The 142,430-nt window shown below is 39.2% G+C and overlaps 14 protein-coding genes and 1 non-coding gene across 22 annotated transcripts; 9 read left to right on the top strand and 6 right to left on the bottom strand.

Moving 5' to 3' along the window:
• Window positions 1-8,138: 8,138 nt before the first annotated feature.
• On the top strand, window positions 8,139-15,379 carry LOC112187451 (phenolic glucoside malonyltransferase 1-like). 6 transcript variants are annotated; one of them, XM_040515043.1, is made up of 7 exons: window positions 8,139-8,258; window positions 8,382-8,561; window positions 8,667-8,757; window positions 9,411-10,448; window positions 10,577-10,639; window positions 10,857-10,936; window positions 11,832-14,996. In XM_040515043.1, the coding sequence occupies exon 7, from the start codon at window positions 12,795-12,797 to the stop codon at window positions 14,181-14,183; it is 1,389 nt and encodes a 462-aa protein (XP_040370977.1). In that variant the 5' UTR covers window positions 8,139-8,258; window positions 8,382-8,561; window positions 8,667-8,757; window positions 9,411-10,448; window positions 10,577-10,639; window positions 10,857-10,936; window positions 11,832-12,794; the 3' UTR covers window positions 14,184-14,996. The 6 variants fall into 6 exon arrangements, 5 of the variants coding, with proteins under 5 accessions (XP_040370977.1, XP_040370978.1, XP_040370976.1 ...); XM_040515042.1 differs by adding an exon at window positions 11,436-11,510 and having other exon boundaries at window positions 8,143-8,561; XM_024326240.2 differs by adding an exon at window positions 11,443-11,510 and having other exon boundaries at window positions 8,143-8,561.
• Window positions 15,380-35,549: 20,170 nt separating this feature from the next.
• LOC112185144 (BAHD acyltransferase At3g29680) lies at window positions 35,550-36,918 on the top strand (the record flags this gene model as incomplete). The annotated part of the gene is made up of 1 exon (XM_024323355.2): window positions 35,550-36,918. A coding segment is annotated over one exon (1,251 nt), but the record flags the coding sequence as incomplete, so codon positions are not given.
• A 5,912-nt stretch (window positions 36,919-42,830) lies between these two features.
• LOC112185145 (anthocyanin 5-aromatic acyltransferase) lies at window positions 42,831-43,529 on the top strand. The gene has a single exon (XM_024323356.1). It carries the CDS (start codon window positions 42,831-42,833, stop codon window positions 43,527-43,529), a length of 699 nt encoding a protein of 232 aa, XP_024179124.1.
• A 1,671-nt stretch (window positions 43,530-45,200) lies between these two features.
• LOC112190962 (nuclear transport factor 2) lies at window positions 45,201-50,208 on the top strand. The gene is made up of 9 exons (XM_024330481.2): window positions 45,201-45,387; window positions 46,050-46,236; window positions 47,030-47,318; window positions 47,412-47,650; window positions 47,730-47,910; window positions 48,082-48,203; window positions 48,302-48,367; window positions 49,225-49,288; window positions 49,438-50,208. The coding sequence occupies exons 2-9, from the start codon at window positions 46,051-46,053 to the stop codon at window positions 49,866-49,868; spliced, it is 1,578 nt and encodes a 525-aa protein (XP_024186249.1). The 5' UTR covers window positions 45,201-45,387; window position 46,050; the 3' UTR covers window positions 49,869-50,208.
• A 9,391-nt stretch (window positions 50,209-59,599) lies between these two features.
• Window positions 59,600-62,258, top strand: LOC112187099 (ninja-family protein AFP3). Its single transcript, XM_024325746.2, has 2 exons — window positions 59,600-60,580; window positions 61,525-62,258. The coding sequence occupies exons 1-2, from the start codon at window positions 59,944-59,946 to the stop codon at window positions 61,941-61,943; spliced, it is 1,056 nt and encodes a 351-aa protein (XP_024181514.1). The 5' UTR covers window positions 59,600-59,943; the 3' UTR covers window positions 61,944-62,258.
• A 1,516-nt stretch (window positions 62,259-63,774) lies between these two features.
• Window positions 63,775-64,659, bottom strand: LOC121051348 (secreted RxLR effector protein 161-like). The gene is made up of 2 exons (XM_040513621.1): window positions 64,010-64,659; window positions 63,775-63,826 (listed from the first exon to the last, which is right to left on the bottom strand). Exons 1-2 carry the CDS (start codon window positions 64,657-64,659, stop codon window positions 63,775-63,777), a joined length of 702 nt encoding a protein of 233 aa, XP_040369555.1.
• A 13,702-nt stretch (window positions 64,660-78,361) lies between these two features.
• LOC112185564 (LRR receptor-like serine/threonine-protein kinase RPK2) lies at window positions 78,362-83,257 on the bottom strand. Its single transcript, XM_024323822.2, has 2 exons — window positions 78,998-83,257; window positions 78,362-78,677 (listed from the first exon to the last, which is right to left on the bottom strand). The coding sequence occupies exon 1, from the start codon at window positions 82,984-82,986 to the stop codon at window positions 79,552-79,554; it is 3,435 nt and encodes a 1,144-aa protein (XP_024179590.1). The 5' UTR covers window positions 82,987-83,257; the 3' UTR covers window positions 78,362-78,677; window positions 78,998-79,551.
• A 2,759-nt stretch (window positions 83,258-86,016) lies between these two features.
• Window positions 86,017-87,264, bottom strand: LOC112185146. The gene is made up of 2 exons (XM_024323357.1): window positions 86,468-87,264; window positions 86,017-86,215 (listed from the first exon to the last, which is right to left on the bottom strand). Exons 1-2 carry the CDS (start codon window positions 87,262-87,264, stop codon window positions 86,017-86,019), a joined length of 996 nt encoding a protein of 331 aa, XP_024179125.1.
• A 2,325-nt stretch (window positions 87,265-89,589) lies between these two features.
• LOC112189344 (protein CHLORORESPIRATORY REDUCTION 7, chloroplastic) lies at window positions 89,590-91,111 on the top strand. The gene is made up of 3 exons (XM_024328655.2): window positions 89,590-89,768; window positions 90,155-90,261; window positions 90,350-91,111. Exons 1-3 carry the CDS (start codon window positions 89,684-89,686, stop codon window positions 90,620-90,622), a joined length of 465 nt encoding a protein of 154 aa, XP_024184423.1. The 5' UTR covers window positions 89,590-89,683; the 3' UTR covers window positions 90,623-91,111.
• Window positions 91,112-91,127: 16 nt separating this feature from the next.
• LOC112189345 lies at window positions 91,128-92,025 on the bottom strand. The gene is made up of 3 exons (XM_024328656.2): window positions 91,684-92,025; window positions 91,450-91,565; window positions 91,128-91,349 (listed from the first exon to the last, which is right to left on the bottom strand). The coding sequence occupies exons 1-3, from the start codon at window positions 91,872-91,874 to the stop codon at window positions 91,285-91,287; spliced, it is 372 nt and encodes a 123-aa protein (XP_024184424.1). The 5' UTR covers window positions 91,875-92,025; the 3' UTR covers window positions 91,128-91,284.
• A 7,099-nt stretch (window positions 92,026-99,124) lies between these two features.
• LOC112185147 lies at window positions 99,125-99,838 on the top strand. The gene has a single exon (XM_024323358.1). It carries the CDS (start codon window positions 99,125-99,127, stop codon window positions 99,836-99,838), a length of 714 nt encoding a protein of 237 aa, XP_024179126.1.
• A 9,512-nt stretch (window positions 99,839-109,350) lies between these two features.
• LOC112184531 (serine carboxypeptidase-like 25) lies at window positions 109,351-115,162 on the top strand. Of its 2 annotated transcripts, XM_024322796.2 has the most exons (8): window positions 109,351-109,887; window positions 110,997-111,200; window positions 111,870-112,045; window positions 112,154-112,438; window positions 112,555-112,685; window positions 112,782-112,877; window positions 114,419-114,524; window positions 114,705-115,162. In XM_024322796.2, the coding sequence occupies exons 1-8, from the start codon at window positions 109,605-109,607 to the stop codon at window positions 114,849-114,851; spliced, it is 1,428 nt and encodes a 475-aa protein (XP_024178564.1). In that variant the 5' UTR covers window positions 109,351-109,604; the 3' UTR covers window positions 114,852-115,162. The 2 variants fall into 2 exon arrangements, with proteins under 2 accessions (XP_024178564.1, XP_040371167.1); XM_040515233.1 differs by lacking the exons at window positions 114,419-114,524; window positions 114,705-115,162 and adding an exon at window positions 112,978-113,454.
• Window positions 113,456-113,556, bottom strand: LOC112191063. The gene has a single exon (XR_002932778.1). It is a non-coding gene; the product is annotated as a small nucleolar RNA Z162 (small nucleolar RNA).
• A 5,694-nt stretch (window positions 115,163-120,856) lies between the features above and the next one.
• Window positions 120,857-123,798, top strand: LOC112188355 (exocyst complex component EXO70E2). Its single transcript, XM_024327452.2, has 2 exons — window positions 120,857-121,173; window positions 121,336-123,798. The coding sequence occupies exon 2, from the start codon at window positions 121,608-121,610 to the stop codon at window positions 123,579-123,581; it is 1,974 nt and encodes a 657-aa protein (XP_024183220.1). The 5' UTR covers window positions 120,857-121,173; window positions 121,336-121,607; the 3' UTR covers window positions 123,582-123,798.
• Window positions 123,799-124,613: 815 nt separating this feature from the next.
• On the bottom strand, window positions 124,614-130,155 carry LOC112188356 (protein RIK). 2 transcript variants are annotated; one of them, XM_024327453.2, is made up of 12 exons: window positions 129,932-130,153; window positions 129,204-129,438; window positions 128,855-128,953; window positions 128,711-128,745; window positions 128,551-128,626; window positions 128,077-128,208; window positions 127,917-127,994; window positions 127,303-127,396; window positions 127,093-127,210; window positions 126,189-126,732; window positions 125,318-125,546; window positions 124,614-125,156 (listed from the first exon to the last, which is right to left on the bottom strand). In XM_024327453.2, the coding sequence occupies exons 1-12, from the start codon at window positions 130,027-130,029 to the stop codon at window positions 125,035-125,037; spliced, it is 1,860 nt and encodes a 619-aa protein (XP_024183221.1). In that variant the 5' UTR covers window positions 130,030-130,153; the 3' UTR covers window positions 124,614-125,034. The 2 variants fall into 2 exon arrangements, with proteins under 2 accessions (XP_024183221.1, XP_024183222.1); XM_024327454.2 differs by lacking the exon at window positions 124,614-125,156 and having other exon boundaries at window positions 125,404-125,847; window positions 129,932-130,155.
• Window positions 130,156-142,430: the final 12,275 nt, after the last annotated feature.

The raw sequence follows: 142,430 nt of genomic DNA on the forward strand, positions 1-142,430 counted from the left end.
CATCATATTTGACTCGATATTTAGCTAAATTAACTTCTACGCAGGGATGCCAATGAGGAAACACTACTAGCAAAACAACAATTACCCACGGATTTTAATCTGTGGGTAATAAGACTATCTCACACGGATTTCAGTGTGTGATAGCTTTTACCCACGGTGCACGCACAGATTGGTATTACCGTGTGGTTTGGAGGGGGGGTAATGCTCATCCGCCACGGATTATGTTGTCCGTGTGAAATACTTACGTGGGCCCCACTATAATTCCACAAATATAAATTACCGGAATTAGCTGCAATCCGTGTGAACAACTCTATTTCACACGGATTTCTGTGCCAAATACCTACTTATCTCACACGGATTTCTGTGTCAAATACATAACTATCTCACACGGATTATTTTGTCCGTGTGAATATTAGAAGTGGGCCCCACTATCTTTCCGTAAATATAGATCACCGTAATGGAATGCATCCGTGTGAACAACTCTATCTCACACGGATTTCTGTACCAAATACATACCTATCTCACACGGATTTCTGTGTCAAATACATACCTATCTCACACGGATTTCTGTGTCAAATCCTTTTACCCTAACTCTCACTGATTTCTGTGTGTAAAAGTAACAGCATGTTAAAAAAAAAAAATTCTGCTAATTAATTGCAACCTAAACATAATAATACTTTTATTTTTTATTCAAAAAAAAATACTTTTATTTTTCTACAATTTAAATATATTACAAATATTTACAATAAAATGAACAAATCCACAACTCAATCGAAAATATTCAAACTTTACATTCATAGCAAGATATTTTTTTACATTTCATACCAATGCTAATTAGAATAAAAATTAGTACATGATCATCAACAATGCAAGTACTACTAATTTCATTGTCTGCCCAAGCTGCAACATTCCAAGTGAAATGTGAAAAGTTTGGATGAGAGCTTGACATAACCGAACTTTGTCTTCGATTACCGGTATTCGTCTGTATGGCAACCAAGACAATGTCATAGAGTAACACGTCTCAAGCAAATTGAAAATCAATATAGGTAGGTAGTTTCTGCAAGACCCACATTTGTGACAGTCCTACGATCATCATATCAAAATTACAAGTCTAACGGATGGTCCGATCTTCACATATCACAAATCGAACTATCAAAATCGATCGAAATTGTAAAATTCACAACTAAATCATACGATATCCAAAATTCACATGCTATATATCAAAATGATCGTATCGACATGTAGAATCTAAAAATGAGCAGAAACTTCTCTTGGGACCCCCGGAACTGGCCGAAAAAGGTCGCCGGAGTTACGGGCAGAGCCGCCGCCGACCACCTCCAATGGTGTTGGGGCCGGGCTTTTCCGCTTCGTTTCATCATTTTGAGAAACGTTTATAACTAGCACGAAGTCAGAAAATGAGTAAAAGTGATCGAAAATTACCAAAACAGTCCGGTTTGGCCGGAAAAACTGCAGTTTCCGATAGATGCTCCGTTCAACGTAAAAACGGTTGCTTCGGGTCCGGTCCTTCTTTCTGCATGTTCTACTCCTTGATACTAGTTCAACAAACTAAAGAACTCGAGTTTTGGTGGCCGGAGTTGGGAGAAATCTCGGTTTGAACCAAAACGGCCGAAAATGGAAACGTGGTTACCGCCGCCGATACAGGCCGTGCCGCCGCTCAAGGCTACCACAGGCAGCTGCACAAGGAAGATACGAAGCTGTAGGATGTGGTTTGGCGTCAAACGGTGGCCGGAGGAGGGAGAACGGAGCCGGAGACTCCATGCTCTGTTTTCAGCTCGGGGAGAGGAGAGAGAGAAATAGGGATCGATATGCTTCAGATTTGGATCAATGTGCTGGTTATAAGCGGAATTGCCACGGATATCCGTGTGAAATACATTTACCCTTGCTACTGATATCCGTGTGTATAGCTCAGTAATCCACAGAAATCCGTGTGTAGTACTACTACGGGAGGGAAATTGAATTTATTCCAAAAAAGTGAGCGGGAAAAAAATTTACCACGAAAATCCGTGTGAGCTACATATCTGTTAGTATTTCACACGGATTTCTGTTAGTATTTCTATTTCACACGGATTTCTGTGGCTTTTAAGTACAGTAAATCCATGTGTGTTGTTATTTTGTGGAAAATTTTCAGGTTTTAAGTAGCATTATACACAGATATCTGTGTGTTTATAGTATTGCACACGGAAATCCGTGTGAAATACATTTACCTTTGCTACGGATATCCGTGTGTATGTACTTAAGAAATCCACGGAAATCCGTGTGTAATACTACTACGGGAGGGAAATTGAATTTATTCCAAAAAAGTGAGCGGGAAAAAAATTTACAACGAAAAATCCGTGTGAGCTACATATCTGTTAGTATTTCACACGGATTTCTGTTAGTATTTCTATTTCACACGGATTTCTGTGGCTTTTAAATACAGTAAATCCCTATGTGTTGTTATTTTGTGGAAAATTTTCAGGTTTTAAGTAGCATTATACACAGATATCTGTGTGTTTATAGTATTTCATACGGAAATCCGTGTGAAATACATTTACCTTTGCTACGGATATCCGTGTGTATGTACTTAAGAAATCCACGGAAATCCGTGTGTAATACTACTACGGGAGGGAAATTGAATTTGTTCCAAAAAAGTGAGCGGGAAAAAATTTACCACGAAAATCCGTGTGAAATACATATATATTTACCACTGATTTTCGTGTGTATTTATCTTGGTAATATATAACTGTCATGTTAATTATTGTTTACACTGAATTCTGTCTCTATTCTATTTTTTTCACACGGAATTTACTAGCTAATTTTCATTTCACACAGATATTCGTGTGTTGCTCATTTCACATATAATTTTGTAATAAACACTTGTTGTAACGGAATTCTGTAGCTAATAGAGTTTTTCACACAGAATTCTGTAGCGAATGGTTCTTTTCACACGGATTTCTGTGTGTGTTACTTATTTCACACAGATGTCTGTACCAAAAACCGGTCAACCCTTTAAACGCTACTACTTCCCTAAGGGGAGCCGACCCTTGAGGAGATAAAATTTCAGAAATTTTTACATTACTTGATATAGCTTCTACCCATGAGGGCATGAGAGTTTACAGATCAAAAAAATAAGTTACGAGTGAGCGGTTATGAGCATATTAGTTTTATGTAGTCTTTAAAATTTAGGGTTGACCTACTAGATCGAAACCCAAACGACGACGAAAACAGCTGAAATTTTGAACACAACCATTTATTCTTATCATGATAACATCCTACGGTCGATTTTGATAAAGTCTATTTCCTACGCATTGTTGCTTATGGAAGGTATACTTTTCATTATAACTAATAAACTAGTTATACCACATTAGTAGACATATAATAATTTTGTGCAATCCAAAAAATAAAAATTGAAAATTAATAAATTTGAGATGGGTATTTATAGCGTATTAATAGGTATGGTGTAAAAAAATTAACTCAAATTAAAGCCATTATTTCAATATCAAATAAAGTGGTTAACCTTATATACATCGATACTTCCCTAAGGGGAGTTAAACCACAAGGAGATAAATTTTACAAAATTTTTACATTATTTGGTATACCTCATATTCATGAGAGTATGAGAGCTGACAGATCGAAAAAATAAGTTGCGAATGAGCGGTTATGAGCATATTAGTTTTATGTGGTATTTAGGGTTAAGGGTTGATATAGTAGATCGAGACCTAAACGATAACAAAAATAGCTGATATTTTGACCATAACTATTTATTCTAATCATGACAACATCCAACGGTCGATTTTGATAAAATCTATTTGCTCCACATTGTTACTCATTAAATGTTTACTTTTCTTGACAACTAATAAACTAGTTATACCACATTATTAGACATATAAGAATTTGGTGCGAACCAATAAATCAAAATTGAAAATCAATAAATTTGACATTACCCATCTATTTATAGTGTATTAATAGATATTGTGTAAAAAAAATTAACTCAATCAGCCGTTATTTCGATATCAAATAAATGGTCAACCTTATATACACCTATATTTTTTCACACGGAATTTTGTAGCTAATTGTTATTTTCACACAGATATCCGTGTGAAAATGTTTTAGTTTTCACACAGACATCAGTTACTATTGTTTATGCACACGGATTTCTGTGTGTAGTCTCTTTTTTGGCTTTTTCACACGGAAATCCGTGTGTATTACTCATTTCACACAGAAATCTGTATCAAATACTTATTGTAACGGAAATCCGTCCCTCCATAATTCACATAACATAAAAAATTAATGATTTCAAAATAAACTAATTTATAATACATACAGAAATCCGTGTGAATTGTTTTTCACACAGATATCCGTGTGCAAATGTTTTAGTTTTTACACAGACATCAGTTACTATTGTTTATGCACACGGATTTCTGTGTGTAGTCTCCTTTTTGGCTTTTTCACACGGAAATCCGTGTGTATTACTCATTTCACACAGAAATCTGTATCAAATACTTATTGTAACGGAAATTCGTCCCTCCATAATTCACATAACATAAAAAATTAATGATTTCAAAATAAACTAATTTATAATACATACAGAAATCCGTGTGAATTGTTTTTCACACAGATATCCGTGTGAAAATGTTTTAGTTTTTACACAGATATATGTGACTGTTGTTTATTCACACGGATATCCGTTGATATTGTTATTGTATAAATTATTGTGGGCCCCATTATGCTCATTTCACACGGATTTCTGTCAGTATTTCTATTTCACACGGATATCTGTGGCTTTTAACTACAGTAAATCCGTGTGTGTTGTTATTTTGCTAGTAGTGAAAGCCGAGGATGATGATCAAAACCTCATATCCAAAATCATTCCTTACCCAATCCCGCCGCCCGCCCCCCCCCCCCCCCCCCCCCCCCCCCCGGGAATATATTAGGGATTCCCCTACCCTTCCCCATCTCCCGAATCGTTCCCACTCTCATCACCTCGATCCCTACTCTCCCTTAGAGTATCTTTAGCAATACTAGCCATTTTTTAGTTAAATTTTAGGCAAAATAGCTAAAAAGTCATTTTAGCTAACCACTTTAGAAATGCGTATGCATCAATGTTTTTTTTTTTTTTTTTTTTTGAAGAATATCATGTCAATATATTAATAACTTAGGCCAGAAAGGACCATTACATATTCTTCTTCTACCATCTCTGGGTAGATATACCACATCGATACATAAATTAGATCCGATCATTTGACGGTACCCATGCTCACTTATTCAAGAAAGCCTATAAACTATGTAACAATGACAAGTAAATAGGTAAGTTTAAATGAAAATAAACTAAATTTTCTCCTTGCCCTTAACACTAGGGCTCAGAGGTTTACTAGGGCAAATAACACTTAACACATCTTCAACAGTCACCTTCTTTGTCTTGGAGGGATTCTTGTTCTTTGATCTCAAAGGTCGTCCCTTCTTCTTTTTGGTTGGCTGTGTGTCCGCTTTTGGGATTGAACCTTCCTTAGAAATCAAAATGCCTCCTGGAGCTTCAACCAAGCCAAGAGATTTAGCAAAGAATTTAGTATGGAACTCCGGGACTTTCAGCTTCTTGGGGAGCTCAGATTTGCTCTCTGATGCCTCACCTAGCAAAAACCTAAGTTTCTTTGGGCAAGAGAAAGGGGAAGTTGGCCTGCTACGCTTCAAATATGTCAGCATTCCCTCAAAAGGAACTAGCGCTAGAGCATCCTTGCTAGTACCTTCAGTACAAGCATTCGTAGTTCGAGTCTCCAAACTTGTATGCCGAATAACAATTGGCTTTCGAGGCTTATTGCCCTCAAAGGATCCAAACAGATTACATGCTACAGGAGGTAGTATTGGGGTTTGTATTCCCTGAAATTTAAAAGCACCATTGACGAACTTGTTATCAGCAAAGCCCAGGAAAGGTTTCGGCAATGGGAGGCTCAATTGCTCCTTCTCCCCAAAAGACTTGCTCGGTGAAACTGCCTGACAAACTCCCTTGTCATGGTAAATCAGATTGCATCTTTTGCATTTACCAATCAAGTTTTCAAAGAAAAAATCAATCTCAGCCACAATGCCAGGAGCAAGCTTTAGGGTTTTTTTTTCCTTCTGGAAGAAGGGTTTAGAGATTTCATGTGTAACATGAACCCTAATCTTTCCAGAAGTGTCAAAAAGCTATTGATCGATCTCCTGATACGTCCCAGCAATGGAGGTGGCATTCATGATGGTCTGCAACTCTTCTAGCGCCGGTGGAATATTGTTGATTCTCACCCAAAAGTATAGGGTTTCAAGCGGTGGAAATTGAGGAGCAATAAAACCACCATAGGCTTGTATGACCACTGGAGCTTTGTTGACATACCAAGGCCCCCTATGGGTACCTTGTTTCGATCCTTACGACGATCAAAAGAGAAGACATACCCAGTGGCGGATCCAGGATTTAAGAGTGGGGTGGGCTTGAAATTTTTTTTTCTCAAGTAAAGTGATAATATAAATTATTACAACAACAATAATTAACTAAAGTATATTATACCTATTTTATTGAGTTGTCAAAAATAGAGACGCAACTGAAACCAATATTAAATAGATTACAGCGAAAGAAAAATAATTTGGAATCATTTTTTATTGAATAGCAATAAACTTAAGAGAAGAACATAATGAGAGATATAATATATTCAACAAAAAAATAAAAATTAAACCTATCTAATAGAGGTATGAGTGGAAGAAAATACAAAAAAGTAATTAAAACTATCATTTAATAGGTATGGGTGGAAGAAAATAAGAAAAAGTAAGTATAAATGGAAGAAAATAGGAAGGACCAAAGAAGTAAGAAATATGAGTGAAAGAAAACAGCAAGAAGAAGAAGAAGAAGTAACCAAGAAAAAAAGAAAACGAAAAAGGAAAAAAGGAAGAAGTAAAAGAAAATATGAGTGGAATGTAATATGCAAAAAGAAACACAGCAGATGACTTGAATTGGGGTTGGTTTAATAGAAGAAAACTAGAAAAGTATGCTTGCCAACCGTGCGAGAACCTGCCCCATGGATATTGCTTATACTAGAAAACTTATAACAAAAATCTCGGGAGGGCTCAAGCCTACCCAAAGATGTACGTAGATCCACCCCCGGAAATACCGGTTTGGAGGCCGATCTTGTACCTTGAATGATCCATCCAGCACCCAGATGCGCCGAAAGTGACGCTGCAGATCCATGCTACTGCATGGTTTCCTTGTCAATGGACGAGCCAGTAAGAAAGCCTGAGATCCTCCCTTGGTGGTTCCACTGGCCATGTGGGAGATATCAACAACATCACCCCCAGCAAGAGCAAGAGAGACAGCAAACGTGGCTGTAACATCCTCAATGGAGGTCTTTTTTCCGGATGAGAAAAGTTAAATAGTTTAGATGTATTTAAAAATTACATAAAATAACTCAAAATAAATGTTTTAAATTATAGAGAACCTCATCTCGCTCTCTATGTTTAGGAGCGAGATAACTAAAAGTTATAATAAAGAGCCACTTAGGAGCCTGGTGCAGCTATTAAAATATATAAAAAGCTAAACATGCTCTCCAAAATAGCTAAGGAGCCAAAATAGTGAGTCTGCTAAAGATGGTCTTAGTATAATGAATTTTTCATTTCCATCCAGTTATCCTTACTTGACGTCCCTCAGATTTTTCCAACGAACATTTGGTTTAATAGATACCTCATTTCTCTCTAACAAAATTATTAGATGTCCCAACTTCGAATTTGTCTCATCTTTTTTAAACAAAGACAAAGATATTCCTCGAGATTCTCCCTATTCAGTCAAATACTAAAAAATACCCTCCTAAGAGCAAGTTCACCCATTGAGTTATTAGGTCAGACACTACTGTTCACTTCTTTTTTATATTTCTTTGCACTTGTTGAGTCTAGATCACTAGTCAATTTGAAAACTGACTTGGGTCACTCTGAGTTAGTTTGTAGGTCAGGAAACTTACCAAGAGTGACTTAAGTCAGTTTAGAAACTGAACCAGTGAGTTATTAACCAATGAGTGAAAACAAACATAAGAAAGCAGAACAGACAGTGTGTTTGATTCGGTGATCTTAATCCAATGACCCAACGGGTAAACTCATTTTAATGAGAATTTTTTCCATCTCTTATAAATTGAGAGATTTGCGCCCGAAGTTAGGAGAAGCCTTATTTTAAGTAAAGGTAATAGGAAATACAAAACCGACAGCCTCCGGCTAGTTTTCACCGGCTTCCTCTTCCCCTTCCCTTCACTGTCGTACGTTCAATTCTCGATAATTTCATGCATTTCCGTTGACGGAAACTGCCTTCCTCGAAATATTCACCACCCGATTCTATCTCTTTTGACTTTAATTGAGGAATCTTATATGGCTTGTGGTAGGTTTAGGAGGATCATCGAGGTTTTATGAGCAAACAGGGGACGGAACGAGTATAGCGCTACTGTGGGCAGCTTCGATCCTTCAATTTTCGACCTCTGTTGAATAGAAATTTGTTATTTATAATTTAGGCGAAAGTTGTGCTTCTTTGTGCAATTACGAGGGAGGAGGGGAAGTTTCTAGAGGTGATCGAAGGAAAAATATATATCATGTTGTTATTACCAGGATTGAGTTTGGTATAGTGTTGTTTAAAATTCGAAAATATGCATTGATGGTTCTTGATTTTGCAGGGGGAGGATTTGGACATTGCTTATACAGGCTTCTGCTTCCAGGCCGGACGATCAAGAAGGCGTTTTCGATCGAGGAAACAAAGGAGAGCTGGTAGGGCGGTAACATATTTTTACTGAATATTCAGATTAGGATGCAATTTAGTAGGCTTCACATATGCTTAAAATGCATCTGAAGGGGTTGGGATTTTCATGTTACAATTACACTGCTAGCATTTGCTGAAGCTTTATGTATTCAGTTCTTATATGACCATACCAGGATTCAATATTTTTGGACTATGAGACAGCAGAACATAGTTAGCTATGCGTATAAATATACTCGTAATTTTATAAAATGAAGCTTTAACATGGTCTTTGTATGCTATAAATTATTAACTATATATAGTTATTCCTTGAAAGAGTCTTTTTGCATCGATCACATTAAAGAATATAGATTAGATATCGACGTTAAAGAAGTGTATGGTTCAAGTTTATGCATGGTGTTTGATCTTAATTACATGGAGTCCACTACTTGATGGAATCAGCCCGAGCAGAGATTTGTTACTCTTTGTATTTCTAGTATAAGATATGAGTGGCAATTCAGATTTACCTCAAGATAGACAGTGAATGGGGCTTTAATAGCTTGTTTTCTTGCATTTTAGCATTGCGGCTATCTTTTATACTTTGATAACATTTAAAGTTCCTTTTGCAGTTTTTTCTTTATGTTGATTCTGATATGACCGTTTCATTTCCTCTCTTATGTGCCAGAACTTGTAGTGGTTTACAGAGTCTGAAACTCTGAATCGTTTGCTGTCCTCTTTAAATATATGTTTGAAGATATGGAAATTTTTTGGGAGTCCTGCTCCCAGTACTTCTGGACTTCTTTTCTTCCTCAGGGATGAAACTCGGGCATATGAAGCTGAAGCATCACAGTTGCAGGGTGAGCTTAGGCTTCTGTATTATCAATATCACAAGCTTACTGGTTAGGCTTCTGTTTTGATCCATGGTAGACAGGGAAGAGTTGGTGGAGCATCTACAGTCAGTGGAGATTATACACCTATAAACGATGGAGATTGTACAACTATAAGCTATAGACTCTTGGAAAGAAATTTGGAGGGAAACATGTTTATGTCATTGTAATTCAGATGAATGCAGTTCTCGGAAGGATTGGTTCTTCAGCACAAGAGTTGGCCCATGTATTCAGTCAGAGTTGCTTTCAGTTAGCACAGAATTTTAGCAAGTTCTTCTTGAACCTGGTTCTCAAATACCATGAATACCATATTTTACATCTAGAATCACCTGTGCTTATGTGCTTATTCTGTGCTTTTAATCCAAGTCTTTAGTGCATTCCCACTTTTCTTCTAATGTAGAGCTTTATTTATCTAATGGGCAACTTTATATGAGAGGCAGAGTTGCTTTATTAGATTAGTAAAGTGGATTATGCTTTAAGTGCATTAGATTATATTAATCAAATGTCCAGTACATTATATTATCTTCAATACTTTTCAGATGTCCGTCAATATTCTCTGCCAGCTTTATCTCTATAATCATCTGTATTGAAAAGTAAATTCTGCACTCTGTGCCAGCTTTTATTATGTCGTGAATTCTGCAGTCTCTCTTACTTTCTTCCCTCTTTCATACTCTTCATGTATAAGGTTTTTCTTTTTAGGAACTTTTGTACTTAAAAGAAGAAAAGCCACTAAGCGATATAAAGTTGTGAACAAGGTCCTCATTTAGTTTCTAAAGAGGGCAAATCTATGTGTTCACTGGTGAGTGATGAAGACACCTCAAATCTCATAGTAAGAGGTAATCTTTTATGTGGCTTATGCAGCCAATGTCTCACTGTTTTGTGTTCCTATCCTTCCCTTTCGCCACGTTAATTTTTTAAATATCTATATTTTGAGTGCAATATTTACCTGGTCTTTTGATTGCAGACCATATGAAAAAATTCCCATCATCAGTATGTGTCTGAGGCGCAACAACTTCATGCCATGAATGTAATTTCAATTCTGTTTCTCCTCTTCACAAAGTTTTACACTTCCATTAATTGATACTTACTTAGCGGGAGTGGTGTCCCATGCTCTACGTACTAGAAGACGGCTATTATGGTTCACTACAATCACTGTAGTTTCTTTAAGAAAAGTTAAACAAAAGTTTTCTAGTAGTTTGGGAAAAGCATCTCATTCTTATGTATCTTTCGTTCATTTCTATCAGGAGCGTTCATTCTAATTCAAAGTTTGCAGCAACTACTATTGGCATCTTCGGTAACTGCACATCTGATACCGACACTTTGGGTATAACTCTGATCATGAAATGTATATATGCTGTTTCTTTTTGACTCACTTTGCAAGGACTAGCCCAGCTTGAGAATTGGGCACCTTGGCATTCAAATTGTAGTTCTACTCTCTACTGAAATTTTTAGCATCTAATTGGAACTTGGAAGACTCCTGTCCTTCAAATTGATAGTTTTGATGTGACTTGGAAGCCTTTTGAGTGTATAAAATTTCTCAAGAGATAGAAATTAGAATACAAAATATCTGTAGTGTGTAGGTTAATATACTCTTAGAATAACAACAACAACAACAATGGAAAGAATAATAATTATGATAAAAATATTTACTAACAATGATAATATTGGTAATAAACACAATAATAATGATATTAGTGGTTGTTTGTTTAGTAAATTAAGTTGTCCTAGTGGTTATCTTAACGATATGCTTGACATGTTATGATGTGCCATTGTTGAAAAGAGCTTGATGAAAGGGAGAATATAAATGACATTTTAGGGGTTAGACTGCAGGATCTTGAGAGGGAAATGGAGGTAAAACAAGAGCACCTTTATAAAAGAACAGATGTGATGATAAACTGGTAAATGTTTATATCCTTTCGCTATATTTCTTCTGAATGAAGTATGACTTTGCAGTGTAAAGCACAGACCGTGGTTGCCATAGGTTTTCAAGTCCATATCTAATTAATATAATTATTTTTCCTAGTTTCTCCTCAATTAGTATTCCATCTATAATTCTATATTATATTACTGATTTAGCTTGAGACTTTTAACATGACATTTGACAATCCTTTGGAATCTGGTTCCTTTTACCCTTAACTGTGTAATTTTTTGTTTGTTTGACCTACTTTCTGAATCTTAATCCTGTTTTTGCACTCATGTAATACACCTATGGCATGCAGACTATAAAAACTTGCTATGAGGAACCGTGTGTCTTCAGTAACTTCTTCTGCAATCCTGAGCATTTGAAGGGGAAAGGAGAGTTGACTGCGGGGCCGGGGGTTCATCATTTGCAGCAACAACACGGGAGATCACAGCTTTGAAGTCAGTCATCATTTTCAAACAGGTGATCTTCAAATTCAACTGTTCATTTCACCTTACCTTTCATGTTGCAATTTATGTGGCCTAATAACATTCTATCTAAGTATGCATATGATTTCATTTTAATTTCATCTTTTTTTTTTAAATATTTTAATTTCACCTTTGTATGGTAAAACAACTCTCCAATTAGTATGAAATAAATCATAGTTCATAGTCTGTAAATGGGAAGATTTTTTGTTTCATGATCCCCTTTTCCCCATCCGGGAAAGAATATATATTAGAGACAATTTATTCCTCCAGATCATCCAAATTTGGTCCTTTGGCTCAAAGATAACCATTACTTAAACTCAAAATGCTTAAACACTCCATTCGATAGGTTTTGGACAAAAGCTGCTGCTTTCTGATGTTATCATTTGAGGATATTGAATTGTTCAATCTGTTATAAAGGAAGGTATAACCGTAGTATTCAAAATTACATAACATGAAACAGTGGGAGACAATGATAACATACCATGTTTCCTTACATGTAACACTCTATATATACTGTATGTATAGGTACAAGTCAACAGCTTATAGTGTCATGAAAAGTGAATAATATAATAACTTTAGCCATATCCAATATTCCCACTCATGTCATGCAGTATTTATTCTATCTTTAGATCATGACGTATTGTCACTCACACACTTCCTTATGCAAAAGAGGTGCAATAGTTGATGATCGCCCATATATTAAAACTAGAGAAAATGATATCACCAACTAGTACATACCCCTTTCAGTCGAAAGCAGGGCAAAAAGAAAACTAGCTCCAGTCAGTCCATCCCCAATGGCAAACTCAAACTCAAACTCACTCGTAAAAGTGGTGGAAGTTTGCAGGGTTGCTCCAAACCCAGGCTCACCGGACTCAGCCACACCAGATTCCCTTCCTCTAACCTTGTTCGATTTACGTTGGTTAAGGTTTGCACCGGTGCAGCGCCTGTACTTTTATGAAATATCTTCTACTGACTCCATACTTCCCAAACTCAAAGCCTCCCTCTCTCTCACACTCCAACACTTTCTGCCCCTCGCTGGAAACCTCACTTGGCCCCAAGACTCACTCAAACCTATTCTCTGTTATGCCAAAGGTGACAGTGTTTCACTTACAGTAGCTGAATCTGCTGCTAATTTTGACCATCTTTCAAGCAAGTACGACTTGCTTGGAGTCCAAGACTACCATCATCTTGTACCCCAGTTGGAAGTATCTCATGAACAATCTGCAGTAATGGCATTGCAAATCACTGTCTTTCCCAACCAAGGCTTTTCCATTGGAACATCGATGCACCATGCCGTCTTGGATGGTAAAACTTCAACCTCCTTCCTTAAATCATGGGCTCACATATGCAAACACGAAGAACTGGGATCTTCATCTAGTTTGTTACCAGATGAGCTAAAGCCATTTTATGACAGAATGGTCATCCAAGACTTGGCAGAGCTTGGGGCGCTCTACTCGAACCAATACCAAAACATGAAGGGCCCCAACAATAGAAGCTTGAAGGTTTGGAATTTTCAAGCTCCACCAGAGTCAATTCGAGGCACCTTCAAAGTCTGTCACGCAAAAATACAAAAACTAAGGCAATATGTCATGACTAGGATGGTAAAGAAGAAACAACATGATGATTCAGAATCTTCAGTACTTCGTTTATCAACGTTTTCTCTAGCATGTGCCTATACATGGGTCTGCTTAGTCAAAGCTCAAGAAGCCAAAGAAGATAAAACACGACTCATATTTCCGGTGGACTGTAGATCTCGCTTAGACCCTCCTATACCTGCAACATATTTTGGTAACTGCATAGCAGGCCGTTTGGCAATTGCAGAAACAAAAGGGCTATTGGGAGAAGATGGATTGGTTGTGGCCGTGAGTGCAATTATTGAAGCTATAAAAAGTTTGGATGATGGAGTCTTGAATGGGGCAGAGAATTGGGTTTCAAGATTGTGCACTGTGCTGAGTGATAGAGTAATTTCCATTGCTGGCTCAAATCGGTTTGGTGTTTATGAAACTGATTTTGGATGTGGAATACCAAAAAAGGTCGATCTTGTTTCTATAGATAGGACAGGAGCAATCTCCCTTTCAGATACCAATGATGGTGACGGAGGTTTGGACATTGGATTGGTTTTACAAAAACATTATATGGAAGTGTTTGCTTCTCTATTTGCCAAAGGTCTTGAAAACCTTTGAAGCCATAATAGTGTTAACGCTGTGGGCTGTTTGGCAACTGCAGAAACAAAAGGTGGGATATTGGGAGAAGATGGGTTGTTAGGAGGGGCGGGTCTGATTGGAATCTTCAATTATCATGATCATCAACTTTAAGTCATGTGCCCCCTTCTTCAAACTTTTAAGTTATATGCATACATGGTGATCACAACTGCATATGCATGTCTTAGGAAGCAATGAGTTGTAGAGCGGGTTTAAATTTAAATAAATGAAACTTCATTTGGTGACTTAGGTTTATAGCCAAATTTGATGAGTATAGAGTATAACATGTCCGGCCGGTAAGTGAACTAAAGATGTGAAGTCAAACTTTTCTAGGTAAATTTTTTTTTTAGCCGGCTAACTAGTAGTCTTGTAGTAATTCACTCCATAATGTTGGATAAGTCATCAGAGTATGATTTTGTATGTGAGGACAGAGTAATATGTTTCCACACCTTTCTTGATCAGAAACCTTCAACCGTGATCCTTTCTGAATAAACATTACGTATGTAAGTAGTAAGCACTACAATCAATGTATTTAGAGTATTTTAGACTTTATTTATACAGATCATGTGTATGAGTGTATCTTTCACTCAAGTGTCATTACATGTATATATTTTTAACTTAATTTACTGAAACCCTTAAACTCTAAATCATTGCCCCTATGATTATGATTGTGTGTGTGTGTTACTACAGTTGATGTATTTAGACTTCAATTTTACACATCATGTGTGTTCTTTACACGTTTTTTTTTTTTTTTTTTTGTACTTACAGAAAACCTCAAACTCGCTCTCCCCGTCAAAACTTCTTTTCCTTTTAGATTTTGTATTAGATTTTATAAAGTACAAGTTATCTGTGATGCATAAACCTTGCTTGTTGCTACCATCATCAGCTTTTCTTCATTAACTATTTTCTGTAGTGCTGAGAATCTGATGAGTGAAGTCCGGGATTTAACTGCGAAGTCCATCATTTGCCTTGAGAATAAGGTAGAGATGGCTCTGGAATCGCACATCACTGAGTTGGCTCAAACCCGACACTGGTGTTCACCCCACACTCAACACTTTGAATTAACTTTAAGATGCAATTATATGGCACGAATCATTCGCAGTAAAGAAATAGGTAGACAAGTACGTTGTGTTATTACCAACTTATATATTCCTAGTATAATATTCCCACACATATCATGCATGTTGTCATTGTTGTCAACCATGTATTTCTTTACATAGAGGATAGAGGTGATACAGCATATCAGAAACATACAATAATATCAAAACTGACGTAAAGTTGACAATAGACCATAATTCTCTTGTGTTGGATAGAAATACCATGCATTATGACTTGAAAAATAAATATTATATATTCACATATAAAACAAAGAAAGAAAAATTATATGTGTTGAAGGAAAATCAGTTTTGTGTGCCTATTCAAACTAGGATTAGTTTCATGGTTGTAATAGGAGAGAAGGTTCTAGAATTCCTAGTCCTACTTGAATTAGTTTTCCTTGTAACATTAGAACATGCACTTTGTAATCCCTATATATAGGGCTCCTATTCTCAATAATGAAGTACAATTCTCTCATCAATCTCTCTTGAATTCTCTTTTACTTAAACATGCACGTTATCAGCACGAGCTCTAACCACAAAAAAAAAAAAAAAACAAAAACAAAAAACAGAAAATTTTCTTCATCACCACTGCACCTAGCTCGCGCTTGCCCGACCACCTGCTTCCCCTGCAGCCCTTACACACCCGTGTGCCGACTACTGCCCCTGCAGCACAGCAAGACGCTAGTTACTGTGCAGATCAGCCTTCTTACAAGCCCTGAAACATCTTGATAAGGAAACATCTTGATAAGGACCTCAAATCAAAATCCTTCCTTCATCAAAGTTGTTCGTCTCTGTCTCTTCTATCTGACGTCCGAAATTTCAGGCTTATCGGAGTTATTTTGAGACCTGTACACTAATCGAAGTTAAAGCTATTCAAGAGGTAAATCTGCTCCGAATTTCAACAAAAATCCTTGAAAACCGCCGTTGCCACCTTCAAGCATCACTGCAGCAGCTCCTTGCCCATGCTAGCCTCATCTGCATGCTTGCCCCTGCAGCGGGTACGAGTCCCGAAACATCTTGATAAGGACCTCAGATCAAAATCCTTCCTTCATCAAAGTGTTCGTCTCTGTCTCTTCTATCTGACGTCCGAAATTTCAGGCTTATCGGAGTTATTTTGAGACCTGTACACTAATCGAAGTTAAAGCTATTCAAGAGGCAAATCTGCTCCGAATTTCAACAAAAATCCTTGAAAACCACCGTTGCCACCTTCAAGCATCACTGCAGCAGCTCCTTGCCCATGCTAGCCTCATCTGCATGCTTGCCCCTGCAGCGGGTACGATCCCCTGCGCACGCATCAGTCACCCAGCTCCTCGGCTTACCTCGGTCAGACCTGTATCAGCCACACAGCAGGGATTGAAAGATAGTTTGCAATCCCCTACCCAGGATCGATAGCACGCCTGCAATCCTACACGTCTGCATCAACACGCGCATGTATTGAGAATTTCAAGTTCTGAAATTCATGAGTAAGTTTTCACAAGTAAATTGTTCCCGCTTTGAAATTTAAATTTACTTTTTCTTCGGGGACTTACAAAATCCTTTCTTCTACATCCCACCTTTCTGTAATGTGGGTTCGATTTGCTAAAAGCGGAATCGTGGGGATTCACATATGAACTAAGAGCATTCGTAATCTTTGGACTAAGAGGCGTCCGTGAGCATCGATTTTTACGAACTAAGAGCGTTCGTAAGCATAAAAATTTGACCATATAAACGTCATTGGTTTCAATCCAAATCCAAAAAATTTGGAAACTATCAACAAAGACAGTGGTTATAACTCTTTCTCACTAGGCGTACTCAAGAGTAATTGTGATGTCTAGGAAATGTTTGAACTGAGAGAACGGTTTTAAAAGTGAGCAACGCTCCACCAAAATCTCGCCTTACCTTACCTGGTCACAACCAAATTAGAATTACCAAACGGATTGAGTAACTACTATTTGTCTAAGCTCGATTATCCTTTTTGGATTAAATTTAGAAACTTTGACGTAATCATTGGCTTTCATTGAAATAAAGTGTCGATTGTTTATTCGAACTTTATTCATTCAAGTATATTTCCCGGAGAGCTAGAATGCCTCGTGGATAGTGCTACTACGCACACCATAATTCGAAATAGGCAGTTATTTCTTGAGATGACGCTTACTCGATCTTCAGTGACTACGATGGCAGGATCATCTAAATTAATTCATGGTTGAGGACCAGCTCAATTCTTGTTGCCACATGGCACAATCATTAATGTCACTGAAGCTCTCTAAGCTCCTAGGGCTGAAAGAACCCTTTTGAGCTTCAAAGCTATAAGAGCCAATGGTTTTCATGTAGAAACACATTGTGAGAATGGATAAGAGTTCCTTTGCATCACCTGTAATGTCCCGAACCTGAATTCATCGGTTTACTAGTCATTTGGACGGTAAACGACCTTTACTTTCACTTTTACTATCGTCTTAGTACTTTTAGTGGCTCTAAAAGTTGACTTTTTGTTCGGGTCAAAATTTGAGAAAATGTTCTTCAAGGAAGTTGTAGAGGATGTTAAACCGAGCGCGTGCATATGTGGTACGTAAAAATCGGAGTTCGTATGAGAAAGTTATAAGAGAAAATGTAAAAGCTACTGTTCACGGTAAGTTTCTATAAATATAGGAAGTTACTGTGGTAAGTTTCCATTTTTGGAAACTGGCTTTTCTCTCTCCTCTCCCCCGACTCTTTTGTTCCTCTTCGGTCCGATTTCTTCTTCCTCCGATTTCTCCCTTCTCCGGCCAACCCACGACAGAATCTGGGCACCAGCAAGCTCGCCTTCTCCTCCTTGTCACGCTTGTGGTGGTGTTTTGCTGTGGCTCGGCTGGAGGAGCTCGAAATTGAGCCGCGAAGATTACTGTAGCCGAACTGAGGTTTCGTCGATTTCCGGCTATTTCGGCCACTAAATCGGCGTCGAAGGTGCGGTTTTTGCCAAGGATCATTTCCCCCCTAGCCTTGAGCCACGATTTGCAGTGTAGAGGGAGAATTGATCAAAACCCGATCCTAGGGTTCTTAGATTTTCTGGGTTTTCTTCACCGGCCAATTTGGATCACTTACAGGTAAAATTAGAATTTGTTGTAGTTATGAAAAATGTTGGGTTTGTTGAGTAGGTGGTGCTGCCAAAATTTGGTGGCCATCAGAGGTGGTGGCCGCCGGCGCGTGGGGCCCATGCCCTACCACTGTGGGTGGCTCGTGGAGGTGTGTAGGGCACTGTTTTAATTCTAGTTTTTAGCCATTAAATTGTATAAATGTTGTAGAGTTTGTATGTGAAGTTTGGTAAATTTTGGAGGAGTTTGGAATTGTTTGTGAATTTCTGAAGTTCGGAGTTTTGTGATTGAATTGTGGGAAATCCGGCCGTCGGATTTCCCTCGTTTTCGTTGTGAAATATGTAAATTGAGGAATTGGTGTTGTGGGTGTGATTTGGGTGGAATTTGAGAAGTAATGGAGATATGGATTTTCGGGTTTCGTTTAGGTTCGTATTTATTTTATCGGATTGCCGTTTACGGAAATATAATTGTGTTCAGGGCAATGTCGCGAGTTACGGCTAGATGAAGGACTCGTTTGCATGGTCGCCCAATAATACTGTGAGTGGAATTTTGTTTTAAATAATGATGCATGCGTTTATTTTCTTGAATTAATGCTTTATTTAATTAACATATTACTTTTCGAGCATATGAATTGATTTCGGAATTTGATTTCGATTTATATTGTGGATTTTCTTTCAATAATGATTTTCATGAAGTAATTATGATTTATACCGGTTGTGAATTTCGGATATTAATTTGTTATGCTTGGATTCGAATTTATAATTTCTGTTGAATTTTGACGAATTATTTTTCCGAGGTGATTTCCGGAATTAAGTATAATTATGTTCGTTGATTTGAGATTTTTGGAAAGATTTTCGAAATGAGATTTCGATGAAGTTATTTCCTATTTATTTATCGACTTTCGGTTTTGGCATTGGGAATGCCTTGTTGATGATCTAACCTTTCTTTTAGCGTGTGGGACACGTTAAATTATGCAACTTTTTACAAGAATTTCCGGGTACGATTGGGAATCGTACTCGTGTTTTTGTTTTATTCGCAGGACTTATGGGGAAGCCTTATAGATTTACTAGATTTTGAATGGTTTTTACCCGCCATACCTGGGTCACCATATTTTATTGCTAGCTAGCCTATTAGTACTCCTCTCTGCTTACTATGTGTTCATGGGTGAGTAGACCAGAGTGTGGGACACTCCGACCCGAGCCTGGGAGGCTCCTTTCTTTCGTATGGTGAAACTTCTTCCCCATATCTTATCGTTGCTTGACTAGCGGGGCTAGTCTGATTTACACTGTAACCAGCGGGGCTGGTCTTATCTTTTTGAGAAACGAGATTTCGGTTTTACGATGTATTTTTTTTTTTCGAACATTGAAATTCTTCGATTTAAAGCTAAATGTGTTTTCTAATTGTTGCATGCATCGGTTTTTAATGAAATAAATGTGGGAAAGTATGAAATCCTTTTTCTTTTAAATTGTTTATTTTTGTCCACTCACGCTAACGTTTTTCGTCTACTTTCCCCTGGACCTTTCGGTTTCTAATGCCCAGTTTGCAGGCATTATTAGTTTAGGTCTGGCGGACGTGTTTCGAGGTATAGCTGATGAATAGCTTCCGCACTTCTTCATTTGGCTATGATATATTGTGAGTTAATAGTTTTGGGTAGTTCACTTTAGGGGTAATGATGCCGCTCTTGGCAAGGGCATAATTTAACCCTGAAATGTCGTTAGTAGTATAAGCAAGTAGGGATCGTTCTATCCGGGGATTGAGGGTACACTTGTAATTGTGAAACAAATAAAGAAAAGTATTATTTACAAAAATAAAATAAAGAATATAAATATATACAATTGTATAAACAAATAAAGAATTAAAATAATAAAGTATTATTTACAAAAATAAAATAAAGAATAGAAATATATACAAGTAACAAAATAAAAAGGGGGGGTTTAAGAATTATAGAATTGAAAATTAAGATAAATAAAATAAAGAAAATGTAAAAACATATATACAAGGGTGGATCGCAAGGAACAAAGATCAAAACCACATCCATATGCAAGAAATCCAATTACAATTCCTATAGTTGATTTTAAATGTCATGAGAGAGGAGTTGATCATGTGAAACATTCGAAAGCAAATGATTTCCCATATTTTACTTTTCAATGCTAATTAACCTAAGCGAAAGCACCTAGATTAATCCTATCAAACATGCAATCAAGCCCTAGAAAGCTAGTCAATCATGACATGTTCAACGCATTAGACATAGAGAAAGGCTATCAACTCAAGTGTACAACTTAGTATGGAAAAGTCCACCTAATTGCAATCCTCTTTAATTAAATTCGGTCTTTGCACAAAACCTTTACTACTTTGATTCAAGTTTACACAAAACGAAAAGTCGATTTTATGTTCTTAAACCTAGCACCAATTATATCAAAACCCTAAGTGTTTGCAACCACATAAGATTAAAATACAAAAGTTTTCTATCATGCAAATTTAATTAAACAAACCCACATAAGCAACATAAAAATCAACATATAGAAATCACAACTTTATCTCAAAACATATAAACGGGCTTTAAACTTTGCCCTTAACATTATTTGTTAACTAGAATTCATAGTTCTACAAATCTAAACAAAGAAAACCAAAAGAAATTACAAGGAAAAAGATAGAATTACACCATGAAGGGAGTGGATGATGAAGAGCTTGAGACGTTGATCTTGAATCTTTAAAGCAAGACTTCACTATCACGGCACAAGGTGGATGATGACGGCTAGGAGGCTTCATGGCTTCTTCTTCTCTTCTTCTCTTTGCTTAAAAATGCAGAAACTTAAAACTAGAGAATGGAGAGAAAAATGGAAAGGAAATGGAGAGACAAAGAAGATGGAATGGATGAAGGAATGTGTTTTAGAGTGAGAGGAGAAGGTGTTTATATAGGGAAGAGAAAGAAGAGTGAAATTGAAAAAGATGGAGTAAATTAGTGTGAGTAATGATGGAGAAAACATGATGATTACACCCTAAAACATGGAATGTTTTTGGGTGATGATGATGGTGGATTAGTGTGAGAAATGATGGAGAAAACATGATGATTACACCCTAAAACATGAAATGTTTTTGGGTGATGATGATGGTGGATTAGTGTGAGAAATGATGGAGAAAACATGATGATTACACCCTAAAACATGGAATGTTTTTGGGTGATGATGATGATGGATTTCCTATTCATTTACTTCAATTTTATCTCCACCGAAAGTTTAGATTCTGCCCAAGACTTCTTCATAACAAATATTTCCCCATGAATGTAGATTACTGTGGTAAAATTTCAGAATGTATTGCCATGTGGTTGGGTCGGAAATGCTGCTGGACCTCTTACAGGTCCAGTTTTCCAGTTTTGCTTATGTAGAAAATTGGGCTGATTGTTTGAAGGCCTTCCACTCATAGTTTGCTCTGGCACTCTTCATAAGAAATGATCCTTGGGCTTTCTAGAATGAATCTGAAAAGTTTCAACTCATTTGAAGTTAGGATGGTTAGTCTGCCACTCCTCATTTCTTGTCTAGCTCGCTTTCTCATTGGCTCAATTTATCCAAGACACGCTTTCTCAGGCCAAAATGCTCATTTTAGGGCCAAACAGCTCATTTCATCATCATCTACTCCAATGTACCTAAAAAATAGAAATTGAGTTAAAAATCGATTCGTTAAGGAATTAACTAAGCAAAATGTGAGGAATTAACTATTAAAATACCGCATTAAAATGCTCCTATCAGGTAACTCGGCCAATTCTCGGTACAGTTATCTCTAAGGTGGGCCCCGCAGGGCCACTTCGAATTTCAGGGTGAAATCTGGGGCGGGTCCTGTCATCACCTCTAATGACTACAGACATAAAAGAGTTTAGAGAAACTTATGTGTCGTTCTAGTGGGTTGTATGCAACCACTATTTGAATAATTGAATCCAATCATATTATGAGAGATGATTTTTGGGATTCCGACACATATAGGCTTTGGCATGACCGTTTGAGACACCCAGGTCATGATATGATGATCCGTATATTAAAGACTTCACATGGACATCCATTCTTCAGAACGAAGATAAGTAAAAACCAAAAATTGGTTCGAGGAGATGCACCTGCGCTTCACTGGGCCAAGACTGTGTAAGACCGGCCACTTAGGGCCAGTGCCGTCTACCTCCTACGGCAACAACATGGCTTTGATGCCATGGACCATTGTTTGGCTCCTCCTTCTACTTCTAAAGTCAATTGTGACTTCATGGCTCAACCAAAATCCTCATTGGTTGTTTCTCAAGCCCTTCATTCGTTCTGCAAAGCCTGCTCTTTAGCAAAACTAGGATCTAGACCATCATATGCAAAGGACACTAAAGAAAATTGACCATTCTTGCAGAGAATCCAAGGTGATATTTGTGGACCTATTCAACCACCATGTGGACCATTTAGATATTTTATGGTGTTGGTTGATGCATCGACACGCTGGTCACATATCATGCTATTGTCCACAAGGAATGCTGCATTTGCTAAACTCCTAGCCCAAATTATTAAGTTAAGGGCTCACCACCCTGATCATCATATTAAGTCTATAAGATTAGACAATGCTGGGGAGTTTACATCAAAAACTTTTGATGATTATTGCATGTCCATTGGGATTGAAGTTGAACATCATGTTCCTCATGTTCACACCCAAAATGATCTAGCAGAAGCCGTCATTAAACAACTACAAATGGTAGCTAGAGCATTGGTAATGCGCACCAATCTCCCTATTTATGTTTAGGGCTATGCAATATTACATGTAGTTGTGCTTATTCGTCTGAGGCCTACTGCCACTCAACCTTTTCTGCATCTCAGATGGTGACTGGGTATGAGCCTGATGTCTCACACTTACGCATATTTGGGTGTGCAGTTTATGTGTCAATTGCGCCGCCACAGCGCACAAAAATGGTTCCTCAAAGATGATTAGGCATTTATGTTGGATATGATTCTCCAACGATTGTCCGTTACTTAGAACCCTTGACAGGCGCTCTCTTCACAGCTAAATTTGGGGATTGTCACTTTGATGAGACAGTCTTTCCGTCGTTAGGGGGACATAAGAACATAAATGTTCAACAGGAACGACATGAATTGTCGTGGTCTGTCACCACTCTGTCTCATTTTGATCCCCGAACCGCACAGTCTGAAATTGAAATGCGGAGAATTCTCGATCTTCAGAACGTAGCAGAATTGATGCCTGATGCATTTTCTGATATCGTTAAAGTGACGAGATCACATATACCTGCTGCAAACGTGCCTGCAAGGATTGATGTCCCTAAAATTAGAGGACATGACGCCATCTCAATGGCAACTGAGCATGGCACCAACCTCCCCTCTCACAGTGATGGTGACATTGTGGCTAGGCCCACAGCTCCTGCCAGGAAGCGCGGGAGGCCTATAGGTTCGATGGATTCTCACCCAAGAAAGACAGCGAGTTTGGCACAAAATAATCCATTAATCATCGATGTAAATAATCTATCTCATGAGGATATTCCGGATTATGGTTATGTCCAAGAGACATCATTGGGGGACGCTCCAATGGCAGAACCAATTCTAGATAATAGAGAGATCTCCATGAATTACACTAGTGTACATGAGATGGTGGATAGAAATTCTATGGCTATTGATGATGCATTTGCATATCATGTTGTAAAAGGAATCATAGAATATGATGATATCGAACCTCGCTCTGTCGAAGAATGTCAACGAAGAGCGGATTGGCCTAAATGGAAAGATGCAATCCAAGCTGAATTGGATTCACAAGCAAAGAGACAGGTATTTGGACCTATAACACAGACACTCCCAGATGTAAAACCTGTTGGCCATAAATGGGTCTTTGTTAGAAAGCGTAATGAGAAAAATGAGGTGGTTAGATATAAAGTCCGCCTCGTGGAGCAAGGTTTATCACAACGCCCTGGAATGAGTGGAATCGACTACGAGGAGACGTATTCTCCCGTAATGGACATTATAACGTTCGACTACCTTGTCAGTTTGGTAGTTTTCAAAAAACTTGACATGCAGCTTATGGATGTGGTTACTATATATCTCTATGGGGATCTAGATTCATAGATATATGAAGGTCCCAGATGGACTTCAATTACCTAAGTCAAGTGGCTCTAAACCACGGAGCGTCTTTTCAATAAGATTAAAACGCTCATTATATGGATTAAAACAATCCGGACGGATGTGGTATAACCGTCTAAGTGACTACTTAATTGGGAAAAGATATATTAATAATCAAATATGCCCATGCGAGTTCATTAAAAGAACAAATTCCGGATTTGCAATCGTAGCAGTTTATGTTGATGACATGAACCTAATTGGAACTCTAAATGAGTTAAAGGAAACTGCTAAATATTTGAAATTCGAATTTGAGATGAAAGATCTTGGGAAAACATGGTTTTGTCTCGGTTTAGAACTCGAGCACCGTAGTGATGGAATTTTGATCCATCAGTCTGCATATACTTAGACAATTCTAAGGGGTTGTAATGAAGATAAAGCAAAACTTGTGAGTACTCCCATGATTAGTGGTAGTCTTGAGCCCAGAAAAGATCAGTTTCGTCCAAAGAATGAGGACGAAGAATCATTAGAGGCAGAAGTACCCTATTTAAGTGCAATAGGCACATAATTGTATTTAGCTCAATTCACAAGACGAGACATTTCCTTCGCAGTGAACTTGCTAGCTTGATATTGCTCTGTGCCAACACGCAGCCATTGGATTGGTATAAAGACAATCTTTCGATGCCTAAGAGGTACGATTGATATATGCATATTCTATCCCTACAAAGAGAAAAGGAATGACAGAAGGATGAGATTGGACCAAATTGGCTCAAGAGCCATCATCCAAAACGCCATGGCGGGCAACATTGCCGCCGCCGTCACCACCAAGGGTGGCCGGCCTCACCCTCCGCCACTCCATCAAAACGACAATGATATTTTGATGGGTTTTGCTGATGTAGGATACCTCTCTGACCCTCACAAAGGTCGCTCCCAAACAGGTTATGTCTTTACCATGGGAAGCACTGCGATATCTTGGAGGTCTACAAAACAGACCATTGTTGCTACTTCCTTAAATCATGTAGAGATTATTGCTCTACATGAAGCTGTGCTTGAATGTATATGGCTAAGGTCTGTAATTAGACATATTCAAAGAAGTTGTGGTTTGAAGTCTACCACGGATGAACCTGCATGCATATATGAGGATAATGCAGCTTGTATTGAGCAAATGAAATTAGGTTTCATCAAGGGCGACAACACCAAGCATATATCGCCTAAATTCTTTTATAATCAGTAACAACAATCACTTCTAAAGATTGAAGTGAATCAAATCCGATAAGAGGATAATGTAGCGGACTTATTCACTAAGTCGTTATCTAAATCCACCTTCGAGAAACATGTGAAGAGCATCGGATTGAGAAAGTTATCTGAACTCCCATGATTGTAGCAATCAGGGGGAGATATTGACATCAGAGGGAGTTATAATGTCTACATGTTCGATCTCGAAGAAGTGAAGGACGTGTTATTCTCTTTTCTCCTCCTCGAGCTTGTTTTTATCCCCGGCAACGGCGCCAAAAATTGACGCGCTCAAAGCAAGCGCATAATTTAACCCTAAAATATCATAGTAGTATAAGCAAGTAGGGATCGTTCTATTCCGGGGATTGAGGGTACACCTGTCATTGTTAAACAATTAAACAATTAAAATTAAAACAAAGTATAATATTCACAAATATATTCACAACTATAAACATTATTTATGAAAAAAGGGGGGATTTTGTTTTTGGATTTTCGAAAATAAAACTAAGTTAACAAAATAATTAAAATGCAAAAACATAAAAATACAAATGGAGTGAGAGAACAAAGATCAAAAACCGAAACATATGATTAAAATTGATTCAAACCCTAATATTGTTCATCTAAGTCATGAGAGAGGAGTTGATCATGTGAAACATTCGAAAGCAAATGAATTCTCATTTTTTACTTTTCAATGCTAATTAACCTAAGCGAAAGCACCTAGATTAATCCTATCAAACATGCAATCAAACCCTAGAAAGCTAGTCAATCATGTCATGTTTAACGCATTACACATAGTGAAAGGCTATCAACTCAAGTGTACAACTTAGTATGGAAAAGTCCACCTAATTGCAATTCTCTTTAATTAAATTCGGTCTTTGCACAAAACCTTTACTACTTTGATTCAAGTTTACACAAAACGAAAAGTCGATTTCATGTTCTTAAACCTAGCACCATTCATATCAAAACCCTAAGTGTTTGCAACCACATAAGATTAAAATACAAAAGTTATCTATAACGCAAATTTAATTAAACAAACCCACATAAGCAACTTTCGAATCACAATAATATGAATCTGAAAATTCTCAATTAATCATAAAATTCCAGAAATTAATATTCATTCAAACACATATGTCAACTAGAACAAAACCAACGAAATCAAAGCAAAGGTTACAAAGGAGAATCGGATTACACCGTGAGATGGAGATGAGATGAACGAATTGAGGATGTGGTCTCTTGAATCTCGAAAGCAAGCTTCAAGGATGGTGATGGAGGATGATGCTCACGGCAATTCTTCTTCTCCCTTGGCCTTGCTTGAAATGTTGAATGCACTAGAGGATGGAGAGAAAAATGGAAAGGAAATGGAGAGACAAAGAAGATGGAATGGATGAAGGAATTGTTTTAGAATGAGAGGAGAAGGTGTTTATATAGGGAAGAAAAAGAAGAGTGAAATGATGAGTGGAAGAAAAATAATGAAAGTGGAGTATGAAAGTGATTTGTAAAATATGGAAAAGAAAGAGAAATGATGAAATGAAAGCAAAGCATGAAGGTGCAGCAACATGGAAGTGATGATGATCTATTAAAGAGATTGTAGAAAAAATATATCCAAGGAAAAAGAGAAAAGCATCTAGCTTTCTTCATGTGGGTGGGAAACATGAATATGTGGTGTTGAGCTGTTTTCAGGTCAGTTTCTTCCCCTTTATTCCTTCAATTATTTCTCCAACAAGACTTCATTATATGCCTTTGACTTCTTCATATGAAATGTTCCACTATGAGTGTAGATCATCCTGACAAATTTTCAGAGCTTCAATCCATGTGGTTGGGCCGGAAATGCTGCTGGACCTCTTACAGGTCCAGTTTTCCGGTTTTGCTTCTGTAGAAAATTGGGCTGATTGTTTGAAGGCCTTCCACTCATATTTTTCTCTGGCACTCTTCATAAGAAATGATCCTTTGGGTGTCTAGAATGGATCTGGAAGGTTTCAGCTCATTTGAAGTTCATTTGGTCAGGCGGCCGCTCCTTCTTCTTTGCTTGGCTTGGTTTCTCCTAGCCGGAGTAGGAATATGTGTAAAATTGATCTTTTAGTACATTTCCATTTTTTCTCCATCATTTCCAGGTAATTATGGACCTAACGCTCATTTCACCTTCATTTACTCCAATGTACCTAAAAATAGAAATTGAATTAAAAATCGATTCGTTAAGGAATTAACTAAGCAAAATGTGAGGAATTAACTATTAAAATACCGCATTAAAATGCTCCTATCAAATTCCCTCACACTTAGCTTTTGCTAGTCCCTTAGCAAAACAAAACAAAAAAAATCCAAAACAGAACAAAGACTTGACAAAAAGCAAGTAAATGACTCTATTGCTCCTAACTGTTGTCTCAGAGACTCCAAACTCATGGCTTTCACGTTAAACACTTAATCAAAATCACAAAGATAATTCCATGGTTAATAAACCTGTGACATTCATATGACTAAGCAAGATATGGAGAACTTAAGTTATACAGTGAATGATAGCATGTTTCGAACAAGTCCAATCCAAACTCACAGGGCATACTCTCGATTTTTCTCTCAGAAATGGCTATGCTTAAAAGCTTCACACTCAAGTATATGCAAGAGAACAAATTGTAAGGCAACAAACAGCTTGCATATTTCATCAATAAACACATTTTGTGAAGAATTTTTAAAGACCTCATGAAATGACTGAGTGCACAAATGGACCAAAACCATAAGCTCAACTGCGTAACTGACTCCACTAACCAAAGACTGCCCATCTCAAGGATCAAGTCAGCACTTAAAACAGGTTGTAATGGGGCTAAGCTAGGGTTTTCGAAATGAAGATTAAGGATACAAAAAAATCCTAAGGACCTAGCAGAGCATATAAGGACCACCTGATGTCATCATTTTTGTAGACCAAATATCATTGTTTTGGGTCAAACCTTCACTCTAACCAACATGGGAATGGACAAAGGCATAATTTTCAACTTTGAGCCTTCTACAAATTTGCAAGTCCAAAACCACACTTCAACATTTTCCCAAGAGTTTTCTTTTCAATTTTTCTTCTCTTTTGCCGCTTTTCTTTCTTTCTTTCTTTCTTTTTTTCAAGGCAAAAATTTTTTCTTTTTTTTTTCTTCTTGGATTTTCCCCACCCCACACTTGTCTTTCATCGTCACCCCTACATACTATGTCATGCTCTACTAAGTCCTTAAGACAAGGGTAGAGATATCCTGTACTAAGCTCATGGTAGGGTAGTGAGGGTGATGAAACAAAGGTTTTCAACGTAGGCTCAAAGGGGTTCATTCTAAGGAGTCCCACGACGGGCACAATTGGGGATACATGCTTGTTTGGCTATGGTGGTTACCCTAATGCCTTCTATCCTATCCAGGATCAGTGCATATTATGGCATACAAGCTTTGACAGTCACAACAGCCGAGTTCTAGTACTCTCTAGTCCATTAAAATCTGTGGCACATGATCATTGGATTTTCAAAGAAAGATGAGGTTTTGCAAATACAGCCATGAAATTCTGAAATTATCAGTAAGCACTCAAAAAGAAAGTATTTTAGCTCAACAGCTCACTTGGGTCAAATGAATCAGACTTAATCCTAGCATGCTTAATGAACCAAGTTACAATCCTATCTCAAATCTTCATACAAGCATCACAATGTCGATTAACCACAGAATTCAATTAAGTCCTATTTTGATTGTGAAAACCTTCAGCCATGAATTCGGAGACATGTTCATCCTAGACGTTCGGAGCATCCGAAGACTCAAACACACAAAAACACTCTAAAACCAACATTTTTTTTTTTTTTTTACAATTTAATTTAATTTCAACACTTAGGTACAGGAACAGGGAGTCTCGATGTGCAATGGGACTGAAACAGCTACCCTTTTTCAAGACTATGTTTAATCCAATATACCTTAGTGTATCACAACATCAATTAAAAACACAATCCAACATCAACTATTTTTCATTTTTTTTTTATATACTAACTACTAAAAACACAATAAAGCAATAATCCTTCCCCCATACTTAATTCATGCATTGTCCTCAATGTATAACAAATATAAAGCATGCAAAGCATAAATCAAGCATAGAAGAGAAAGTTAACACAACGAAACCTAAAACAACTTAAAATTCATGAAAATAAAATAGAAGGAAGAGTTCAAGAAAGCAAATCTGCGTTTGATGGCTCCTCCACAGATACGGTTGAAATGGGTTGCCTCCCATGCAGCGCTTAATGTTTAAAGTCTTTCAGCCTAGACTTGTACCTCCATTTACTCCTTTGGAGGAGCGGTATGCGGGCGAGTGGCAGCCCTCTTGCTGGTTTCAGCCTTCGGAGGTGGGTCCTCATGTTGTGATGCAGTAGCGTCCTTGCGAGGAAACCCAGGAGGATAACTCTGCAAGTTATTGACTTCCTGAGCAAGCTTGTTTATTGCAGTGTGACAGCGGATCAAAGAGCAGTTCATCTCAGAGATGTAATCGATCATGCAATTGACTCTCCAATCTGTCACCATAATACCATCGCGGAGAGAGGAACGCAAATCATCAATCAAATCCGACAAGCTTTCCAGGGTGGCCATAGGCCGAGGAGCACGAGTAGCTGGTGAGGAAGAAGACTCTCCGGGATGCAGTCTGGGAGAGCGACGAGGCAGAGGAGGGGGACTGCGGGTACGCTCACGGATAGGACGATGGTCCCATGGACGAGTAAGCCCAGCTCTAGTGGCCGCTTGACGACCTTCTTCTTCCAAAGAGAGAACACGGCGTTGATTGACGCCCCTGCGAGGGGTTACCTTGGTTTGAGCCATGAGGAAGTAGAAGGAATTTGAAACTGCACGCTTAGACAAACCTTAGTAAAATCTGGAGGAGACAAAAAAGGATGTATATGTAAAGCACAAAATATGGTAGAAATCTCAACAGGCACACGGTTTTAACAAAGCTTCTCCGGGAAGGAGAAGAGTTATGATAGTTCACGGCCCAAGAAACTCCCCCACGTGTAAATATTCCTTTCTTTTCCTGGATTTATGGCATGCTTTCGGCTATAGCTTGTCTGTCACGGATCCTCGAGATTCGTTTGATTCCCCACGCGTCCTTTCTTTTCCTTGATTCACGGCAATTAAACCTGCTTTCTGCTGTAGCTTGTCTGTCACAGCTCCTCGAGATTCGTTTGGTTCCCCCACGTGTCTTCCACGCACCAACAGCTTTTCCGTGTTTTCGGGTGACTTTAATCCAACGCGTAGATTTAATCTCAGAGATCGTCCATCCAACGGTGGAGATCCGCTCACTCGTTCTATAAATAAGTGCATTCTGAGGGAGCGACTATTCACTCCAAAAGAAAATTCTTCCGAGTTCCAGCCTTTCTCTCTCAACCCTTCAGCCTTTCTTTCGAAACTCAAATCCTTTCTTCATCAACATGGAACCACGAACTCTGCAACTAATGGAGCAACAGACCCAGCAACAAATCGAGGATGGAGGAAACAACCAAGCAGCCGGGACTAATAACCGGTGGGCTCCCACACCGCCTCAACTAAGAATCCTCAAGGGCCTTTACTATGACAAGGGTTTTAAGTACCCAACTCCAGAGCAGATTCAAGAGATCTGCCTTCATCTGAAACAGTATGGGCAGATCGAGGACAAAAACGTCTTCTTTTGGTTCCAGAACCTCAAGGCTCGTGAGAGGCAGAAGTTGAAGGAATTTCGGAACGTTCCGGTTGGTGGATCTCTCAATCTCAATTTTGGATCCACTAGTTCTACTGATGATGGTAGATCCATTGATCTAAACTTTGGGTCACGTGTCGGCTATGGTGTTGATGGATCGATCATGGAACAACGAGGAGAATATCACCAGGAGATTGAAACCCTTCCATTGTTCCCCATGCATGGTGAGGACATCTTTGGCAACATGAAGACTACTTCCGAGGGAGGTAGCAGCTATGGTGTTGACTCTCGCATTTCCCTTGAGCTCAGCCTCAACTCCTACGGAGATGCAGACATGGCTTAGTATAGTGTATAAATTTTTTTTTTTTGGTAAATAGCTGAATTTAATAAGACTGAATGAATGCAAATTTTTTTTTTATATTTTTTTTTTTTTTTTTATATTTTTTTTTATATAAAGGACTCAAAAATAAAAGACAAATATATATATAGGACTCAAAATGAAAGACAAAAATATAAATCTCTTCCCCCACACTTAAATATTGCATTATCCTCAATGTAATCAATTAAAAGCATGCAATGTAATAAGTAAGCATAGATAGAAGACATTTACGAAAACAAATCCTAAAATAAAAACTAAAGAGAAAAATTGAAAAATAAAAAGAAATAGGGAAAGAGAAAGCAAATCTGATTTGCATGGGTTGCCTCCCAAGTAGCGCTTATATTTTACGTCTTGCAGCCAGACGGTACCTACATTAAATAAAGTTAGTAACTATAATTAACAAAGAAATACAAAATAAAAACAAGTATAACTATTAATTACAAACTACAAGTATAATTAACAAGTATATTGTACATAAGACACAAGTTAAGTATACAAGTGAGTATAAAACGTGAAAAGTATTTTTACAAGTTCAAAGTGTGAAACAACAAAATAATTTACACGTATAGAGTATTCACAAGTATTTCTTTTATTATAAACATTATTAATTTCGAATCAAATTTCAAGCGGTAAATCAAGTGAACGTGCGGCCCAAGTATAGTTGCCTAGACACAAACTCCCTTTCAAATCTTTTGGGTAACCTTACTGAAATGGCCAGGTAGGGGAGGGCGAACACGAGAGGAAAAATCCATTTTGGCATGAGCTACTCCCACATAGTGGTTTAGGCCCATTTGCAAGCACTTCTGGATTCAAAAACCCGTCATGAACGTTGTCCCCTTCCTAGACACCATTCCACATAGGCTATGCTTACTAAGATGAAAAAGTTCATAAGTGTGAAGACAGTTCAACAAGTGTTAATAAAGGCCGCCCTCAACCTTAAGGGACCTGAGCTAGGTACCAATAAGGGGTTTAGGCCAATATTAACAAAAGAGACTTCACCTATTCCTCTCAATTTACAACCTACAATTAAAATTCGTGTTCAATAATATAAATAATATTTTAAACTAAGTTTTAAACAATTTATATACAACAAATATATATACAATAAATGATACAATTTAGCAAGTGATTTTTCAATCCCCGGCAACGGCGCCAAAAATTGATGCGCTCAAAGCAAGCGCATAAAAAAATATCATAGTAGTATAAGCAAGTAGGGATCGTTCTATTCCGGGGATTGAGGGTACACCTGTCATTGTTAAACAATTAAACAATTAAAATTAAAACAAAGTATAATATTCACAAATATATTCACAACTATAAACATTATTTATGAAAAAAGGGGGGATTTTGTTTTTGGATTTTCGAAAATAAAACTAAGTTAACAAAATAATTAAAATGCAAAAACATAAAAATACAAATGGAGTGAGAGAACAAAGATCAAAAACCGAAACATATGATTAAAATTGATTCAAACCCTAATATTGTTCATCTAAGTCATGAGAGAGGAGTTGATCATGTGAAACATTCGAAAGCAAATGAATTCCCATTTTTTACTTTTCAATGCTAATTAACCTAAGCGAAAGCACCTAGATTAATCCTATCAAACATGCAATCAAACCCTAGAAAGCTAGTCAATCATGTCATGTTTAACGCATTACACATAGTGAAAGGCTATCAACTCAAGTGTACAACTTAGTATGGAAAAGTCCACCTAATTGCAATTCTCTTTAATTAAATTCGGTCTTTGCACAAAACCTTTACTACTTTGATTCAAGTTTACACAAAACGAAAAGTCGATTTCATGTTCTTAAACCTAGCACCATTCATATCAAAACCCTAAGTGTTTGCAACCACATAAGATTAAAATACAAAAGTTATCTATAACGCAAATTTAATTAAACAAACCCACATAAGCAACTTTCGAATCACAATAATATGAATCTGAAAATTCTCAATTAATCATAAAATTCCAGAAATTAATATTCATTCAAACACATATGTCAACTAGAACAAAACCAACGAAATCAAAGCAAAGGTTACAAAGGAGAATCGGATTACACCGTGAGATGGAGATGAGATGAACGAATTGAGGATGTGGTCTCTTGAATCTCGAAAGCAAGCTTCAAGGATGGTGATGGAGGATGATGCTCACGGCAATTCTTCTTCTCCCTTGGCCTTGCTTGAAATGTTGAATGCACTAGAGGATGGAGAGAAAAATGAAAAGGAAATGGAGAGACAAAGAAGATGAGATGGATGAAGGAATTGGTTTAGAATGAGAGGAGAAGGTGTTTATATAGGGAAGAAAAAGAAGAGTGAAATGATGAGTGGAAGAAAAATAATGAAAGTGGAGTATGAAAGTGATTTGTAAAATATGGAAAAGAAAGAGAAATGATGAAATGAAAGCAAAGCATGAAGGTGCAGCAACATGGAAGTGATGATGATCTATTAAAGAGATTGTAGAAAAAATATATCCAAGGAAAAAGAGAAAAGCATCTAGCTTTCTTCATGTGGGTGGGAAACATGAATATGTGGTGTTGAGCTGTTTTCAGGTCAGTTTCTTCCCCTTTATTCCTTCAATTATTTCTCCAACAAGACTTCATTATATGCCTTTGACTTCTTCATATGAAATGTTCCACTATGAGTGTAGATCATCCTGACAAATTTTCAGAGCTTCAATCCATGTGGTTGGGCCGGAAATGCTGCTGGACCTCTTACAGGTCCAGTTTTCCGGTTTTGCTTCTGTAGAAAATTGGGCTGATTGTTTGAAGGCCTTCCACTCATATTTTTCTCTGGCACTCTTCATAAGAAATGATCCTTTGGGTGTCTAGAATGGATCTGGAAGGTTTCAGCTCATTTGAAGTTCATTTGGTCAGGCGGCCGCTCCTTCTTCTTTGCTTGGCTTGGTTTCTCCTAGCCGGAGTAGGAATATGTGTAAAATTGATCTTTTAGTACATTTCCATTTTTTCTCCATCATTTCCAGGTAATTATGGACCTAACGCTCATTTCACCTTCATTTACTCCAATGTACCTAAAAATAGAAATTGAATTAAAAATCGATTCGTTAAGGAATTAACTAAGCAAAATGTGAGGAATTAACTATTAAAATACCGCATTAAAATGCTCCTATCAACTCGAGCAAGGTTTTTAACGAGGCAACGGACGAAGCGTCACCACTAAGTTTTAGTGGCACAAAGGAGAGTGTTGAAGGAAAATCAGTTTTGTGTGCCTATTCAAACTAGAATTAGTTTCATGGTTGTAATAGGAGAGAAGGTTCTACAATTCTTAGTCCTATTCGGATTAGTTTTCCTTATAAAATTAGAACATACACTTTGTAATCCCTATATATATGACTCATATTCTCAATACTGAAATACAATTCTCTCATCGATCTCTCTTGAATTCTCTTTTACTTAAACAATATTGGGGATTAAAATTAATGAGCATGTGCGTTTGCAGTATATTTTGCGGTATTGTTTGGCCTTATGTGGGGTAACGGGACAATCATGATTCATGCTTTGCCGGCCAGCACATGTTGAGTAGTATTTTAATTTGGGGGGAATAATCAAGAATAATAGGACATTAGTGTAAGATAAACTCTAGCCAGTATGGTCGACAGTTGAAATCCTCTGTATTAGTCAATTATAATGTTGAACAAATCATATGAATTGTATATAGGTACAAGGAAAATCAGGTACCTTACATATACAGCACCTCAAGCTTCTTCCATCTTCAGCAATGGCACAGGCAAACTCAAACTCACTGAAAGTAGTTGAGGTTTGCAGAGTAGCTCCACAACCAATCTCACCAGACTCACCCATACCAGATCATTTCTCCCTTCCTCTAACCTTCTTTGACTGTTTGACATACACTGGCTAAGATTGAAACCCATTCAAAGGATTTTCTTCTATGAAACATCTTCCACTAGTACTATACTTCCCAAACTCAAAACCTCACTATCTCTCACCCTCCAACACTTCCTACCACTAGCAGGAACCTTAACTTGGCCCCAAGACTCCTACAAACCCATTCTCAACTATGTTTTAGGTGACACCGTTGCACTCACAATAGCCGAGTCTGAAGCTGATTTCCACCATTTTTCAAGCAATGAATATCTCCAATCCAAAGAGTACCATCCTCTTGTTCCCCAATTAGCAGTGACTAGTGAACGAGCTGCGGTGTTGGCAGTGCAAATCACTGTCTTTCCCAACCATGGGTTTTCCATTGGAACCTGCATGCACCATGCCGTGCTTGATGGCAAATCTTCAACCATGTTTTTCAAATCCTGGGCTCACATATGCAAACATGGTTCAGCTGTTTCGTTGCCGGATCTGCTGAAACCATGTTACAGTGACAGACAGGCCATCAAGGATCCCATGGGGCTCGCAGCAATCTACTCGAATGACTGGTTGAGATTTGGGGGGTCTAACAAAAGAAGCTTACTGTTTCGGGAGACTAAATATTCACCGGGCACAATTCGAGGTACGTTTGAATTCACTCAAGCGAATATACAAAAACTTAGAGGACATGTCAAGACTGCAGTGGATTCTGATTCAGCTCATCTGTCATCATTTTCTCTAACATGTGGCTATACATGGGCTTGCTTAGTCAAGGCAGAAGAAATAAAATCTGACCAAGTATGGATAGTCTTTAGTGTGGACTGTAGGTCTCGCTTAGACCCTCCAGTTTCGGCAACATACTTTGGGAACTGCATTATAGGTCATATAGCAGTTGCAGAAACAAAAGGACTCTTGGGAGAAGATGGGTGGATTGTAGCTGTGAATGCAATTAGTGAAAGTATAAAGGCTTTGGATGGAAGTGGGGGACTTTTCAATGGGGCAGAGACTTGGGTTTCAAAGATGTGCAGTGCGAAGGGGACTGAGAGATTTTTTTCGGTAGCTGGTTCAAGTAGGTTTGAGATTTATGACACGAATTTCGGATGGGGAAGACCAAAAAAGACTGACGTTGTTTCCATAGATATGACAGGAGCAATCTCACTCTCTGATAGCAGGAATGGTGGTGGTGGTGTTGAGGTTGGGCTGGTTTTGAAAGAATCAAATATGGAAGTATTTGCTTCTCTATTTGCTATAGGTCTTGAAGACCTTAATTAAAAGCCATCATTCATATTGATGTTTCCTATCTTCTATCCTCAGAATGTACTTTCTTCTCTTCTTTTTGGTGGTTAATAACTGAGAATATTTCTAACACTCAGAATTGGGATTTTATATATGGATGTTGATTTTCTGTTTTGGTTCAAGTAAAAGTTCATTAACTAGATTAATGTATCAATTTGATACATGCATGAGACAAATTCAGGTATAGTAGATCAGCAGACTAGGAAATGATGTCAGTACAGCACTTGGTTTGTCATTCTTGACAGTTGAGAGTTCTTGATGCGGAAGGAATTGGTATTATGTATGAGTAAAGGTGCATCAAAAATGGTCTGTACACGTTGCTTGGTCCCAGACTGTTTTCTGTTTTGTATTGCTGAGCTTTGAGCCATTTCACCAAAACAAAAGTAGACTGGCTCTTGCATTATATTGTTGTAACTAGAATATAGGGAGAGTCGTCTCTAATAAAGACTTTGAAATTTCATTATTAAATATTATTTCTTCACCGTATAAATCATTCATCCATTAATTTAAAAATCCTCCTAAAGTTTTTATTGTTCTAGTTAGAGTTTCTCCCCCCATATCATGCATATTGCACAGTTGCACTTGTAGTTCTTTATTCGAGGTGTAAGATATGGTGATCAGCCCAATTATCAATTAAAACTTAGAAGATGTTATCACCAACTAGCAACGATTTTATTTAAGCGGGGAAAATAAGAAGACGACTCAAGCTTCATTTCATCTCCGATGGTACACCAGGGTTCATTTGTGAAAGTTGGGCTTTTGGGCATGTGTATTCATCTTGGGAGGCTTGTTGGGCTTCTTTGTACTAGTACTGTATATTTACTAAATAAATTTTTTTTTGACAAAAAAAAAAAAAAACTTTCTTACGAGTGTGTGTGTGTGTTTGTTTGTTTGTTTTTTTTTTTTAATATGAAAATGTCAATCATTTATAAATTTCAACAAGTACCACAATAACGGCTTATCAATAGGGTTGTTAGAAGAAGTCATTACATACAGCAAACTACACTAGAACACCCATCACACAAGTGTACTACTCAACACACCCATCTTTTTTTATTAAGCACAAACAAAGAGAAAATGAAGCTCTAAAGAATGGTAAAAAACACAACGGGGCTCCAATCTTTCCCACTCAGACCAAGAAAAAAACAAACCCATCCTCTTTTTGGACAAAAAGAGAAAGGCCGACTACTAAACTAGAAATTAAAAACATAGGTCTAAAATGGAACCATAGCCCAGCCAAAATTGACCATAGCCAAGGCCTAATTAGGGCAAATCCTAGAGGAGAAAACAAAAAGATTGTTGCCGCCACCAAGTACATGTGGATCCAAGCCCAACAGGCCCATTTGGAATATGTTTTCCCATGCTACTCTGCGGTTATCGCCGCCCTCTTGGAAACCCCCTTGTCACCATGGAGACTGTCACCCCTATAGTAGAGACTGCCCACTCCCAGCAGACGAGGGAGAACCTAACCTGCCACCACTACAATAGTCATGCCGACCACCACCATCGAGCATAGACACAAGGACCAAATTAGAAACAGTGCCACAATCTCTGCCCTCACAGCTACCACCAAGTCCACTTTGATACCCACCAATCTCCTGCCATGGAACAAGAACTTCGACCAACACAAGGTAGCCAAAGACAAACAAAAAGGAGCCATGAGGAAGAAGAACACCGTTGCTCAAAGGGTGACCATAGAAGAAAGGGAACCCAACCTTTTCGATCGGAGGTGTAACACCTCCTGCCTTAACTTTGAAGACTTGTCGTGAGCTTTCTAAAGGCTTCTAGAACATATTTTGATGCCATGATGGATGAAAAATCAAAGGAGTTCAAGGATTGGGAAAGAAGAATCTAGAATGATGGCTTGGATAAATCTTTATATTGCAAAGGAAATTTTCTCTTCTAACGAAAGAAAAACTTATTTCGAGTTGGGGAAGAAGTACAAGAGGGTCATCTACTATATCAAGAGGCTACCATAGACAGTTTTAAACACCACACCCTTCACCTTCTCTTCTATCTCTCTCTCTCTCTCATTAATCCGCCACCATCTTTTTCTTCTTTTCTTTTCTCTATTTTTATTCTATGTTTTATTTTGATTTTGAAAACCATGTATAACTAAATTCTTTTTGTTAGGGGCAAAGTCTGAATCCCCAATTATGTGAAAACAAATTGTTATGTTAATCTAGTTTCGAAAACTTTTGTGTGAGATTGATTGTTTGATTCTGTTTGATTGAGAACTTTTATATGTTTATGTTCTTTAGATGCATACTTAGGATATGAGCATGTAATTGGAGCTAGGACTTATAAACAATTCATTTAATTGTCATGTTTTCTTTGTTCGCAAGACGATTACATTTTTTTCTAATAAAATAAACAACTCAAATGCTACAACTAGTTTTTCGTAAGTCGAACTCACAACCTCCCACTTACGAAGGGAGGACTATGCCACTAGACCAAATGATATTGAGCATTACATATTTTCTTTTATTAGTCTAGCCAATTGTTAATTATTTTTAGCTAACCAATTAAATTCAATAAAAAATTCAATAACTTATTATATAAAATAGTAATCACGTGGTCCATTATCAGTTGGTCTAGTGACATAAGTCTTCCATTTGTAAGTGTGAGGTCGTGAGTTCGACTCACAATAAGCTAATTACTATATTTGAGTTGTTGATTTAATAAAAAAATAATAGTCACGTGGACATTCACATCTTTGTTTACCTTTGTTCTCTCTAATTGTCTTATGAGTTTTGTCTATTTACTCAATTTCTAGAGATTTTTTTTCCACTTACCTCATTAAGTTTTTTTAATTCCCTCTTACCCAAAACGCTCTAAGGAGGTTTTTCCTAATACCCCATTAAGATTTTTTTTTGTTTTTATATTTTTTTATATATCATTTTACCCTCACCTCTTTGTTACCTAGAGAGAGAGAAAAAAAAAACCATAGGAGACTTCGCCGGAGCTCCGTCTCCAGCCGCCGAAATCCGGCCAACTTTCGCTAGATTTCCTTTACCTGCCGCCGCCCACCGGACTTTATTAAAAACCTTACCGGAAAGATTTATTGTCCTCAATAGACATTTATTGCCCCTAATAGACGTCTATTGGCCCAATAGTCTATTGCACTAGGAGTACTAGCTAGTCGTGCGCCATCTAATGACTAGGTTATTTTATTTGTTTTATTTTTGCTTTTCTTAGCTAATTTTGAATTTTTTTTAATTATTAGTTGTTTTAGGGTTTTGAGAGTGTATGAACCCTTCTTTTGTTACAATTGGTTTTTGATTAACTAATAAAACTTGAGTAGTTTTTCTCATCTTCTTGCTCTATCAACTCAGCTATTCCTTCAGGAATTAATGAGGCATAAACGACCCTATAATTCTGGCTATTCTCATGTAGAGAATCAATAAGAGGTTAGGGTTTGTATCTAGTTCTTGTATCCTTTAATTCATGGATATTCTCAATCTAGCTTATCAACAAGAAATAGGGTTTTATATTTCACTCGTGTTCGACGTTGGGTTCACTGCATGCTGTATCAAGTTACAATACGTATTTAAGTAAATTGTTGGATTAGTTGGATAAGGACTTCCTCCAATTTTTTGAAATGAGGGCTTGGTGCGGCTACCATCCAGCCTTGATTAATGAAACTGCCGAATACAAGGAGGGGACATTGAGCCTAAACCCCTTATTACAATAAGCATCTAGAGCACGTTCTGAAATAATATCAGAAAACTCTACAAAATACATGTATTCTAACAAGCACCAATTAGCAAAGAGTGCACTATTGGCTACTCTATTTGCTTTGACAAAGCGGTGACATAACGGAAAGATAACTCGATTACAGCGAAACATAAATACCAGAATCACAGCTTTCCTACTATGTTGCCGCCGGAAAATAAATTCGATGACACTTAGTTTCATTCTGCCAGTAGGAGGCTGCAACCATTTAATCAAGGATCATCGCCCCGCTAGGTCAGATAAGACACTTTGAGTGCATATACAGGCATTTAGCCCAACTAACCCTACAAGATTCATGTAGGGACTTATTACACGCCAATAGCGAGACAAACCTAAACAACTAATTAAAATAAGACTACAACCATAAAATAACCAACTAGCCCAAGCCGGGCCCAAACAAAGAGCCCAGGCCCAGACCTCGACCCAGGATAGAGGAAGAATACAGGCCGCCAGCCAAACCTGGCCCAACCACACCACGGCCACTGCCACTGCCACTAGACCCCTCATTACGCCTCCCCGCAGCAATTGCGGGACCGCCATGAACCTACCGCCATCCCCGTCGCTCCATGGGTAAGCACTGTCCCAACCAAACAAAGCCCGTCCCAAATCGGATCCATAAAATCCAATCCAGATCAGATCTATCCGATCGGATCCACATTGCACCGCCACAAGCAAGCCACCACTAGCCAACCTCTGAGTTTGCGACACCAAACCAGTCCGTCGAACTGACCATCGAGGAGCAAAGCCAAACCGGATAACCGCCGCAATCTCCCTCTCCGTCCCAGCACCAGCTGCCACCGCGATCTCCATGATCAAAACAGAACGTCGATCAAGGAGCTCGGCTTCACACAGACCCACAAGGAGCCAACCAATGCCCGTCCGAGGACGGCGAAAGGGCTCGCTGCCAGACAAGGACGCAAGTCACGCAACTCTCTACTGCTGTCTCAAGCACATGCAAGCGCGTTCTTTTTTCTATGGTTCCTTTTTAGGATTCTTTATCCCATATTATTAAGAGAATAGTATTTGTTAGCCAAAACATAAAATTTTTACCAAAATATCTCTCAAATATTAAAAAATATTTGAACTGAAATATTTGAGAAAAACAAAATGGTCAATTCACAAATAAAAGAAAAACATAATAAATTTTAAAAAAATCAAAAATAGAAAACAAAATATGTACAGCAATTTTCTCCACATTCTTCTATGAATAATTTCCCACATAATTATCCACACTATAGGATGTGTTTGGGGTCTAATATATATAATTCAGAAAGAAAAAAAAAAAATCTCCGGCATCGGACGGGCTGAAGCACCAGGTGAGTTCTCGAGGCAGAAAGCACCCACACATCCCATCAATGATGAGCTGGGAATCCAATAATTCATTTTGTGTACCTCGTTGTTCAACTTTTGTGTGATTGCTTTTAATGCGGAGCATTTGGTAAAACAAACAATCATGAAAAAGTTAATGATAAATCATAAATGTACCACCAAGAAGGCAACCAGGCAGGGCCAGAAGCTTATACTTGTTTGTCCAACAAAAAATAGAAACTTGCACATCAGTTTCAATCAATTCACCATCATCTCCAATGGCACTCCCAAACTCATCTGTAAAAGTAGTTCAAGTTTGCAGGTCGGCTCCGCCACTTCCAGCCTCACCGGATCACTCCCTTCCCCTGACCTTCTTTGATATACGTTGGTTAAGGTTTGCTCCACCGCAGCTCCTCTATTTCTACAAATTATCTTCTTCCTCTAACAATTCGACCTTCTCATTTGATTCCATACTCGACAAACTGAAATCCTCACTCTCTCTTACCCTCAAACATTTTCCACCTTTTGCGGGAAACCTCACTTGGCCTCAAGACTCCCTCAAACCCATTCTGAGCTATGTCCAAGGAGACACCCTTCTGCTTACAATAGTCGAGTCCAGTGCTGATTTTGACCGCCTTTCGAGCAATTACAACTTGCTTGAAGCCCAAGAATACCATCCTCTTGTACCCCAATTGGAGGTGACTCATGAACGAGCGGCGGTGATGGCATTGCAAATCACTCTGTTTCCAAACAAAGGCTTTTCCATTGGAGTAGCAATGCACAAAGCAGTCCTTGATGGCTTAACTGCATTTTCATTTTTAAAATCATGGGCGCACATCTGCAAACATCAAGGGTTAACTTCATCTTCGTTACCAGACCGGCCAGCTCAAACCCTTCTACGACAGAAGCCTCATCCAAGACAAGAAGGGGCTCGGAACACTCTTCGCAAACCAATACCAAGCCATGGACGGTCCCAACAACAGAAGCTTAATGGTCTGGGAGCTTCAAGTTCCCCAAGACGCAATTCGAGGCACCTTCGAACTCACTCGCGCATTTATCCAATCACTCAGAGGGCATGTCTTGGCTGCAATAGGTTCTGATACGATTCTCCGCTTGTCAACGTTTTCTCTAGCATGTGCGTACACATGGGTTTGCTTAGTAAAGGCAGAAGAAACAAAAGAAGATAAAGCACGAATCATCTTTTCCGTGGACTGTAGGTCTCGGCTAGACCCTCCTCTACCTGCAACATATTTCGGGAACTGCTTAGTGGGCTGTTTGGTAGTTGCAGAAACAAAAGGTCTACTGGGAGAAGATGGGTTGGTTGTGGCATTAAGTGCAATTAGTGAAGCTTTGAGGAACTTTGAAAAGAAGGGGATTTTGAACGGAGCTGAAAATTGGGTTTCAATATTGAGCAGTGTGCGTATAGGTAGACTGGTTGGCATTGCTGGCTCACATCAGTTTGGTGCGTATGAAACTGATTTTGGATGGGGATCACCAAGCAAGGTCGAGGTTGTTTCCATAGATAGGACAGGAGCCATCTCCTTGACAGATAGCAAGAACGGTGGTGGAGGCGTTGACGTTGGTTTGGTCTTGAAGAAACATCACATGGATGCTTTCGCTTCTCTATTCGCCAAAGGTCTCAAAAACCATTCAAGAATTTGAAGCCAAATTACGTGTATAACTATGGTTCTTTTGGCTTATGATGCCTCTGTTACTTCCGAAGTTTCTTTAATATCAGAATTCAGAAGGTAAAGAATCTGCTGTAATTGAAACTATGTGAGAAGATTGAAATAATAGTAAAGGATGAAGACCGAAGAAGAATGAAATCCAAGAAGAACAATAGATGCGACAGGAGCGATCTCATTCTCGGATGGTAGGAATGGTGGTGGAAGTGTTGAGGTTGGGGTGGTTTTGAAAGAACTGAATATGCAAGAGTTTTTGCTTCTCTATTTGCTCAAGGTCTTGAGCACCTTTCTTTTCTCCAAAAAAAAAAAAAAGGTCTTGAGCACCTTGTACTCCTAGATGTGAATTTTCTTTTGTGTCTTTTCTTTTGGTGGTTAATAACTCGGAATCTAGGGCGTCTCAGTGTTTGTGATGATAAGCAAAAACTCTCTTCACTATTACATTAATATATCAATACATGATTGGGAGTTCAAAATCTATTTAACGAGTAGTAAATCAGCTCCTACCGTAGTGGGACTGAAAGCTAGCACTACATGCATCATCGGTTGGCCTGCCACATTGGAGACTTCTTAATTTGGAAGGATAAGTAAACGTAATTTTGGTTAGTTGTGATAGTTAGTTGAACATTGTCGACAAAGCTTGAGATTGAAATCATTTAGCTAGCTAGTTGTAAGAAATGAACCAAATTTGGCGTAATCCACAGGCAATCAACCATCTCCACAAGACATAATAATCGGTCATTCAAAAGAGAGAACAAACATGCGATACACACATGGACATGCTTGAAAGCGCCGATGGCAGGGGAAGGGGTGGAGGTATGTGGGCTTAGGCTTTTTGGGCCTAGGTCCGTCAGGCCCTATTCATTTCCCTATTATTGAGTCTAAATACATAAATAACACTTTGGTTCATTTTTGGAACCTTTTTAGCAACCGTCTTTCGTTAACTTTGCGGCAATCCATCTTGAATTTCACTTAATTCCTCGTATTAAAATTGCGTGCATGGGCAAGGGTCTATGTCGATGTAGATATTAGTGATGCTAGATTGTTTCTATAAATGTGTTAAAACGTTAATTTTGGCACTTTGTGTGTGCTAATAATATCATCAAACTATATACATTCATTTAAATAAAGGGAGTGAAATCCACACTCTCCCTTTCTTTATTTGGTTAAAATTCTCATCTAAAGAAAAAATTTAAGTTAGTAAAGATAAAATTTAAGTTATTAAAAAATAAAATATAGAGTGTAGATTATACAATAGAAAGTGTAGATTTCCCTTCTCTTAGAGCAAGTTCACCCGTTGGGTTACCAGGTCAAGCACTATTTACTATTTTTTAGTGTTAATTTCACCATCTGAGTCACTGACACAGTGTCTTGGTGACCTGTACAATGTATTTCGTGACTCAGAGAATAAAAATATACACTAAAAAATAATAAATAGTAAGTGACCTGATTATCCAACGGATAAACTTGCTCTTATATAAACGTTGACAATCCATATAGTAATACATTTAATATTTCTCGGGTGCAAGTGCGAAAGATGAAGTGTCAAATCACTCATTTACTTTATTTAATTATTAAAATTACCCTCATAATCTTAGACCTAAAAAGAAGGCTATAAAAGTAAAAGATTGACAGTGCAAAAAAGTTACTTGACCGAATCTGTGCGCCACTCAGTGTGAAATTAGCTCCCTCTTTTTTCGTGCGCGAACTGTTCATCTCTCCCTCTCTCTCTCTCTCGCTCACGCACTCTTTCTTCGCCGCCGTACCTACCGCCGTGCCATCTATCTCGTGGTCTCCTACCTCCGTCTCCACCGCCGTCATAGCATTCCGTTAATAAGGTACTCTATCGCCATTAATTTCTCCGATAATTACATTTCGCCCACTCGTTTGTTCATTTCTTCAGCACACTTTTGCGTAATCTTTAGGTTGTGTTAGCGTAATCGAGCATTGCAATGGGCGATGAATTTTTTTCGATTAATTTTCGTGATTTTGAGTTATCTGTGCCGAAATGTTGGGGTGATTAATCGTTTGGTTGATCAATTTTTCATTGATTTTGTGATATGGGGTTTTGTTAAGTTTGGGGTATTAGGTTCGTCTAGGGTTTAGATCCTTGAAGCAATATGATTACATTAGAGGGATCTAACCATGAAAATCACGAGAACTAGGCCCGGGGAAGAGAGTAATTTGATTTTCCTGCATTTTCAAGTACTCTATGACCAGATTACATGGTTCTGAGTTTTGTGGGATATAAAAGTTTAGTTTTTAATGCTTCTAGGGTTTTGTCTCGGAACTTCGGTTGCTCATTTGTGTTCTGTTGTTCTTAGTGCCTTTAATTTTGTAGTATGTGCATATTTCTATGTTTTTGTTTATGTGATTGATCTTTATGTTTCGCAATATATTACTCATTGCACCTTGTGGTTTCGAGTTAGTTTTTTTCATCTAGTGGTTTAGAGAGAGGTTGAGGTTTGTTAAGAGTGTTTTCCCGGCGGCTTTTTGGCAGAATGGCTTTGCAGACAGCGATTCCTCCAGTGATCCCCAGTGCTCAAGTTGTTGCAAATGCTTTCATCGCGCAGTATTACCATATTCTTCATCACAACCCTGGCCATGTCTATAGATTTTATCAGGATTCAAGTGTGATGAGCCGGCCTGATTTCGACGGTGTGATGAGATCGGTGACCACAATGCAAGTAAGTTTTTGCTAGGTTGTTTTTCTCTTTTGTGGCATTGTAGATGGTTGTGTATTACTGGTTTCACTTTTGTGAAGAGATATGTTTGAAAAATACTATAAACCATCAAACAGTACATCTAAATAAACAAACAGTGTCGCTGATCTTATATATAGTTTATTTATGTTGATTTGTTGAGGGTGGTCTGTCGACTGTCGTCCATGGTGCTATTGAAGCATGTTTGTCTCCTGATTTTTTTTTTCTTTTTGGATTCAATCTGTTATGCTTTTGGCTATAGAAAAAGTTGATTTGTAACTTCTGCGTGAGTCTGCCAAACTCTAAAAATGCTTGGGGCCCTGGTAATTGGATCTTATTTATGCCATGAATCATACTGTTACTATGAATCAAAATAGAATGAGGTGTGTTCTGCTATCAGCCCTGTTAGATATAATGCATAAAATTGAGTAATGCAAGTCAAGAAACGGGTTAAATGGTCATGTCCTGATCAAAGTTACTATATATGTGTACACAATATGAGCTCAGGTGGAAGGATATACTGTTTTATTTCTCTGAAGTATATATGCAAATGAAACCATGTGGTTTGTGTTCAAATATCCAAAATCAAAGAAATGGGAACATGTGTACAACTTTTTCTTCGTTTACAACTTTGTTTGAACTGATAACCAGGACATACTGTCTTAAAAGTCTCCGCCAACAATTTATTGAAAATAATTTGATAAGATTATCAGATTTACCTGCATATAAATTCTGTTTGTTTTGTTTTCTTTTGTTATCTAATTTTTCCTTGGAACAGGGAATCAATGAGAAAATCCTTTCCTTTGATTACAAGGAATATAAGGCAGAGATAGAAACAGCAGATGCTCAGAACTCTTATAAAGATGGGGTGACTGTGTTAGTTACTGGATGCTTGACAAGCAAGGATAACTTGAAAAGGAAATTCGCTCAATCATTTTTTCTTGCCCCACAAGAGAATGGTTTTTTTGTATTGAATGATGTCTTTAGGTATGTAGAAGATGGAGAACTGTTGAAAAACCATTCAGTTAATAATGATGCCACAACAGTCCACTTTAACCAAGAACCAGGTAAGTTCTTTGTTTGTTTGTTTTTCCCCTCTTTATTACTGTGGTTGAAATTAGACCGCTAGTTTGTTTACACTTTCTATCATAATGTTGCAGAACCAACTCGTGTTCTGGATCCTCCCACACCGGATCTGGAAACTACTCAAGTTGAAGAGGATCAATTTGTTATTGAGAAAGCTTTTGACACATCGGACCAGGATAGACAATCAGCTAATGAGAAAGAATCTGATACCGAACGCCCATCTTATTCAAATGGGAATGATGTCCATGTTGCAGTTGAATCAACTTCTACTACAGCCCAAGAAGATGGCCCAAAGCAGTCTTATGCATCAATTGTAAGTTAAGAGTTTGAAAAAGTTCATGGCCAAAATTGTTGTTGAAATAGTTATTGAATTTCATCAAATGTTATTGTAGGTAAAAGTAGCCAAAGGAAGTCCAGGACCAAATAAAGTTTATGTGCCCACTAACACCGTAAAAGTTGCTCCTAAGAAAACAGAGAATTCTTTGCCTGCACCAGCTGCATCTGCTTCTGTGCCTGAAGCATCAGCTCCAACTAGCACCAGTACTCTTGAGGGCAGTGAGACTAATGAGGAAGGTATTCGTGTCTTTTCTGACTTTTCCCTTTATTTTTTTTCTTTATATGTGCAATTTTGCATCTAAAACTCTTAATCTGAAATATACTTTAAATTTCTGTATATTAAGCATTTTGTAGGTCTTTCCTGCTAGAATTTGAGTTCTGTACTGACACAACTGCATTTCCTATTAGTTGAGGGCTATTCTATATACATACGTAATTTGCCCTTGAGTGTGACGGCTGATCAGCTTGAGGTTGAATTCAAGAAATTTGGACCAATAAAGGAAGGAGGCATCCAAGTCCGAAATAAGAAGGTTGGTCTCTAGTGGTTTTCATGCCATTGGTGTCCCACTTAGATTTGCATTTTTTCTGATATATCTGCTTCCTTTCCACAATTTTTTTGTGTATGCAGCTTCAGGGATACTGTTTTGGATTTGTTGAATTTCTGTCTCTAAGTTCCATGAATAGCGCCATTCAGGTAGGTCATATGTTGATTAAATTTTAGTTCTTTTGAAATTTGATTTTCTATGGGAGGATGCGCTATTGATCAATTTTCATGATTCCATCTTTTGAAATCTCTGCTGGACTTCTTGACCTCTATTGTACTTAATGTGGCCTTATTATAATTCTATTTTATATTTTATTTTTAAGAAAGATATAGAATCTTTTTATTTTTCTCGTCAAAATCTTACTAGAGCAATGTGGATATGATATGTGAGAATTCTTTCATCTATTATTCTCTTATTGGGCTTCTTTTGTTATATTCTGCTGAATGAAGTTTTTAGAGGCTCTTTCCCCTTAGCTCATGGGCACTAGCATCTTCATACCATATTAAGCTACGCACACATAGTTTGAGTATTCATAGTTTAGTTCAGTAATGCTGAGGCTCAACGATGAGATGTTGCAGCTATTAGAGGGTTAAACATTTTTGCTAAGATTTTGGATAATCACCTAGTGGTTGTTTAGAATTCGATTTAACAGCAACCTTCTGTTATCAGTCACCTATTGTAGAATTCTGTTTTCAGTCATGATGAAGTTGCAATAATTTCTTCAAAATATAAACTTGACCAAAAAGTTACGTAGCTCTGTGTGACTTATTCTTTTTTGCTTATTTGTTATTTTACTCATTTAGTTAGTCCAGTAAGGGTTGAGTTACTCAATCTGTTTGGTTTCCTTTTATTGTGAAAACTATAACTAATCTCTTCTCTAATAGATTTAATTCTTGTTGAAGAAATATGAGTGCCTGTAGAGCTTTCAGCCATAATTTATTTATTTAACTTTTAAAATTTAACTGGATTTTGTGTGTATCTAATACGCAAAACTTTATGATTTCAGGCTTCACCAATCACTGTTGGGGGCCGTCAAGCTATCATCGAGATAAAGAGAACTAACACACGTAGTAAGTGTAATATGTTTTTTAAAGTAATTTAGACAAGTCACCAGAAAAGGAAGAAAAAAAAAGTAACATTATGTTAAACCTTTATGATGCTGCTTATATTTGGGTTGACTAAGCTGCTTGGTTTTTGTCCATGATCCCGGTTTTTCCAGTTGGTAGCAGTGGAAGTGGTTCATTCACTTCTGGAAGGGGAGGGTTTCGGGGTGACAGCTTTAGGGGCCATGGTAGTTATGGTGGTGGCCGGAGCTTTGTTAGAAGTGAGTATGTGAACAGGGCTGAATTCTCAGGTCGAGGCAGGGGTCGAGTTGGGCGTGGCGGAGAAGGTTATCGACCAGGGAGAGGAGACAGTCATCAACAAGGTAGAGGAGAGGGTTATCAACAAGGGAGAGGAGACAGTTATCACCAAGGTAGAGGAGACAGTTATCAACAAGGGAGAGGAGACGGTTATCAACATGGGAGAGGAGAAGTTTATCAACAAAGGAGAGTAGACGGTTATCATCAAGGGAGAGGAGACGGTTATCAGCAAGGGAGAGGAAGAGGTGGCCGTCCAAGTGGACCAAAGCATAATGCGGTTTCAGCATGAAGTATTTTGAGGAAAATAGGCTGAAAGTACTTTTGACGTAATTAGTGCACTTGGAAGTATTGACAGTATGGATCTAAATTGGAGTAACAGTTAGAGGAGGAGGCATTTGCTTTAGGTTAGGTTTTGTTCTACGTAGCGGAATTTTGTCTCAGTTGGGTATGATGTAACTTGTTCATTCAGAAAGTTCAGGTCGCCCGCCAGTTTTACATGAAACTTTCCAGCTTACTCTCATTGCATAGTTTTGGTGTTTAGTAGCCGGTAGTTGAAAGATCCTAAAAGTTAATAGATTGGTTTGTTTTGGGTATACTTGATTCTATTGATTGTTTGGTTTGCAACTTTACATATTGTTCTTTTTCATTGGTCCCCTTATCTAGCTCTGATCGCTACACTATTGCAACTTGAGGATCCATTTAGATGAATCTCCATCTCGCGACTTGGTTATTACACGACTCTTTGCATGTAGTTACGTCATCTCGTGACAAACTAACAAACATTATGAAGTCTTTCTGAAAAATTGTAGCCCTACTGTCACAACAGCACCCTGTGTTGAAAGCACTCCACTCAAATGGGGCCTAGGAGCTACTGAATGGTGTCAAATCCACCTGTAGTGGGGTGAATCCGTGAATGGGTGATGCCTATAAAACTTTACTCGATATTATTAATTCTCTCTTCTTTCCCAGACAAATAAAATTTCGTTCAGATCAGCTTTCGGACTTGAGCTGGGAAAAGACAGCTTGTTTAGGTATGAAGTCACGAAAACAGGTATTTAAGCTTCTTCCCTATTCTTCTCTGCGCGTCTCCGTCTCATGTGACATTCTCTGTAGTAATGGCCAAGTGCAAGTCACCAGCCAGATCGGCAACCCAGGAGCAAGTAAGGAAACCTAAACTGGCCGGAAAAGTCAAGAAGCAGAAGATTGGCCCGAAACTGATCGAGGGTCGATCTTCAACGGCAGTGTTCAGACCTGGCCAAACAACTCGAACACCGTCAAAGACATTTTATTACAGTACAAGCACGCGGCCGGTAAGAAAATATCTGAGAGATCATTCAAATCTATGAAACATAAAGTGGCTATTACTGGAGAAGGGCTTGATGATCACACGGGTTATAAGTTGCGGGATGAGGAATTTTGGAAGTTACCCCAGGAATCATTGATGGGTTTGACTGGTAATTTCTTAGAATCCAAGGAACAGAATTCGGACGAGACAATCAACTTGATTGAGGGTTCCTCACAACCTATTGAGGGATCAAAAGCTATTGATCATCCTGACATCAATAGTAATTGTAACTCTCCTATCGAGCTCGCTGAAAATATCTGGGAAGACCCGATGTCTGAGGATTTTGATAAGGGCCAAACATTGTTCACAGATTCAATTTGCCCATGGCAAGCTTGTGAGTACACTGGTTTTGATAGTGGTATATTGAGACTAGTACTAGTGACTCTCTTGTTTAGCAAAATACCTACTATCCTAATTCTCCCAATAGTATTGGGACTAGTACTATTAGTAACACTGATAGTGGGACTAGTACTAGTAATTCTCCTTGATTGTCAAAATACCTATTACCCAGATTTTCCTACTGGTATTGGGGCTAGTAGTAGTACTCTTGGTGAACTTGGTCATGATCAATGGGGTATTTTGCAGGCTAATGGAGATTTTAGTACTAGTTTTAGTAGTGGCAGTGATGAATTTTGAATTAAGAGTAATGTTTCGTTTAGGGATTTCGAATGTTGGTTAATTAAACGATGAGATGATGACAGGGTTAGAGGACCACCAAAGTTGTGCATCTGCTGCAGGGACTTCCGGTAGTACTAGTACTCCATTTCCAAGTCAATCCGGGAAAGGGGAGACATATCTGCTAGGTTTCGAGGGGGCGGATACTAGCAATCTTCTTTGTGATCATGATCAGCAATTCACGGTGGCTCCTCAACCATCCCCCGAAGTATTGCTGACTAATTCATTGGGCAATTGGAGTTTTACAAGAGAACCATGAGCTTATTATCATTGACTCTGCTGGTTTTGTGTTGTATTTTAGCTGTAATCTAGTAGTTTGATTCTCCTGGGGACCTGGACATATCATACTTATGTGCAGCAAGGTGAGTCACAGTGACGTCTCATACAGCCGAACTAGCACACCTATATGAGTGAAAAAAAAAGGCCATATTACCGAACCAAGATATGATCTATCTGAAACACTAATTTTTCTGTTTATTAATTGTCTGACTACTATTGGGTCCTAAACTCCTAATAGCCGCTGATTGAAGTCTTGAATTGATCACAAAGCCAACGTCATAGAGATGCTTTTATAACGTTTGGATAAACTGTGACTGATTATTGTCAGGCTTCTTTATATGGAAATTATTCCGCGGATCAAGAAAGAATGGTTCAGAAAGAAATATGTAAGAGTCTCCCATTTATAATTAGACCTCCCATTTATAATAATAATAATAATAATAATCGTTTCAAAATAATAATAATATATTATTATTATTATCATCATCTTTTTAAATTATTTTTTTATGTAATTTAAAAGTTCAACTTGACCCCTAGCCGCGCACTAAGAAATAAAAAAGAAACCATGTACAAGCTCATTCCCACAAGAAGGAATAAATGTTATAATGAAATATATATATATATATATATATACACACACACACATATTTATACAGTGCTATTCATCTGGTCAGTTACTGACAAAAAAATTTATGCTTAATAACCCTTAAATTTACATCCAATGGTGGAAAACAAAACACCTTAAGTTAATAATAATTCTCTCTGCCATCGGATTTACATCCAAGGGTGGTTAAACATTATTTTCTTAGTCAATAACTGACCAAGTGAACATTTTCGTATATTTATATATAGGAAGCCGTTTGGAAGCGGACGTCCACACTATCACTAAAGTGCGAAAGTTGATACTTCTACTCCGCTGAGGCCGTGACGGCGCCGCACCGCTTGCTGGAAGGAGACCAGGGGTCAGACTGACCAGTCTGCAATCGGTTGGAGTTGCCAACGACCAGGTTGTAGCGCTGCCTAGAACCTTCAACCTCGATCTCCTCCGACCTCGATCACTGCCCAGAAGCGGTCTGGGATGCTTTCGGCCTCCGTTCCGCAAGCCCCGCAGGTGCTGTAGCCGCCTGAAAGCTGCTGCAGCGTTAACGTCTGCACTTTAGCGATAGTGCGGACGTTTGCCTGTGATTGGGACTCTATATATATATATATAAAGAGGTCTAAATTAATAGAATTAATTTTGTTTTGCCATTCTCTGTGACCTAAAGGGAAAAGGTAAGAAGCAAATTCTAGAGAACCTAACGGCCAAACAACCACCAAAGCCAATAGAAACATTGAAATTAGAGTGTGTTCTCCAAATTCTATAGTACTTTGGGTAGTAAAAGTGTTACACTTTCAGATTGCTAATAATTTAATTCTTCCGGTTTGTTTTAGGAAAGTTATCCTTGTCCTCACCAAAGAGGAAAAAAGATAATCCTACGAAATCGGTGCCTATATGACTCTCTAGAACTTCTTGAAACTTTTATAATTCTTCTCTTCCCTGTTGTTTAGCCACGCAGAGCAAACCGAATGAGACCAGAGAGAGGTTATGAAGCAGAATACTCAACCTATACTGCTCGAGCGTCGGTCTCTGACCCTAACAAGAAAAACAGAGGAGCTCGGTACCCATTGTGAAGACAATGTCCAAATCCGTCCAAACAAGTCCGACGCCGCCGGTAAGAAGAGATCACATAGCTCACCAAAATCGAAGAAACAAAAAGTACTTTATAATGCTGGAGAAGGGGTCGATGATTTAGAATCGTGGGCTGATGAATTGGAGAAGTTGTTCCCGGAATGTACTGAGTTGTTGGGATCCAAGGACCTTAAATCGGATGAATTTGAGGGATCATCACAGCCAATTGATACTGCTGGAAAAGGGGTTGATCATCATACTGAGGAAATTGAGAAGTTACCCCGGGAATCATTGATGGATATAATTGATTTCTTGGAGTCCAAGGAAATAAAATTGGATGAGAAGATCAACTCGATCGAGGGATCAAAATCTACTGATCATCAGCCTAACTGCATTAGTAACTGGAATTCCCCTCTAGGGCTCACCGAAGAATTATGTGACGATCCGAGGTTTGCGGGTTTTTATGAGGGGAAAACAATCTTCAAAGATGCAATTTGGCCACGGCAAGCTTGTGAGTACCCTGGCTTTGATAGTGGTTGTGGGACTAGTACTCATAGCTCTCTTGTTTACCAAAATACTCATTACCCTGGTTTTCCCAGTGGTATTGGGACTAGTACTAGTAGTAGCAGTACTAATATTGATAGTGGTAATGACCAATGGTGGGAGCTTAGTACTGGTATTGAGAACTATAGTACTATCTTCAGTAGTATTGGTGATGAATCTTGGATTGAGAATCATATTTCATTGGGGGGTTTTGAACATTGGTCAAGCAATGAGATGATGGGGATGACAGAGTTAGAGGAACATCAAAGTTGTGAATCTGCTGCAGGAACTTCCGGTTGTACTAGTACTCCATTTCCTTGTCAATCCAGGAAAAGGCAGACAGATCCGTTAGGTTTCAAGGCGGCGGATATTAGCGATCTTCTTTATGATCATGATCAGCAATTCACGGTGGCTCTTCAACCGTCCCCTGAAGTATTGCTGACTAATTCATTGGGTCCAAAGCAATATGAGTTCCACAAGAACCATGAGCTTATTATCATTGACTAATTTTAGTCCACCTCTAGTTCATTCTCTGTTGTTTTTGTGTTGTAGTTTAGCTGTGATCTAGTAGTTTGATTCTCCTGAACTATGGAGAATAGTTCTTCTTTGTCTGAAACACTAATTTTTTTGTTTATTAATTGTCTGACTATTGGGTCCTAAATAACTGCTGATTGAAGTCTTTAAGACTTTAAGTGGTCACAATGCTGAGATGCTTTTATAACCTTTGGATAAACTGTGACTATAATGGATTATTAGGCTTCTTATATAGAAATTATTCTGTAGTTTTTTGGTTCATTAAGGTTTTAATATGTAATTTCAAAGAGTCTTTCGACCCAAAATGAATTTTATTTTTCACTCAAGCTAAAAAAAACCTATAAATAATTTAATAGTGTCTTTACATTTCAGCAAATACTTCGGGGAGTGTATTCATTTCAGAGTTTATAAGATTTTTTTGTATTTCAAAAGTCTATGAGTATTCAATTGAGATTTTAAATAGTCATTTAAAATTTTGGTGTATTCAATTAAAATTTAAAATTATTCATTCAAATCTAGTGATATTCAAAAGTATATAAATTTTTAAGGATTTTATTAAATGCTGGATTTTATATATATATATTTTTTTTTAATAAAGAACTAGTGCGGTTGCCCTCAACCCTTGATTAATGAAACTGTCGAATACAAGGGGAGGGGGACATTGAGCCTAAACCCCTGATTACAATAAGCATCTAGAGTATTTTCTGAAATAATATCATAAATCTCTACAGTAGACTTGTATTCTAACAAGCACCAACTAGCAAAGAGTGCACAATTAGCTACTCTATTTGCTTTAACATAACAGTGACATAGCGGAAAGATAACTCGATATGTAACCCGATTACAACATAGCATAATTACCAGCTTTAGCATAGCTTTCCTCTTATGTTGCTACCGAAAAGTAAATCCAACGACACTTAGGCTCACCCTGCCACTAGGCGTCAGCGCCCATTTAACGAAGCAAATAACTTGCCGCTGACCTAGAGCAAACAAGGCACGTAGGGTGCATACACAGGCACATAGCCCGATTAGTCCTACAAAATAAATGTAGGAATTTATTGGTCGCATAAAGCGCATCCAACCTAAAGAACAAAAAAATAAAAATAAAAACTTCAAGAAATAAAATAACTTGGGCAGGACCCAAAAAATGGGCCCAAACCCTATCATAGACCCATGAAGCCAGGATATTCTAGCCACAGATATTCTTTATACATATCAAAACTCAAAAACAATTCAACCACTTCCCTAAGCATTTTATAAAAATAAAAAAATCAATCACAAACATGAAGCCTCATCCACATAGTTAGATAGAAAACAAATAGCTTCTTTACGTGATCGGTTTTCTATAAATTTTAACACAGACACCAAATATTTTTTTATCATATCAATTAAATTAAATTTATCGAATATGATAAAATTCCTCCCGAATCACACATCTACAAATTCAAAGTTACAAACACAACTAACTTTTGCAAGTTAAAAACGATCCTCATGGTCAAACCAGCTTTTTGAATAAAACACCGTCAAACCCCAACTTACATCCACTCATCCTCGTCATCACCGGTTCATCACCACCGCAATACCATCTTTCCAACCCCTCCAACCGGAGCAGGTCAAATCATTGACCAAACCGGCCCTTTTTTTTTTGGGAGGGTCAAAATAGAATGGTCTCTTTGGTAATTTGATTTAAAAAAAAACACATCTAAAATTACCATTAATATAACTAATCTCCTGATCCGACAAAAAAGAGAGACAATTAATAAAAGTGCGACAAGACGTGTGCGTACGACACGCCGGATGACATTGACAAGGTCACCTTTTCCACAGTTGCCGAATCCTGAGCGGAGATCTTCTGTCTCTGCAACTTGACTCCCTGCTAGCTGTTTCTAACCACTCCCATGCTGCCACGTCATCGTCCTTCCCTTTTCACGCCACGTGGTGTCTACTCCTGATGGCTACCGGCCAAACCACCACCACTGAACATATTGAAAAAGAAATCTGCAACTTGGCCCCCTTGCCCTTTTCGGCCCCACCACCTGACACCTCATCTCTTTCAAAAGTGTTTCTCTCCCATCATCTTATTTTATATCTTATTTAGGACTCAATCACTTTCATTTTCTATTCTTTTTCTTTAAATCAATTACACTTTTGATTTTTTCAAAGACGAATGATGTGATATTTTGATCCCGTATATTTTCAACAACTCATACGTAGTTGTATATTAAAACTAAGAGAAAACTTCAGCTACCGTCCTCAAACTATGCTGCCAAGGCCAATTTGATACCCGAACTCTCAAAAGTATCAATGTGATACCCAAAGTCGTATTTTGACATCAACGTGATACTTCCGTCAAAAATCTCTAACGGCTCCGTTTGTTTGCTGACGTGGCAAACACATGGCCCCCCAAAAAAAGTGCAATGACCAATTTACCCTTTTTTTTATTAATTCATTTTTTTTTCTATTCATTTCTTCTTCTTCTTCTGGGATCGATCGCTCTCTCTCTCTCTTCCTTTCCCAAACTACTCCTCTCTCCTTTCTATCACAAAAAGGCAGATCGAACCAGAAGCACCTGCGGTGCATGAAAGTGGATTCCGATGGCGAAGCGAACCAACCACCTCTGCACCAATCCCAATTCCGATCAGAACCAACCGCCCCAAGATGACGATTCCCTCATAACCCAAGTCCTCCTACTCCTCCGACCCAATGAGAAAGACTGAAACTTTGACCAACTCCACACCCTCCTCTTCCCCAACTCAACCTCTCCTTCTCTTCGCTCCCTTTTCCTCATCACTCGCCGCCTCGGTGCTCCCTCCAAAGCCCTCAAATTCTTCGATTACGTCTCCTAAAACGTAGCCGGAAGCCCTCCAGGATCCAAGGCTCTACTCTCATTTACCAGCCAAACCTTTACTTATCCCTATACCTATCATCCATTCCCAAAACCGAAAAAGGGGTTTCATTCTATATTACTATTACCAACAACTAAATTCATTCGATCACTCCATTCCCACTACACACAATTTGATTGAATTCACAAATGGAAAAAACCAAAACCACAAAAATCGAAAACAAGAAGAAAAAAAAAAAGGCACTACCCCAAGTGAAGAGAGACCCATCTGAAGCTACAGCTGCGGTATGCTCGCGGCCGCAAGCAATGTCCAGCCAGCGCGAATTAGCTCCGGCGGGGCAACCAAAGAGCTCCGGCGAGAGCTGCTTCGGGATCCTCAACTGGCGCTCTCTCCCCTTCCGACCAGTCTGGCCGGACTGGTTATATCCCCAGACGTAAATCGCACTCCTCGCCTTGATTGTCGCCGGTCGGTTTCGGCCCAATAGTTCCTCGATATCCATGTTAACTAACCAATAATAAATTAATCGAACCCAAAATCGAAGGAGACTTAAAAGGGAAAGATTTAAACTTGGTTGGCAAGGAAGGAAGGAGTGGGATTGAAGGGTTGGGGATGGGACGGTGGAGGTGGGTTTGATTGGGTCTCTTCTCTCCTTCATACACGAACGAATGAAGGAGAGGAGAGGAGAGGATCTAGAGATGGAAGAGCGGAGGGAATTTTGGGAGGGGGAGGAAATGTAGAGTTCGACTGTTCTTCATAAATCCAAAAATCCATTCCCAGTGATAGAAAGGAGAGAGGATCAGATTGGGAAAGGAAGAGACAGAGAGAGCTCATCTGTTTTGTTTTTTTTTTTTTTTTTTTTAATAATTAATTAGTAAAGAAAGACAATTTTACCCTTGGCACGTCATCAAGTTGACGGCACCGTCAGAGATTTTGGACGGAAGTATCACGTTGATGTCAAAATGGGTCTTTGGGTATTACATTGATACTTTTGAGAGTTCGGGTATCAAATTGGCCTTGGCAGCATAGTTTGGGGACGGTGACTGAATTTTTCTCTAAAACTAATCAATCACACTCGATTTTAAAAAAAAAATTAATATAATTTAGTTCAGTGTAGTTATTTATAAATGAGATATTATATGTTTGACTCATGAATTAGTTATATATTCTCAATTAATATGTGATGAAAATGAAAAACTAAACACAGAGATATATTTGTGATGAGCCTAATTCAAGATATCTGATGTGTTATAAGAGTTTTAACTTTTAAAATCTGTGCCAGGATGAGGTTAATAAACTAAAAAGAGTCATGGTTCACGTCCACTTACAATAAAGAAAACTAGAAAAGCATTAGCCCAAAAGGCAAGGTCTCTTGTACGAGCTCTAGAAAGTTACTATGATATGAGCATCACAAAGTTTGAGTACTAACTTGTTTTTTCTTCCCTAATTGTCACTGACAATAAATAAAAACAGTGGCACAATCAGCATATAAATATTTGACAGGCCAATTAGCGTTAGTGCGTTACAGATGCCGGCGTCACGGGGGCTCAACGGTAAACTCCGTCCCACATAGAAGTAAATCACATGGAAGATGATTAATTTGAAATTACCGCCCTTGCCCTTTCTGAAACCTGTCCATCTTCACAGAGCGAGTAGCTCCGTAACATCCACTCACGGCGACAAGGGAAAAGACTCTGACCCGAATCCCCAGGCGGCATCGACGTGGCGGCCGTTGGAGGAATCGGGTCGCCCAGTTCGGGGATCCAGCTCCCCTTCACTCTAAATTTTAAGATAGGGATTAGGATATTCGGCACGCGAATTGCGGCTCTCACTCTCTCTCTCCCTCCAAAAAAAAAAAAAAAAAGTTAAAAAACGACGAGATATTTCCCCTCACAGACGTGGCGGTTTCCGCAACCTCCACATCTTTCCACCGCGCCACGTGTCGCCCCTATCCCGAAAACCAAAGACGTCGCGACGCATGTTCGGCGTGTCCTTCAGATCTGCTTCTCCACACTCCACGTGCTCGCTGGGGCTCTTCATGACGTCCACGCGTCGCCCTTCCCCTCTTCCGGGGGCATTTTCGTCATTTTTGGCGTTAAACTTTTACCCTTCTTCTCTGTTTTTCCCCCGAGTCTAAATTCCCCCTGGTTTTCTTGTAGAAATGACTCTCCTCGTCGGTTCGTCAATCTCCTCCCCCTGCTTCATGAGTTTCGTGCTTTACTAACGATGGCTTCCCTTTTCGGTTTCAATCCGAGAAGAAAAATGTAACAATTGTGGTGTGCTATATTCGCGGTGGAGAGAGACAGAGGGAGACAACATTTTGGTTAGATATAAAAGCCGAAGCAATTGGATTGTTAGATTGAATTTCGCTACTTTTTCGACCTCCTTGGATTTTCTGCCGGAAGTTAGATTTCATTTTCATCAGGGCTTCTCTGGATTTAAGGAGGTTTTGATTTGTGGGGTGCGTTTCGTTTCAATGGCGAAAACAGAGGAAGGTGGGAACAGAGCAACCCGGCAGCTTTTCTCAATGCCAGTGAGTAATTTTCAGGGAGATCTGTTGAGGAGAATTGTTTCCGGCGACGATTTATCTCGAAAAGTCGTCGTTGACGAGCCGGTGCAAGATTCCGACGACGTTGAGCTCAGCCTGGGGCTGTCGTTGAACGGTCGGTTTGGGATGGACCCCAGAGCCAAGGCGGGCCTGCAACTCAAACGATCGTCTTCAGTCTCCGACTTCTCGCCTGCCGCGAGGACTCCGGTGAGAGAGGACGAAGCAGCGACGTGTCGTGTACCCCGGCCGTGTATGGTGCCTCTGATGAGGACTTGCTCGCTTCCGACGGAGACAGAGGATGAGTGGAGGAAGAGGAAGGAGCTGCAGAGCTTGAGGAGAATGGAAGCCAAGCGGAAGCGGTCGGAGAAGCAGCAGAGGAGTTATTCGAAGCTGCATAGGGATCGGAGCCGTGAGAATTTCGAGGAGGATAGGCGAGTAGAGGCCGTCAATGGCGGCGGTTGTCCTCCCCTTCCGCCGCTACCGCCGGCGGAATCTCAGGGGACTATTGGGTCTCAGGGGAGTGGCTCCTCGGGGGTTACCGAGTCTGATGGCCAAGCTGTTCAAGGTACTCTTGTTTTCATTTCGAACCACATTAGTGTGTTAAATGATTTTGAACTTGCCTCGATCGGATTTTTGGTTGACTGCTGATCTGACGACTATTGTTGCATTTAAAATGGGGATTGAACAGTGAAGTAGTAGATCCTTTTCTTTAATTTTAACATGTTTAAGATGGATAATTTGCTATGTGATTTGCCGGAAATGTTTTTTTTCACTTAAAAACTGTGAAATTGCATCTTTACTAGAGTCAAGATGATGCATGTTTATGTGAACAGACTCTGTACAGTGGGTTGAGAAGAATTGATGGGGTGCTAGGAGCCATGATTTAGGCCTGTAGGGTTCATGTGTAACGTTGTCCATCCTAGTTATCGATGTGCCTAATGTTCGAGGGCAGTGAAATTCACATTCCCAATTTTACAATCCACACTCTATATTTGATTTCTTAGTGTCTTAAGTTTTGTCTTTTGTACTGTGGATTGTAAAATTTGATGTTGAGATACCTTAAAAAAAAAAAAACATGGAGTATGAATTTCAGTCCCCTTCTATGGATGTGTTTTTATTGAGTAAATGCATCTCAATTCCTCCGGTAACTTTGTAGCCTATGACTTTTTGAAACTAGCTGTAGACCATGAATTTATCAAGGAAGATTTTGAAACTGCTGAGTGAATGGTGTGGAGAACATTTCTCTTAACATGTCTTTTGGAAGTTTGAAGATTTATCATGATAGTGGCCTTCAACAGATGAGTGGCTACTGAGATAAACAAAAGTTCTACCATGTAGTTTGAGAAATGATTTTATAGTTGCGAAATGACATTTACTTCTGATAAGGACCAAAAGAATATTGTCAGACAGAATGTTCCTATTTGATTGTTCATCACATAAGCTAGTTTTATATTGACTATTGTACTGGTGAAGCATTTATACCCTGACATTTCGCTTCTTGTTATTCAGTGGTGCACAAATGCACCGAAGCGAGAAGCGATACCAATATTGAGTCATTGCCAAAGAGTGAAAAGGAACCACTCGTCACCCCGCAGATGAATTCAACTGCTGAAAACTCTGGGCAGTTGAACGGAGGAGTCCCAATGGAAAACCACTGCAACAAATCCACAAATCCTGTCAAGGGAAGCAAGGAGATTGTGAGGAATGTGTTGGAAAATATGCCTTGTGTGTCTACTAAAGGAGATGGTCCAGACGGGAAAAGAATAGAAGGCTTTCTTTACAGGTACAAGAAAGGTGAGGAAGTGAGGATAGTATGCGTTTGTCATGGCAGCTTTCTGACTCCGGCTGAGTTTGTTAAGCACGCTGGTGGTGGTGATGTACAACATCCTCTCAAACATATAGTGGTCAGTCCTACTCCCATTTTGTAATGATAGTGTGCCTGTCAGCCATTCAAAATCCGAATGCAAGGTTGATGAAGAAGGTAGAAGAGACCCATCAATTGCCACCTTTTTTTTTTCTTTTTCTTTTTTTTTTCTCTCTGGTCTTTCAATGGACTGGCCGGCACTTGTATTGTATTTGATCCATGAAGCCCCTTGTTGAAAAGCTGTTATGACCAAGAGGCGGGTTGTTTCTATGTTTTATCTGTTTTGTTTTCCCCTTTATTTATAGAAATATAATCAAATGGTAACCACAAGGATCCTCCACTGGAGGAGTAGTCAGAGCTTTGGGTTTGCCAATTCATATGATTCGAATTCAAGAGGTTGTTGAGACGGGGCAAAGTGATGTCAAGCAGCCCTAGGGTTGAGTAAAGCGTGGCGGCGGAACATCCTTCCGGGTGCTATCAGCGTCAGCACCGACGGAGCTCGTCGTTGGGGGGTCAAGGACAACTCAGAATACCAGATATTGGGGGGTCACCGACAGATCTGGTTGCTCGACAGATCTCGGGGGGGGCACCAACGCTGAACCGATCGTCGTACCGGCGAGGCGCAGGGGAAGCCGAAGGTCGGATTTGATAGCAGAGTGGCGGGGATTTTATTTTCCGGCTGGTCCTTTGTGCAGGCTCGGTTTTTCTCCTTTCGTTCCGATCGGCTGTTGGTTTGGATTGACGTTTGTTCACCGCGTGCTGAGAGGCAACAAGTTTCGATGTTGCTGCACTGTTGGAAAGGCCGGCCGCCAGAGCTGTGGTCGGAAGTTTTTCCACCGGAGGACATGATGACGACGTTGGGAACGGAGCAGCGGTGTGAGGCTCCTCCTCTGTTTGCTTGGGCTTGGGCCTGGGTCTCTGGGCCTGGGCTCAATCTTGGGTTGATGGGACAGGGGCCTGCGCTTGGGCTGCTGGGCCTGTTTGCTTTTGTTTCTGTTTCTGCTAGACAAGACTGGACTTGGGCTTGGGCCTACGGGCTTGGGCTCGGGTCCAGGCAAATGGGGCCCTAATGTCTTAGGGTATGAGCCTGTGTGAGGTTGGATTAACCTCTATGAGTCTTCTATGACGTTTCTAGTTTCTTGTTTGTACCACAATTGCGTGCCTGGCAAGTGAGGACTAGTTGAATGATTTCTTTTCCGTAGGAGGCGAGGTTTTTTCATTCTTGTATAGGCTTGCTTAACTGTGAGCGACCCAGTGATCTTTAAAGGTTTGCTTTAGCTTAGGTAGGTTAATCCGGATTTCTTATGTAAGTTTTGGTAGACTTCAGCCTTTTTGCTGTTGATCTAATGAATTCAACTTCTATTTAAAAAAAAAAGAGGTTGTTGAGACATAAAAAAATTAACCCAATCTTGAATTTGAAAATTCAGAACAAAAGGAAAACTTCAATTTAAGAGGATAATCTTATTAACGAACTATTTGTCCCAATGGACACCAACTTCATAAAAGAACTCGGTTTGTAGAAACATGTAGAGGAATATAATTTGGGTTTGGCTAACAAATGTGCCATCTAGAGGGTGTAGTATATGTTGTGCGGAAGCGTAACAAACACAGTATTGATATGGAACTAGATGAGTGGCCAAACAACGAAAAAGAAAATAAACACAAGAATTTATAGTGGTTCACTCAATCAATGTGATTGAGCTACGTCCACTTTCGGAGCCGGCGAAAAATTCGACTATAATCAATTGGAGAGAATACAATTAGAGTTTGAGAATAAACTCTACCCAAAAATCCACACCAATAACCTAGTTAACTCTCTCTATCTCTCTGCAGCGGCAGTAGGCATATATATATATATATATATATATATATATATATATCCTATCCTAATTAACCTAGGGGTGCATTGCCCACGTGTTCACCATGGGCCATTCAATTGGATTTTGCCTACCAATTAAATAAAGCCGATATTCAATAATCTCCAACTTGGCTTTACTTTGATGTAAATTCTCCAAAGCAGAAATTAAAAAAAAAAAACAATCGCCGCTCCTACATCCCCGTAGGGAATTTCAAATTCTACAAACACCAATCAAGTTCAAGCAATGCTTGAACTTGCTCAATGGAACCGACTTTGTCAACATATCAGCAGGATTATCTGCAGTTCCAATTTTGAGGAGTTGAACATCACCGTGCTCCACCATCTGACGAATCTTGTGACATTTGACATTGATATGTATAGTATTAGCATGAGTAACTTGGTTCTCTGCTAAATGAATAGCACTTTGACTGTCACAAAAAATATCCACATATTCTTGAATAATTCCCAAGTCCTCAAGCAAACCACGAAGCCAAACTGCTTCTTTTGCACCCTCTGTTACCGCAATATATTCAGCTTTTGTAGTCGACAAAGCAATTCTAGATTGCAAATTCGACTTCCAACTCACCGGTCCACTACCAAGAGTAAACACATAAGCTGTAGTAGATCGGTACTTAACCAAATCACCTGCGAAATCAGAGTCCACATATCCAACAACACACTGACTCATCTTATCCTGCTGAAAAACCAATCCAACATCCACACTACCAAGAATATACCATAGAATCCACTTCACTGCTTGCCAATGACCTTTACCTGGGTTATGCATATATCTGCTCACCATACTTAAGGCCTGTGAAATATCTGGTCTAGTACACACCATATAATACATCAAGCTACCAACAGCACTAACATAAGGAACTTTGGCCTTGTATTTCATATCATCATCTGTGCTAGAAGACATAGTAGATTTAAGCTTAAAGTGAGAAGCAAGAGGTGTACTTACAGGTTTAGATTTATCATTCATGCCAAACCGATGTAATACCTTCTTCAAGTTGTGCTAACTCTAGATCAAATTGTGCAACTGATGCGCTCAAAAGCAAGCGCGCAATTTAACCCTGAAATATCGTTAGTAGTATAAGCAAATAGGGATCGTTCTATCCGGGGATTGAGGGTACACTTGTAATTGTGAAACAAATAAAGAAAAGTATTATTTACAAAAATAAAATAAAGAATATAAATATATACAATTGTATAAACAAATAAAGAATTAAAATAATAAAGTATTATTTACAAAAATAAAATAAAGAATATAAATATATACAATTGTATAAACAAATAAAGAATTAAAATAATAAAGTATTATTTACAAAAATAAAATAAAGAATAGAAATATATACAAGTAACAAAATAAAAAGGGAGGGGGTTTAAGAATTATAGAATTGAAAATTAAGATAAATAAAATAAAGAAAATGTAAAAACATATATACAAGGGTGGATCGCAAGGAACAAAGATCAAAACCACAAATCCATATGCAAGAAATCCAATTACAATTCCTATAGTTGATTTTAAATGTCATGAGAGAGGAGTTGATCATGTGAAACATTCGAAAGCAAATGATTTCCCATATTTTACTTTTCAATGCTAATTAACCTAAGCGAAAGCACCTAGATTAATCCTATCAAACATGCAATCAAGCCCTAGAAAGCTAGTCAATCATGACATGTTCAACGCATTAGACATAGAGAAAGGCTATCAACTCAAGTGTACAACTTAGTATGGAAAAGTCCACCTAATTGCAATCCTCTTTAATTAAATTCGGTCTTTGCACAAAACCTTTACTACTTTGATTCAAGTTTACACAAAACGAAAAGTCGATTTCATGTTCTTAAACCTAGCACCAATTATATCAAAACCCTAAGTGTTTGCAACCACATAAGATTAAAATACAAAAGTTTTCTATCATGCAAATTTAATTAAACAAACCCACATAAGCAACATAAAAATCAACATATAGAAATCACAACTTTATCTCAAAACATATAAACGGGCTTTAAACTTTGCCCTTAACATTATTTGTTAATTAGAAACAAGTTCATATGAATTCAAACAAGGAAAACAAAATATCATTACAAGGAAAAAGAATGAATTACACCGTGAGGGGAGATGGAGATGGAGAGCTTGAACGTTGGAATCTTGAATCTTGGAAGCAAGTCTTCAAGGTGGACGATGGAGGCTATGTCCTCACGGCTTCTTCTTCTTCTCTTTACTTGAAAATGCAAAACTAAGAACTAGAGAATGGAAAAGGAAAATGGAAAGGAAATGGAGAGACAAAGAAGATGAGATGGATGAAGGAATATGTTTTGGAATGAGAGGAGAAGGTGTTTATATAGGGAAGAAAAAGAAGAGTGAAATGATGAGTGGAAGAAAAATAATGAAAGTGGAGTATGTTAGTGTGAGTAATGATGGAGAAAACATGATGATTACACCCTAAAACATGGAATGTTTTTGGGTGATGATGATGGTGGATTAGTGTGAGAAATGATGGAGAAAACATGATGATTACACCCTAAAACATGGAATGTTTTTGGGTGATGATGATGGTGGATTAGTGTGAGAAATGATGGAGAAAACATGATGATTACACCCTAAAACATGGAATATTTTTGGGTGATGATGATGATGGATTTCCTACTCATTTACTTCAATTTTATCTCCACCATTTGTAGGTAAGTGTGGACATAATGCTCATTTCACCATCATTTACTCCAATGTACCTAAGAAAATAGAAATTGAGTTAAAAATCGATTCGTTAAGGAATTAACTAAGCAAAATGTGAGGAATTAACTATTAAAATATCACATTAAAATGCTCCTATCAAATTCCCCCACACTTAGCTTTTGCTAGTCCCTTAGCAAAACAAAACAAAAAAAATCCAAAACAGAACAAAGACTTGACAAAAAGCAAGTAAATGACTCTATTGCTCCTAACTGTTGTCTCAGAGACTCCAAACTCATGGCTTTCACGTTAAACACTTAATCAAAATCACAAAGATAATTCCATGGTTAATAAACATGTGACATTCATATGACTAAGCAAGATATGGAGAACTTAAGTTATACAGTGAATGATAGCATGTTTCGAACAAGTCCAATCCAAACTCACAGGGCATACTCTCGATTTTTCTCTCAGAAATGGCTATGCTTAAAAGCTTCACACTCAAGTATATGCAAGAGAACAAATTGTAAGGCAACAAACAGCTTGCATATTTCATCAATAAACACATTTTGTGAAGAATTTTTAAAGACCTCATGAAATGACTAAGTGCACAAATGGACCTAAACCATAAGCTCGACTGCGTAACTGACTCCACTAACCAAAGACTGCCCATCTCAAGGATCAAGTCAGCACTTAAAACAGGTTGTAATGGGGCTAAGCTAGGGTTTTCGAAATGAAGATTAAGGATACAAAAAATCCTAAGGACCTAGCAGAGCATATAAGGACCACCTTATGTCATCATTTTTGTAGACCAAATATCATTGTTTTGGGCCAAACCTTCACTCTAACCAACATGGGAATGGACAAAGGCATAATTTTCAACTTTGAGCCTTCTACAAATTTGCAAGTCCAAAACCACACTTCAAAATTTTCCCAAGAGTTTTCTTTTCAATTTTTCTTCTCTTTTGCCGCTTTTCTTTCTTTCTTTTTTCAAGGCAAATTTTTTTTTTTTTTTTTCTTCTTGGATTTTCCCCACCTCACACTTGTCTTTCATCGTCACCCCTACATACTATGTCATGCTCTACTAAGTCCTTAAGATAAGGGTAGAGATATCCTGTACTAAGCTCATGGTAGGGTAGTGAGGGTGATGAAACAAAGGTTTTCAACGTAGGCTCAAAGGGGTTCATTCTAAGGAGTCCCACGACGGGCACAATTGGGGACACATGCTTGTTTGGCTATGGTGGTTACCCTAATGCCTTCTATCCTATCCAGGATCAGTGCATATTATGGCATACAAGTTTTGACAGTCACAACAGCCGAGTTCTAGTATTCTCTAGTCCATTAAAATCTATGGCACATGATCATTGGATTTTCAAAGAAAGATGAGGTTTTGCAAATACAGCCATGAAATTCTGAAATTATCAGTAAGCACTCAAAAAGAAAGTATTTTAGCTCAACAGCTCACTTGGGTCAAATGAATCAGACTTAATCCTAGCATGCTTAATGAACCAAGTTACAATCCTATCTCAAATCTTCATACAAGCATCACAATGTCGATTAACCACATAATTCAATTAAGTCCTATTTTGATTGTGAAAACCTTCAGCCATGAATTCGGAGACATGTTCATCCTAGACGTTAGGAGCATCCTAAGACTCAAACACACAAAAACATTCTAAAACCAACATTTTTTTTTTTTACAATTTAATTTAATTTCAACACTTAGGTACGGGAACAGGGAGTCTCGATGTTCAATGGGACTGAAACAGCTACCCTTTTTCAAGACTATGTTTAATCCAATATACCTTAGTGTATCACAACATCAATTAAAAACACAATAAAAGCACAATCCAACATCAACTATTTTTTTTTTTTATATACTAACTATTAAAAACACAATAAAGCAATAATCTTTCCCCCATACTTAATTCATGCATTGTCCTCAATGTATAAACAAATATAAATCATGCAAAGCATAAATCAAGCATAGAAGAGAAAGTTAACACAACGAAACCTAAAACAACTTAAAATTCAAGAAAATAAAATAGAAGGAAGAGTTCAAGAAAGCAAATCTGCGTTTGATGTCTCCTCCACAGATACGGTTGAAATGGGTTGCCTCCCATGCAGCGCTTAATGTTTAAAGTCTTTCAGCCTAGACTTGTACCTCCATTTACTCCTTTGGAGGAGCGGTATGCGGGCGAGTGGCAGCCCTCTTGCTGGTTTCAGCCTTCGGAGGCGGGTCCTCATGTTGTGATGCAGTAGCGTCCTTGCGAGGAAACCCAGGAGGATAACTCTGCAAGTTATTGACTTCCTAAGCAAGCTTGTTTATTGCAGTGTGACAGCGGATCAAAGAGCAGTTCATCTCAGAGATGTAATCGATCATGCAATTGACTCTCCAATCTGTCACCATAATACCATCGCGGAGAGAGGAACGCAAATCATCAATCGAATCCGACAAGCTTTCCAGGGTGGCCATAGGGCGAGGAGCACGAGCAGCTGGTGAGGAAGAAGACTCTCCGGGATGCAGTCTGGGAGAGCGACGAGGCAGAGGAGGGGGACTGCGGGTACGCTCACGGATAGGACGATGGTCCCATGGACGAGTAAGCCCAGCTCTAGTGGCCGCTTGACGACCTTCTTCTTCCAAAGAGAGAACACGGCGTTGATTGACGCCCCTGCGAGGGGTAACCTTGGTTCGAGCCATGAGGAAGTAGAAGGAATTTGAAACTGCACGTTTAGACAAACCTTAGTAAAATCTGGAGGAGACAAAAAAGGATGTATATATGAAGCACAAAATAGGGTAGAAATCTCAACAAGCACAGGGTTTTAACAAAGCTTCTCCGGGAAGGAGAAGAGTTATGATATTTCACGGCCCAAGAAACTCCCCCACGTGTAAATATTCCTTTCTTTTCCTGGATTTATGGCATGCTTTCGGCTATAGCTTGTCTGTCACGGATCCTCGAGATTCGTTTGATTCCCCCACGCGTCCTTTCTTTTCCTTGATTCACGGCAATTAAACCTGCTTTCTGCTGTAGCTTGTCTGTCACAACTCCTCGAGAACCGTTTGGTTCCCCCACGCGTCCTTTCTTTTCCTTAATTTACGGCAATCATACCTGCTTTCGGCTATAGCTTATCTGTCACAGCTCCTCGAGATCAGTTTGGTTCCCCCACGTGTCTTCCACGCACCAACAGCTTTTCCGTGTTTTCGGGTGACTTTAATCCAACGCGTAGATTTAATCTCTGAGATCGTCCATCCAACGGTGGAGATCCGCTCACTCGTTCTATAAATAGGTGCATTCTGAGCGACTGTTCACTCCAAAAGAAAATTCTTCCGAGTTCCAGTCTTTCTCTCTCAACCCTTCAGCCTTTCTTTCGAAACTCAAATCCTTTCTTCATCAACATGGAACCACAAACTCTGCAACTAATGGAGCAACAGACCCAGCAACAAATCGAGGATGGAGGAAACAACCAAGCAGCCGGGACTAATAACCGGTGGGCTCCCACACCGCCTCAACTAAGAATCCTCAAGGGCCTTTACTATGATAAGGGTTTTAAGTACCCAACTCCAGAGCAGATTCAAGAGATCTGCCTTCATCTGAAACAGTATGGGCAGATCGAGGACAAGAACGTCTTCTTTTGGTTCCAGAACCTCAAGGCTCGTGAGAGGCAGAAGTTGAAGGAATTTCGGAACGTTCCGGTTGTTGGATCTCTCGATCTCAATTTTGGATCCACTAGTTCTACTGATGATGGTAGATCCATTGATCTAAACTTTGGGTCACGTGTCGGCTATGGTGTTGATGGATCGATCATGGAACAACGAGGAGAATATCACCAGGAGATTGAAACCCTTCCACTGTTCCCCATGCATGGTGAGGACATCTTTGGCAACATGAAGACTACTTCCGAGGGAGGTAGCGGCTATGGCGGTGACTCTCGCATTTCCCTTGAGCTCAGCCTCAACTCCTACGGAGATGCAGACATGGCTTAGTATAGTGTATGAATTTTTTTTTTTTTTTTTTTTTTGTAAATAGCTGAATTTAATAAGACTGAATGAATGCAGTTTTTTTTATTTATTATTATTATTATTATTTTTTGTAAATATAAAGGACTCAAAAATAAAAGACAAATATAAATATATAACTCAAAATGAAAGACAAAAATATAAATCTCTTCCCCCACACTTAAATATTGCATTATCTTCAATGTAATCAATTAAAAGCATGCAATGAAATAAGTAAGCATAGATAGAAGACATTTACGAAAACAAATCCTAAAATAAAAACAATAGAGAAAAAATGAAAAATAAAAAGAAATAGGGAAAGAGAAAGCAAATCTGATTATATTCTGAATTGGGTTGCCTCACAAGTAGCGCTTGTATTTTACGTCTTGCAGCCAGACGGTACCTACATTAAATAAAGTTAGTAACTATAATTAACAAAGAAATACAAAATAAAAACAAGTATAACTATTAATTACAAACTACAAGTATAATTAACAAGTATATTGTACATAAGACACAAGTTAAGTACTCAAGTGAGTATAAAACGTGAAAAGTATTTTTACAAGTTTAAAGTGTGAGACAACAAAATAATTTACACGTATAGAGTATTCACAAGTATTTCTTTTGTTATAAACATTATTGATATCGAATCAAATTCCAAGCGGTAAATCAAGTGAACGTGCGGCCCAAGTATAGTCGCCTAGACACAAACTCCCTTTCAAATCGTTTGGGCAACCTTACTGAAATGGCCAGGTGGGGGAGGGCGAACACGAGAGGAAAAATCCATTTTGGCATGAGCTACTCCCACATTGTGGTTTAGGCCCATTTGCAAGCACTTCTGGATTCAAAAACCCGTCATGAACGTTGTCCCCTTCCTAGACACCATTCCACATAGGCTATACTTACTAAGATGAAAAAGTTCATAAGTGTGAAGACAGTTCAACAAGTGTTAATAAAGGCCGCCCTCAACCTTAAGGGACCTGAGCTAGGTACCAATAAGGGGTTTAGACCAATATTAACAAAAGAGACTTCACCTATTCCTCTCAATTTACAACCTACAATTAAAATTCGTGTTCAATAATATAAATAAAATTTAAACTAAGTTTTAAACAATTTATATACAACAAATATATACAATAAATGATACAATTTAGCAAGTGATTTTTCAATCCCCGGCAACGGCGCCAAAAATTGATGCGCTCAAAGCGAGCGCATAATTTAACCCTGAAATATCGTTAGTAGTATAAGCAAATAGGGATCGTTCTATCCGGGGATTGAGGGTACACTTGTAATTGTGAAACAAATAAAGAAAAGTATTATTTACAAAAATAAAATAAAGAATATAAATATATACAATTGTATAAACAAATAAAGAATTAAAATAATAAAGTATTATTTACAAAAATAAAATAAAGAATAGAAATATATACAAGTAACAAAATAAAAAGGGAGGGGGTTTAAGAATTATAGAATTGAAAATTAAGATAAATAAAATAAAGAAAATGTAAAAACATATATACAAGGGTGGATCGCAAGGAACAAAGATCAAAACCACAAATCCATATGCAAGAAATCCAATTACAATTCCTATAGTTGATTTTAAATGTCATGAGAGAGGAGTTGATCATGTGAAACATTCGAAAGCAAATGATTTCCCATATTTTACTTTTCAATGCTAATTAACCTAAGCGAAAGCACCTAGATTAATCCTATCAAACATGCAATCAAGCCCTAGAAAGCTAGTCAATCATGACATGTTCAACGCATTAGACATAGAGAAAGGCTATCAACTCAAGTGTACAACTTAGTATGGAAAAGTCCACCTAATTGCAATCCTCTTTAATTAAATTCGGTCTTTGCACAAAACCTTTACTACTTTGATTCAAGTTTACACAAAACGAAAAGTCGATTTCATGTTCTTAAACCTAGCACCAATTATATCAAAACCCTAAGTGTTTGCAACCACATAAGATTAAAATACAAAAGTTTTCTATCATGCAAATTTAATTAAACAAACCCACATAAGCAACATAAAAATCAACATATAGAAATCACAACTTTATCTCAAAACATATAAACGGGCTTTAAACTTTGCCCTTAACATTATTTGTTAATTAGAAACAAGTTCATATGAATTCAAACAAGGAAAACAAAATATCATTACAAGGAAAAAGAATGAATTACACCGTGAGGGGAGATGGAGATGGAGAGCTTGAACGTTGGAATCTTGAATCTTGGAAGCAAGTCTTCAAGGTGGACGATGGAGGCTATGTCCTCACGGCTTCTTCTTCTTCTCTTTACTTGAAAATGCAAAACTAAGAACTAGAGAATGGAAAAGGAAAATGGAAAGGAAATGGAGAGACAAAGAAGATGAGATGGATGAAGGAATATGTTTTGGAATGAGAGGAGAATGTGTTTATATAGGGAAGAAAAAGAAGAGTGAAATGATGAGTGGAAGAAAAATAATGAAAGTGGAGTATGTTAGTGTGAGTAATGATGGAGAAAACATGATGATTACACCCTAAAACATGGAATGTTTTTGGGTGATGATGATGGTGGATTAGTGTGAGAAATGATGGAGAAAACATGATGATTACACCCTAAAACATGGAATATTTTTGGGTGATGATGATGATGGATTTCCTACTCATTTACTTCAATTTTATCTCCACCATTTGTAGGTAAGTGTGGACATAATGCTCATTTCACCATCATTTACTCCAATGTACCTAAGAAAATAGAAATTGAGTTAAAAATCGATTCGTTAAGGAATTAACTAAGCAAAATGTGAGGAATTAACTATTAAAATATCACATTAAAATGCTCCTATCAGCAACCAAGGCCAATAAAATACGAATAGAAGAATGCTTAACAACAGGAGAAAATACCTCATTGTATTCAATTCCTTCTTTTTGTGCGTAGCCTTTAGCCACCAATCTAGCCTTATACTGTGATCCTTCCTTTTTAGCAAACACCCACTTGCAACCAATTGCTCTCTTCCCATGAGGTAACTGAACCAACTCCCATGTTTTATTCTTGTGAAGAGACTTCATCTCCTCACCCATAGTTTTTTCCCATTCTACACAATCTGCATGTATGACAACTTCTTCATAAGTAGTAGGAATTTCTTCTTCAGTAACTGGAAGTGCATAAGTCACCATATCATTAAGCCAAACTGGCTTTTGAGCATTCCTTTTTCCCTTTGTAGTTGCAATTGGTCCATCTTGATGTGTAGGCTCTTGGGTTGGAGCCTCTATTTCAACACTCATTTCCTCAATATTTAAATCATCTGAATCAACTGTAGGACTCACTGGAACAATTGGAGTTTCAACAATTTTTTTTCTTTAACTCCACCTGCTGCAAACTCTCTACGGCCATTCTCTGCCCTTCAGAATTTTTTTGCTTGTTTTGATCAACCATAATAGCCTCATCAAAAGTTACATCTCTGCTTACAACAACTTTCTTCACATCTGGACACCAAAGCCTGAATCCCTTAACACCCTCATTAAATCCCAAGAATATAGCTTTCTTGGCCTTTGGATCAAGCTTGCTTTCCCTGACATGAAAATAAGCAGAACAACCAAAAATATGTAAATAGCGATAATCAGTAGCAGGTTTACTAGACCATACCTCCATGGGAGTTTTTCCCTCAAGTGCAGCAGTAGGTAACCTATTAACGAGATGACTTGCATACACAATTGCCTCATCCCAAAATTATTTGCCTAATCCAGAATTAGACAACATAAACCAAATTTTCTCCAATAAAGTCTGATTCATGCGCTCTGCCACCCCATTCTGTTGTGGTGTCTCTCTAACTGTGAAGTGTCTCACAATGCCCTCATCTTGACATAGTTTCAAGAACGGATCAGATTCGTATTCACCACCATTATCTGACCTGATCCTCTTAATTTTTCGACCAGTCTAAGTCTCAATCATCTTCTTCCACTTCACAAATATATCTAAGACTTCATCTTTATGCTTCATTGTGTACACCCATACTCTTCTAGAGAAGTCATCAACAAAAGAGACATAATAATGCTTACCTCCCAAAGATGCAGTTTTGGTAGGTCCCCATACATCAGTGTGAACATAATCTAGAGTACCTTTAGTCTGATGAACTGCGGTGCCAAATTTAACTCTAGTCTGTTTTCCCAATACACAATGTTCACAAATTCTAATTTTCATGTCTTTGTACCTTTCAATAGATCTTGCTTCACTAATCCCTGCATTGCTTTCTCACCAGCATGTCCAAGACGCATATGCCATAATTTTGTATTGTCTGCATCATCATCATCTGTACGTAGTCTCAGATATTGCTGTTTCACTTGTCACTGTGCTCCCTTGTAGAAAATATAAATTTCTAAACCTTTCACCTCTCATCATCACAAGTGAACCAGAGACAACTTTAGCAACTCCACTTTTCAATGTAATTGTGTGCCCTTTTGATTCTAAAGTTCCTAAAGAGATAAGATTTTTCTTCAAATTTGGAACATACAGGACATTTGTTAATTCTCTGACTACTCCATCATGCATCTTGAGACGAATTGTACCAATCCCTCTTGTTCTGTAAGGACTGTTGTCTCCCATCAAAACTATTCCACCATTCAACTCCTTGAAAGTAGAGAACCACTCCCTATTAGGGCACATATGATGTGAATAACCTGAATCCATAATCCACTTGTCAGAATAACCAACTGCAGATGAACTAGCCAAAGCAAACTCAATCTCTTCTTCTTCAAAATCTTCAAAAGCTGATGAACAACTCAAACCAAAATCAATGTTGTCATCTTCATCATCTCTTACAACATTCACTTCAGAATCCTTCTGGTCTCTATTCTTCAACTTAGGACAATCTTTCTTCCAATGACCTTTGTTGGGACAAAAAGCACACTCATCTTTTGCAGGAAATTTACTTCTTGACTTGGAACGAGATTTACCTCTTTTTCCAGTAGGTTTTCTCTCTTCAGATCTGCCCCTTACTACAAGTGCTTCACCTGAAACATTCTGAAGTTGCTTCTCTTTCTTTCTGCACTCATTATTTATCAATGAATTACACACATCATCAAATTTCACATCATTCTTTCCATGCAACAAAGTTGTGATCAAATGCTCATACTCGTCAGGAAGAGAATTTAGCAAACACAACGCTTTATCCTCATCACTAATATTCACATCCAAATTAGCCAAATCTGCAAGTATCTTATTGAAAGCACTAATGTGTTCAGACACAGAAACACCCTGTCGATAATTAAATCGAAAAAGCCGCCTCTTTAGGTGAAACCGATTTTCAGCACTCTTGATCATATATTGGTCTTCTAATTTCTTCCACAACGCTTTTGCAGAAGTTTCTTTCATGACAAAGAATTTCTGATCTTTAGCAAGGCACATTCTGATAGAACCACAAGCCCACTTGTTAATTCTCGCCCACTCTACATCATCTATGTCTACAATTTTATCTTCCAGAGCTATATCCAATTCTTGTTGACACAAGACATCCATCATCTCACACTGCCACATGCCAAAATTGTTGGTGCCAATAAACTTTTCAACTTCAAATTTGGCATTACCAATTGATGGCCTAGAAGTTGACCAACGCGAAGAACCTGAAGACTAAATCCCTTTCTTTTTCTCGTCAACCATGGTTTCCAATCAATGAATCAATTCCCAATTCAGAACCAGAGATCTGATACCAGTTTGTTATGCGGAAGCGTAACAAACACAATATTGATATGGAACTAGATGAGTGGCCAAACAACGAAAAAGAAAACAAACACAAGAATTTATAGTGGTTCACTCAATCAATGTGATTGAGCTACGTCCACTTTCTGAGCCGGCGAGAAATTCCACTATAATCAATTGGAGAGAATACAATTAGAGTTTGAGAATAAACTCTACCCAAAAAACCCAATACACCAATAACCTAGTTAACTCTCTCTATCTCTCTGCAGCGGCAGTAGGCATATATATATATATAGAACTTTGCTCAGGTGCGGATATCCGCACCGAAGCAAAAAGGTACGGATTTGCCATTTTTTCCCACTTTCCGATTATATTTTCACATCTTAACCGTTCAATTTTTAGTTCCTAATGTATAGATCATCTCTACAAAATTTCAGCCAATTTGGTGATCGTTAAGGTATCCAAAACTGCAATTTACACGAACGGACCGAATCTGTCGAATCGGAACCGTTCGTATTTATAATGGTAAATTGCAGTTTTAGATGACTTAAAGATCACCAAATTGGCTGCAATTTTGCAGAGATGATCTATACATTAGGACCTAAAAACTGAACGGCTAAAATGTGAAAATATGATCGGAAAGTGGAGAAAAACTGGAAATCCGCACCGAAGCAAAAGGTGCGGACGTCCGCACCCAAGAAGGGCTGTATATATATATATATATATATATATATATATATATATATATATCCTAATTAACCTAGGTAGGGGTGGGATCGGTTTGGCTCGGCTCGGGAATGAGCCTATACTGAGACCGATACCGGAATTTTAGCAAGCATACCGATTGGTCCCGAAACCGATCGATTCGGTACAGTTCAGCGTCAATCGGTTTCAGCAGTCGCAGATGGAGATGAAGAGCTGTTTTTCGCTTTGCTTCTAGAGTTGGATCTGACCACGCGCAGGACACCACCATCCCGCCGTCTCCGTCAACCCATACCCATGGCTCACCACGAATCCCAACAACTCAATCCGAGACAGAACCGCAACGGGAACCGCCGTCAAGATCTGGTTTCAGCTCGGTTCCGTCAATTTGGTATGCTTTTCATCCATACCGGTTCCGACCCGATTGGAGAAGTTTCGGTAAGGTTTGGATCGGGATTCCGGCGAAACGACTCATCATACCGACCTGATCGGTTTCGGCTCGGATCGGACGGGATCGGTTTCGGGATCTCGGTTTGGAATTCCCAGCCCTAAACCTATGGGTGCATTGCCCACGTGTTCGCCATGGGCCATTCAATTGGATTTTGCCCACCAATTAAATAAAGCCAATATTCAATAGTATATTCGGACCTTAACGGGGCTTGTGGTAGCCTTCTCAAATATGTTTTATGCTACGGTATAATAATATGTTCCACAATTGCATATTGCATTTAGTTGGAGTAGCTTCAGTTGCAGTTTATTTTTAATTTAATTTTTTGTTATTTCTTTTGGTTTGTTTAGCCCTTGCAATAATTAGCATGTCAGAAGTAACCATTAATTAGGAAGGTCTCTATTCCTGCTGATTTGTGGTTTCAATATTATAATGAGACTATCCAGCCTGATTACTCAAACTTGACTTTTTTTTCCTTTTTTTTTCTTTTATTAATTTTTTTTTAAAATTCTTAGCCTACTCCATTCTTACATATGGTAGTGAGAATTGAACTCATAACCTTTACAATATTGGAATTATAATTTATTCAAACTTTTATTTTTAGAAGAATAATTTATTCAAACTTGACTTAGCAGTGGTCCAATAATTTTCAAGCAAGAAATTTATTCATACTCAAAAAAATTATTGTCAATAACGAATCTCATCGGCGAATGTGCTTACTTCATTTTATTTTCATTTCTTCATTTTTTTTAAGTGAATTTTTCATTTGGACCGAGGCTTTTGGGCAACAGAAGAGATTAGGGACCCCAACGAAGGCCGTCAATGGTACAAAGGAATCTGGTTCGCGAAAAATTAGATGCTGGCTTTTTTGTCACCTTCATTCTGGCTACAGCCTGGCTACTACAATATTTCTCAAATAGCTAGGTAGGAGTAACACTGACGTACAAATTTTCTGAGTTAACTAGTTAAGAAAATCAATCCCGACTTCAAGAGTTAACTTCGATACTGTTTCTCTTACCTTTACCCACTAAAAAGAATCAGAGTAATGGTAAACACCATCAGGATTATAGTAACAAGAGAGGTAAAGCCAACAGCGAATACCACTTGCTTACACATACATGTTTAAGACAAGAACACCATATATATATATATATATATGTGAGATGACAACACAATACTTCGAAGTACCTAATCCAGTGCTACTCTCAAGCTAAGAAATGGAATTCACTTGGACAAGACTTGAGATTCTTGAAATCTAGGTATAGCTATTGAGATCATGAAATGGAATGTGTCTCCTGTTGCTATCGAATTTGAGGCTCCAACCCCTAGGGCAGCATCTCCTGCTTCTCGTGTTTCACTTGCTTCGACTGCTGCTTTACTTGGTCTATTGCTTCATTGCTATTGCTTGCACCACCACGAGGATCACGGCTTGCCATCCTGAAAAAACAAAAAAAAAGACCTCTGATCAGTATAATGCTTGTTTCAGACAGATGAGAACACAGCCCGTTGTGCAAAACAATCCTAAATAGGCTTTCAATTTGCCTGATTCAATTTTGTTAGATTCAATTTGATTAATTTACCAGACCGAAGCGCTGATGTTATGTATGTTTTTATTAAGTTTTGATCCACAATGCTCAATGCTCATTAATCAAGTATTGATATTCATGCACTCGTAAAAATTCTTATTTACATACAATGGAATGAAATCATAGACTGAGATTGAAGAAACATGATATAAAATTTCAAAGAAAATATACCTTTTAAGACATGTTGGACTCTCGCGGTATGATTTCATTCCACGAAACAATGTTCAACCCATTTCCATATGAAGAAAAGTTCTGGATCCTTGTCTCTTGTACCCTCACAGTTTGATTTCATCAGTATCATTTCTTAAGAGGTTTGGTCTCTCTCAAAAATGACTTCAGCCTTTCTAATAGCAAGAACCAATCGACGGCTGTCTGGGGGCCGTATCTGGGATCAGACAGTGAAGCTGAATATCGACATATTTGTTGTTCATAATATCTGCTCAATGTTTTATTGAACAACAAATGTAATATACACATTTAGGACAAGGAAAAAAACATCTGCATTCTTCTGCAGATCCATCAGCAAGGACCCTAATCACAGCAATACATCACAAACAAAAATTGGGGGTAGAACTACTTAACACTGTACAAGTGGGGTAACTATAGTTCTAGAATTTAACCTAAAGCCAGTCCCCAGAGAGGGCTCGGTGCAAAAGCACAGATTACAATGGCTCCTCTTTTCTACACATATACTAATGTTAACCAGTACAAACCTCGTCAGGCAGCTAACATGAGGGGGGTTGAAGTTGCTTTAGCCGTCGAACGACTTGCCTCATAGTAGGCCTAGTCGAGAGAGAATCAACCGTACATACCACTGCCAAGTGTAGAACTTCAACCAAATCATCATGGGGGCCTGCATCCCACAACCCTGCAGAAAAGAATTCCTTTGCACGGCCTTGTCGAAGAAGCATACATGCCCATGCAACGATGTTGAATCCATTTCCAAATGAAGAAAAGGAAGGATCCAACACTTTCTTGTCAGACAGCAACTCAAGAAGCACTACACCATAACTATACACATCAGACTTATCTGAAACACGACACGTCATTGCATATTCTGGGGCAACATATCCAAAGGTCCCTGCTACACCAGTAGTAGCATGGGTTTCTGAAGTCCCAAGAAGTCTGGCCAAACCAAAGTCTGATAGATATGCATTAAAATCATCATCCAACAAAATATTGCTGGGCTTGACATCACGGTGAAGGACACGAGGTACACACTGATCATGTAGGTAGGCAAGTGCACGGGCTATGTCCAAAGCAATCTTGTGAAGTATCTTCCAATCCACTGCCCTGGTAGACCTTTCCTGAATAAATTTTTCCAGATTACCACCAGGAAAATAATTATATATTAGGAACATCTCTGTTTCACTGGCATGGTAACCTAGTAAAGTGACCAGATTTGGATGTCGAAGCCTCCCCAGTGTTTTGATTTCTGCATGAAACTGTTGCACTCCTTGGAACCTTCCAACAGCAAGCCGTTTTATAGCCACTAGGACTCCAGGTGATATCTCTGCCTTGTAAGTTGCTCCAAAACCTCCATTCCCAATACAGTTGCTAGCATTGAAGCTCCCCGTGCCCCGAACAACACTATCAAAGGTCAGTGGAACCCCAATGTTTGTGAAAACAGTAACTTCCTTCCTAGTAGAGCCTGGACCTCCAGACTTCCGATTCCACTTCCGCGTATACAAGAATAGAACAACAAGAGCTATAAGCACTAAAACAATGGCAGATGCAGATGTAATGGATGCTATTTCAATTGAATTGAAACCGCTACCAGCACTCTTCTGAGTTCCTACCAATGGTGAAGCAGCATAAGGTTCTGAATCGCCAACTCTTCCTTGAGTATTAGCTGGCTGTACTTGAGAAAGTGAGGGGCAGGAACTTAAATGGGGGTTTCCAATAGCAGTATTGCAATTCACCAGGTTATTATTCAAAGGCAATGAACCAGAGAAGTTATTGTAAGACACATTGAAGGCTGAGAGCGTGGTCACATTTGCCAAACCAGATGGAATCTGGCCAGAAAGTTTATTTTTGTCCAGCAGAAGAACTCTCAAGTTTCGCAAGTTTACAAGATCGTTTGGTATCTCACCAGTGAGAGAGTTCCGAGAAAGCTCAAGCACATGCAAGGAGTAAACCTGCCCCAAACTAGCAGGAATAACACCTGTAAGGTTATTACCAGACAAAGAAAGACGCTCCAGATCCCTTATCTGGCCAAGAGTGGTCGGAATTTGACCTTGCAACCTGTTCGAACTCAAGTTAAGGCCAGCAAGAGACACCAATTCTCCAAAACTAGCAGGAATGGAACCCACAATCCGATTCAGAGATGCATCTAAAAACTTGAGAGAATTGCACATTTTACCAATTTCAGTTGGAATCTTCCCATCTAACCTGTTGTTGCTTACATTAACAACCAGTGAATCTAATCCCTGACACTTCCCAAACAAATTACCTGGAAATGCTCCAGTAAGCTTGTTTTCTCCAACAAGGAATGCATACAGAATTTTCTTCTGAAACCTTTCGGGTGCAATGGGCAATGACTGCAGAGTGCCGGTAAAATTATTGTGCCCAAAGTTGTGAATCACTACAACAACATCATCCTCTGTGGGCCATTGCAATGGCATTCCAGCTTGAGCTTTAGATCCAAAAAATGCTTCATAGGGCGAGGAAAAATCATCATCTTTGAAAGAAAGATCCACAGAGGAAACAGGACGACAAGTACTGTTAGCATATTCAGGCAATGAACCTGACAAGAAATTTCCACTGACATCAAGCATAGTCATACAAGGAACCTGAAGGACCTGAACAAGCTCCCCAGTAAGCTTGTTAGTGCTTAGGTCAAGAAAATGAAGCTTCTGGCAGCGGTTAAGCCCACTAGAAATTTCCCCAGTAAAAAAATTCTGAGCCAAATTGATCATTTCCAAGTTCTCACAAGCACCCCAATCACTTGGAAAGTTGCCCTCAATACTTGCCCTCGGTCCCCACAAGATCTTCAGCTTTGGAAGGCTTGTAATCTCCTTCGGCATTGAGCCTTGAAAGTAATTGAAGTCATCATTCATGGAACTCAACTGCTCCAACAACGAGTCATCTGTGTAATTGGCTCGCACAAGGGGAAGGGGATTAAACAGCGACGAAAGCACAAGCACAGACAACTGAGAACAATTCCCCAGCTCTCGAGGCAACGAACCACTCAAGCTATTCCTCGACACATCCAACACCTCAAGCGCCTGAAGCCGGCCGAGTTCAGCCGGAATACCTTCTTCCAACATATTCGAATACAACAACAGCGTCCTCAGCCGACTGCAGTTCCCCAGACTACTCGGAATCTTATGAACCAAGAAGTTGCCAGACAAATCAAGATGCTCAAGCTTGCCACAACTATCTCCAATCTCACTAGGAATATCCCCACTGAGCCAATTGTATGACAAGTACACCCCTTCCAACCTGCCAACGAAACCCGGAACGGAGCCGTTCACCCGGTTCCCAGCTAAATTCAAGATCTCTAAGCTGACAGAGTCAAAGATCGGTATCTCACCCTGAATCTTATTAAACCCAAGATTCAGAACCCTCAAATTCGGGTTCACCCGAAACGGCAAAGACCCGGTGATCGAATTCCCTTCAAGATCAACGACCTCTAGGTTCTCCATGCCCCAAATTTCAACAGGAATTTCACCATCAAAACCATTAAAGGGCAAAGACAAGACCTTTAGCTCAGTGAGCTTCCCAATCACAGGAGGGAGCTTCCCCACCAGCCTCCCACTACCACCCACACAACTCCTCCTAATCCCCAACCCATAAAACGGAAACTGACCAAAATCAACGCACGGAAAGGAGCTCGATTTCGATTTACCTCCGCCGGCGCCGGCGCCGGTAATGTTGAGCGAAACGACACGGAAATTCGCGTCGCACAAGACTCCTGACCAGGTGCAGTGACTGGAATTGACCGAGCCCCAGCTCGAAAGCAACCCTTCCGAGTCCAAGACTGAGCCTTTGAGCTGAAGCAGCACCGATGCGTCCGTCTCCGCCGAAACGACGCCGTTCCGTGACGACGCCGCCGCGCACGCCCACAGCACCAAAACGAGCTTCAGAACCAGCGGCGAAGTGGGTCCCGGAAAAGAGAGGAAATTGGTGACCGGAGAGGAAGAAGATCGAACACCCATTTCGGCGAAACCCCCCAGGGTCGTCGGAAAAAGAAAAACCCGGAAAGATCAAGGCCCCCAAAACCCTAGAAAGAGTAGTGAGGGGTTTAGGACAAACCCTAGCTCTGAAATTTTTTGTGGGTATGATGAGAGAGAGATGAGGTGAGAGAGAGAGAGAGAGAGAGAGAGAGAGAGAATTAGGTCATTCAATTCAACTGTGGGGGTGTTGTTTCTTTGGAGAAGAAAACGCGTTCTTCTTCTTTCTTTTCTCTTCTTTTTCTCCTCTCTCTTTTTTGTTCTTCAAAAATTCTTACATTATTATTATTTTTTTTTCGGGTTTGTCGTCTTACTGGTGGGGTCCCTCTTTCTCTCTGTCTGTGAGGTGGGGGGCCACAGGCGGTCAATAAATGCATCAGCCCCGTCAATACTCTCCGCCTCCTCTTCCTCGTAGTGGTGGTGGTCGTGGTTGTTAAAATTGGAAAACTAAAAGGAGGGAAAAAAAAAAAAAAAAAAAAAAGATTCCGGTGACACGCGACTGATCGGAGAGGAGTCCACGTGGGATGTCCTTCCAGAAGGGAAGGTTGTTGGGGCCCCACCAGGCTTTTGTTTTGTTGGTGGTAGTTTTTAACTTTTAGAGTCTCTCTCTCTCTCTGTCTAGAGTGGTGAAGAGAGTGTGCGGTTCGTGAGGTCCAGATAGGCAGAGAGAGATCGGAGAGGCCATCTTATGTAGGCTGTAACTGTACTCCACTCCCCACTCGGATTTGCCTCCCGCCTGGCGGCTGCCCTTTCTCATACTCTTATCATCAATCTCTCGTTTTTTTATCACCGCAGTTTATTTGAACCAATTTGTCCAACATTTGAAAATTAATATCAGGTGTGCATCACCCTTTTTTTGTACCACCTGTATCGCACATTCTCACTTTACACTCAGTGATAAATTAGACTTTTTTACTACATTAACTGTCACAAAAGATAAAATACATGTTAGCTTCACTCAGCATTATTCTATATTAAAATTTCTAAAGATTCTTCATTTTATCATCATTGCTTGTGTTTGAGCTTCTTTCATGAATTTTGACAAACGCAGCTAATTAGCTATTTAGCAATTATGGAAGCCTAAGATTTAATTTATTGTATGAAGCACATTTTGAAAGAGACTATTACGTATATATTGTTGTGAGGGATTATATGGTGAGTTGGTGACTAAATCCAAAACAATCATTCAATGTTTACTTACTGTATTGGCAAAGCACAAGAGTTTGCGATACATGTGTACGTCATAAATGCGATGAAAAAGATTTTTCATTGTTAAGTCTAAATATTAATGTGTTATAGAAGTTTCGAAATGATTGCCCCTTAATTATTACAGCTTACAGCAACAAGACACAATCCCAGTCCTAAGGCAAAATATATGCACATCCCTAAGATTCCTGACCAAATCTCATCCTTTGAGAGAGTTGCGGATAGATTTCTGATATTGGGTGATTGTGTCGCTTCCAGCTCGAGTTGTATCACTTGGGTTTATATTTAGCTATTCTGAATCAAAGTGATATACAAGATTTTATATAAAAACTTGGAGCAATTAATCAGAGTGCTCTATTATTTCAAATTTCAAGCTAAGCATGATTAAACTAAGCTAGTATATGTCATAGTGGGCATGGAATGAATGCACGTAAAACACACTGTTGAAAAGCCACCTTATATATTATAGAAATTCCAGGCTTTCCAGCAACCAGGCAGAAGATGCTTTATTTCTTTTGGCATATGTAGCATAATCACAAAGTTCACACCTCATCAGAAAGAGCAAACTTTCTTGCCAAATGATGTAGGATTGACGTTTTAGTGATGTAGTCTAAAGTTGCTAGGTATGGTATATTTAGAGCACATATTCCTGAGACTATACAAATAGGGTAAATGTATATAATCACTCATATGTTTTTGATTAACTATAAGATCATCTTTTGTGGTTGGTTTAGGATTAGGTAATTAAAAAGGACGCAAGTCACAATCAAAATACATGCAATCGTTCATAAGTTACATGAATAAAGTAATATTATTACGCACAAAATGTTTGTTTAGAAGTCAAATAACATTTAATAAGGAAAAATTTGTCAAAAATTGTGGAAGAAATAGACATTCAATCATCTAAAACTTTAATTTTACTTATTTGATTATCTAAAATTTTGATTTAAAACATTTGAATTCAACGTTTATTTCGATATAATGTGACCCATCTGTCATTCTAAAAAAAAAAAAAATTGACCACAAATAAATAATTTATTAAAAAGATTTTAACTTATATCCTACACTTGCATGTGGTTGGTATTTTCTCTCAACCCATAAAGGGGAGCGTCTTTTCCTTTTCTTTATGGGGCCATCTATTTCATACTTGAATGCTTTGGTTGTTGGCTATTTCTCTTTATACAAACATTTGCTTGTTTGGTAATTTGAAGGGCCAAACTTAGAAACCCATGAGTCCTCTACAACCATGCAAAAAAAGGATTCATTTTCGATTTTTGTGTTATGACTTATGAGGCTAAAAAGAAAAAATCAAACAGCAATTTTTATTTTGAGTCAGTCTTATCAGGTATTTCATAGTGCTTTGAAGTATTGAAATTCTAAAAAATATGACTCACAAAAAATAATTTACTATATAACTGTTTCTTGGTTCTAGAATTCGAGTACTCTGGAGCACCATATAAACTTTCGTCTTACCTATATGATTGCTAAATGAGTCGGACTTAGCAGTACTGAAGAGACAATATTGAGAGTTGCAGGATTCAGTGTCAAAATTCTATCTATTCAACAATGTACAACAACTTTCAGTTTGGATTCTTTTGATTTTCCCTTTCTTTCCTCAACATTGAAAACCAAATGTCGTTGAAGTACCGAATCTAACACTGGCCTCAACTTGCTACGGAATTGCCTTCCACATTTTGACAAGTCAAACGATTCTTGAAATCCGGCTGCAGTATAACCCTCATACACAAAAGCTAGATCATGCAATGAATCCAAGGATCATTGTAGAGATCGAAAACAGTTTAGTTTCCATCACCGGCAGATCCAGCAGCAAGAAAAGCAAGACAACCAACTGCTGCTTCGTGTAGCCTTTAATGGTGCATTTCTTTCAGGGCTTTCAGGGTGTGGCTGATCCTGCTCATGCTTAGGCGCCGGCATCTCCTGCTTCTCCTCTTTTACTTGCTCTAATGGGTGCTTTACATGGTCATGGTGATCATTATGATCTGCCAACCTGAAAATAACAACAGCTCTCAATTAGAACTATGCTTGCTTCAGCTGACCTAATAAGTAGTACGTAAGCTAGCCTGCATTGCAAGAAATCATATATGCCTTAAATTTTCCCGATTCAAATGAGATGATAGATATCTTGAATGTAAAACTAATTTTTGTACCTTAATTCAACTGTTTTGGTTCATGATTTGTATATCTAAACAATCTCATGTACATGTATCTCTAAATATGGAATGAAAGTAATATGGCTTACACTGGAAATTGGAAAGATTGATTACTATGATTGCTCTCATTCGAACGATGAGAGAAGACAGAACCCTTGGTTTCCTCCATAGTAGGCAGCCTAACTGTCTCTTTGGTTTTTTTGTCTTTCTCTACCTTCCCGATCACCATCACAACATTCTCTTCCTCCGAAATTTCACTCTTAGTTTCGACACTCTCCGTCTCCACACTGTGATGATCAGTTTCAAGCGTCTCTACTAACGCATTGGAACTCGGCTTAGTTTCCACAGTCTCGGTAACTGGGGAAAGCGGAGTTGGAACATTGAGGAACATCTCATCAAGCTTCCCCAGTTCTCCAGACTTGTTGAACATGACGAAATACTGGTCTCTTGAGAAGCTGTTATTCTCCACATGAATACTAAACAATGATTCATTTGAAGCAACACTCCAATCCATAGCAGATGAAGGCTTAGCAGCAAACATAGCTGATGGGAGTCGATTTGGATCATATCCGGAAGGCCGCCCGCCCGCCATTGGAATTTGAGGAGGAGATTGTGAAGATGATGACCCAGTGCTCCAAACAGTAGTCTGTGAAGTAACCTCTGGTGCTGGCACAGGCGCCGGAGGCTCATTTAGGTCCGGTTGTTTAGCTTCGGGAGACGGATCAACCTCAGCTTTGTCAATATCATATGGTTCGTCCAGTGATGAAGATGATGAGGAGGAACAAGAAGATGTGTAGCAGCTTGAACTCGGGCAGCGATTTATGGGTTCAGATGCGAAATGAACCTTTAGGTGCTTATTACTTTCATCGCTATATGCATAAGCCATGACTACAGCTTTAAACAGATGAAAATCCTCAAACTGCAAAATTGGAAGATATTGATCAACAAGGTCAAGATATATGGGGCATTTTGAACATGGGATGGACTCATGGCCAAGATTACAACTTTAAGAAATCAATAGAAATCAATATCATATAATATTGTAGAGAAAAATGCAGCTACCGTCCCTAAACTATCATGTCAAGACCAATTTGATATCTAAACTCTCAAAAGTATAAGTGTGATACCCAAACACATATTTTGACATCAACGTGATACTTCCGTCAAAAACTCCTAACGGCTCCATCTATTTGCTGATGTGACAAGCACGTGGGTCCAAAAAAAAATTAAATGACTAACTTACCCTTTCGTTTTTTTTTTCCTCTTTATTTCTTCTTCTTTTTCTGGGATTTTGTTCTAGCCAAACCGCTGCAACCTCCGAAGAAAACTCCACCACCACACAATGTCATCAGCCACCAACCACCAACCACCAACGCCAAAATGAATTCCGGTTTCGGCCTCGAACGCGAGCTAGGCCCCGACCACAAATATCGCCCCCAACATCAAGAATCTCACATTACATGCAAATGCAGCAATTTGACAACTTCTAATCCAATTCAAATTGAGAAAAGAAGAACTAACAATGTCTGAAAACAAGAACAAGCAATTCAACTTCTAATCCAAAATTTCAATCTCTCATCTCCACTACCAAAATTGGAATCCCACATGAAAACTTTCACCGTTAACATGAAAGGCAGACAACGACCCAAGCCGTCGATGAATCCACGACCACCGCCACCATCAAGGCCGCTCGACTAGTTCCGCCACCGCGACTCCTACGCCATAACCCTCGTCTCATTCTCGGGCGTCAACGGCGCATTCTAGCGACTCTCATCCTCTCTAATCGCTCTCGTGATCGCCGAATCAGAACTTCCTCCAATCTCTTCTTCTTCTTCGCTGCTACCACCCTTATCACCCTCTACGTCGTCGTTTAATCTGAGTGACGACACTCCCCTCTGCCCCTGGTTCACAATTCGCCATTGGGAAGCAGCTGCGAGTGGGAAACGACGACGTCGTTTTGGGGATGGTGATCATCGTCGTCTTTGGAATCGACGGTTGCGGCGGCATCGTCGTCGTCAATGTTGGTGTCCGAATCGACTGGTCATGGAGGAGTACCAATAGCTACTATGGATATGGAGGCATGGTGGATAGCGAAGAAATCAAGGATGAAGTTGGTGAGAGAGAGGAGACGAGGGTCGAGAGAAGGAGAGAGAGCGAGAGATTGATAGCCTCCAAAGCCATCAAAACCCAGAAACCCGAAAACCAAAACCGAGAGAGAGAGAGAGAGAGATGGAGCTCTGTGCTCTGTTCTTTTTTTTTTTTAATTAGTTAGTAGTAAAATACTATTCTGCCATTGGTAAAAATATTACATAGGACTCATGTGCTTGCCACATCAGCAAATAGACGGAACCGTTAGGAATTTTTTATGGAAATATCACGTTGATGTCAAAATATGTGTTTGGGTATCACACTGATACTTTTGAGAGTTTGAATATCAAATTGGCCTTGGCATGATAGTTTGGGAAGTGGCTACATTTTTCTGAATATTGTAATCATAGAGACATAACCATTCATAGAAAAAACCCTGGTTCAAGTTGCATCATGAAACTGCAATTACCTTCAAGCAGAAGCTTTAGTGCCTATAAATCCCCTAAGCATGCATATCTATGATCTTGGCCAACCCTGTCCGTCAAAGGGGTTTCTCCTTTACTTTAAGGATGTTTGGTTATCGAGAAAAAAAAATACTGGGAATTTTGTGCAATAAATCAAGAAAACGAAAAGAAACAAGTACATAAAAAATGTACCTATTTGAACCTTCAAGAAGAACCTCTTGGAATATCAAATCCTCAGCTCCAATTGAAATATTGTTGTCTGCTAATCGCTTATGAAGCTCAAAGCTCAAATTGGAGAAAACCCACAAGTTAAGTGAAGAATGTTGATTGTTAGGATTAGGAATTGGGAAGAACAAGCCAGGATTTTGGGTGGTTCTGAGAGATATAGAGGGACCTAGAAAAAGGGGATTTTGATAATTTGTTATATCGGAGTAACTAAGTTAGCTCAAGGAACTTTCTCTACTGACTGATGGGTCTCTTGTAACCAAAAGGAGAACAAAGAAACGAACTTAACTGCTTCACGCGGGAAAAATTGGTCTTTTCTAGAATTTGGGCCGGCCCATTTTTGATAATGGGCTCTGGTCATTTTTGAGGGGTAGAATCGAAAATACAATGAAATGTGAGGGTGACAAGTGGAAAGCTGCAAATCAGAGGCTCAGTTTGAGCATGTTATCTGCAAAAGTTTGTTTTGAGTTTTGATACACACCACATTGGTTTTAGTTTGGGATTGTACTATTTTGAGATTGGACCAAGATGCTCAATTTTGCAAGCAAAATGGTTCCAATGGAAGGAGCTTTGGAGAAACAGTTATGCCATAGTGGAGTTCTCTCTATCAACTGTAAGCTCAAACTCCTAATCTTAGACCTTTGACACTATAAATTGTACGTGTTTGAAATCGATTACTAATACTGCATAATTTGGCATTTTGACAGTTCTTTAAAATGTTTGAGTTTGTAGAAAGATCCTAGTTGAATGAATTTAGATTGACTACATCTTTTGACTAATTGAGTTCTGTAAAATAGAAGGGGTTAGGTGTACAAAATAAGAACACGTATGTACTGAAGTAACTGAACCTTTTGACAGTTGATGTAATTGCAGAAAGTTCAATGGCTTTGGTACAGTTTAGTTCGGTCTCTCATTTTTGGTATTAACAAATTAACCAAAATTTGTAGCACATTATGGCATTCCAGCCTCATTAGCTAACTGTATGATACATATGTCCAGGCAAACAAGCAACAAAGCAGGAGATTCGAACCCCTTTAAACCACCTAATGTCGACCAATAAAACCGAGTTCACAAGTTCTGTAGTCCATCACCGAAATACAGTCAAGGTTTTACATCAATTTCAGTCTTTCATGGTCAAATTATAGCTATTACTATTAAGTTATGTTATTAAAGTTGTCTTGCAATTTATGTCAGGTTTGTGCTGTGAGAAGGAGAAGGATACATACTGATAGTGAAACTTATGTGTTACTGGAACCAGGAGAGGATGAGAAGTTTGTTACAGAAGAAGAGTTGAGGGTCAAGTTGAAAGGTTGGCTGGAAAACTGGCCAGCCAAGAACCTTCCTACTGATCTTGCTAGATTCGAAAGCATTGATGAAGCTGTTACTTATTTAGTAAGGTCTGTTTGTGAACTTGAAATCCATGGAGATGTTGGTTCAGTTCAGTGGTACGAAGTTCGTTTAGAATGAAAATAGGATTCAAGCCTTACTAGCCCCCCATGAAACATGAATTCTACACTTGTGGACTGAAAGAGATCGATCAAAAGTGTTTTCGCTCGGTGAACTGAGAGTGTGATTTCATTTACAGCAATCATTAGTTTGTAAAAGCTGACCATTGTTAGAACTTAAAACTAAGGCCCTTCTAGAACACCAAGTTTGGTAGCAAAATGAGCAAAAATTGCATCTCAGCACAAGGTGCTTTTCTTAGATGGTGCTTCCAAGTGCATTATTATTAGTAAGTTTTCATAGGAAGTAGTGAGGAAAGTGCTTCTAACAAAAGGGCTTCCAACATGAGTACTTCCTACAGAAGTTCCTACTGAGAGAAAGCACTTCCTACAGAAGTTCCAAATGGACCCTAACACCGTCTTGGGTAATTTTGCTTCATTTGTTTTCTAATCATGTTTGAATCACATTCTATATCACAAATGAGTGACTGTCATTACTCTGCATTGTTGATTCTCTTGAATAGTTGGTATGATCAAGAATCTCATTATTCATTCACAACTGTATCAAATTCCAAAGTACATGAACAAAACATTGACAAAATCACATACCACAATTTTTCATTACACCCGAGTGAAGCAAAGAAATAAAAATTCTATTGGACATGCCCCAAAAGTGCCTCCTAGTCTTCAATTCTTCCGATCATACTTCAAATCTGAAGGAATCCCACATTCTACTGCTGCAAATCCAGAATCTGTAGCAGGACCAAAACATGAGTAAAACTAGCAACATATTCAATTCGATCAACAAAAAGAATATTAATAGCCAAATAAAACTATGAATGTGACTCTTACCTTGAGTAGGCTTGAGCAGATTTTTGCTAGGAGGCAAGAGGGTAGTACCCTTTCTGTTTCTGGCCAGAAGTCCTTTTGTTACAGGGGACATTATCATATCAGTTGGGCTTGTATACCTACAAAATTGAAACATAATCTTCAAATATAAGCAATAATCTAATATGAACTAATACAATTATATATACATACACATTAATACATGTTTATATATTGGAACCTTGGAAGATTGTATACCTTTCTGGGAACTTGAATGCCTTCGGAACTTTAAGGCGATCGGGGGTGATGGTTTTGTGTATATCGTTGCCGGAATTTTGAGAGTTTTCATCTTTGTGTTGGAGTGGAGGTGGTGTTATGCAATCAGAGAAGCTCATAGTCTCAGATTGAATTGGGGTTTTAGGAGGCATTATTTCTTGCACGTTTTCCATTGGATGATGTACCGGAGTGTGCCTCTCTGTAGAACAAAGAGGGAGATGAAACAAACAGAGAGAGATGAACTGAAGAATAGAATAAATTCATGTCGGATTTAAGATTAAGAGGTTACCGTTAGAAATTTGCAACGGTCGAATTTTGGAAGTGTCTGGATTGGGTTTTAAAATAAAGTTTACGGTTTAAAATACTCAGTTATGATGACTTAAGTACGCTCCAGATGCTCGTAGTATGTTCTAGGCGTTCCCGTTCCATTTATATGGAACTTATGTTGGGCCTCCTCTAAGGTAAATACTTGGCCCAGAACTGTATTTCCAATCTACCTACCTAAAAAGAATCAAGAACTTCGAGATGATATATTATGACATTATGTGACTAAAAAAGAATACCGGCGTCGGAAGCTACGGACGGTGAATGTACTTATCAGATTGACTGTTGACATACTCACACATTGAAGGGATGAAAGCTAAACTTTAGGTCTTCATAACTCTTTACTCAGATATCTGATTCTGGCTTATGATTTACTGACTCGAAGAATTGGGGAGAACAACAAGCTTGTTGACACTAGACTTGAACAATGAGTATCTTTCTGGAACCAATTGTTCCGTAAACTAGTCTTTCGATTAAGTTTCTTAAATTGAGTGATGAAACTTGTTTATAGAATAAACGATAATTTCATTGGAAAAAAAAACGAATAAAAAATAATTATTTATGTTCTTCCTTTCAAGAGCTTCGAGATGATATAATACATATTAATAAATATAAATAAAAAAATAATTGAAAAAAAAAGAGCCGGAGTTGGAACCTATGAATTGTGAATAAAGTTCTTATTTGTAGATTGATAAGCACATGGCGAAAGACCAAACTTTGAGTATTCATCTCTTACCATTTCTAAGCTTTTGTTGAGAAGTACCAAGGAAAACAACAACGAGCTTATTTTTTGTTTATAGTGGTTTTCTCCAAAGCTGACATTTAAGGAGACTAATCTACTTCAGCCATGGACTTCCCTGGCCACAGATGTTTTCAACTGGAATTAAACCTGAGAGCTAAAACTGGGGATACCAGACTTGGAAGCCCGCCCAAGTTGAAGCCGAGTTGGCACCACACCTTGGACTTGTGGTTTTGAACAAGCTTATTGCTACTGAACTAAAATATTTGTTCACAGTTTCTTGGAAACTAATCGTTATGTAAACTCAAAAATTCTATCCGGCTTCTCTTAAGAGAGGTTATAATTCCAACTAGCGCAACAGCTGCCGCCATCTTGTCTACAGTTTGATGGCTCACATCACATCGATGCATAATTCCAAAGCTGCATTACAATCCATCTATCTACCTAGCTTCTTCAACTATAAGCAATAAGCTGCACTATTTGCCCTCTTTATTGACCAAAGAAAAAATCCAATCATCCAGTGGGGACTACGATCTTTATTTTTCATTGTTTATCGAAAAAAATCTTTGCGATTCATCAACACATAATGTAGTTTACTGCTATATTTATGTACACAAATGTGTGGATATTTTTACCAGTAAATAATCACAAATTTAATTGACCCAAAATCCAGGTATACCGTGGCCACAATCCTGAAACAGAGAATTAAGCTGAGTGGACATGTCAGAGGCCATTATCTTCAATTTGAAGAGCTACTTGTAGTTTGCTGCAAATTAAGTGATAAGAATCGTGCATATAATTGGAGAACTTAATTAAGACATATAATACTATAGTCAATTTGATCAATTAAAGCTTCCCTCTGAACTTATTATCATATATATTCTTAATTTGCTAATGATGAACATTGCGGTTGTAGAGGTAGAAAGGCATTGGCATTCAGATAAAGTCATGGGGGACTTACTAGCGAGCTATCAATTAAGATAGGGTTGAACCGTTGAAAAGTTGACTAATTATAACATGACCCTGTAAAAGTACAACCACAAATCATCATTGGAAATGGGAAAAGGTCCTAAGTCTAGCTAGCTGTTCAACTTTGATCATTGCTTTTTTTTATAACAAACTTTGATCATTGTTTGACAACACTGATCGAGCAAGAAGTAAAATGCAATCAAACATTACGTATATAAACCTATCGGGTCATATTAAATTAAAGGGTTAAATAACTGCAAAATATGATATATATCAAACATTCACAAACTAAGCAAGATCATGATTATCGTCCAAAAAGAAAGCAAGTTCATGATTATAACGTACACCTCGCTCACATTATGGTAACATGTATAAAGCATGTGTGATCGAGGACTGATAATGAGTCTTATGTGAGATTTTCATCATGTTCATAACCCTATGAAATGATTGAAGACCCTTTAATTAGTTAGATTCTGGATGATTCTTAAGTTGTTTGAGGCTCAAACATTTCAACCAAAGACGTTTAGAAATCTTAATTGCAATTAGTTAATGCGTATTAGATCCCTCTTCTTCTTCATTCTCTATTAGCGGAACTGTAAAATCTCAAAATGCATGAGACGGTGGAACTGATGGCCGGTTTCACTGAGAGCTTCCCGTCTCCATCTTCTTCTCTCCCTTCTTCCTCTGCTCTCTTCACTCTCAGTGTCAAGCAAACAACCAAAACCCTAAAAAAGAAGCGTGAAACAGAGCTAAAACATGAGAAAGGGGCAAAATGATCACGACACTATTTAAAAGGTCATAGGGCTTTAGAAAAGAGATCGTGTATGATGCAGAATAAATGGCAGCCCAATTTGAAGAACAATTGGATCGTGCTAAATGAGGAAAACGAAAAGTGACTAGTATACGCGAAACGGGCTTTCGGAGTCCTATTGGGACGCACCTTACCTTTCTGGAAAGGGAATCGCGCCAGAAATCAAACACGTGCTTTGCCACGACCCGTGACCTTTTTTGGGCTTCCGGGGTCGTTTAGGGCCTCAAAACTGCATTTTTCTATTTTTTGTCGTTTTGGTTTTCCTAGTTATTTTCGGGTTGTTTTCGTTTTTACCCATGGGCTTTAGGGTTTCATTGTTAGTGGCCCGAGGGTTTATTTTCTTATAAATAAGCCGCCTTAAGGCTGCAGAATGCATCTTATCATCTTTTATCAATAAAATTGAGATTATTCTCTTTTATCTCTGGTGGACTCCAGAATCCTTTGCTTAGGTTTATTGCTGGTAAACCTAGATATCAATCCGTCTGCGTCAATGTAGCTAAATAATTGTGTTTGGCTATACAACTAATTGTGATGTATCTATGAATCTGAGAACGCCGAAATACCTCCCTAAAATGATTATACCTCGAACGTTTTATTTATGTGAAGAGGTATAACTTAAGGTGGATTGAAGATTTTTTTTCTTTGAAAATAAGAAACCTTTATTGATAACCAAAATTACATAATATGGGAATGACCGGTGGTGGACAAGAACTTCCCACTCTCCTCCTTAAAACATAAACCAGTTACGGATCCGTTATTCAGAATGACCTCCTTGAGCCGAAATGGCCCAACCCCTAACCACCTATATCGCCCAACCCCTCGGGCTACAGAGAATCCCGAGAAGCTTGATACCACCTCATAGACAACCGTCATAAAAACCAACGCCCTCTTCCATACCGTGTCCCAATGATACTAGACCACGTGCAAGGATCGTTTGTCAACATATTGACCATAAGATAAAACCGAAACTAAACCAACTCGTCCCCAGGAATGACACCAAATCCATGGCACCTCAATTTGACCTAACCCTACCTCAAAAGAGTAGGGACATACTATTGACCAAAAAAGACTAACCAAAAATAAAACGCAAAATAAGACCAGACCAAAGCTATCACAATCAACTTCCCTTTCTCCAATTTTCCCGCCGGCAAACCACCTCCACAAAACTTTCCCTTTGAGCTCACCTCCCCAGAGATACCTAATCAATACCGCAAGCCCCACTGATACACCTGCCTGTCGTCGGCTGGATCCAGATCTGGAAAAAAATCCACTCCAAACAAACCACCGAGAAACAAAAAATGAATCACTGTGCCCTTCCACCTCGGATCAAAATCGCTCCACCCATCTATGTCCATCCGCTTGGGAGCCCGAACCCACCTCTGCAAACATCACCGAGTGACCAACCTCCGAACAAAGACCAGCGCCATACGATCCATGGCATGCCGCCGCCATGATCTGGCCTCGGGCCCCTTGCTCCAAGCTTGCGCCACCGCCGAATTCCCCCTCCACACTTGCGCCTCTGCCTGAGAGTAGAGAAGAAGCATGCAAAGCCCCGACCAACGAAGAGAAGACAAAACTCCCATCTCCTGTCTGGCAACACCTGCCTAGGTCTCATCAACGGGCCGGACATATTTTTAAATAATGGCTGGTCGGGCCGGGCCGGACTTTATTGTAAATCGAAGGATCCAAGCCCGTCCATATAAAGCGGGCTTTGCGGGCATTTTCGGGCCTGGCCGGGCTTTTTCGGGACTGGCCTTGTGGGCTTTATTTATAATAAATATTTAAAGACACTAATTTTTTTTTTATAAATCTATATTTATATATCATACATTTCAAAGACTAACCTCTATCAATTCAAAAAAAAATGGGAAAACCGACCGTTGGATGTGATTATTACAATAAATTATGCGTGTGGTTAAAAATTTAGTCAATTTCACCATAGTTTCCAACCCGATCGGATTGGTCAACCGTAGTGATTTGTATGTTTTCTTGATTGACCGATGACATAACGACTGCGAAATGTGCTTATTTTTTACATCACATTTGTAAATATTTCATCGATGGATGTGCGTGGACATAAGATAAAAATTTCAATTTTAATTATAAATACATTGGTCTATACGAATTTGCTTCCTAAAGTTGTATAACTTATACACTACATTTAAATTGTTGAGGTTCATTCTAAAGCAAACATGAAGTGGAAAATGAATTTGGAGAAACCAACCTCTCGATGGAGAGATTGTAATGTTTTATGGTGGTTGTAAAAATTTCAACCAATTTAGTTATCGTTTCATATTCGATCAACTAGGTCAAACTTAGTTACTCTTATAAACTTATATGTATATATCATACACTCTAAAGAGCAACCTCTATCAATTCAAAGAAAATGGAAAAACCAACCGTTGGATATGATTATTACAATAAATTATGAGTGTGGTAAAAAATTTTGCCAATTTCACCATATTTTCGAATCCGATCGAATTGGTCAACCGTCGTCACTTGTATGTTTTCTTAGTTGACCGATGACACAACGACAGCGAAACGTGCTTATTTTTTCACATCACGTCTGTAAATATTCCATAGATGGATGTGCGTGAAAATAAAATAAAAATTTCAATTTTCATTACAAAGACATTGGCTTATACCAATTTGCCTCCTAAAATTGTATAACTTATACATTGCATTTAAACTATTGAGGTTCATTCTAAAGCAAACATGAAGTGAAAAATGAATTTGGAGAAACTAACCGCTCGATGGAGAGATTGTAATGTTTTATGGTGGTTGTAAAAATTTCAGCCAATTTAGTTCTCGTTTCGAATTCGATCAATTAGGTCAAACTTAGTTACTCTTATAAACCTATATTTATATATCATACACTCCAAAGGGTAACCTCTACCAATTCAAATAAAATGGAAAAACCGACCATTGGATGAGATTATTATAATAAATTATAAGTGTGGTAAAAAATTTAGCTAATTTCACCATATTTTTGAATCCGATTGAATCGGTCAACCATAGTCATGACATGTAAAATATATATGCACATATTCTATATAGAAGTATGAGAACGTCCAATTTCACCATAAGCCAAATTACAACAAATTCACACTCACACAAAGAGACACACACACACACACACATATAATGATGATGTGGCACACTGAATATTTCTAAATAAATGTGTTGGGCCTTCAAGATTCCAGTTAAAACTGAACTGCCTTCACTTAAATTGCCACAACTCCTTCTAGAAAAGTCAGAATCGCAAACCGTAAAATTTTTCAGAAACTAGACACATGGGGCTTTCCATACATATAGGGTACATCTCCTAATTCTATCCGAGAAGCTCCCAGTAATTCAGAGAAGTTCAGTTCTAGACATGAACTTGTAAAAGATGTTGCAGATTCCCATCGAAGCAGAACTGCTTTCACTTAAATTGCCATAACTCCTTCTATAAAAGTCGGAATTGCAAACCGTAAATTTTCTCAGAAACTAGAAACATGGGGCTTTTCAGTGCTTATAGGGTACAACTCTTAATTCCATTCGAGCAGTTCCCAGTAATTCAGCGAAGTTAGGTGTTCTGCACAACAGTTTTTGTGTTGTAGATTCTCGTTCAAGCTGCACTTCCTTCACTTAAATTGTCATAACTCCTTCTAGAAAAGTCAGAATTGCAAACTGTAAAATTCCTCAGAAACTAGACACGTGTGGCATTCCGTGCATATATGGTACTTCTCCTAATGGAAGTTAAGTATTCTTCACAATAGTTTCTGTGTTATTCAGGGAAGTTAGGTATTCTTCACAACAGTTTATTATATTCCGTTTGAGCAGTTCCCTGTAATTCAGGGAAGTTAGGTATTCTTCACAACATTTTCTGTGTTATTTATATAATACTTTTTGTTTGCGGGCTTTTATGGGCTGGGCCTAATGGGCTTTTAAGGGCAGTTCCTAGTGGGCTTTTGGCTGGCCGGGCCAGGTTTTTGTGGGCTTTTGACGGGCTGGCCCATAACCCACCAAGGCGGGCTTTTTGACGGGTAGGGCCGGGCTTTTGGCTCTCAGGTCTGGTGGGCCTCCATTGGCCCACTTGATCTGCCGGCTTTTTGATGAGGCCTACACTTGCCATATGTAGCTGAGGCGGGAAGCCAGGTCGACGAGGAGGCACCGCCGGATGAGCGTCAAACTCTTCTTCGCTCTTTCCAAACCCTAGCTTTCTCTCCTATTTTCTCGATGCTCTCAGTAGCATTCAACCTCTAATGGATTGTCACAATTTAAACTCGAGACAAATCTTTAAATGTTATTTCTATTTTTAGCTGACATACATGAATGAAAATTTAGATTATCAAGACTAATACATAAATAAAAAATAAAAAGTAGATACAATAGTTCCTGGGGTAACCTGACCCTAGTTGGTCAAATATAAAAGCATTTATAAAATTATATGGAAGCCTATTCTCCCAAGTTTGCTCATTCAATAGAGAATGACCTATATGGAAATCCTACTATACCGCGACTTTTACTCCTTCTCTCTCTCGCTCTACTAGGGTTAGGGTTTTGAGTATTTTCAAGTTGTGCGGCGTCCTACTTTCATGGCTGTAGTGATCACCTCCATGACTGCCAGACTTGCAACCAAGCTATCTCTCAAGAAAGGAGAAGAACCAGTGGATTTGGGGAATCTTAGGGTTCCGGGGAAGGAGTTTTTGGTTCGCAATTTCTATTTGGTTGGGAGGCTTAACACTTGCAGGGCGGTGGTGCTGGATTCGTTCCGCAGTGCTGTAAGATCGATGTGGAGGTTAACGGGGACCGTGGAAGTCCAGCCAAGGGGAGAACGATTTATGTTTACTTTCACCCATGAAAGGGATGTTGCTCATGTGAAGAACGGAGGTCTATGGGGTTTTCAGCGAGCCATGCTTTTCCTGAATTATTATGATGGTTTCTCGAAGATTTCTTCTGTGAAGTTGGACTCTGTTTGGATCTGGGTTACGTTGAAGGGCATACCTTCGGGCATATTGACTGAACCCACTGTCCAGTTGGTTGGTGGGACAATTGGTGAGGTTCTGGAGGTGGATCGCATGGCGTTGCATAGGGGAGATGCACGAGTCCCGCTTGTTCTCTCTATCCATGATCCGGTGCATTTTGACCGTAGGGTTAGGGTTTCTTCTGTTGATGTCTTAATCCTAAGATTCGAGTATGAAAGGCACCTAGGGCGTTGTCACTCCTGTGCTATGCTAAACCATGGTGGCCAGCATTGCCCTAGGGTGGATGACTCAGAGGTTGATTCTGTGGTGGAGATGGATTCGTAGTCGGCAACAGGGCCAATGGTTCCAGCCCTTGTCTTTAGGGCTAACGTACTGCCTTCTATTTCTTCTCAATTACTTTCTGCCTTCAAGGTTCCCAATATGCTGAATAAGAAATCTGTGTAGATCCGAGAGCTTCCAGACCGTCCTCCCTTCTCTCTCTCTCTCTTCTTCTTCCCCCTGCAACCACCGAAGAGCACCATCTCCGGCCACCTCCTCTTGACAGTGCCTCCACCCTTCGAACCAGCACCCAAATCCGATCAAAGCCCAGCCATTCTACCACCGATCGAAAGCTCCTAACCACCACATGCATGCTCGGAAAGCTCCACCACCATTACCCTCCTCTTTCGTCGATTTCCAACCATCATCTCACCACATTGACACCACCATTAGACTCAGCAAGCCCTATAGAGCAAAAACCCGAACTGTGGCCTCAAACTCCGACGCCGGAAAACGCTGTGCGAGCTCGACGGAAACCATAGCTCTGCATGTCTGAGTTACTTGACCACCATGGATAAAGTCAGCTGATTATACGCATTTATATGAGTGTAATTATATCTAAAATACTATAAATAAGCAAATCCTCATGTCAATTAATATGTAATTAATCCATTTTTATTTAATGTGTAGAAAATAAGAGGAATTGCGGAAACGAGAGAGAATTGTGCGAAATTGGAGCAAATTGGAGTTTTCGACAAAAGGACGAAATAGTCAATGAGGGTCAACATGGTCAACGCCATCAAGGGAGTGGAATCCAATTGTCTCTAATAATATATGCGGAAGTGTATTGAGAAGAGAGAAGAAGAAAGCAAAAAGAAGAAAGAAGAAAAGAAAAAGAGAAAAGAAAAGGAAAAAAAAAATGAAAATGACTTTGCTGACGTCATGATGACGTCAGCATCAGAATAATTCCCGCCCCCCCCCCCTCCACGTGCTGCCTCTTCTTCTTTCTTTATTTTATTTTTTTTCTTTTTCCTCTCTCCTATCCCATGGTGCCACATGTCCCCATCACCCTTCTTCCTTCTTGGTTTCCCTCACGACCAGCCACAGCCATCTATATTTATATATTCATCTCTTCCCTACCCTAGACACACACCAACAGTAGCCGCAGCCACACCAAAAACAGAAGCAGCCCTTTTGGGCTGCTCTCTCTCCCCTCCTTCTTCTCCTCTATTTTTCCTCTTTACTTTAGTTTTATTTTAGAGATTTCAAGGATTTACTCACCCAAAGCTTCAATGATTCATCAAAGACCTCTACCTCTACAAGATTCAATATTTGAGTATTTTGTGGGGAGTTGTAATTCAAGACTAGTCATGCTAGCTTTTTAGCTATTTATGATTTTTCTTGTTTTCTCCTACACTTCTCTACTCTTTTCTATTTGAATTTTGTAATTTTGATGTCTATGATTATGGGCTGTGAGTAATTTCCTTGTTGGGAGTTAGGGTTGTGTCCCTAACCCAAATTTTGTGTAAAAGATGTTTAATTTAATGTAATGATGCAATTTTCATATGATGGATGCTTATATCTATTTTTGTTGGGTTAAAATGCATGTCTAGGAGTCTAGTCAACTCTAGGGTGTGTATTTTGAGTATGTCTAGGACGGAGTTAGAGGCTTGACCCCCTCTAATTCCTAAGCTAGAAATCTTCAATTTCGTATTCGAGGGGTTATAAGCACGGTGATTTACACCCGTTGCGTGATTGCGCGGGCGGGTTGCTTAGTAGTCTAATTCCTCGATCTCTACGCCTCTTGATGTGAATTAGTGACCCTTGAACCGGCTCTAATTCATGCCAAGTGAGTTCCTACGACCCTTGAACCGGAGTAGGAATACCATGAAAGGGAATTTCGGTCCTTGAGCCTTGAACCGCCTTGGATACGACTACCGCCAAAATAGGAAATATGTATCTACATTACATTAGCTTCCGACACATGAGATTTGGTGAAGGATCCTCCCTAGCACCCGACATTCCCATTTATTTGGTTACACTTTTATTAATTTATTTTCATTTTTATTAATTGCTTTACATTTCATTACATTTTGTTAATCTAAAATTATCTCTAAAAATATTGAACTCCAACTCATTGTAAATATTCATCACTAGGCTCTTAGTTTTGATTAGGCTTTGGTGAAAATCAAAGCCGAGCATTGCTAAGGCTTGGTGCCTTAGATTAGCATTTTTATTTATTTTCTTTTTCTTTTCTTTTTTTGCTAAGTGTCTTTATTTCCGATTACCCAAGGATTGTGGGTTAGCCACTAATCCCCGTGGTACGATAAACTTTGGGCATTATACTTCCCTATCTTGACAATGATACGTACGCTTGCATAAATTTGTATCAAGTCATCAGCACCTCCAAGAGCATAACCCTCTAACTCCGACCTCCAATTCCGGCAAAAGCCGCCGTACGCGCCGCCGAGCTCCCAGACCTTCTTAACTTGGAATTTCGTCCTATCCCTTTGGATAATGCCTTGAGTCAGTGTGAATCGAAAACCCTAATTCACTGCTCTCTAATTTGGAATATGAGGTTTGTGGAATCTGTAAAAATTGAAGCCTTGGAGAAGAACTGAGCTACTGGGTCAGTTTTGATTGAAATCAAATAAGGTGAGAATCACAGACTCTGTTGAATACGAAATTAGATGTAGGTTGTCCGTTAACTAGTGTCTTGCTTGCTAGGAATATGAGTAGTTGAAAGAGGTGAAATGTAGCTATGATGAGTTCGCTTCTAATGTGGAGAAGAGAAAACTGTTGGTTCAGTCGAATTGATATCGGGGATTAGTAAGGATTCTCGAACTCTATTTTGGTTTTGAAAATTGGTTTAGGGTTGATTTTAATTATGTTATGCTGCTAGGAATTTGAAAGGCTAATGGTGATAAAGTAGCTGATTCAAAGCAGCCCTAAAATGGATTCATCCTTGTTGGAAAAGAAGAAAGGTAAGGGTCTGGCCATCGATTCTGCCATATAATTGTGTTTGATGGAGTTGAGGCTTTGTGGATTACTTAAGATGAAATTGGTTGAATGTATGGACAGAGTTGGTTTTCTCAATTAAGATGATGGATTTGGCTTTGGAAATGTCATTTTGCTGATGAGCTTAATTTGGTGGTAATTGAGAATTAAAACTCAATGTGTTCAATGAAGTCAAAGAGATTAAGTAATCCCAATTGTTTGAGAAATTTATTATGAAAATGGTGGATTTTATTTGATTGAGCTAAATTAGGACATTGGATTAAAGTTGTGAATGGTTTCTAATAATTATTGATCATGGGTTACTTGGTGAATTTTAAAGTGAGTTATGAATCAATTACTTATCGGTATAATTTTTGTTAAAGGATTCGAGCGTGTGCACATGAAATTGGAAGAAGTATCGAAAGTCAGAAACAAAGCTAAGTTTGGGCGAGTACTCCATATCCAGGTAGGGTGTGATGTCCCTTCATTGTTAGAGACTTTTCTATATGTGGAATGCTCTAGTAAAATAATATGTTGCCTGCAAGTACGTTTTTAGTTGATTATTAGTCGATGCCTCGTGATATCTGTGTTTGCATAACTGATAATTGCTTATTGCAAAAACCGAGGCTAGACTTGCATGTTGAGATACTGTACTCATAGTATGTTTGTACTTGTGACCTGAAAGTGAATGGGACCTAGACGCGTAGATTCCTAGGGATCCGACGGTGTCGATAACCGTGAACCGTGGGGGTTGTGCCCCTATGTTTGTCAAGGAAGGGTGAGTACCGACAGTGAACCAGTCATAGGAGACTCAGGGCCAGGAAATGAACACTTTCGCTACTTGTAGTCACAAGGACTACAGAATAGTTGGCCGGTTCTCGAAGGATGACCAACCGGGTTGGTCACCGATTTGTTTGAGTTTAGCCGACATGTAAGTATCTCGGAGCTCCAAGTTATGTGAAGCATGCTGCATATGTTTTATAAAAGATAACAAATGTTTGTGGTTGCCTCTTTTGTTAAAGTATTTTTCGATAAAAGTGTACAATATTATGTAGTAAATATTTTTAAGTATATTATCTTTCAAACCTAGCATGGTTGGGTTGGCCCCTATTGGGCATGCTAGGACGAAAGCTCACCCCTAAAATAGTGTGCAAGTTTCAAGCATGTGGTCGGGAAGTGTACAGGGGAGGCACGTGACCCGATTTGGCACATTTCTCTTTAGCTTTATCAAAAGAAGGTTTTGGTCCTTAATGGGACTTTGAAGTCACTTATTTATTTGCTTTTTAATTGTTTCCTATTCGCTTATTTACAAAATTTCAAGAGACCCGCAACCCTGGAGCGCGTCTCTCATACTTATATTTACTTAGTGATTTGTTATTTCCCGAAATGGGCTCCTATTGTAAGCCCAAATCTTTTAGCCCACTTTAAATTCCGTCTTTGAAAATATGTTGTTCGGTTGCTAGAATGATTTGTCCAAGAAAGTGTTTTGTAAACCAACAGTCTGAACCCAAAAGGCCTTGTGATTTCGGGTTTGTGAGTTATCGGGATGTTATTCGTGACATATCGGTTTCTCATTGGCTAGGGGTCGCGGCGCTGTGGGACCCCTCTCTCGGGTCACCACAAGGACGTTCCTGAGGACGATAAGCCAGCCAAACATAGTTTGGCTCTGGTTCTTGTCAGCATGCAGCCAAAACAACTTGGCCTCGAGCTCTCTGCTACAAGTCTGGTAGGTGCGAAGATACCTCAGGCAGTTTACAAGAAGAAGGGAACGCCCCTTGGCTTGAGAAACAAGGTCAAAGCGGCACCGACGGAGTCTAACTGTGTCGGTTTTGTGTCCAGGGCGTCCATGAAGACGGGGTCCCCTGACAAAGGAGCTGATGGTGTGCATGGGATGCAGGTTGGGCCGCCTCTTTGGAGCCCGTCTCCCAGTCCGGGTAGGATATGATTCCCTACATCATCTAGGGTGCGATATGTCTTGTTTGATGGTAGCGACGTACACCAGAAGGGTCTTAGGCATCAAAGCGATCAAGGAAATGTTTCATACTAGGCGGCGTAGGGTTTCGTAATGTCGTAGTTTTTTTTGTAGTTTTTTGCTTTGGCTAGTAGTTTTCTCTTTTGAACTTTAGTTTTTTGGGATTTCCTTTTGGTTGTAGTACTCTATTGAGCTTGCATTGTAATATGAGGGGTGTTTGTACCCTTCATGCTTGACTGAGTGAGGTCGTCATGATTTCGATCAATGGATTAGTTTTCCGTTGTCCTCCAAAAAAAAAAATAGAGAATGACCTATATTAGCAAAAACATCTACTGTGAAGTTTGCTTATCTGAATATGCGAAAGAAATCAATAGAGGAGAAAGTGCTTGCAATTTGTGTGATAGCCTGGACAATGGTCTTCAATCTCCAGGAACACCACATTTGCCAGTGACACAGTTAATAACCAGCTGCAAATCACCTTCAACTAGAATATGAAGAACGCCTTTTCTTTTGGCTTTGATGAGGCCATCACGAAGAGGTAATTAAAGCTTCTACAAGAGGAACATTAATTAGCACGACTAATTCTTTTGGATCCCGCTATTATTGGGATGCCATGATCATCTCTAATAATAAAACCAGACGCTGCAGTGAAGCCTTGAACTACCGAACCATCAAAGTTCATCTCGAAAGCATTTGGATTATCATCATTGATTTATAAAGATTAGTGTTCCAATGAAGTACTATAACTTTTTTTATCAGTGATGTGACGATTATATACCACAGTAACATGAACTCATCTCTTGTGGCTGGTAGCTCAGATCGACGAGACTGCTAGCTATCTTTTCCTTGATATATCTTTTGGTGAATCTTTTGGTCCTATGACATCAATGTGAAATAGGCTAGCTGCATAGATTGTATTGTGTGGAGGCAAATAAAGTTAGCAAGCAGTGTATTATGGAAGGGGATAGTGATGCATGCTTAGGGCATACATATATGTACAGTGTACGTGTGGAGTGCAGGGAATCATTTATCATAACCAACACTGTTCACTGTTCACTGCTCACTGCTCACTGCTCACTGCTCACTGCTCACTACGTACCTTCGCATCCACCTCCCTCTATCTTTAAGTATATGATCCATAAACAGTACGTGCTGCTACGACTGATCTGGGACCGCCACACTAATTCTCAGAATTACTGATACCTAGCTTCTTCAGATTCACAAATTCAGATTCAGGACCAGAGATGCGCACCTTTTGAGTGGATGAACAGTAATGGATCTCGGTATGATTAATCGTATCCTTTTCTTATGGCATTGAATAGCAAGAAAGAGTTATTCGCGTGATCGATTCCTTACTACATGCAAGTATTCCTCGTGAAATAGCTACCTAATTCTTTGTTTTTTCTTTGTAAAGAAAATAATGTATGTCACAAATTATTGTTTGACACTTGGTTAGTGTTAGAAAACATGGTGGAGCATGTAGAGCAGTTAGTTCGAACATAAATTTAAGGTTAATTTTCTACAGTGTACAGTGTTTGGATTGTGTAGTATTGGAGATGAAAGATCCCACATTGAAAAAGTGACAAATAAAATATAATTTATAAGTGGGTGAATCACACCCAATTGTACCGAGGTCTTTTGTAATTAAAACTCAACACCTAATAGGTGGTTAAGTTGAGACAATATCGGTACAATGGTGGGCCACGGGCCACCCTTGTCGCTGTTTAACATGGTATCAAAGCAGGTCACTCTCCAATTGCGTCTCCAATTGTCATAGACCCGAATTGGGGTCCCTTATATTGCCATCAGAATATTTCGATTGGATTGTTAATTAATTTCACGTGCTAACCTAGGGACGTGTTGGAGAGGAAATATCTCATATTGGAAAAGTGACAAATAAAATATAACTTATAAATAAGTGAATCACAACCAATTGTACCAATGCATTTTGTAATTAAAACTCAACACCTAACATGTGGTTAAGTTGAGACAGTATCGGTACATTAATGGTGAGCCACGGGTCACGCTTGTCGCTGTTTAACATGTAGCTCGATGCAAGTTAATATATATATATACACACACACTTTTTTTTATAGAGAAATATATATATACACACTTAAAAAAATGAATTCTAAGAATTTTGAAATTGTTATTGCTCAAGATCGTTAATCTATTAATTAGTGATGGACAATATTATACGTGTCGTGTAATACTATTAGTAGGACCGGGATATATAGATCGATTAAGTATACATTGCACAACACCGGGTATGTAAGGTAGGGTTTAATTTTCGGATTTAAAGAGAGATTTAACTCGAGAGCTAATTCATTGCAAAGTGATGAATGATAATTGAAATACAAAAGATGTTAAAGTGATCATACATCAAACAATATAATTCGTTAATTACACTGATCGATTAGAGCTTTTGATTTAGACATTTAGTACGTATATACAAATATACAATATAACACCAGTACTCTTCCCTCGTTCTTTAATTAATCGAGAACATATCCGAAGTTCCAAACCCAAATGCTAGAACATATGAGCATTTCAAGGTTTCTTCTAGCTGCAGGATGAGACTTGATCAGAGAGAGAGAGAGAGAGCGAGAGAGAGCACAGAAGCCTTGACTCACCAATCATCTTGCACTAGCTAAGCTGCCTTGATTCACCAATCATCTTGTACTAGCTAAGCTTTGCTTCTTCTATTTTTTGATGACATAAGCTTTGCTTCCATTCATCCATCTATTTTCTCTGGTTCTCTCTTTGTTGCTCTTTCCGATAATTACCACTGTAACTTGTAGGTACAGACTACGCAGACTATTTACATTGATGCAACCGTGTAATAAGGCCTTCGATCAACGCCATCCAACATTATTATACTTACAATATATTCTTCCATTCCATCTCAACTACTCTCTGCTTTTGCATAAATAACCATCATTATTATTTCCACTGCTCTACGCAAGTATCTAGCTACTACAGAAATGTACATTACTTTTCAATTATAAACCAACAAAATTTGTATTTTAATGGATAAATTTGTATATAGAGATTTCTTGTACATTCCAAATCAACACATAAGAAATATATTCTTACGGGATACAATAGGACATTATAGGCCACAAAAATGGAACTGTCGAGTATAGAATCTTCGGATGTCTTTGTCAAGCTTCCCAGAAAGAAGTACCTGAATATTAAGCATCAAAATTTATGGAGAAAAAGCTAATATGGTGGACAATTGTAAAGATAGAGATATTGGAGGAGGTTATGATGGATATGATGGAGAATGCTAAGTTTGGCCTAGTACGAAATAGTGGGGAGTTCAAGCTTTGGAAATTAAGGCAATGCCAGTCCAAAAGAGCTTTGATGATATTTCATCATCAACACCATGGCCAAGCCCACACCATGCTATTTTTAGAAATCGATCACAGCTCCATCGCGTGCACGTTAAGACATGTATGCAATTTTAATTTTTTTTTTTTTTGTCTGCTATGCTGACCAAGCCATTTGTATTGTCTAAAATTTTCCAAAGAAGTAATATTTCGTCATATATCATATGGTGCAGAAATTATAGGCTCTTATTTATTGTAGTTAAACAAGAGTTCTTGACATACGTAAATGAAGTTTTTTTTTTTGACTTTGTCAAGGGAAGCCTAAAGGCTTCCTAGGCCCAAGATAAACCCCTTCGACATATGTAAAATGCTCCAACTGTGCATTGCAGCACAGTGTCTGACCACTTTGACAGCTTCGGGGTTCGAACCTAGGTTGAAGAGCACATCTAACTAGACAAAAACTATTAGGCCATACGTAAATGAAGTTTGAATAAAAGTCCGATATTCGGATGAGTTAATTTATCCATTATGTTCTTCATCACTACAGAAAAGCTTTTTTTTTTCCTTTGGTTATGAAAACTATCAACGTTATTGGAGAGAAAATATGATTCTTCACTTCATATATGCTTAAGTATTTTTACACTTACATACTAAAGCTACATGCTCCTGCAACTTACGATAATCATTTTACCAAATTATAGTTATGTAAAATCAAATTTTTGTTGTAATTTTGTTTACAAGATGATGCACGTGTTAGGGTTAACAAAAATTAGACTTCATTAAATGAAAAGTAGAAGAAAATTAAGTCTTAAAATACTACTGATTAAGTCATAGCAGCCACTTTCTAGTCTCTTTCCAATAATTGTCGGGTGAGGCCGCAAAATGTAAGAGCCAAAATAATAGTCTCATTAGCTCTCACATTAAATATTCCACAACGACCTTATATGGACAAATTACATTTGTAATCATATAGTTAAAAAAAGACTAATCACAATGAACACATTTTAAATGTTATCCAGAGAGATTATTAATATTTTTTAAAGGGAGAAAAACAAAAAGTTCTAAAATGAGAGGATAGTGTAGCTAGAGCAAATATATTGAAACAAAATATAGTCGAAGTCTGGTAAATGAATACAAGAGGATTTAAGGGAGGATTAAAGGGACTGTTTCATGAACATGCAAAAAGCCATGTGATCCCACACCTAAAAAAATACACAATTAATTTAGCATAATCATATGGGCAGCCTTCATTTCAAGGATGCATACCGGCCTCAGCCGGGTCATAATTGTGTTCCAGCCGCTTCAGTTTGCCCTAGAGTACTCCATTAACAAATTTAAATTTGGGTGTGGAAAACATTTATTATTTGAGGTTAGGACATTCATAAGGCCATTCATAATGGCTCTCATTCTCACTCTCACCTATTTAATCCCTGCTGAATAACACAGTCTCACTTCACATCAAATACACACAACTAGGAATCTCAGAGGTACTCCACCTTCTTCTTCCTCTTCTTCATTTCCAAGAAAGGCCATGGTTACAGTCATGGTCAAAACACAGAGCACCCTCCTACTGATTTCCATGGTCTCTGTTTTGCTTCTGGGGCTGTTCATAAGCCCAAGTCATGGATCAGTGAATGAAGATGAAGAAGCTGATAGGATTGTATCACTTCCTGGGCAACCCAAGGTCTCTTTCCAGCAGTTTTCGGGTTACGTCACTGTAAATCACAAGGTTGGAAGAGCCCTCTTTTACTGGCTCACTGAGGCTGCTGTTAAAGACCCCCTGTCTAAGCCTCTGGTCATTTGGCTCAATGGAGGTATAACTAATTATTAAGCTTTTCACATAATATACATTTGCTCACTGTTTTAATGCCTTCAGCTACTTATTAATTTACATTACTCATATATACTTTGGTTTAGGTTATCTGGCTTAATTGAGGTAAATAGTTGCTGACATAGTCTTTTACCCACCCTCCTGTAAATATCTTGTAATGCATGTTCTGGGCTTCTGGTTATTATTTGAAATGAAACCCCTTAGTTGGTTAGGGAGCGTTGTGGGAACCTCATTGCTATCATAGTTGAAATTAGGATGAAGCAGGGTACATATATATCTTCTGGCATGGGTTGCATGCCTAGCTTTCATTAGTTTTTATACACAGAAATGAACATAATGATCCAACTACCAGGATTGAATAAGTACACAAGTTTCCAAGCTTGAGTAAGAAGAAGCTTTTTGTTTTTTGTTTGTTTGTTTTTTTTTTTTTTGGGTGTAGGTAAGAAGAAATTAGGAACCCATGCCATATATAACAAACAATTCATTACTTTCGCTGGCTTTGGCACAGAGGGAAACATGTACAGAGTTAAAGCTGAAGTTAAATGAGGCTAGGGATGGAGGGATGGAGTGACAAGGTGAAGTCATTAAATGCATTGAAAACAACCAAAAACAAAGTTCAATTATTAAGGCCATAGCTATTGAGCCATTTGCAGTTGTGTTTGCCCACCCTTGTCAGTATCTTCTGGGGCATGCCTCATCAATGCCTTCAGTTGCACACCACCAGCAGCTAATAAGTTCCAGCCACAAATCCTGGAGACCCTAGCATTCACGGATTCACCAAACTCACAAACCTTTATTGCATAAACTATTATATAATACATATTACACCAGGCACTTAAATATAATCATACATTTTAATAAATTATTTAATGTCAAAATTCATGTATAAAATGTGATAATATTTGAGTATAATGATACATCAAACTAACTGTATTTACCAGTAAAATTAAACCTACATATGGTCTTGCGACATATTTAGTCTTTGGAAAGTTGGGTGGCCACATGGATCTAGAGCTATTTTTTCATTGTCTAACAAAGTTAATGTTGTTTGATTTAATCATTCATTTGTGGCATGTGATAACCTGTGACTAGGCCCTGGTTGCTCGTCGGTGGCATATGGTGCATCGGAAGAGATAGGTCCATTCAGAATAAACAAGACAGCTTCGGGTCTGTACTTGAACAAGTTCTCATGGAACAGCGAGGCCAACCTCTTGTTCTTGGAAACTCCAGCCGGTGTTGGCTTCTCCTACTCCAATCGCTCCGCAGATCTCTTTGATACCGGGGATGGCCGCACGGGTATGTGTACTTGATCGAAGATATATAATTTAGTTAATGATCGATGTCATCGATCGGTTTCTAATTAACCACCATGCACATCACGTATTTCAGGGTAACAGTGTGTGTTGTTAAGTATTTCACTATTTCTAAGCACGAGCGTTTATAATCATCGGCCGTGGAGTGGGCACTTGTGTGATTGTGTCCATGGCCTAGCGGACTGTCTCATTTTTAAAAAAGATCTCATTAAGATCTATCCTAGCAACAAATATCATTGGTCGCTTTCATGACCTTGATGTATCATAAATGGATTATGCATGTGCACGTTTTTCCAAGTGACTTATTGGTCCCAAGTTGATGATCCAGATTGGGCTCCCTCTAGGGATTAGGTAATTATCTATTAATTAGTTTTTATTAGTTTTTGCGATTTTCCTTAAGAAGATGATCCATTTAGTTTTTCTTGTTTCTACTTGTTTCCGTTGGGCCTACTTTTGTAGTCTTGGGCTCCACTTTTGGTTTGTTTGTGCGTTGTCAACTAATTCTAGCTCACCGCAATTCAGTGTTTTGAATTTTTTTCCTTTAAGCTAGTGAAAGTTTAGTCGGTTGAGGAGTTTAAGGGATTAAAGTTCAAATTACCACTATTTTTATATGTTCAAGCTAATTAATTAACTTGTTACTATGATGAATCAGCAAAGGACTCACTGAACTTCATAATCGGATGGTTGGATCGATTTCCCCGATACAAGAACCGAGAAGTATATCTCACTGGAGAGAGCTATGCTGGACATTACGTGCCTCAGCTTGCCAAAGCAATTATCATTTACAATGAAAACTCCAAGCACCCGATTAATCTCAAAGGAATAATGGTATGTTGCATATATATATGTACGTACGTCAATAATTTTGTGTTTCTGAACTCAGGAAACGTTAACATTTCAATAATAATGAACTAAATAATCACAAATTGCATGCAGGTGGGTAATGCCGTGACAGACAACTACTATGATAACCTGGGGACAGTAACATACTGGTGGAGTCACGCCATGATCTCCGATAAGACCTACAAGCAGCTCATCCACACTTGTGATTTTCGAAATCAAAAGAACTCCGACGAATGTGAATCACTGTATAGCTACGCGATGGATAAAGAATTTGGGAACATAGACCAGTACAACATCTATGCACCACCCTGCAACAACTCTGATGGTAGCACTACTTCAATGTCTACGAGACAGACTATGCGTTTGCCTCATCGACCGGTATGTAATTGGTATTCCGTCATCTACATCTACAATACTTAAAAATACAATGTCATCATATATTTATAATCAATCTATCTCATATATAATTATACTTGTATATATCTCGATCTCAGATGTTTCGACAAATATCTGGCTATGATCCTTGTACGGAAAAATATGCTGAGTTATATTACAATAGACCAGAAGTACAGAAAGCATTCCATGCCAACATTACTAAAATTCCTTATAAGTGGACTGCTTGCAGGTGAGTCCATGCATACTCAATATCCTCTTTATACTATTAAAACCTTGATTAACTAGATGCTGACTAATTTGTGCTACTTTGAGATGATACTTGCAGTGAGGTTTTAAATCGAAATTGGAACGATACAGATGTATCTGTTCTTCCTATTTACAAGGACATGATTGCTGCTGGTTTGAGAATTTGGGTTTTCAGGTAATTAATTGGCCTTTTCTTTCCCTTTATTGTTGTATATATGATCATAGAACCCTTCTAAAGTAGACAGCTTCATCACTTCCTCCACTTTGCAATGTAGCTTAAAGATCACAACAGTACAAAAATGGCAAAACTCACTCTAATCACACAAATCGGCTGCCGTTTGGTCATTTATATGTCACATAAATACACTTTGTCGTATCATGTATTGCTAAACAATTTTCAAGTTGTCTAAGTTTGAATGACGACCTATAATCTATACTAGTTTGAATATTAGATTGTATATTTTATATGGGAGTGGATCCTCTCCTGAGTAATAAAGTGACCTGAGCTTCCTAAGCTTTCAATCTTGTAATGCCATGTGTAAAAGCAACATCCAATGGTCTACAATACTGCCACGTAGTATCTCTACTCATAATAATTTTCCTAGTCCTTTTTAGCCCTCTCCAGACTCCACCAACAAAGGTTTTCTCTCTTAATCTTCCACCTCTGCATCTCTGTTCTGCTGTTCTGTTAGAAATTGAAAGCTGAGGAAGAAATAAGCAAATCACGAACCGATACAAAAAAAAAAAAAAAACGTTGCACTCAGAATGAAAAGGACTAGTGAAGTAGTGATTGGATATCATCAATATTTAAATCTCATGAATACCACTACAAATTGGATCCTCATTGTACCTCTTTCAGTATTCAACATTTCTGGGTTTGGTTTCTTTCATTTTAATTACTGCCATCTTATGAATCTTCCTTTTGGTTTGTATGCTAAGTTGCTAACCTCCTCCCTTCTTTCTTATTCTTCTTCATCCCCACATATGTGAAAACTTGTAAGCAAATAAAATCTATGAAAACAAGATGTGGATATGAGAACTTCAAATGGGTTCTTATTCTTATACCCAGTACCCATTTCATTCCAGTATGTTTTACAAAGATTGATAGGCAATATTATAGACCATCAAACACTTGTCATTCTCTTCCACTCTGTACCCATCTCCGCCGGCGAACAGAGCCAAAAGCATGCTGGCTTGCTGCGTTGGAACTGAGATGACCGGAGTGAAAACGGTCGCGTCGAACCGGTTCGCCACTGAGAGAGTCTCCACCACCGTCGATCTACGGCTCCAATTGCTTAACCACCGATGTGGAGAGACTTGAGGATGTAGCGGATGGCAAAGGCTAGGATTTTGGAAACGTCGGAGTCGGAGAGGATGAAAAAAGATGAACAGAAGAGAGAGAGTAGACTGAGCAGAAGGAAGGAGAGAGAGAGAGAGAGAGAGAGGAAACAAATAGAAAAAGAAAAGCTAAGCCTGTTGTAGGCCATTAGATCCAACAAAATCCACGTGTCACAATCTCTCTCAAAGCTCAGGTAGCTCAGCAGAGAGCTTTGCTCAGGAGAGGATCCGGGTCCATTTTATATAAAGGCGCAGAGGTCCTCATTTTCTTAGAAAGACCATGTCCTCCATACAAGGGCTCCCCTTGCTAACATTAGCCTTTATTGTTTCTTCTTTCATTGTGTATTAATCCTGTGACTGCTTTCTTGCAAATTGTAGTGGAGACGTTGACTCAGTGGTGCCGGTCACAGCGACCAGGTATTCCCTTGCACAACTCAAATTGGCAATCAAAATTCCATGGTATCCCTGGTACACAAAGAAACAGGTGAGCAAATTAATTAATGTTCCTATATCCCTAAAGTTAATTATGATCAAATCAAAGTTTTTCATTAATCCTTGTTATTAAGTTTTCTTAATGAATTTGGCAATGTGATTAAAAATGTGAGTGACTGATCGATGCTGGATACGATTATGTTTTCTAATTTATGTTCATGTGATGTGATAGGTGGGAGGTTGGACAGAGGTTTACGAAGGGTTGACATTTGCAACAGTGAGAGGAGCAGGTCATGAAGTCCCGCTATTCAAGCCAAGAGCAGCTCTTCAGCTTTTCAAATCCTTTATTAAGGGGAAGCCCCTTCCAAAGTCGTCATGAAAATTCAACTAAAATGAGATAACAAGATAGTTAAAGACAAAATGAGAAAGGAAAAAAAAAAGTTTCCTTCCCATTTTAATACCAGTGTGATTGATCTTCTGAATCGTTATGATTCTTGCGAGACAAGGAATTGATATGTCACTATTAAGAAACAAGTAGAGAGAAATAGGGATGGTTATTTGATTTGATTATGCTTTAGGAGAGGCAAATGGCCTTCGAAACGAAGAAGGTTTAGTTTGTATTTTCAGTTTGTTAACTCTCTTAGACCAAGGATATATATGGAAGTGACCGATGGTTGAAGTGTTTCATCACCCAACTCTTTCACTTTAGTTTCTTTTTCATTTATTAAAGGAGACTTGAGAGTAGAGGTGGCAAATGGGCCGCGGGGCGGCCCGGTCTGACCTATTTTAAGCGGGTCTAGTCGTGCTTCGTGCCGTGCTTGTGCCGGCCCATTTATTATTGTGTCGGGCTCGTGCCGGCCCATTTACTTAAACATTAAGCTCGGCCTGACCTATGGCCCGAGCCCATATAGTGCCGAGCCGTGCTCGTGCCTACCCACTATAAAGTATGATTTTAAAATCTTAATTTGAACAAATAAAAATTAATTTTATTTAACTATTTAGAAAATTAAAATAAATTAAGTTCTACAACGTTTTCTTAATTTTAGCTTTTTAATATTAGATTTCTAATAATTTTTTATATTCCGCTATAAGAAAGAAAGAAAAAAAAAACTCAAAATATATTGTTTTTAGTACATTATTGTGAGATTAATCTTTATTAATATAATGAAGATTTAGTATCTATTATTCTTTCCTTCATTCTATAGTTGTATTATTATGAGATTAGTCTTTATTAATAAACATATATTTAATATTTAGAAAAAATACTTATGTCAAAACAAGGATATAATGTTTTGTTTCATTATTTTGACAATATAAAAGAAAGCATTGGTGGAATTGTCATAAGATTTTAAATAAAAATGTCTCATATTCAAATCTCATCATTATAGTTTTTTAATATTTTTAAAAACAAAATGAAATTTTGTGTGTTGTAACGGGCCGGCCCACAATATGTAGTGCTCGGGCCGTGCCGGGCCGGGCCAATAGCCAATATTCTTAGGCCCAGCCCGACCCGTTATTCTAACGTGATCGGGTCGTGCCGGGCCAGTAACGGGCTTGGGTCGTGCCGGGCCACTTTTAAGCATGCCGGGCCTGTGCCGTGCTCGTGCTTAGTGGCCCGTTTGCCACCTCTACGTGAGAGAAGACGACGTTTACTTATTTAACATCTGATGGCATGAACCGAGATTGCAAATAGAGTATGATAATCAAATTGCCATACGAAAAACAAGCAACAAAAACAATATATATATCCAAAATGCAAAGTCCAAATACACAACTAACCCTAATCAGTTCGTCCATATTGGTCAAGCCGTTTTGCAACGAGATTAATCAACTTGTTCCTTAACGAATTAGTATTTGTTTGGCAGCTCCATCATTTATATTGTTAAAATGTGTCATAGATGATGATTCAAGAGGTTGTAGGTTGTCATTAAAAAAAAAAAAATAGTAATAATAAAAAAAGAGGTTGTAGGTTGACTTGGACTTTAGCAAAACCCTGTTGTTATATAAGTTCGTTATGGAGGAAAACACATGTTTAGAAGAAAATGACCTCTTCTAGAAAACAAATCGTATTGAATAAAGAAGATATTTTGTTTGACAAAAATGAAAACTACCATACGTGTTAGAATGATATCATATAACTATATAAGTATGGAAGATTACTATAGTGGCAATGAAAAGAAGACAAATTGACAATGGTAAAGACGATGGAAACCCGAAGGTACAAGAATTGTGATAGCTGATGGGAAGGCAATATGCAATGTATCTTGACCATAATGATAAGCTTTTTTTTTTCGAAAATGACTTCCAAATTGAAAATTTAAATGTGTTTTTCTTCGAAAATGACCACCAAACCAAGAAACCAACTTCAGGACTTCTGAAGAGCCAAAATGGTCATCCCATAAACCACGGAATCCGCTTTTTTCTTAGAAAACAAATAAAAAGGTATGTGGCATGATTTATTTGAGTATATGCTGATATATTAGGGGTTAAAATAGATAACAAAATAAATGATGTGCTATCATAATTTGCTTCATTCATTTGAGAGTGACAAAACTTTAAAATGATAATTTTTAGGGGAAATGATCATTTACCCAATTTCAGCTTAAAAATTGCCCACTTGCTCCACCAAGAGTTTAAAAACCCCATTTACCCAAAACACTCTAAGGGATTATTTCCCCTTTACCCAATTAATTCTTTTTTAATTCTTTTTATTTATTTTTGGGACTTTTTTGCCCTCTCCTTCTTTTTCACTTAGAGGGAGAAATCATCCTCCACCTTGTCGGAATTCGGTGATCAGTGGCAGGCCGCCGACTCCGGTGACAGAAATCCGGCGACCGGTGACCGGAATCCTGAGACCGGAGACAGGAATCCGGCGACCGGTGACCGTAATCCTGCGACCGGTCCCTAATAATACCCAGTAACCATATTATTGCCCCCCAGTAATCATATTATTGCCCCCCAAAAATCATATTATTGCCTTCAATAATCATGTTATTGCCGTCCAGTGAATCGTATGAACTCCCAAAACCAAAATGAATACACTACAGGCACAATTGATCAATTTATAAACATATTATTGGCTCCCAATAATCATATTAGTGCCTCCCAATAATCCTATTATTGCCCCCCAATACAAAGTCCAATGTCTCTACTGCCTCCCAATAGACCACCAAAAATGCACCATTTTGTAGGATTCACAGATAATTTGACTTTAATACACAGAAAACAACAGGTAACTTATCAAAACACCACACTATAGTGATCTCTGTCCCCCGTATCAAAGTCTACTGGGGGCCAATAATGTGTCTACTGCCCCCCAGTAGACCAACAAACAAACCCCACAGTTACATTGCAATGTCAGATTACTCACATTGCCTGACATTTTAGTACGTAAAGTCAAAACAAACAAATAAGACAAAAGTTAATGTAGAAAAGCCCTATTTATAATCTTCGGTTTGGTCTGTGTGGTGTGCTGTTTGTTGCGTTTGTAACAGTAGAAACATGAACGACGGAGGTAATAACCAAGCGGACGAATCTCCGGTGAGAAAGACCAGAAGAGGACGCGGAGGAGGAGGACGGGAACAACACCACCCTTTTCTCCAAATCGACGATGCATTAAAACTCAACGATCTTCAGTCAGCTTTGACTTGTCAGCCTCAGACTCATGAACCCACCACCTCCACCTCCACACCCAGAATTCACAGAAATCCGAGGTGCCCATGTATTCAAACCTCGGTGCGCGCATCAAAAAGGCCAATTGAACCCACCTGACTGCTCGAACCCGAACCCGCCTGACCGCTGATACCTTCTTCTGCAAGCGGACGACGGGGAGGACGACGGGGAACGACAGAGGACTGCCGCCATCGCCGCGTATCACGGTCAAATTGTTGCGCCGGTTTAAATTGGTATAGGGCGACCAGTCACCTGAGGCGTCAGAGAGAGAGAGAGAATTGGGATGAGAGAGAGAGAGAGAGAGAGCAGATCGGGGAGAGAGAGAGAGGATGAAGAATGGGGGATGAAAGAGAAATACCAGATCGGGGGGAGAGAGAAATACCAGATGCACATGTAATTAATTAATTGAGTTAAGGGCAAAACTGTCATAAAAAATTAGATTGGGTAAATGAGGTTAAAAAACTCTTGGTGGAGCAAGTGGGCAATTGTTAGACTAAAATTGGGTAAGTGGTCACGACCCCTAATTTTTATTCTAAATACCATAGAAAATGACATTTTTAAAACACTAGTTTAGTTAACTTATAAAAATTCAATCAATGTCTGTTGTTTCTAAATTCAAACACCTAAAAAGTAAATTTTCAAGCCAAATTCAATCATATTAAGAGCAAGTCCACCGGTTGCTTCTTGACCGGTCACCGGCTAGGAAAAGCTGAGGTGGTGACCATGGAGGAGAAAAATGCAGCTCCACCGGTAGCTTCTTGACCGGGCAAAATCTTGACTTTCTTGACCGAAGCCAAGGGCTTGACATTTTTCTTGCCCAGCCAAGTCAAAGAGCCAGCTCGGCCCAGCCCTGAACGTGGGTGATGTCAGCACCAAAAAGCATCAAAATTTCTCGTCTAGAGCTGCAATAGAGTAAGAAGCGAAGCCCAGAAAGCCGGAGAAGTGGCCGGCAGCGAGGAACAACGGAGACAGAAAGATCCCAGAAACACATTCGTCAAAACTCGATCGAATTGAAAAACTAATTATACAGATGAGTAGAGCATGATGAGGGGATGAATTTCCATACCACAAGCAAGCAAATCGGAGACCGGAGTCGCCAGAAAACATCACAGAACCGCCGGAGCAGTCGTTGCTTCTCGCCGTTGATTCTCCGTTTCCGTTCAGTGCATGGATGATCCAAGGGCAAGCGATTGCTGGCGACAGCGAGACGAAGACGAGGGTGTCCGCGCGTCGCCTGCAGTGGCCGGAGGAGCGATTTCCGGTCGGGTTGCGCTGCGTCTCGGGTCAGAGAGCACCGAGCTCTCTCTCTCTCGAATTTTCCTGTCTCCCACAGTTCACCACTTTAAATAGATGTCACAATGACGGCTAGGATCAATCGGTGGAAAAAGGTGGATGGCCAGGATCGCGCCACCTGTTTCTCTTAAATTAATTTCCCAAAATTTCAAAAGTTCGGACAACCACAAAAAATAGCCCGGTGATCCGAATAATTCTCTGAAAATTTTCACGAACTCGTCGTGGCGTGTACTTTATTATCCAACTCTTACATTGAGGATCTCACCTTATGAAAATTTCTAAAAATATTCTCGAGCACTTTGACATATGTCAAAATCGTTAAAACACTTAATGAACAGTAAAAAAATCGATGAACAGTATAAAATGAACAGTCTTGACTGGTAAAAAAAAAAACGGGTGGAAACCCATGTCCAGTGGCAGTGAACAGTTACTTGACTGGTTGAATTCTTGACATTTCTTGACTACGGGTGAACTTGCTCTAAGATTTCATTGCTCGACCATTGTTTGATTTTGGAAGGAGGTTGTATATTTCATCTTGATAGTGATGTCGTATGCAAACTAATTTTCCATGTGATCAACTAAAACCACGAATCGATCTTCAAAAACTCATGGTTTCTTGCGATATGATTGGGTAGAAACTTCGTCGTTTGACAACTGTTCAATGAGGGATCATGATTGTTTTTTTCACCTTGAGAAGGTGATCGTATCCATGCCCATCAATCGCCTATGTAATCAATAATGACCACAAATCAGACGATTCTCCATTGTTTTTGTTGCAACTATATCTTTTTTTTTTTTTTTTTTGCATCAATACTAGGTATGGAAGTTTTACTTCCCGTTATAATCTACTTATTTCATAGCTTGAATTTCAATTGTAATCTAGCTACAAACGTCTCTCTCGTTTTCTCTTTATTACTTTATTTTCTTATTTCTTTTATTACAACATTAACAACTGAACTTATAGCCTCCCAATTATAAAATAAAGACTAATATTAATAGACTAAATGATACAACAACAGTTGAGATTACGTAAGTAAGTACGCAACAACTACAATAACAGTTGAGATTATGCAAGTAAGTGCGCAACAACTAATCTTCATTTCTAATTAGCAAGAAAATAATAAAAAATATGTGTGGCCTTTTTGATTAAATGATTAACTAAAATCACTTTACAACTAACATGTTAGAACAAATCACACCGATTGACGATTTAACATCCCATTTAATAGTGCACAAACTAGTAGTGCATCGACGACTAGAGTTAAAAAGGAGTGAACAGTACCATTACAAAAAAGTGCGTCACATATTCTACTTTCAAATACGTACCATAGTACCATATTATATTCCAATTTACATTTGTCTCTAATAATAATGTTACATTTGTCGCTAAAAATAATAATATACGCGTTCCAAGCATCGCAGTCTTGCTCTTCTACTTGGATAGATAGCCTATATGCAGGACCAGACTGAACCGAGAAAGGTCAAAATCGGCTCTCAACAAGAAAGAAAAGACGACCAATAAGTTTTCAAACCCATTTACAAGTCCAGCTAAAGTTGCACAATTTGCACCCTCATATTATTCATTGCCTAAAACTCTGGTCCTGTCCACCTCTGATTTCTCTAGTCAGCGCTTCCGTACCGTGTGTTTTTTTTTCCAGATCTTGTTCTTCTCTTGTTCAAAGATTTGTGTATCTATGGGGTTTCTGATGAGCTGAAGGTTTGAGACTGCAAAAGAGGTAGGCTTTTCCTGTTGTCTTTGTCTATTCAACTTCTGGGTTTGTTTGTCTGTTGTTACTTTAATTTTCTTGTTTCCCACTGATGACCAGCTTTTCAAAAGACTGGTGCTTTTTGGGTTTAGATAATAAAAAGTTTGCTCCTTTTTTCTTCATGATTGACAGGACTTGTTCTTTTTCCTCAAATCTCTTTTGGGTTCCCACTAGAATTGTTGCGAGTGTTCTATGGTGTTCTGTATTGGGTCTCTGCGATTTTCGATATTAGACTATTTGAGTGGAATCAAAAGTATTGATTTTTGGGTTGTGCCAGCAAAGAGGGTGGTTGTGTTTTGATTTGGTGATTTGAGGAAATAGGGAGGCTTTGGTTCAATTGCCAAATTTGTTTGGGAGTGTAGGGTTACTGGGTTTGTGTCAGAGTTTGTTAGTTCATTTTGGCCATGGGGGATTGTAAAGCTGGAAACCCTGAAGTGGAGGTTGGGGAGGACTTGATTGTTGCAGCCAAAAGCATAGCGAGGGCGTTGGGTTCGAAGAAGAACCTTACAAACGGTGAGAGGAAGATTTTGGCTGATCTTGGCACCAAATTGTCTTCCCTGATGACTAATAGGAGCACATTGAATGAGATACAGGTGGAGGACTTTGGTGACATTGAAGTTCGCCTTACTTCGATTCAGGATAAGGTCTTGGGGTGGGAGGCGGATCAGACTATGATATGGGATTCGAGCGCAAATGAGGCGAATGAGTACTTGAACACGGTGGAGGAGGCTCACCAGCTGATTGAAAGTTTGGAGAGTTTGTGTCTGAGTAAAGATGATGAAAAGTATGAGCTGTTACACAAGGCGAATGATGTTCTTCAAACGGCGATGATTAGGCTGGAGGATGAGTTCAGGTACATGCTTGTTCAGAACAGGCAGCCGTGTGCACCGGAGCACATGTCTTTTCGTTCATGCGAAGAGGATGCTGTGGATGAGAACTCATTGATGTCTTTTGGGGATGACTCAATTGAGGACTCATTTCAAAGGGATAGTGTTAGCCGAGCCTCTGAGGATTCCATCATTGACTTGGTTCGCCCGGAAGTTATTCCTGACCTCAGGAGCATTGCAAATATGATGTTCAATTGCAACTATGATCAGGAATGTACCCAAGCTTATACCAACCTCCGAAGGGATGCCTTGGATGAGTGTCTCTCATATCTAGAAATTCAGAAACTGAGCATTGAGGATGTGCGGAAGATGGAGTGGGTTTCTTTGAATTCCAAAATCAGAAGATGGGTCTGGGTTATGAAGATTTTCGTGCGGATTTATCTGGCTAGCGAGAAGTGGCTCAGTGAACAGATTTTTGAGGAGCTTGGACCTGTTCGGCTAGATTGTTTTGTTGAGGCATCAAAGGCTTCAATACTGCAGCTTCTCAATTTCGCCGAAGCCATGTCTATCGGCCCTCACCAGCCAGAAAAGTTGGTTCGCATTCTTGACATGTATGAGGTGCTAGCGGATGTTCTTCCCGATATAGATGCTTTATACTTTGGTGAGGCTGGTTCTTCTGTAAGCATGGAGTGTCATGATGTCCTGCTGAGATTGGGTGATTCTGTGAAGGCAACAGTTATTGAATTTGAGAATGCCATTGCATCAAACCCTTCCACTAACCCTGTTTCAGGTGGGGGTATACACCCGCTGACTAGATATGTGATGAATTACATGAGGACTCTTACAGACTATGGTCAGACCCTTGATCTGCTTCTCAAGGACTGCGATGAAGGCGATCCCATTTCGTTGTCTCCTGACACTAGTCCAACTAAAGAAGAGGAGAACAAAAGCACTGATTCTTCAGGCAGAAAATCCCCAATGGCTCACCAGTTCCTATCATTTGCTTCAAGTCTGGAAGCCAATCTTGATGAGAAGTCAAAGTTATATAAGGATGCTTCTTTGCAACACGTCTTTTTGATGAACAATATACATTACATGGCTCAGAAGGTTAAAGGGGCAGAATTGAGGCTTATCTTTGGAGATGATTGGATTAGAAAGCACAACAGGAAATTTCAACAGCATGCGATGAGCTACCAGAGAGCTAGTTGGAGTTACATCCTTTCTTTGCTAAAAGAGGAGGGCATACAAAATCCTGGGTCAAATTCTATCTCAAAAAGCCTTCTCAAGGAAAGGCTCCGCAGCTTTTATCTTACTTTCGAGGAGATATACAAGGTCCAGTCGGCATGGCTCATTCCGGATCCTCAGCTTCGAGAAGACTTGCAAATCTCGACATCCCTTAATGTGATCCAAGCTTACAGGACATTTGTGGGAAGACACTCCAATGACATAAGTGACAAGCTCATCAAGTACAGTGCTGATGACATGGAGAATTACCTCATGGATCTCTTTGAAGGTTCCTCAAAATTATTACAAAATTCCAGCCGGAGGTGACATCATCATGAATAAGAACTGGTATGTTACTTACAGCAGAGGAATGATTTTATTCTATGTTCCACTCTACTAATGTATGCTTGATTAATCAACAGTTTAATGGGTTCTTTTTCTCAGTAGTTTCTTCTGTGCAATGTAATATGATGAAAATGTTCACTTTGTGATCTCTGTACTCAATGTGATACTACATAATGGATGCTGCAATGTTTATATTAAACTTCTCCATGTTTTTCTTTTGTTAATATTATTATTATTATTATTATTATTTTTAGTATGAGATGGAGAAGATATATGTTGTGATAAAGTCCACATGCTTCTGCAAATTGGAAACATGACCATTTAAGAATGGGACATGTTGTGAGTCATCACAATAGTCAATACCAAGTCAAATCTCCATAAAATGATTGTATTCCAGTTTGTTTATGAGGTCAAGTAGATTTTGGGTAGGAGTTGGTATTATATTTGAAGTTGTCCAGTTGTGTGCCCAACTAGCCATATGAATACCCTGCAGAATTGTCAAGCATGTGGTCATCCTGCAAGTTGAGCCGTGAGGGGTTTTGTGTCCCGCTTAAAATAACTTGGCAATTGATAAGGACTGGACTTGTACCTCTAATTTCTTGTCCAGTTGAAAAGCTTGCTTCTGTTGGAAATCTCGTCAATGGTGATGCTATTGCTAGCGGTAAGAGATGTTTATAGACACTGAATTGGGAGGTGCCTCGTCTATAATTTTGTGGAGGAGAAGACCCCATCAGGGCCGAGTCAAGGACTCTGAGGCCAGATCCAAGTAACCTCGAACAAGAATTGTCATTTGTGCATCAATGCGTGACCTAGTCTATATGAACTGTCACGATCAACCAGAAACTTTGATCACCCTAACCTCCTTATCACATTTTCATTCAATTAAGAAGGGCACAGCAAATCGGAAAGAGATTCAATGCGTGCTACTAAAGTTTTTAAATACACGAGCAAGCAGATAATTCTTCCAACCACAAGGTATCCCAAACAAATGGACTGAAATGTTCGGTGAATTTATACCAGAAAAAATTTGTCATATCTAACCAGCTTGATTCTGAATGTACACATACTGAACATCACAGCCAATATACTCGGAAGAAACCGATATGCAAGTCATGTCATTTTTACAAATCTGCAGTGCCGCACGCATGTTCACAATCTAATGAAAAAGAAATTGCTTTTTAAACTACAACTATGCTACTAATCTCGACCTACTTGAACCAGGATAAGATACAAGTACAACACAGCTTTTCCACTAGCAGACGACTCCCGAGAAAAGTGACCAGTAAGTGCCGCAACAGATCCCTAACTGGAAAAACACACTACAGCAAAGGTCAACGCCTTTAGCTTCATTGTGCCAACATTCCCAAAACATGGTGTTGAAAGAGCTCATTCATTTTGATGTATTATCTGAAACCATTCTCCACTAACTGACAACTCATAAAGCCCAGAAAGGCTTTCGAGCTGTTACTGCAACAGGGTTGCTATTGGGTGACTGTTCATCAGTTTCCTCAGAGTCATCATCATCTTCTCCATATTCCATGAGCTTGACCAAAGTATCTGATAATAACCAAACAGAAGCACATATAAGGAAAACAATAAATAATTCCCCCAGTACCTAATAGGCCCCCTCGTACACACACACAACTAGACTCCCATCAAATTTTTAACACAAGAAGCACCAACAGTAAACATAAAGCAGAGCAGGTCTTCCGCCATACCAGGTACATTATCAGATTTTGTCTTTTTCAGAACATTGTTCTTGTCAGTCTCTTTAACAACCTGTGTTGATGATGTAAATTTTGGTGGAGGTGGAGGCATGGTTCTGGGTGGCGGTGGCGGCATTCCATTTGAAACCTGCTGGAACAATTTCTTTGGAGCTGGCATAGTTGATACATTTCTCACACCCAAATCTGATGCCAGTTCAGGTGGCTTTAATAAGTCCAATTCCTGCACTCAGTTAGGGAGAAAGAAACCAAAAAGAAGCTGATAGCTCAATAACCAAAATAAGGAGAATCCCAACGCTGGACTTGACAAAAAGAAAATGCTGCATGCTTTGCTAACATGCCCAGTAAAAACATTAAACTAGACAGTATGAAATCTAGAACGTCTGCTTGAGAAAGCTCTCAAGCTGTAAGTGCCATTGAATGGTGCCCCAAAATTTGAAAACCCTGTGAAAAATAGAAACCAATGGCCCAATAGAGAGGTCCAGTATCGGCCAGTTAGCCTCATAGAAGGTCAGAGAAAATACCTGGAATAACGAGCAATGAGAGAGTCAGCACAAGATTCAATTATATCAAGGTGAAGACAAAATCAATTAAACAAGTAGCAATTATGACCATAATCACTTAAACTGTCATCTTACTGCTGGAAAAGAAAGAAAGAAAAAAGAAAAAAGAAAAAAAAAGGACAACAACAACAACAAAGGCCAATCTTCAGAACAGTTAGAACAAAACCTTATTGGCCTCTCGCACAGAAACTCTTAAAAGACTTCTATTTCCATACTTGTATGTCTATGTTCAACTAAGTTCAACAAATTTTATTTTTATGTTTTTCCCAAAACACAAACCACCAAGGAGCATGCATTGATACCTGATGAACTTTGGCAGGACCCTTCGAACTAACTGGTAACTCCTGAAACTTCCGTCTTTGTGGAGGCCGTTTTTCCTTCTCAGAATCAGAACTGAATTTCGTATTCAACTTTGGTTCAGTGCTTGGGACTGATGTTGTGGGAGCAATTGTAGAAGTGATAGGGGATGTTGACTGTCTAAGGGCCAGGGCAACTTGTTGTAAAGGTGTGACTTGAGGATATATCCCACCATATCCACTGTAGATTGTTCCACCAGATGGAAGTTGTGGACAACCACCACTGCTTGACTGAGATTGCACACCGTTTGAAAATCCTCCAGACTGAGATACTGTCCCTTGAGTAAAAATGGTAGTGGTCACAGGAGTCCCAACTGAGGAAACTGGGGGAGCTGGTGTAAGACCGACAGTTGCAGACGCCAAAGTTGTAATGGCCTTTACCTCATTTCCAGAACTCTGAACTCCAGCCGACAACTGATGTGGTGGAGGAACAGCACTATATACCTGCTGTGGGGGTGCAATAGCACTATAAACCTTAGATGAAGAAACCCTATGACAGAAAATTGCAACAAGTTATATACGTAATTACAAGCTACAGTACAAATGGAACTAGCTAATGGAAACTGCATGTCCAGGCAATGAGCATAACCAGAGTGGATTGTCAAGCAAAATCACAGCCAAGACAGAATTAACTTCACATCGTGGATGAAAAAAGAAAAAGATAGTTTATACAAAAAGCAAATGAAATATGAAAGTTTGGGAATACAGGTAAACCATACTTTCATTCTCCAAAATAAATGTAGCAATTAAAAGAGCGAGTACAGAATCCCCCTCAGCATATTTACTTATTTAGTAATAAGAGTTAGAGAACGTCTAACTGTGAAATGCCTATAAGTTATAATTCAATTACCTGGAGACACCACACTCTACGCTGATTGTATCCAAAAGATGTTCAGCCAAAAGCCTAGCATCTTCGAGACTTTTCAAATTATTACTTGACAAGAACAGATGCAATGGTTGTTGTCCTTCTGCAGGAAAGATAGAAGAAATACATGAAATAACAATTACTATAAGATCAACAGGCTTGTAACAAGATCATACTGCATGAGAAAAGGAATACCTTCACCATGTAAACAATCAATATTTCCTGAACCACGCCCTCTGAGTAAGACAGTTGCTCCTGTTTCATTCATAATGTGATTTATATACTGGTCCTGCATTTACAAACCGACACCGACACAAAAACATTTTCTCCCCATTGTATGGAGATGTCAGAGAAAGCTTCAAACATTAGAATCACATATCTTCATCGAGTGCAAGATAAACTTTATAATAAAATGTAAGAGTTAAACCTGATTACAAGCATCAACATAATGATATATGCAATTGAAGAAGCAATTTAAACACAATAACTAGGATGGTTTTATTTTATTTTTTTAAAACATGAAATGCTGATCAAAAGACTGATATTATAAAAGTGAACAAAGAAGTCCACAACATACCCCAGCAATGAGCTATACTGATTATACAGATTTTTAAAATCTACAATGCAAACAAATTCTCACAAATTTCAAGCACCGATGAAGCTACCATATGCATGAAGTAAAAAAAAAAAAAGGCAGGGGGCGGGGGGTGGGGGTTTGTAAAAGAACTCACACCTGAAAGGATGAATTGCACTATCTAAAAGTTACTGATAGGACAGGTGGTATGGGAAGGGGGGATAAAAGAACTCACACTTGGTCCACGTATACGGGCAGCAATGTTCAATGATGGATCTGCATCAAAGCCCAGATATGCACATGTGCTTGGTTCCTGAGTAAACCAGTTTACATCAGTGAATTTACGCCAGCAATTTGCCATACTATTCATAAGATGACATTTAATGGAAACATACCTTCAGTCCATTACTCACGGTAGAAAGAGACGACAATGACAAGGGATGTAAATTTTGACCCTGTTTCAACATTTCTTCAACCATGGCAGCAGCACGATCAACTGCTAAAATCCGTTCTGTCGTCTCTTTTATCTAGCAAGTCATGATTATGATGAAAGCAAATAAATCCTCCATGAGAACTCATACTGAAGTACAGTTTAAACCTTATGATGTCTCTAATCAAAAGGTGATAGGGTGCAGATTACTACAATAATGATTTTATAACCATCTAGAATATGTTAAAATAATTTTGAAGGTGATTCTGCAAATCTGCAAAATATTTTAGACAAGAACTACCAAATCGTGTGGATAAACCTAATTTACCCAAATATCCCAGAATAATTGTAAACCTTTATCATCAAACATAATACATCTATCACAAGCAGTAATGTGCACAGAAAAAATAATGTCAACAGATGAAACCAAGGTACTTACATTAGCCCCTGCAGAAATATGAAGATATAATGGCTTTTCACCATCAGTTGACGCATTTGGTGGATGATACTTGCCCCTGAAAATTCAATCATATATGCATTACATACACGATACATGAGGAAAAAGCCGACTATGAATGTGCCACTGTAAACCAACGAACCTTGTTATCACCACAGCACCAGTGCACCTTTGGATCTGCATGTATCATGCACAATCAATCTCAAGCAAAAGAACCATCGATTACGAACTAACACTAAAACAGTTTTCTGTACAGAAAAGAATAAAAAAAATCAAAAACATTCACCTCCTCCTGTGTTTGGCGTTTTGTCAGCTTGTACCGAATAGAAGACTCTGCATCATTAATAACAATTTCTCGTGCTATTAACTCATCTTGGATCTTTGGCTATATAGCAAATCATTCAGCACATCAATTGCAAAGAAGAAATTTGGAAAAAAATAATTGTAATGTCAGCTGAAATATGAGGAAAAATAACAAATAACTCATATGTGGAGCCAATGAAAACCATAATATACATGGTAATAAGACAACGCATATCCCAAAAGTAATTGTAAATGGTGCTGACAGTTACAATCACAATGCTTCTTCAAAAAATCAACAAAATGCAGCAAAATCCAAGCGTAAGGTATCTCACTTGTATTAGTTTCTGGATAACTGTTGCAGCTTGCTGCGGTATCAGAGGCACCTGATACGCCTGCGGTACAGTAGGAAAGCCAGCAGCAAGTGGATTGATCGCACCGGACATTGGACTTACACCGGGAAGCGTCATCCCACCAAGCAATCCCACATTGCCTAATGGGAGCGCCCCAGGCACCGCTAAACCAGCTGAAACCAATGACTCCGCCGGTTGATCCCACTTTCTTTTCTTTCTGTTGCAAGACGCAAGACGCAAGACGCAAGACGCAAAAGGTTACGACATTGTGGTGAAACACAAATGAGCAATGACATTGCAACAAGGGTCAAGCTTAAATCACAATTCACAAAATAACACAAGGGACCTAAATATAAACACTGACAATCTTCAGTAACTTCGGCAAAACAACGCGAAAACTGCGAAAAGCAAAGTCCTCATGTCTAGATTGTTTCAAACTAAACAACTTCCGATATCAATATTTATTCTTCCACCTTGATCCCAATCCATATAACCTAGCTGAGCTCAAAGTTTCGAACTTGGTAAAATTTCAAACATGCAAAGTGACACCAAACAAAACCAAAATTCTTGAGACTCACCGAAACCAAAACCATCCCATTCAATCATCTAATCGAAACGAAACTCGTAAGCAAATACGGAACAGATTGAAATTCTGAAGCGGATGACAGAAATTAGGGTTTTGGTTATTATAGGAGAGATGATGATGATACCTTTGCCTTGTTTGCGATGCATCATTGGAAACCCTAGCGCCGCTCTCCTCCGTCATTGCCGGTGGTTTACTGTTCCTTCCGGAGAGATTTTCGGTCATTTTCCGATGAAGACAGAACAGAGTTCTTTTGGTTTTCAAGTTTTACTTTCTTTTTTTCTTTTTTCTTTTTACGCTCTCACGGGCCAAATTCAACTTTTTCTATACAATTTCTAGTTTGTCCTTCACAATAATTCCAACCTATTCAACTAAATCCTTATTTATGTGTCTGGCCTAAACTCTAGGTTACTTGATCTAATGGTATAGGGTTAAATTAGAAGGATCTAGATATTCTTATTCAATGTATGATTACATTTTCTTGTATGATTCAGATTCTATGCATTGTAATCCTCTATATAAAGAGGCTCCTATTATCAATGAGAATACACAGCAATTCTCTCTCAAGTATCGTTTCCCTAAAACACGTTATCAACACGAACTCCTAACCCTGAAACCCTAAAATCGTAGCCTTCAAAAGCCTAGCAACTACCGCCTGCAGCTTCCCCCTCATCGTAACTCAACGCTAACCCTACCAGGTTAGTGTCGCTGCCCCTGCAGCGCCCGCGAACGCTCACCTGCGACCCCGCAACAACAAGACCTCACGACACCGAGACCCCGCGACCTCGCGACCCCGCAACACCGAGACCCCTCGACCCCGCGACCTTGCGACCCCGCTACTCCGCGACCCCCCCCCCCCCCCCCCCCCCCCCCCCCCCCGACTCCGCCATTCCGTGACTCCACAACCACGCTGCAATCCTACAAGTCTGCTTGCTTGCACTAGGACTGAAGCTCGTCTCCAATCCTACGACAAGGACCAAATACGTTTTGCAATCCTAAGAGGTATGTTTTACTAAAAGTTCCCATTTTTGAGTTTTTCCTCTGTTTCTCGAGGACTTGCAACCTCCCTTCTTCTACCCCCCCCCTTTTCTCCATCATAGGGGAGACCAATAGCCGAACTGTGGGGGTTCGTGCTCACTCCAAGCTTGGAGCTTGTTGAGATCTCCAAACTTAGAGTTTGTAGAGAATTTATGATCGACCACTTGCGTCATTTTTTCGATCTAATCCAATACGTCTTGGAATTGAATTTCTTGGAAGCTATTATGCTCAGAAATTCCTAATTTCTTGAAAGCAACTACGCTTAGAAATTTTATATGTTTTCGTGGTAACTTTTTCTGCTCCGAAACTACCCCTTTTTCTTGTTCTCTTTCAGGATGAGTAACCTGAACAAATTGGACTTTGCTCCATTGGGAACAACTGGCCCTGAATATCACAGGTGGGTTCGTGATGTCTGCCAGCATCTCAAGGCCGATGAAATCCTAGATACGATTCTCGAGCCTAGCCAGGATGTGCTAACTGTTGAGCAAACTCAAGCTTTTGAAGCAAATAGAGTAGCCTTAGAGGCAAATAAGGCGAAAGCCATCATCCTAATGACTTATCATATGGATGATTCACTCCAGTACGAGTGTATGAATGAAGAAGTCCCCAGAAGGCTGTGGGTCTCACTCGAAGAAAGATTTGGCAACGTCCATGACTCCCTGCTTCCTGACCTTGAAGTGAGATGGCATAGCCTCCGCTTCTGTGATTTCAAGTCAGTTCTTGACTACAACTCGGAAGCACTTCGCATTAAACCCTTAATGGAATTTTGTGGTAAAGAGATCACAAATGCGATGTTGATTGAGAAGACTCTCTCTACCTTCCCCGTCTCTGCATTGATAGTTGCTACGAACTATCGAATCGATGTTATTGCAAGACGGATCACAAGGTTTCATGAGCTCATTGGAGCTATGAATGTCATGACAACATCTTTGTGAAGAACTATAATTCGAGATCCGTGGGAACAGAGCATATACCGGGATCCAATTATAGTCGCGCCCCAAAGAGAGGGCACCAAAAGCGAAACCCTAATCTTAGGGATACATTTGGACGTTCTGGTCCATATAATCGCTCTACTAGGGAAGGTAACCGCCAAAATAGGCGAACACGGAACCGAAGAGGTCAACGTAGAAAGAGAGAGGGAGGCAACGCCTCTGGCCATGTTGGTGGCGCCAACAACACTAAGAGTCATCTAAATGACGCTTTCAAAGCGCCTCAATCAATGTAGTTTGAGCAAAGAGATGTATGTTCTCGATGTGGAGTGTCTGATCATTGGGCACACATTTGTAGAGCTCGTGAAGAACTTGTCACCGCTTACAAAGCATATTGTGAAGCAAGAGAAGCTCACTATGTGAAACAAGAAGATCAAGAAGATGATTAGAATGAAGGGTTGAAGACTATAAATCTGGCTGGGATCAATATATCGCCAATTCTGTTTAAGTCTTTATTTTTCCAAGAGATGTAATAGGCAATTGCCATATACTTTGTAGTAAATTCCAATGGCTTAGTATTTCTTCAAAGTAGGCTCACCCAAAGTAAGTGTGATGTCTAGGAAGGTTATGAGATTAGTTGTACTTAAGCGAGCTTTGCTCCACCGACATCTCTTTATTCACCTGGTCACATTTATTTTGGAATTACCGAAATAAGTTAGACGACTACCATTGTTTTGCATTAGCTAGGATTTTGGATTAGATTTTCTTTGGTTAAAGAGACAATGATGTAACTCTGTTGGCTTATGAATAAAATTTCGAGTTCTTTTCATTATGACTCAATTAATTTTGATTCTGAGCATATTACTTTTGTGACTACGATGGCTGGGTCATCAATATTAATTCAAGGACATGGAATAGCTCAAGTTCCCCTTGCCAAAAGGTATCTTGATTACTGTCGCAAAAAACTCTCTACACTCCTAGGGCAAATCGCTCCTATGAATTGCCAACAGATTCCATGCGAAAATGCATGTAGAGAACGAAAATGAGTTCCTTTGCAATACCTCTAATGATTGCGAACAAAGGCGCATCTTAGAGAAGTTTATGTGTTTCTCTGGTAGACTCTATGTCACTATTCGAGCTATTAAATCCAATAAAGTTATGAGAGAAGATCTCTTAGATTTAGACACATATTGGCTTTGTCACGACAGGATATGTCATCTTAGTCATGATATGATGATCCATCTACTAAAGACTTCACATAGACATCCTTTCTCTCGAGCGACATGAAGCATGAATCAAAAGTTGATTCCTGGACTAAGTGTGACCGACGCTGCTGCCTAAGGCACCGCCTCTTTGCACCACCAGCCTAGGGCTAGCGCAGTCCCTATCCATAACGTCATGGATGGTGTACATCATGGTGATGGCGCCCCAGGTGATGCTGCAATCACCAACTTGCTTCTAATAGCGTTTCAGACGCTCAGGCCTAACCAAAATTCTCATTGGTTGCTTCTAAAGCCTCTCGCTTGTTTTACAAATCCCGTTCCTTAGGGAAATTAGGACTAAGATCGTCCTATGCAAAGGAAATGAACATACTCATTCTATTCTTACATAGAATCCATGGGGAATCTGTGGATTGATTCAACCAACTTGAGGACGCTTAAATATCTCATAATGTTGGTTGACATGCAAACACGCTAGGTTGACATGCAAACACGCTAGTCACATGTTGTGCCATAGTCCACCTATAAGGGCTGCTTATGCTACACTCCTAGCACATATTATATGACATCGGGCTCACTCCCGGGATCATCCTATTAAGTCAATTGGACTTGACAATGCTAGAGAGTTTACATCGAACACTTTCGATGGTTATTACAATGGGACTGATGTTGGACATCATATTCCCATGTACACACCCAAATGGTCTTGTGGAAACGACTACGATGGTAGTCCGGACATTGGTAATGCGTACCAATCTCCTTATATCCGCTTGGGGTGATGCAATATTGCATGCAGCTATGCTAATTCATCTACGACCCACCGCCACTCAATGTACCTCTGCATTACAGCTAGTGACTGGGTACAAGTATCGTACTTACGCATATTTGAGTGAGCCATTTATGTGCCAATTAAGCAGCCACAGTGCTCTATGATGGGTCCTTACAGGTGAATGAGCAACTACGTTGGATTTGAGACTCCAACAATCGTCTGCCACTTAATGCCCTTTCAAGGCGATCTCATTACCGCTAGATTTGCGGGTTGTCACTTTGATGAGACAGTTTTCCCGTTGTTAAAGGGAGATAAGAACAAGGATGTTCAGCAGGAACGACATGAATTGTCATGGTATGTCCCCACTATGTCTAATCCTGATCCCTACTAAAGTGACGAGATCACACAAATATGCTGCAAACATGCCTGCAAGGAAGAACGTCCCTACGAGAGGACGTAGCGCCACCCTACATGGAGGTAGGCATGGCGTCAATGCCAAAGAAAGTGGCACTCTGGCGTTATAGGCCATGGCCCCAGCTAGGATGCGTGGGAGGCCCGTGATTTCGAAGGATACTTGGGAAGCCTCAACGTCAGAACCTATTCCCGAGAATATAGAGCTCTATGAAACTTACACTAGTGTACATGAGACGTGGGATAGAAACTCCATCATAATTGATGATGTAGTCGCACATGAGTTTGTTGAGTCAGATGATATCGAACCACGCTCCATTGAGGAATGAATGTCAACGTAGAGAAATTTAGCCTAAATGGAAATATGCATCTAGGTTAAGTTGAATTCTCTAACGAAGATGAGGGTTTTTGAGCCAATAATGCCAACACCTCCTAACATAAAACCTGTTGACTAATGAGTCTTCGTTAGAAAGCGTAGTGAGAAAAAGAGATGGTAATCTCGCCTTATGGCGTAAGGCTTCTCATAAAACGCCCTGGAATTGACTTCGATGAGACATATTCTCTCGTAATGGATGTCATTGCACTCCACTACCCTGTCAGTTTGGTAGTTTCCGAATAACTGATCATGCAGCTTACAAATGTGGTCACTACGTATCTCTGTAGGGATCTAGATACGGAATATACATGAAGGTTCATGGTGAACTTCATTTACCCAAGTCAAGTGGCTCTAGACCACAGAGCGCGTTTGCAATATGTTTGAAACGCTCACTAAAGTGACTACTTGATTGGGAAGGGATATGCCCGCGCGTTTACATAACAAGTTTCAGATTCTATCACTGTTCATGTTGGACATGATATTCATTGGAAGCCCTTAAAGAGTTAAGGGAAACCGCTGAACACTTGAAATCCGAGTTTAAGATGAAGGATTTTGGGAGAACACGATTATGTCTCAATTTGGAACTTGAGCATCGTGTTGATAGATGCTTAGGCATTTTGACAAGGTCAAAACTGCAAGCACCCCATGATCGTTCGTAGTCTTGATCCTGAAAGGATCCTCTTCGTCTGAAGGATGATGACGAAGATGTGCTAGAGGCAAGAGTGCCTTACTTAAGTATAATAGCCGCATTATTGTACTTAACTCAATGCACAAGACCGAACATCTCATTTGCCATGAACTTGTTAGCTAGATATAGCTCTGCGCAAACGCAACGCCATTGGATTGGTGTAAAAGATATCTTCTAGTACTTGACATGTACGATTGATATGGGCTTGTTCTATCCCTACAGAGAGATGATAGATTCTGACCTATCACACACCAGGATCGCCGCCAACGCTGGCCTGCGTCCTTTATCCCCATCCCAAAACGACTTGTGTTTTAGAAGGTATTGCTGATATTGGGTATCTCTCTGACCCATACATAGGTCATTCCCAAACTGGTTAAGTGGTCACCATGGGTAAAGACCGTAATATCTTGGAGGTCTACAGAAATAGACCCTAGTCACTATATCTTCGAACCATGCAGAGATTATTGCTCTTCATGAAGTGGTTTGTGAATGTTTATGGATTGGATCCATAATTTCGCATGTTCAAACAATTGTGGTTTGAAGTCTACCACAGATGAGCCTACAAGCATTTAGGATAACGCTACTTGCTTTGAACAAATGAAGCAGGGCTACATCAAAAGCGACAGCACTAAGCATAATCAGCAACAACAGACTCTCCTCAAGATCAAAGTAAACTAGGTTCAATCTGAGGACAGTATGGCAGACTTGCTCACTAAGTTATTGCCTAAATTCCACTTTCGAGAAACATGTTGGTAGCATCGTTCGCGGAAGTTATCCAAACTCCAATGACTGTAGTCATCAGGGGGAGATGCAGACATCAGGGGGAGGTGTGTACATGTATGGTCTCGAAACGTGAAGGGTGTGTTGTGCTCTTTTTCCCCTTCGACCGAGGTTGTTTTTATCCCACTAGGTTTTTGTTACTCGACAAGGTTTTTAGCGAGGCAATGAGAGAAGCATCACGTTTGGGCGACACAAGGGGGAGTGTTCAAGTAAATCCCTATTTGTGTGTCTGGCCCAAACCCTAAGTTACTTGACCTAATGGTAATAGGGTTAAATTAGAAGGATCTAGATATTCCTATTCAATGTATGATTACATTTATTTCCTTGTATGATTCGGATTTTATGCATTTTAATCCTCTATATAAAGAGGCCCCTATTATCAATGAGAATACACAACAATTCTCTCTCAAATATCGTTTCCCTAAAACACAACCTTAGTTTTTTTTTTTTTTCGTCAATGTACGAAAATAGTTTTTGATGATTTGATTCACTTTGTTATAAACCTCGCCTAAGAGTATAGTTGGTGAGATTGCCCAAAAAAAACAATGTAGTTGGTAAAAGGTTGTGTGGAATCGATTTGATTTGTATGGTCAGTGGCATTGGAACTGTTAGTAAGAGAGTAACACAATTCAAGTGGTGGCGGAGTTTGAGGTGGTCGGTGATAAAGTATTCCAATGTGGGAGTTATATTTATACACATTTTCAACACGCTCCCGCACGTGTAGCGATTTCTCAAGCCATACACGTGGACAAGTTATATTGGGTGACGGTTACCCACATGTAAAATAATCTGAGGTTCACATCCAAAACCAATTGGCAATTGATGGAGTGGTCCAAACCCTTATAAACCCATAAGCAAAATTATATTTTTCCAATGTGGGAGTTATATTTATATACATTCTTAACAATCGGAGGAGAAAGAACCTGGTTGCAACTTGTAATCCATTTTGGTTCTCCTCTTTGATATGTTGTCATGGGCGGTTGTGGAGGGCGGTGAAGTTTGGGTAGCATCTAGACTGGATTAGGCGGTCATTTTGAGACTAGTTCCATAGCTGAAGGTGGCACAGGGGTGGAGAAAAAACTAGATCACCTGTTTTGGCAGTGGTTCACCTGCTGGTGAACCTTCATTGGCGATGAACTGAGTATGTTTCGGAACTTAATTGTTGAATTGGATACAAAATTGCAGTTAATAATAAATGTTGTTTAAGGACCTTTTGAAACAAAGACCTATTCTAAAAAAATGTATTTCCAAAAATCAAGGAGCCTTTGCTTCTGGTAGATCCATTGTAGATGATATTCTCATTACTCATGAACTTTTTTTCCAATTTCAATAAGCTGAAAGCAAGTAATGGTGCTATGTATGTTAAGCTAGATTTAGAAAAGGCTTATGACTATATACCTGAACTGGGATTATACTAAGCTTACTCTTCGCAAATTTAGTTTTCACCAGAAATGGATCTCTATGATTATGGAATGTATTAATTCAGTTTCCTTTTCCATTTTAGTTAATGGTAAACCCGAAGGTCATCTTAAGCCTTCAAGGTGTATTATATAAGGAGATCCAATTTCTTCGTACATTAATATCCTGTGTATGGAACCTTTGGTTAGAAATTTAAACAAGGCTGCCTGAAAAACCAAATTGGTCTTCTTACTTCTCCTAAAGGTTTTAGAGTCTCCAATCTCTTATTTGCTTATGATTGTTTAATATTTGGCAAGGCCTCTCCTATTGCAGCTAGGAATTTGTCTAGGATCTTGATCAAATTTACTTATGTCTTTGGTCAACAAATGAACCTAGATAATTAAGTCTTCTATCTACTTCTCTTATAAGCTTAATGCTTATGTGAAAATGAATATTTCTTCTACTTTTGGTATTCAACATAGATCAACTATTGAAAAATATCTAGGCATTTGTAACATTGTTTTCTAGAAAGATATTCATAATGCAAAGGAACAGATTATTAAGATTTTGAATAGGCTTAATGGTCGGAAAAATTCAACCCTCTCTAGAGCTGGAAAACTTACTCTTTTAAGGGTTTGGAACCTAGCCTAGCTAGGAGGCTCAGCCCACGCCCAATTTATTAATGGGAAAAGAAACAGTACAGATAGGGGAGGACATAAAGCCTAAGCCCCTTAAAAAAGCACAAGTAAAAAAAAACGAGAACTCTAGACAAGTAACAAACAGTACCAAAAGAACAAGGAAAGAGCCAAGTAGAGGAGGAGTCAAGCTCCTCAGTAAGAAAACCTTGATCATGCATCAAAGCTAAGAGACTGCAATAAGAAGTGAGGAGCATCATTCCACAATAGATCACCAACATTTGCTGCCCCATAATTAGCAAGAACATCTGCCACATCATTCCCCTCACAATAGATATGAGACACTTTGACGTTCAATTGATTAGCAAGATACATACCATTCCTCCAATGAGTCCGCCATCTCTAAGGAACCAAACCTGAGTTCTTAAAATAACGGACAAGTAACAAAGAGTCTGTCTCCAGCCATAGATAATTCCACCCTTTATTCCATGCAATTTTCAAGGCCTCCAAGAAAGCGATGATTTCAGCGTCAATTGCACTACAAACATTCACTTTTTTAGAGAAGGCTCCCAAAAAATTCATAGCATGACCACGGAAAACCCCTCCTGAACCTGCTTGGTTTATGTTTTAGAATGACCCATCTGTATTAGCCTTCACCCATGGAGGGTCAGGGGGTTCCCAATTGATGGGGGAAAACCTAGGAGCCTCAGATCGCAACGGTGATAAGCCCAAAAGATTAAAAATAGGGCGGATGCCAGCCGCTGAGGCTGCACGTTTGAATGCCAAACCGGTAGAGTCTTTGAGGGCATTCAAGAAAAAGATGAGAAAACGATTTGGGCAGAAGGTTCCTGCATTAAATCTTAACTAGTTTCTCTCATACCAGATGCACCATAATAAGTTACAACCCACACTAAACCACTACAATTTAGTAGAAGTGCCAAACCCATGCATTAAAGAATCATTGAAATAATCCGTCAAAGAAATACCCGGATCAAAGTGTCTGTGGAAAAGACTAGCAAGCCACTCCCACAATCCCAAAATAACTTGACAATCCCAAAACAAGTAACGAGTGGATTCTGTTGCCTTAAAGCAGAAACAACATCTCGCGCACAGCTGAACTCCCCTGCGCTAGAGAAGTTCCTCTATTAAAATCTTGTTATGGAGAATTTTCCAAGTAGCTAGGCTTTTACGGGGTTGAATAGCTGCATTCCAGATATTATTACCCCAACTGGAGTCATGAAGATTACCGGTCAGATAAATATAAGCATCCTTTGCTGTTAGGCAACCAGAAGCCGTTCCCATCCAAATAACCTGGTCCTCTTCATTACTTAGAGAAATGGGGGTTTGCAAGATGCTACAAGCAATGTCTGGGTACAGAGAGCAAATGGAAAACTTACTCTTTAATTTAAAGTCAAATGCTTCAGCTATTCCTAATCATGTGCTTTCTTGTTTCAAATGTCCCTCTAAAGTTTCCAAAGCTATTGAAAAAGACATGAGATATTTCTCTTGGGGAAATAGTTATAGTTCTCCTCCGATGGCCTGGGATCAGATTTGCCTCCCTAAGGCCAAGGGGACTTGGACTTAGACCAATTTTCTTTTTTAATAATGCTGCTCTTGCAAGCTTGGTTGGATGGTAACCGAAAAAGATAATTGGTGGGTTGAAAGAGTGAGACAAAAGTATTTACGGAAGTATTCTTTCTTCAATATTCAAAAACAATCTAATTACTCTTTGTTAATGTTAGAAACCGAAGGCTCTAATTAACAATAGAAAAGAAAGAGAGAAAGAGAAGACACGATGTATAGTAGTTCGTCTCCCGCCTTTGCGGGAGACTACGTCCACTTAAATATTGCACTATATGTGTTTGGGCTTTGCGCCCCAACATGAATTACAAGAGTTGTAATGGGATGATTATCTAAGTGGGTGGAGGTCCCTTTTATAAGTAAGGGAGTCTCCCTTCTGACACTTGTTTTCCAATGTGGGACTCAAAGTCCCCTTTTCTAGTCTACAAAGGCTAATTGTGAGGCAACTTGGCAAGGCCGAGAAGGTGGCTTCCCGACGAGGTATTGGTCGCTTCCGACTACCGTTGCGTAACTTGGGCATCGAGCTATGGAATGCATGTCACGGTTGGGTCCCAACATGGCTTGTGGGTCCCCCAAAGAGGGTGTTACATATGCTTGGTGACATAGCAAATCCTCCATAATACTGGAGGTATGTACACTCTCCAGTCTGGAAAGGTATCCTGGATTCTAGAGATCTTATTATTAAAGGTCTGCGTTGGATTATTGTTAATAGCAGGGATATTAAATTTTAAATTTTTAATAGGGAGTTCGATTTTCCTCTTCTAAATCTTGTTGTTAATGCTCGAAGTCCGGCGGTAGCCGATTCTTCGTTTAACGCTGGTCCGATGGGCGGACCGCTACTCCGAGGATTAGATGACTTCCGCTTGCTGAAACACGAGAGATAGGGTATCAGAGGGAGACTGCGTTGGGCGGTCTTCACTTCTCCGATGCCTAAGTCAGTCACTGTATACAGGCGGCATAGTAATAAATGAGTAGTAAATGCGTAATTAATGAGGAGAGAGGAGAGAACCTTTTATAGGTGAGGAAGAGGTTGATCTTCTTCTTGTTTCCGATGTGGGACTAATGTGCTTCGATTCCCAGCGTCTGGAGCTTCTGATGCCATCTTGACGCGGCGCGTCAGCGGTGATTTGGGGGCAATCCAGGGCTCGAGCGGTAGCCCGCCTAGGTGTGCCTTCGTAGGTCACCCACTTGGTGAGATTCGATACCTCTGGCGGCATAATGAGTGTGGCTCATTATAGCTAATTATGCTTGTAAACGTATGTGTAGGTACAAGTCCCCAAGTCCCCAGTCAAGGAGGGCAATCTTGGTTGGGGAGTTGATCGGCGGTGTGAAGCGTTTTCTCCGCTTAGACTTGCAGAGCATAATTAGCGTCAGTGCGTTGTCAACCATGGATTTACTGAGCGAACGCTTTATACCCTTTCGGGTGGGCCCCTGCTAGGCCCGCCAGGGAGTCCCCCACTCCCTAACCAAGACGGACCTCCGGATGGTAGGCAAATTGTTTGTTAAGGGGGAGCTGCGCGGAGCAGAGGGTGTTGGGTAGCGAGCCCAATCTTAGTACCCAAGTGACGGGGGTCAACGTACCGGATCAGGGTAGTCGTAGACTGTTGACAAGTCCCCATGTCCCGTAGGGACGTTCTGACGGTAATGCAGCGTTGCGGTCGTCTTCAGAATGAGGCGTAGCCTCGGGATTCGCCGCTGGCGGATACCCCCCGCTAGTTGTAGCAGGAAACAGCGTCGCGCGGACGTGTTTTGCGGTAGCTATTGAGCGGAGTTGTGCTCAGCACGGCATTGGGTGTGTAAGGAGGGAGCTCTGCAGCGAGTGTCACGTGTAGCAGAGGCTTCCTGTTGTAAGTTGATAAGTGGAAGTTCCGCTTAATGGGGATTCGCTCAGTGGGGACTTCGACACCTGGAAAGTGACAAGTGGGAAGTTCGGCTAGCGGGGTTTCGCTCAGCGGACTTCGAGACTTGGAAAGTGACAAGTGAGAAGTTCGGCTAGCGGGGTTTCGCTCAGCGGACTTCGAGACTTGGGAAAGTGACAAGTGAGAAGTTCGGCTAGCGGGGTTTCGCTCAGCGGACTTCGAGACTTGGGAAAGTGACAAATGAGAAGTTCCGCTAGCGGGGTTTCGCTCAGCGGACTTTGAGACTTGGGAAGTGACAAGTGAGAAGTTCCGCTAGTGGGGTTTCGCTCAGCGGACTTCGATACTTGGCGCTGTATACCCAAAAGTGGAGGCTTCTATTAGACGCTTCGTCTGATGGTGGTTGACACGTGGCGAACGCTGAGAGGGTTAGCGTGCGGAGGCGTGTTACCTCCGCCTAGCCATCTCCCTTCCATTAATGCCGAGTAATGATAGGTTTTGTAACCGATGCGACGCCTCGGTTAATCCGGAGAGTAACTGGAATCGTGGGACACGTGGACGGCTGACTTTTGATGTCGTTTTTCAGCGGACGACCTAGAACTATTTGACGTTGACATAAAAGGAGGGGGGGAAGTTGGCATATTTGACACTGCTCTAAACTTTGAACTGTACTTCGTTGTCTTCAAGCTTTCTGCGTCTGAGATCGGAGAAGAAGGTTGAGGCGATATTTCTGAGTTTTCGTAAGTGGAAGAACCGACGACCTCCGGCTCCGAAGACAAGTGCTCACACTGCTGTCAGAGATTCCATCGTTGAGGTTGGTATTCTGACTTATATCCCTGTTTCATTGGATGTCTGCCATGGCAATTTTTCTGGGTTTTGGGTATTTCTGTGATGTCGTTCGTTGACGTGTTGTGAGGATGTGAGAATGGGCTTGGGGATGGGTTG

Source organism: Rosa chinensis, chromosome 2 (assembly GCF_002994745.2).
Source record: "Rosa chinensis cultivar Old Blush chromosome 2, RchiOBHm-V2, whole genome shotgun sequence".
NCBI lineage: Eukaryota > Viridiplantae > Streptophyta > Magnoliopsida > Rosales > Rosaceae > Rosa > Rosa chinensis.

What these genes read in the sequence shown, in the direction of transcription:
- LOC112187451 (XM_040515043.1), top strand. Translation starts at nt 12,795, where the DNA reads ATGGCAAACTCAAACTCAAACTCACTCGTAAAAGTGGTGGAAGTTTGC.
- LOC112185145 (XM_024323356.1), top strand. Translation starts at nt 42,831, where the DNA reads ATGGACGGTCCCAACAACAGAAGCTTAATGGTCTGGGAGCTTCAAGTT.
- LOC112190962 (XM_024330481.2), top strand. Translation starts at nt 46,051, where the DNA reads ATGGCTTTGCAGACAGCGATTCCTCCAGTGATCCCCAGTGCTCAAGTT. An exon ending in AGCAGTCTTATGCATCAATT is followed by an intron (nt 47,651 to 47,729) that starts GTAAGTTAAGAG and finishes ATGTTATTGTAG; the next exon opens with GTAAAAGTAGCCAAAGGAAG. An exon ending in CCATGAATAGCGCCATTCAG is followed by an intron (nt 48,368 to 49,224) that starts GTAGGTCATATG and finishes TTATGATTTCAG; the next exon opens with GCTTCACCAATCACTGTTGG.
- LOC112187099 (XM_024325746.2), top strand. Translation starts at nt 59,944, where the DNA reads ATGGCGAAAACAGAGGAAGGTGGGAACAGAGCAACCCGGCAGCTTTTC. An exon ending in TGATGGCCAAGCTGTTCAAG is followed by an intron (nt 60,581 to 61,524) that starts GTACTCTTGTTT and finishes CTTGTTATTCAG; the next exon opens with TGGTGCACAAATGCACCGAA.
- LOC121051348 (XM_040513621.1), bottom strand. Translation starts at nt 64,659, where the DNA reads ATGTCTTCTAGCACAGATGATGATATGAAATACAAGGCCAAAGTTCCT. An exon ending in CCTGCTGATATGTTGACAAA is followed by an intron (nt 63,827 to 64,009) that starts GTCGGTTCCATT and finishes TTTAATTGGTAG; the next exon opens with GCAAAATCCAATTGAATGGC.
- LOC112185564 (XM_024323822.2), bottom strand. Translation starts at nt 82,986, where the DNA reads ATGGGTGTTCGATCTTCTTCCTCTCCGGTCACCAATTTCCTCTCTTTT.
- LOC112185146 (XM_024323357.1), bottom strand. Translation starts at nt 87,264, where the DNA reads ATGGCTTATGCATATAGCGATGAAAGTAATAAGCACCTAAAGGTTCAT. An exon ending in CAATCTTTCCAATTTCCAGT is followed by an intron (nt 86,216 to 86,467) that starts GTAAGCCATATT and finishes TGTTATTTTCAG; the next exon opens with GTTGGCAGATCATAATGATC.
- LOC112189344 (XM_024328655.2), top strand. Translation starts at nt 89,684, where the DNA reads ATGCTCAATTTTGCAAGCAAAATGGTTCCAATGGAAGGAGCTTTGGAG. An exon ending in TGGAGTTCTCTCTATCAACT is followed by an intron (nt 89,769 to 90,154) that starts GTAAGCTCAAAC and finishes ACATATGTCCAG; the next exon opens with GCAAACAAGCAACAAAGCAG. An exon ending in ATCACCGAAATACAGTCAAG is followed by an intron (nt 90,262 to 90,349) that starts GTTTTACATCAA and finishes AATTTATGTCAG; the next exon opens with GTTTGTGCTGTGAGAAGGAG.
- LOC112189345 (XM_024328656.2), bottom strand. Translation starts at nt 91,874, where the DNA reads ATGGAAAACGTGCAAGAAATAATGCCTCCTAAAACCCCAATTCAATCT. An exon ending in GCATTCAAGTTCCCAGAAAG is followed by an intron (nt 91,566 to 91,683) that starts GTATACAATCTT and finishes TCAATTTTGTAG; the next exon opens with GTATACAAGCCCAACTGATA. An exon ending in TCTGCTCAAGCCTACTCAAG is followed by an intron (nt 91,350 to 91,449) that starts GTAAGAGTCACA and finishes GTCCTGCTACAG; the next exon opens with ATTCTGGATTTGCAGCAGTA.
- LOC112185147 (XM_024323358.1), top strand. Translation starts at nt 99,125, where the DNA reads ATGGCTGTAGTGATCACCTCCATGACTGCCAGACTTGCAACCAAGCTA.
- LOC112184531 (XM_024322796.2), top strand. Translation starts at nt 109,605, where the DNA reads ATGGTTACAGTCATGGTCAAAACACAGAGCACCCTCCTACTGATTTCC. An exon ending in TATAAGTGGACTGCTTGCAG is followed by an intron (nt 112,686 to 112,781) that starts GTGAGTCCATGC and finishes TGATACTTGCAG; the next exon opens with TGAGGTTTTAAATCGAAATT. An exon ending in TTGAGAATTTGGGTTTTCAG is followed by an intron (nt 112,878 to 114,418) that starts GTAATTAATTGG and finishes TGCAAATTGTAG; the next exon opens with TGGAGACGTTGACTCAGTGG.
- LOC112188355 (XM_024327452.2), top strand. Translation starts at nt 121,608, where the DNA reads ATGGGGGATTGTAAAGCTGGAAACCCTGAAGTGGAGGTTGGGGAGGAC.
- LOC112188356 (XM_024327453.2), bottom strand. Translation starts at nt 130,029, where the DNA reads ATGACCGAAAATCTCTCCGGAAGGAACAGTAAACCACCGGCAATGACG. An exon ending in CCGTGAGTAATGGACTGAAG is followed by an intron (nt 127,995 to 128,076) that starts GTATGTTTCCAT and finishes TGGTTTACTCAG; the next exon opens with GAACCAAGCACATGTGCATA. An exon ending in GTCCTGCCAAAGTTCATCAG is followed by an intron (nt 125,547 to 126,188) that starts GTATCAATGCAT and finishes AACTGAGTGCAG; the next exon opens with GAATTGGACTTATTAAAGCC.